This window comes from Leuresthes tenuis, unplaced genomic scaffold (assembly GCF_036924035.1).
Source record: "Leuresthes tenuis unplaced genomic scaffold, fLeuTen1.0.hap1 SCAF_4, whole genome shotgun sequence".
NCBI classification, from domain to species: domain Eukaryota; kingdom Metazoa; phylum Chordata; class Actinopteri; order Atheriniformes; family Atherinopsidae; genus Leuresthes; species Leuresthes tenuis.
The window spans coordinates 1,747,319-1,890,069 of record NW_027325358.1 but is presented as its reverse complement, the minus strand read 5'-3'; the positions used below and the strand labels follow the sequence as shown (position 1 = coordinate 1,890,069).

The window sequence follows — 142,751 nt, the reverse complement described above, 5'->3', positions numbered from 1 at the left end:
ACAATCACAGTATGAGTGTATGAAAGCTGTCAATAAAGGTGGACTGCAGCTAGTAATTCCTTCCATGCTTTATGGAGCCGCTATTATTGACTGTTAATCACATTATTGCCTTAAAACAGATTTGAAATGGTGTTTCAGTGCTCATCAGAATAGGTTTGAACCCACCTGCTGATGAAAATCCTCGTCCATAGTCCGTAACCAGTTTATAAAGAACTGTGTGTTGCACTGTGTTGCATCCTCACTGGAGTAATCCACCACGTAGAGTTCGGCCAAAACGCTCTGAAACCTTTGAATTTTAAGTTGTTTTAAGATGGAGACAGTTCTAAACAGCTGACAGGCTGCTTTCCCATCAGAATTTGCTCCCTGATTCTCTAAACTGACTGCTTACGACTGCAGGTGAGACACCAGCTGCTCTTAATGGGATAGTTTTGGTTTCCTGAGGTGGGATTGAGCGATATATGAGTAGGTGGTGCCTTCCCTGTTTGGAGAAGCAGGGAGGGATTCGGATAAAGGAGCCAAGCTAAGAGCTACTGAGCGGAGACGCTGGAAGAGCTCGTTTTCACCATCTAAAACACCTAAAAACATCAAAAGTTGCATTGCTGATCAGTTCTACAATAAATCACTGGTGCATCATGACTTTGTCACTATTTTCTCAGCTGAACAGAGTCTGTTGTTGCTCCACGTCACTGTTACTGTCTGCATTAGCTTACTGTTGATCAGCTGAATCACCAGAAGTTATATCAGCCTCCCGGGTATTTAGATGTTAGATGTTTGTGCTTTTCAGGGTTTTTCCAGCAGACCTGGTCACCATTTAGACTTTGCAATCACTCGTTTCTGCTGTATCGTCGTTGTTGTTTTGGGATCAGACTGGTTTAACATTCGCTCTGCAGTGCAAACCTGAGGGTGTTCGGTCGATTTAAACAGTGACACCAGCGCACTTAGCTGGGCTCCCCCCCCCCATGAGGATTCCTCCCTGCTTCTCCAAACAAAGAGCGCTCTGACTGCTGCCCTCTGCAGCTCAGGCTCTGAGGTCTTCGCAGCTAAATGGCACTTTAGCCCGATTCGTTCATTGGAAGCCCAAGAACAAGCTGGAGAAATAGTTTATTAAATAAAGTATTTATTAGTGGTCACATAGTAAAGTATATTGCAGCTGGACCCGGAGTTCCAGAGCTCCCAAAGGAAATCTGTCAGGCCGAGCCCCGATATCCGGAAACATTTCATATTTATATTCAGCTTTATCTGTACTCACTTATCAGAGTATAATTGGCCAGTTTTTAGTGGCCTGATCAGGCCAGCTGCTTGTTGAATTTCCGTGGTGTGAAACGGCCAAAAAAGCTGGGAAAGTGTCACATTTCGTCTCCCAAAAAGTGTGTTTATAGTAGCAGTTAGCAAAAGAAAAGTGTAACTTAGCATCATATCAGAATGTGCAAGAAACTCACCTAAAACTCTGGGAACTAAATGAGGCTAAAACAATAATCTAAGAACTTGCAGGCTTGGTAAGTTGGTAAATGATCTAACCAGTGGGTCCGAACCCAAAGAAAATGTCAAAAGAAAAAAGAAACCACCCGACATCTTCATCAATGTAAAAACCACTGATTTAGATCAGTTAGACTGACTCAAAGAATATAAACAGTGACACCAGCGCACTTAGCTGGGCTCCCCCCCCCCATGAGGATTCCTCCCTGCTTCTCCAAACAAAGAGCGCTCCGACTGCTGCCCTCTGCAGCTCAGGCACTGAGGTCTTCGCAGCTAAATGACACATTAGCCCGATTCGTTCATTGGAAGCCCGAGAACAAGCTGGAGAAATAGTTTATTAAATAAAGTATTTATTAGTGGTCACATAGTAAAGTATATTGCAGCTGGACCCGGAGTTCCAGAGCTCCCAAAGGAAATCTGTCAGGCCGAGCCCCGATATCCGGAAACATTTCATATTTATATTCAGCTTTATCTGTACTCACTTATCAGAGTATAATTGGCCAGTTTTTAGTGGGATGATCAGGCCAGCTGCTTGTTGAATTTCCGTGGGGTGAAACGGCCAAAAAAGCTCGGAAAGTGTCACATTTCGTCTCCCAAAAAGTGTGTTTATAGTAGCAGTTAGCAAAAGAAAAGTGTAACTTAGCATCATATCAGAATGTGCAAGAAACTCACCTAAAAATCTGGGAACTAAATGAGGTTAAGTTGGTAAATGATCTAACCAGTGGGTCCGAACCCAAAGAAAATGTCAAAAAGAAGAAAAAAGAAACCACCTGACATCTTCATCAATGTAAAAACCACTGATTTAGATCAGTTAGACTGACTCAAAGAATATAAATAGTGACACCAGCGCACTTAGCTGGGCTCCCCCCCCCCATGAGGATTCCTCCCTGCTTCTCCAAACAAAGAGCGCTCTGACTGCTGCCCTCTGCAGCTCAGGCTCTGAGGACTTCCCAGGTAAATGGCACATTAGCCCGATTCGTTCATTGGAAGCCCAACAACAAGCTGGAGAAATAGTTTATTAAATAAAGTATTTATTAGTGGTCACATAGTAAAGTATACTTTAGTAAAGTAAAGTAAAGTATATTGCAGCTGGACCCGGAGTTCCAGAGCTCCCAAAGGAAATCTGTCAGGCCGAGCCCCGATATCCGGAAACATCTCATATTTATATTCAGCTTCATCTGTACTCACTTATCAGAGTATAATTGGCCAGTTTTTAGTGGGATGATCAGGCCAGCTGCTTGTTGAATTTCCGTGGGGTGAAACGGCCAAAAAAGCTCGGAAAGTGTCACATTTCGTCTCCCAAAAAGTGTGTTTATAGTAGCAGTTAGCAAAAGAAAAGTGTAACTTAGCATCATATCAGAATGTGCAAGAAACTCACCTAAAACTCTGGGAACTAAATGAGGTTAAGTTGGTAAATGATCTAACCAGTGGGTCCGAACCCAAAGAAAATGTCAAAAAGAAGAAAAAAGAAACCACCTGACATCTTCATCAATGTAAAAAACACTGATTTAGATCAGTTAGACTCTGACTCAAAGAATATAAATAGTGACACCAGCGCACTTAGCTGGGCTCCCCCCCCCCCATGAGGATTCCTCCCTGCTTCTCCAAACAAAGAGCGCTCTGACTGCTGCCCTCTGCAGCTCAGGCTCTGAGGTCTTCCCAGGTAAATGGCACATTAGCCCGATTCGTTCATTGGAAGCCCAAGAACAAGCTGGAGAAATAGTTTATTAAATAAAGTATTTATTAGTGGTCACATAGTAAAGTATACTTTAGTAAAGTAAAGTAAAGTATATTGCAGCTGGACTCGGAGTTCCAGAGCTCCCAAAGGAAATCTGTCAGGCCGAGCCCCGATATCCGGAAACATCTCATATTTATATTCAGCTTTATCTCACAGAGGTTGTACTCACACTTCAGAGTATTATTGGCCAGTTTTTAGTGGCATGATCAGGCCAGCCGCTGTCCTTGTTGTGTTCTTTGGATGTGATAAACTGTTTTAGGCTCGGATCTAATGTACCAGACCTATCTGCCCTAATACAGATGTTCTGTCTGACCCAGTTGTTTATGTCATCCTAAGGTTTTGGACCATTTAAGGTCATCTATTGTGCCGTATGAGCAGAGTGGAAAAGTAGCAGCTAGGAACATAGGTTATTCAGGAAAATACAGAATAGGAATACATAATGTCTAAGAACAAAGTCAATTATAACACCGTTTATCACGTTTTAATGAAACTGTGACACAAAAAAAGATGCGTTTCCTCCACTCAAGAAGAAAATAATGATAATCTGTGCAGGAGATCTGTCTTTGAGTCTCGAGGACAAACCAACAGCAGCACACAGGAAATCCCACCTCTCCAGCAGATCTCTTCAGCGTTTCACTGTGTAAAAACTGCTTTACAGCGATTCAGAAACACAGAACAGATGTTCACGGAGGTTTGGCTTCCTCCTGGTGTCCAGATATAGTTTCCAAACTAAGAAAAGAAAGCTTGTTCCAGAAAGAAGAAGAAAAATGACATTTCCGTGACGTAAGACTTGGAAATGTCCTTTTAATCAGCCGAAGTATCAGGCTGCAGGGGAACATTTTCCAAAGAATTCTTCTGTTTTTAATTAAAGTTTTTTCTCAAATGATTAACGTGATTTAACCGTTTTTTTCCGCTTTTAAGTCATATGAAAGTTAGGTGAAAATGTCATTTCTCTAGATATGAACCTGTCAACGTGTTAATTTATGGGTAAAACCCTCTAAACTCTTATTTATTTTAACTCTCCAAAGGTTTTGGACGTATGAATGAGATTATATCTGAACGTCAGAACCATCTCTGGAGCATCCCGGCCCACACGCATCTAAATGATGTAGATTCAGCTGTTTTCGGGATCTTTAAAATCCAAACAGTGAGACTAAATGGTTCTGATTATCATATTCGGGGTGTGTTGGTCTAATCTAAGGATTTCACAAGTGTTTACCCATGAAAACAGAGATAAGGTCCGTGTATGACCAGCAGATTACGCTGTGCTCCTCTGGTACATGCGATGGGTATCTGATATCTTCAATTACAGCGTAAGCTCATCTTCTGCATCTCATAACAGTCTATTATCCATGCTTTTTCATGCTTGATTATCAAACAGGATTTCAAGGCTCTGTGGGAGTGTGCCAGCAGCATGAAATGAGGCAGAGAATTGATAATTGATTTCTTTTTGAGCACAGAAACCATCCAGCATCATCTTGACCGCAGCTCTCCTCTGTCCGACTGATGCGGACTTGTCTCTACTCATGGATACACAACTTTATTCATGTTTATTCAAGGCTGTCGCATGCCGTTGAGGCTGTTTTTCTGTAAGAAACAAAGGCAGGTTGACACAGGTTCGCTCTCTGTTGGGTTTATAAAGCGTCTGTGAGGAAAGAAGGAAGCCAGAGCGGTGAAGGCAGAAAGCTTGACTGCTGAATTATGAGTCCCTCAGCCCCTCGGCTTTTATTGTTGCTTTTATGGCACACAATATACCCCGGCACCCACACAAATATAGCAGCGTTTGCTCCCACACATGCATCCAAATGAAGGTGCAGGGACCTATAGGCGATGACAGCATATGACAGATTGTATGCATTCATTCACCAGTGAAGCCACATTGCTGTCAGCAGCGATGTCGTACAGTAGGATAATTCGGCTCACTGACCCGCTGTTTGAGGCCTTTAGTGCCGAAACAGGAACTCAGCAGAGAAAACAACAGTTGCTGTTTGCCTCTGGCTCTCCTTTTATTAGCAAAGTCTGCACACCTGCCCACCTCTTCTGCCACCGTGTGACGACGACCCAACAATCACGGATAATTGGAGAAATATTTACACCACAGGCGTTTGGCACTTGGTGAATTTCTGTGGTGCGAAACGGCAAAAAAAGCTCGGAACGTGTCCCAAAAAGTGTGTTTATAGTAGCAGTTAAAAGGAAAAGTGTAACTTAGCATCATATCAGAATGTGCAAGAAACTCACCTAAAAATCTGGGAACTAAATGAGGTTAAGTTGGTAAATGATCTAACCAGTGGGTCCGAACCCAAAGAAAAGGTCAAAAAGAAGAAAAAAGAAACCACCTGACATCTTCATCAATGTAAAAAACACTGATTTAGATTAGTTAGACTCTGACTCAAAGAATTAACATACATCTAATAAACTACATACTGTATAAGGAGTGTGCAGCAGTGCGGGGGGGGTGGTTGTTTCTCTGCTGGGGACAGGTCAGGACTGCAGGCAGCCAGTCCATCACCCGTACCCTCTTCTTCCTCAGCCAGGCCTTTGGAATGTGGCAGAATGTGGTTTTCCATGGTCTGCTTGAACAATGCTGGGACGTCCCAGGAAAAGATGTGGCCTTGAAGGCAGCATATGTTGCTGTAAAATCTCAGTGAGCTTTTCTGCATTAATGCTGCCGTCACAGAAGTGGAAATGAGCTTTGCCCCCTGATCCAACCCCATACCATCACAGAGCCTGGCTGCAGGGACTGGCTGCTGACAGCAGGCTGGATGCTGCTTTTGCTCTTTGCTCCATTTCTTCCAGCAAAGATCTGGAATACTGATGGGTCTGACCACAGCACACGTTTCCACCGTGTGACAGTCCATCCCAGACGCCTCCGAGCCCAGAGAAGTGGACGAGGTTAACATCAGGCTTCTTTCCTGCACAGTAAAGCTTGTGAATGGAACTCTGTATTGTGGTGCTGGACAAAGGTTTCCACAGTAATCCCTTGTCCAGGTGCTTCTATCAGCTGCTGATGAATGACGGTTCTTGATGCAGCGTCTGAGGGGTCAGAGGTCACGGGGTCCAGCTTAGGCTTGCTCCCTCGTCCTTTACACTGAAACTCCTCCAGATTCCCTGAATGCTTTAATGATATTCTGCTCTGTAGAGGCAGAAATATGCAGATCCCTTCCAGTCTTTCTCTTGTTCTTTAACCCTTCAGTGACTTTTTAAAACACATTTGCGGACAAACAGGAGATCCTCCAGTGTGAATCCAGACTGAAACCTTCTCACAATGATGCACTGCAGCTCGTTCATTCATTATCTTATTAGTCGATTTATTAACTGTCCTCAATCTTATCCAAACCTGGGGCAGAAAATCTGATTTAAACCCCATGTCTAGGTTACAAAGATGCACTGATTCTTCAGGTTTCTGCAGAGATCTTCGACCTCTGCAGCCTTAAGGATCTCATAGTTGGATATTTCCCCAACAGAGCACTTTGCTCTCAGGCTGCAGGTTTCCTTGTGGTTCCCAGAGTTTCTAAAAGCAGAATGGGAGGCAGAGGCTTCAGTTATCAGGCCCCTAAAAGCAGAATGGGAGGCAGAGCCTTCAGTTATCAGGCCCCTAAAAGCAGAATGGGAGGCAGAGCCTTCAGTTATCAGGCCCCTAAAAGCAGAATGGGAGGCAGAGCCTTCAGTTATCAGGCCCCTAAAAGCAGAATGGGAGGCAGAGCCTTCAGTTATCAGGCCCCTAAAAGCAGAATGGGAGGCAGAGCCTTCAGTTATCAGGCCCCTAAAAGCAGAATGGGAGGCAGAGCCTTCAGTTATCAGGCCCCTCTCTGTGGAACCAGCTGCCAGTTTGGCTTCAGGAAGCAGACACCCTCTCTAACTTTAAGATCAGGCTGAAACTTTCCTTTCTGATAAAGCTTATAGTTAGGGATGGCTCAGGTGAGCCTGAAACATCCCATAGTTCTGCTGCTATAGGCCCAGTCTGCTGGGGGAGCTCCCATGATGCACCTCTCCTCCCTCTCTACTTTTAAGGTTATTTAAATTCTACTTTATCATATTATGTTTAGAAAAGGATGGCTCAGTTGATCCCAAACTATCCTTTCAGTTATGATGCTATAGACCTTTGCTGTGTTTTTTCCTCTTTTTATTTATTCTTATTTTTTTCTTTTTTGTGCCTCTCTCCAACGTTTTCACCAACCTTTCTGGCTCCGGTTTGGCCAGTTTCCCCGGTTCCACTGTCGCCTGTTTTCCTGTACATGTTCAGGATGATTAAAACCAACTAAATCCTTGCCTGAGCCTTTTATTTTGGACCCCAAATATCTAAAAATGGGACATCAGTGACATGCAGGGATTCCTCACTCTGCATCTCAGCCTGGCTTCAACTCCAGATTAAAATATCATTTTTAATCATATTGTTAACTTAATTTTAAGCTTTGTTTTTATGTTTTATATCCAAGGAAATCTAACCTCTAATTTGCATTCCTAGTCCATATTTTCCATTTGAGAATAAAACTGCCAACGAAGCCTTTTTCTATCAGTGGTCGGAGCTCTCAGACTGAGTGCTGCAGCTCTTAAAGGAGGAAGAGGATCCCTCCACACCCAGTGAGACACGTAAAGTCGCTGAAGCAAAAGGAGCTGCTGTCCTGCCTTTGTTATTTTGGCCGGTCACAGACTTTTCATTAAGGAGGATACAGAAAGATCTCTCTCAGGCATCGGTCTTTGGCTTCAGTCTTGGCTGGTTTCTCAGAAACAAACCTCATCAGCTGAGGGAATTATGTGAAACTGAGTCTCCTCCATGTTTACACAAAGTCATTTTCCATATTTTATGGTCTTATTCAAACATTTTCTGACAGATGTTTGTGGAGAAACTTCCAACAAAGCTCCTTCTCAACGTTAATTACTTTGGCTCAAGCCTGCCAGCGATGTCCAAAAAGGTTTCTACTCAGAAAAGACTTTTCCATCCAGAGATGTTTAAGGTCTGCAGCTGTGTGGGAAGGATCTCCGTTAATGAGTTTACTTTATGAATTATGCAAAACAGCTTCATGCAAATCATCCAGGGAACTTTCTGTTGGACAGAAACTCAGATTTCACATCCAATATCTGCTCTGTTGTATTATGTGATATTGATATCCATTAAGCCCCATGTTTTTTAACATTATTACAGCAAGGATGTTTTTAAATTGCTTACTTTAAAGACGTATAAATGTTTAATTGGCAGGAAACGGTGCCGCTCAGAGGTCCACGCACATCCGTAATGAAACACCCTTACAGGCAGCACAAATCATCAGCGTGTGGCAGAAGGAATCCTTCTTCTTGTTGATATCTTGACTGATTTAATCTGTTTTTGCTCCACTAACAATGGCACAAAAGCTTGAGGAGATAATGCGCTGTACCATTGTGTGAGAGAGGGCTGTGGGGTGGTTTCAGGCAGGTAATTGTCTGCAGAATTTGTTTGCGGCCCGTGGCTAAACGGGGTCCATCAAGCAGGCGCCACAGCGATTGTTGTGCAGCGCCATTGTTGCTCCATTTCTCATTCGCCTTCCAACAATGGAAACTTCCCTCTGCATTTTAGCACAGTGATTGCAAGAGCCAGCTTATCCTCCCATCCATCCACCTGACTGTCCCCAAATGCAAAGAAACCCTTTTAGTTTGATTCTGTCTGGCTTCTCCGGGAAAATTAATAACTGAATGCATAATATTAGCAGAGCAAGAATGACTGATTTACTGTTTCACCTGAGAACTCCTGAGCATGCACGTGTCCTTCTGGTCCTGCCTTCCCCCTCTGGGGGGGTTTGTACAATGTAAAGAGCATGAACTCGGAGCTCTGGTGAATATCCCGAGAGAAAAGATCAATTTTTAATGAATGAGTCATGGAGGAGGAGGCGAGCCGATTAATAAAAGAAACCCTGACGTCCCACAAAACAACACGGGGGGGGGCTTTGTTTCTGGAAGTTATGAAATGATTTTGTCTATGATTAGAAAGGATGGAGGGAAAACATTAAGGGTAAATCATTTAAGCTCATTTTACACTTTAGCAACATTCAGTTGGACAGATCTGAAGATTTCTAAACCCAAACAGCAAATTCATCCCTCCATAAGACCTGCTGCCACTGATTTTCAGTCCACTTCTTGTGTCATTTGGCACAGCTCAGCCTTTTCTCCCTGTTTCCCTTCCTTAAGAACGGCTTCTTGACAGCCACCCTTCCATGGAGACCATTTCTGATGAGGCTTGGGCCAACAGTAGATGGATCAGCTGAAGGTCCAGATGCATCTCTCAGGTCCTGTCAGGTCACAGCTGGATTTTTTCCTCTTTCTTAAGGACATCACTTTCAGATCCTGTTCATCTGCTGGAGATAGTTTTTTAGGCCTGACACTTCTTCTTTTGTCCTCCACTTGTCCAGTTTCCTCAAATGTTTTAAGGACACACTGCACACCATGCTGAGATATGCCAAGTTTTCAGCTAATAGCTCTTTGGGAATCACCTTGTTGCTGCAGAAATCCTATTTTCTGTCTGTCAAACTGTGTTTTCTTTGCTGTTTTTCATAGATGCAGCTAAAGAAATGGGAACAAATGATGCGTCTTTGTGACAGGCTGCTGGTAACAAAGTGCCTAAAGATCCAGTTTAAAATGGCTTCTTTGCTAAGTTGTCTGTTCTGTGTCGACACAACACTGGTTCATCCCTTGAGTTAGGAGCCTTTTTTCTGCCTGAATGCTTCATAGCTCAGAGTTAAGTGGCTGAACAAAGAAAAAACACTGAAAATGTTCAGGTACAAGGACTGAAAAAGCAGAAAATATCCAAAGAAAAACTCTGAAAGAGCTTCAGAAAGCTTCAAAACTATTGATCAAGATCACTTTAAAGATTACAGGAAAGTCTGGCTGCTTGGAGGGAAACAGGAAGAAATTAAGCCTGGAACCAGACTTTTACCCATTACAGTCAGTGAGAGAAGACACTGACTGTGGATGTTTTAATTAAGTGTCAGCAAACAGATAATAATCGTTTTAATATCCACCTGTGGAGGCATCTCTTGTGCAACTGGTAGAAAGTCTCATAACTCCTCGTCTTTCAGCCCTCTGAAGTATCATTGTGGACACTTTAATAGTCTTTTCAAGAGGGTCTTTTTAGTATTAATTTCACAGTTGCGTAGCTCCAAGAGGATCTAATTTGCTCAGGCCAAACATAGTTGGTGTGACTCTGTGACTCACAGTGTGAGATTAGAAAAAGTCCAGTTTTCGGCAGCTAATTGTCTGTAAAATACAGCTTGCCTATTTCAAGCCAAATGATATTTCTCCTTTTTCATCAGATGCAATTTCAGAGCAATGAGATCACCGAGTGGTTCTGGAGCCAATGAGGCATTAAAAGCAATACATTGTTGTATTGTTAAGCACATGCCCTCGTGCACCATGTTCAAAGCGTCCTCCAACAATACGAATGCTTCGCATGTCATGTGTCGGGCCTGAGGGCAGCATAGCTTCTGCATGTCAACACAGCAGAGGGGGGGGGGGGGGGGGGGGGGGTTCTTTGAGGATGCAGAGCACGATTTGGCTCAGAGTTGTCTTCTTTTTTTAAATATCACCCACTGGAACAGGGGGAAAGCACAATCACCCTGCTGCTGGTTAGATTAGCGGACATGTGACGGACAAAGTGTGGCTCGGCTGATTGGGAGAAGCTCAGAGCTGCGGATCCCATTAATTGTGTCTTAAGTGTTTCAGCCCGTGGCTTCGTGAACACTTCTTCCCAGGAATACCATTAATATGGACTGTCTACTTGTTGGCGAGCACAGCCCAGCGTGCTGTGTCACACGTGCACACGGGCTGCAGCTCTGGGGCTGATTAGTGGCTGTGTTCGCTGCCTCCCAATGAGTCTCAGCTCAGTCTGCTGCTGCGTGCCAGTGCTGAGGCCGCAGCATTAATCAAAGGCTCGTTGCTGATAGCCATCTTGTTAAAGGCGCTGATGTCGTAATTGCACAGGACTGCTGCGATGTTTGTTGTGACCATGCAGTCTGGTTCACCAGCCTTCATGTTAATGATGCTGTTCACACTGAAGTCATTAAGCGAGTTTGAATTGTTGAAACACACCGACGGACTCGGGGTGGCTTCTGTGCAGAATCACTGGATGTGGCTGCTGCTGAGAGGTATTCTGCTGGTTTTTTCTGTGGTTCAGTAGGAGTGGCTTAAAACTGTGTGTGTGATCGTCTCAAAGCAGAGTGCTGAAGAGGGATCAGAGTCTCCCTGACAGGACTCCCGCCACAGAGATGCTGGACAGAACAAAGAGCTGGACTGGCTCAAATTGGACACAGGGGAGCTCTCACCCAATTAAAGGTGTGGCTGACCTATCAGTCAAGAAGCAAGCTTTGGAAATAAATGCAACAAGCCGGCAAGGCTGGCAGCCAGCTGCAGTTATTAAGCAAAGCTGGAATAGAACAAAATAAAAATCACATTGTGGCCCAGATAAACTCAGTAATCATCACACCTTCTTCCCAGGCTGCTCTCACAGAAGCACAATAAAACCAGTTGGACACAATGTGCAGAAATGATGAATCCTGAACTGAAGAAGTTCATTTCACATATATCTGCCTCCACCTCTAAATGCTAGAATGAGGTCTTCCTTTCGGTTGGATCTGCCCTCAGCCCTTATGCAACTGAGCTGCCCCCTAAACAAATCTGGAAGATTAATATGGGAGAAGCATCGTGAAAACTCAGGAAAACAACATGTCAATGTTTTATCAGCTCATCCAGATAATCTTGCACATAACATCAGTTTTGTATGAACTGAGGCCACGAAACAAAAAAGCAAAACATTTCCTTTTGTCTGGAAGGAGCCGGAGTGCATTATTGATGGAGCTGCAATCTGCCATGACTCACTAAAGAGAAGACAGCGCCTCGTGCTTTTTACAGCGTCTCAATTGAGTTATTGCATTTCATGTGCTTCTTTTTTTACCAAAAACAGCGTTATGGAGAAAGAATTCACTTTTTATCTTTTCTGGGACAGATATATTTATCAGACTACTGCCAAAGGCTTTCACAAAGAGTTTTAAGACGGGGTTTGCAGGTAGCTCCAGACTTAGAGTGGGCAGAGACTTCCGTGACATGGAAATAGAGAAGGTTCAGTCTCTCTTTGTCACAAGCTGTGCCCATGTGGCACACCACAAGTCAGCACAGCTGTTGTGGAAGTGGTGAAACTCTGGATGGAGAAAAGCACGTCGTTCAGGTCTGTTTAACCTGAATTTAACAAGTTTTCAAGCCAAGTGTGTCGGTTTTGTATTTAAAAGGGATAAAATGCTGGGAATGTTGGAATAAACGCAAATAAAAGAAGAAGAAACTCTCAGATTAGTGCATTTCTGATATGTAATATCTGTCATCTGTGCACCACATCCTTGTTTTTGACTGATAGGGTAAAAACTGTCACCCAGTGTTATCATTTTATGGAAACCCATGTTTAATTTCAGCGAGTAAACCCGCCTAAATATGGACTGAAAGCAAAGGAAATGTGGGTCTGAAACAAACGGAATAAAAAGCTCTGCGTTAGGATGTCGAGAGTTTAACGCCAGAAATGTACCTTCATGAAAGTTTCAGTTGGACGCTTGTTTCCGTGGACACCACAAACAAAAAGACTTTTCATGTGCCATTCCCTGTGAGAGTGAAGGGAAAGCGAGACGCCGGGATGTTTGGATCCTTCAGGCTGCTGCAGGTTTCATCATGCGGCTCAGATCATTTCCTCTGGAAGCTGTGTGACAGGTGCTTGTCTGAATCTGGCGCCACAGCTCCTATCAGAAAAGGTTGCCTCATGAAAGCACGTTTCCAGGATTTCAAATAGCATCCTTTGCACCGACACTGACCGGTTGGCCTTTCTGCCCCCGGCTTCACCTTCATCTCTCCCGCCGCTCAGCCCTGCTCATTAAAACTTTCCCGTCACGTCGGTTCCTCCCCGTTGGTTCTCCCACTGGCCTCCGGAACTTTCTCAACTCAAGAACTCTGAGTTCTCCCACCTCCCCCTTGTCACTTGCTTTTTTGATCCTCCTCTCTGCCTGTCTGCTGCAGTTCCCTCCCTCTCACAAGAGACTCGCACCAGTTTTAATTCTTCTTGATCTCGGCGCCGTCTGCCTTTAATTCTCTGGCAGATTTCAGTGCCTGCAGGACAGATTCACACGGACGTCGTTTCACAGCGAAACTGTCAGCTTCGTGGATCCTGTAATGTAATATTTGTGCTGCAGTGCATCTTCTGTTCTCCGCATCGGCCTCCGGCAGGCAGTGATGTCACCTGGAAGCAAACAGAAATGAGACAATACAGCCTCATAAAATATTGTGATCATGTTGTTCAGGTTGCTGCTCGACTCAGATCCAATCGCATGTCTCCTTTGATGCGTTTTAACATGAAACCGACACGTTTGAAACCTTAAAAATCTAAATAAAGGTTGATGCAAAGAACATTTATTAGCACCGAGAGAGCAGATATACATCCTGGTCTGGGGAGAGTGCAAGAAGTTGGAGAAATGTGTCTAATTTGAGCAAAGTGTTGCTGCCATCTGCAGCAGGAAGAAGCTGTGAGTCATCCATCCTTTTTTTTTCCATGCCCTGCTACGATGGTCACACTGACACAAACAGCTCCTGAAAGCTCCTCCTCGAGTGCAGAGAGCCCATCAGACAGTCTCAAGTGAGACAATTAGAAGTTCTATCAGAAGATTTGCCGCCTGTCCGGTGGCGTCCAACCCTCGGACCACCCGTGCACACGCCTTGCACTGCTGAATAACTAACCGTTTGATTTGAAATGACATTTTTTAAAATAACAACAAATAAGGGTCCTGCCACCCTCCTCTCTCCATCCACATGGTTAAACTTTTCAAAGTGCAGGCCGTTTGTTTCCAATCGCTGGCGGAGTGGCGAAAAGGTTAATGAATTCAACACAGTAAGCCTTACAGTGAGCACGGGGAGAGGTGGCGAGCGCCCGGCAGCATGCTGATGAGGGCGCCGCGGCAGAGGAGGAGGACGCCTCTGCCCCCTGAAGGTGGAGCTCAGCAGCTGCAGCATGTCGGGGAAGAACCACGTCAAACAGGCTCTAACCTTCTCAGGTTCCTGACACTTGCTTTTGTTTCTGTATTTTGGATGAAATCTGAAACTTTGTTCTCTTTTTCCTCCTGTTTAATTTCTCCAATGATTTTATGTACATGTGACATTATTGTGGTTATTAACTTGTGTTTCCCTGTTCCAGCAGGTATCCTTTGAATGGTGTTATGGTGTTTTTCCCCCCTCTTTTCCCTCTTTTCTTCCTGGTTCTGGTTCTGCCAGAGGTTTCTTCCTGGTTCTGGTTCTGCCAGAGGTTTCTTCCTGGTTCTGGTTCTGCCAGAGGTTTCTTCCTGGTTCTGGTTCTGCCAGAGGTTTCTTCCTGTTAAAGGGAGTCGTTCCTTTCCACAGTCCCTCAGGCTCAGGACGGGAGATTGGACTGAAGACAAGTTTCGGTGCAATCTGTTGGTTTCCTTGTTTTTGAATTGGCTCCATATGAATTAATTGGATTATGATTACAATGAACTGAATTCCAATTGGCTTGAATTGGACTTTATTACTTAAGTGCCTTGAGATGACATTTGTTGTTATCTGGCGCTATATAAATAAAGTTGAATTAAAAATGTGAAGAATGGACAGTTGCTTCAGATAATTACGCATCAGATATTTTAAAAATATATTGCAGGCACCTTTAAATGAACCGAAATGTTTCATCAGTATTCCTAAAGTCAGTGTTTCAGTTTGACATCAACCCTGTTTTTCTTGGATTCTTCCATCATTTCAGCACATTTTAATGATCTTTTAGTTCTGGCTACTGGAAATAAAACAGTTTTTGTGCAAACCAAAGCTCAAACTCTGCCTTATTATTTCACCAGTGCGTGACATCAGAGCACGAACTCTTATCCACAAAGCAGAGACAGATGGAAAAAACCCAACTTCTGGCTCCAACCTTTTTTCCTCCCATCATAGTGAGGAAAGGTGAGATCGCTGTACTTCAGAGATCACTGTGACCCTGATACAAAACTCCCATTGCACAGAAACCAGCTCCTGACCACACATAAGGACTGTTTGGCTGATATCAGGGCGGGAACAGAGAAGTCCGGCTCCCTTCCTCAGACAAAGACAGCATGTCTCTCTATAAAACCTGTGCATTGGAAGTATTTATGCTATTTACAGATGCAAAACAAAGCTGTATAAAGTTAAACACATCTGGATCCTGGGGCAATCTGGGGCAAATGTTCTTCAGTCTTTCTATACTTCACTGAACTGCAGAAAGAAATGAGCTGAAATGCTCTAAAAGTACCTTTTGCTCAAGTTTTATTAGATCAAAATAGAAAAATCTAATATTTTCTGTATGTAACCTGGACGTGTGTCTTTCTATCTTATAAAGAGACCCCAAAAATAATATCTATAAAGCTGAGCCTGGGCTTGTATAAAAAAATCTTTCAGCTCAGATTCTCTCTCACTGATCTACTGGGTTTGGGAAGGAGATGGCAGTAAATGACCCCCCCCGATCCACACAACACACAGATTTATGAAACAAAAAATTTAGCTTTATGTAAATATCTTGTTCAGTTCAGTAGGAATACCTTTAAAGTAAAAAAAGAACTCAAATATACCACAAAAATCATTTAAACAACCAAAATGGATGTAAAACAAACTGAAATATTTCAATACCCCAGAAAGAAATTAAGAAAAGGAAAAGAAACTGTGGTTCCACTTCACTATTTACTGGTTCCTTATTTTATTCAGTTTATCTCGTGTATCTTGGGCCAAAGAACAAAAAACAACCTGAGTCTCAGGTGGAGAAAAGCAGTAAAAGAATTAAAAGGCGGCTCTCAGGTGAACTTCCCTTTGGTTTTTTGTTCCTACCGTCCTCCTGGAACAGCAGCGATGGCTTCCTGGACCACGATGGGGGGGTTTCCTCAGAACTGTCCAGAACAAAAACCCAGTCTGCACACAAGTGTGCAGAACCGTTAGACTTCCACACTTCTTAGATGTCTTTTCCTCTAATGTCCTTGTTTTAAAACAAATAAATAAAATAGCATTTTAGCTAGTTAACCCAAACATTAAATAATTCCCCTTTTTCTTCACAGATGGAATGAAACGTGATGAACTGAATTATCATGTGCATATCAGGCTTTATACATGAATTATAAGCTTCAAACATGAAAAATACACAGCATTTTGTAACACATTATACATTGAATGGCATCACTCTGCATCACTCTCAGTTTATGCACTGTGCAAAGCCTGAATTTACAGGCCGGAAAGGAAGAAAAGTGCTGAACATTCATCACATCATCACAATAATCAATACAAACACATCTCAAGCATCATTGAACAACATTCATCTACTATTCTGACTGGTTATTTATTTACCAACGCATTGAACTGTAACTATAGTGCTAATTGAGCTAAGCTAACTCACCAGAATAGTTGGAAAAGTTTGAGGAAACACTCCGATAAGGCTCTCTTACGGCCCACTCCGACCTCTTCAGGTAGGTGCCGGGTTCTGGTTCACCACTAGCAGCAGCTCTTTCCAAATGCCTACGGAAAACTCTCTTTTCCCTGTTAATTAGAAAGCAGCGTGCTTCACGGCAGCATGGAGCTCCTTTTTCTCCCGGTCTTTTCTCTGTTCCACACCTTTGCTGCAGGTGATGCGTTCAGGACAAGCCCGAAAATTCAATTATCAGACGAGAAACCTACGATGCATTCAAGGAACCCGATATTTCTGAGTGCTATAAATATAATCAGGGTTACATGTACACGTGATAAGTTGCCTTTTTGATCAACGAATGAAAAAGCAGAAATCAGACTTTTTGTTTTAGTTTTCTTCAGTTTGTTCCCATCAGAGTCCAGAATATCCCAGTTCCAAATTTCAATTCAGTTTATTTATAAAGCGCCAAATCACAAGAAATGTCATCTCAAGGCTTTTCAATGATACACTTCAATTCAAGCCAATTAGAGTCCAATTCATTCATACAGAACCAATTCAAAAGCAAGCTAAGGAGACCAACAGATTAACTGAAGCTTCTCTCTGATCCAATCCCCCGTCCTGAGCTGCACGAGGCGACTGTGGAGAGAAAAAACTCCCTTTTAACAGGAAGAAAACTCCATCAGAACCAGAACCAGGAAGGATCCATCTGCCTGGACCAGCTGGGGCTGAGAGGACAGGAAAGAGGGGACAACAAGCAGCGTAACACCAGGCCAGAGACACCTGCTGAGAGAGAGAAACACAAGTTAATGACAGCGATGATGTCATCTGTACATGGAGGGAGGAGAGGTGCATCATGGGAGCTCCCCCAGCAGGCTGGGCCTATAGCAGCAGAACTATGGGATGTTTCAGGCTCACCTGAGCCATCCCTAACTATAAGCTTTATCAGAAAGGAAAGTTTCAGCCTGATCTTAAAGGTAGAGAGGGTGTCTGCTTCCTGAAGCCAAACTGGCACCTGGTTCCACAGAGAGGGGCCTGATAACTGAAGGCTCTGCCTCCCATTCTGCTTTTAGGGGCCTGATAACTGAAGGCTCTGCCTCCCATTCTGCTTTTAGGGGCCTGATAACTGAAGGCTCTGCCTCCCATTCTGCTTTTAGGGGCCTGATAACTGAAGGCTCTGCCTCCCATTCTGCTTTTAGGGGCCTGATAACTGAAGGCTCTGCCTCCCATTCTGCTTTTAGGGGCCTGATAACTGAAGGCTCTGCCTCCCATTCTGCTTTTCGGGGCCTGATAACTGAAGGCTCTGCCTCCCGTTCTGCTTTTAGGGGCCTGATAACTGAAGGCTCTGCCTCCCGTTCTGCTTTTAGGGGCCTGATAACTGAAGGCTCTGCCTCCCGTTCTGCTTTTAGGGGCCTGATAACTGAAGGCTCTGCCTCCCATTCTGCTTTTAGGGGCCTGATAACTGAAGGCTCTGCCTCCCGTTCTGCTTTTAGGGGCCTGATAACTGAAGGCTCTGCCTCCCGTTCTGCTTTTAGGGGCCTGATAACTGAAGGCTCTGCCTCCCATTCTGCTTTTAGGGGCCTGATAACTGAAGGCTCTGCCTCCCGTTCTGCTTTTAGGGGCCTGATAACTGAAGGCTCTGCCTCCCATTCTGCTTTTAGGGGCCTGATAACTGAAGGCTCTGCCTCCCATTCTGCTTTTAGGGGCCTGATAACTGAAGGCTCTGCCTCCCATTCTGCTTTTAGGGGCCTGATAACTGAAGGCTCTGCCTCCCATTCTGCTTTTAGGGGCCTGATAACTGAAGGCTCTGCCTCCCATTCTGCTTTTAGGGGCCTGATAACTGAAGGCTCTGCCTCCCATTCTGCTTTTAGGGGCCTGATAACTGAAGGCTCTGCCTCCCATTCTGCTTTTAGGGGCCTGATAACTGAAGGCTCTGCCTCCCATTCTGCTTTTAGAAACTCTGGGAACCACAAGGAAACCTGCAGCCTGAGAGCAAAGTGCTCTGTTGGGGAAATATCCAACTGTGAGATCTTTAAGATGTGATGGAGCTCGGTCATTAAGAGCTTTATATGTGAGGAGAAGAATCTTGAATTCTATTCTGAATTTAACAGGGAGCCAGTGAAGAGAAGCTAATGCAGCGTTAGCTACAGTTTAGCTCTAAGTCAAAGCATTTTTTTCAGAAGCACCCGAGGACTTTGAGCCACTTTACAAAGTGAAATATCCATTTATTTTCTATACCTGCTTAATACAAGTCAGGGTCCCAATGTGGGCAAGGTGGGAGATTAAGAATTAAGAAGCTGGGTTCTTGTAGATAACATCTATTGTCTCCCTAAATGTCTGCATGACATTTCCACCTCCAGCTCCAGGGAGAATGAAATGGTTGTGACTGCAGAATTGACTTATTTCACCGACATGTAATGAGATCACCTGTCAGTGAAACGTAGTGTGACGGGCAGATTGTACAAGATGGCACCTTTTAAAACCTACGTCTCAGAACTGTTTCAAGGCCAAACACCTCAGCACGCCGTGCACAGGCACCCATAGGTTGGAAGAGGTGATTTATCAAATTTTCATGCAAAAGAAGGTGAAACATTTAGCATAAATCTGAATACTCGACAGATCTAACCACACGTCCTCCCACTGCAGGAGATGTTTGTGCATCACGAAGGCATCGGAGGGCTTTTTCCATAATAGCTGCACAAGATAAACGGGAAAAATGCAATTAAATCATTAATCACAATCAATCGTCTGTTGAATTATCATCATGACTCTGACAGCCGTTATGGGAGTAACTCGTGAAGCAGAACCTGCTTAGAAGCTGCAATAGTTTGTCATCAAACTGTGTTTAAACCGATTAATCACTGACAGTTCCCTAATTTTCTCACATATTTCCAGATATTTCCAGCTTCTTTCTGGATAATCGAATAAGTTTCTGTGGCTCCAGAAAGGAATTATTTCCAAACACAAACAGAGGATTTGTTTGCTAACATTTGCAGTACGGCAGGATTAGTGAGCTCGACTGCAGGGAAAGATCACACCACAGCCTCTGCCTGTAATCTCTTCAGTGAGCAGCAGCAGCAGCACATGCAAATTCACCGACCAGCAGTGGAAGATACAAAGCAAAGCAGAGGCTTAGAGAGGGAAACGGTTTAAAACGTGTTTCTGTTTGCACAAAGTGTGAGAAAGAGAAGCCGGTGGATTTATGTTTGCTGCATCTCACACTGCATCTCAACAGCTTGACAGAGGGCGTCAGCGGTGGGGGACCTGAACCAGTGACCAGAAACAATCCCCCGGCAGGCTGCATATTTCTGCTCCCCCCCACACAGCCCGACCTGCCCCTCCTGCTCTCCTTATAAATCACGTGTGGCGCGGCCCGACATGCAGAGCCAGAGCTCCAGCCAAAGGTACGTCAGGTGGAAGAAAATCCAATCAATTTGGAGAGATATTATTTGCACAGCGCACACGGTGACTGTTACAACTATGATTAAAACAATCATTGCAAATCCACTCCTATGGAAAGCCAGCAGAGCAGAAAGCACATTACCGCAGTGATTGGCTGCAGATGTGTTTAGCGGAGGGCGGCACATCTTTGCTGTGCATCCCGTGAGGATGCATCATCCGTTTTGCGAGGAGGTTCGGAGTTATGGGCCAGCAGCTTTGTGTTCACTCAGTAGTGAGGAAGTGTGTAAACTGGCCACAGTGTTTTCTGCTCCCCCAGCAGTTACCTCCTCCTGCATTTAAAATCACAAGCGGTGCATGTTTGCCCTGTGACTCCGGTCCATGCTGAGAGCAGGGAGTGAGGGGGCAGCCGGGTGCATGGTCCATCCTTTATTTATGGAGCTGTGACTGACAGCCCGGCCTAGCTCCCGAACCCCCCCACAGAAAGCCCCAGGCTGCCTCACACCCAGAAACCTGCCACAAAGACACAAACATCTGTGCTGGGAGATGAAAAACTCCCATCTCCTAAATGTCACCTGGTCATTATTACTTCTGCAATATGGGGAAGTATCTCCTGCAAAGACTTTTATGTGGATAAAATCTTCATAATAATATCAAGACTCGTTAATAACACAGTATTTGATGCATGCATACAGTTCTCAGGTTTAGTGCATGTATCATGTGATATTCTCGTCCTTAAAATCCAACCTGAGCTTCAGCTCATTGAGGTTTGCAGCATTGGTTTCTGCACAGCTCTCCTAAGGTCCCAGTCAGGCTGAGGTCTGGACTCTGACTGGTGCAGACAACAACCTGCGATTGTTCCCATAAAAGCCGAGCTGTGCTGAAGCCGATTAAAAGCCAGAGTATTCTGTCTGATGAAATGTTTGATTTGAGGTAATGTTGTGGTCCCACTCTGTGAAGGACCTGCAGCAAAACCACAGTCAATCAGATTTTACACGCAGTTATTATTCATCTGAGGGGTCCACACCGATGTATTTTCCTCGTTAGCTTTAAGATTTGGTCCCGGTTTCACTGGCTGCACTTCAGAGCATTGTTTGAGAAGTTTTCCTGGAGAAGGGGAGGATTTCTCCAAGCTGCGGGTGAGCAGGTAAACTTTAACAACAGAAAACCTGGAGATCTTTCTACGACAGAAGTGAAATGTTGACTGTGGATTCACTGACACACACACACTGTCCTGAAATAGAAAATAGATTTGGATGTGAAAGTGACACATGAGCAGAGTCATGTCCTGACATGTTTTCATTCTGTAACAAGTCTTGTTCTCTGCTGCTCTGCTGCACATTGCCTCGCTTTACAAAAGAAATCTTGCTCTGATGAACCGATGTCCACCCGCACAAACCCCCACTCATGACGCGATGGAGGCGCACATGAAAGCCTTGGCTCCAACAGCGCCCCATAAATATTACAACATGCAAACATGTTTGGCCAATTCACAGGTTTTCCCTTTTCTGACAGCTCCATCAGCACGCATCTGGGCGGCTTCCATCCATATCAATAAAACATCAGGAGGAACAATGTGTGTGTTTTTTAAAAGTTTCTCACCATCTGATGCGGAGCATCGACGTGTCGGACTACAGAGAAGCGAGTGACAGCCCTCAAACAACTTTGATTCCATCTGTTCGAGCTCACAACAGTGGATTTCATTCCATGGGAGACTGTGGCTCTGGCCTTTTCCATCAAAAAGCTATATATAACCTTCAAAGCAGCAGAGAACGACATAATAGCATGGAAATAAAATGCAGAGTCTCCTTTCAGGACCGCCGCTTGCTGCAGAATGTTTAAAATTTAAACCCAGCCTTAACAAAGTGCCTGACAAATTATTAGCAGCAGCTGTGACAACATGAAATGCTTCCCCAGATCGAATGCTTTTAATAGTGCGGAGATGGTGTAGTGTTTGCTTTGTTGGCGAGATATCACTTCACAGAGCCTCCGCCGGCCTGACAGCCGAGGAGAGCCGTGTAATAAGCGCCTGGAACAGCCAGCAGCAGCATGACAGCGCTTCCAAGCGTCGTGTTGGCCGATCGATGAAGGAAGAAAGCCCACCACGTGTCCTGAGAGGAGTCTGAGAGACCTGCAGGTCCAACAGGAAGATTAACAATGCGGCTCAGTTTGCTCAGGCCTGCAACATGCGCATCAGCGTGCGCGGGAGAAATCTGATTCAGAGACGCACTGGCAGCGGCTTCGCCTGCAGCAAAGATTTTTTCCAGCACTCAGTTACCCTCCTTTCATCTGCTGATTTGGGGCTTGTGTTATGTTTCACTGCATATAAGCTGTGAGCCGGAGAGGACAAGCACGAGCCTGCGTGCAAGTACACAAAAACATGCAGGATGTGCGTTTCCGTCGCGTGGCGGACGCTGGTTTACAGGAAGTTGATTTACATGAAAGTGTGATCAGATGCAGAAGTGCGTTTGGCTGATGGAGAGAACTAATTTCATTTAGAAAAGCCCAAAATCTCCCTCAAGAGTTCTGTTGTTTTTTCAAAAGGCAAAGATGGAGCAACTGACTTCAAATGCACGTGTTGTACAAACAAGAAGATCAGAAAATGAAATGAGACGCGTAACAGAAACCATTCACTGAATCTAACGCCTTAAAGGTGTTACTGAATCTTTCTTATCGATATGGGCAAAGAGAAAAGGATTCAGCAGCACTTTGTAATACTCAGAAAAACTGTCATTTCTCCTCTGTTCCAGCACGTTGTTGTTTAATATGTGCAGCAAAGGCTCCCAAAACCAACATATTTATGACACAAAGTATGACTTTTAAGGTTCTGTATTTCTTTAAGAGTCTTTGTTTGCAGGTTATTGGCACTTAGCACTTAGCACTTGGCACTTAGCCAGAAGAAAGAGACTCTGGATTTACTCGTGGAAATGTTCCTGTTAGTATGTTGTTTTTTTGAGGAATCAGTCCTTTCTTTATCACCTTAAAATAAATCATTCATGGGTGCAGATCTGTGTCCTTTTTGCATTTTAAGTATTTCTGCACGTTTTCCACATGATCATATTCTTCATATCTTTATCCTAATTTATTAATTTAACTATGATCTTATTTAGCTCTCTCTAACTAAAATAAATCCAACATTTACTTCCATTTGTGCAGCCGGCCATTTTACATAGGAGAATGAGCACATTACTGCCATAAAAGAGACAAAGAAGAAGAAAGTGGAGGAATCAGTGGTCGTGGAGGCTGTTTTTATTTGAGAAGTTAAAGAAAAATGGAGGTGAAAAGAGCAGGTGAATGTGAACATCTGCCTCATTAAAGAAGAGATAAAATGAAAAGGAGGATTCCGGATAGAAGAATGAAGTAAACGAGAATAAATCTGCCTTTTCCCAGATGGAAATCACCAAAGTTGGTTTCTCCAGAGTTCATCTCATAGATACGTTGTTAGTGGATCGACATAATTTTGTCCATCTTAATCACTACAAATCAGCAACTCTTACAAACTCTGATTGAACTTTGTGTGAGAACTAAAGGACAGAAACATCTGTGCTAACCAACCCTCATTTACATGTGTGTGTGTTCTTATTTTTGTGACCTCATTAGGACCAAAACAACAAGAGGTCACTGACCTTTTTGGGACCGGCAGCTCTTATGGGGACCAAAGAGCCAAAGTTAGGGTTTGGTGTGGGCCAAACAGCCTGAATGGAAGTCAGTACCATGCCCCAAATGACCAGAAGTTTTGGGGCTTCATCAAAAATACGAACCTGTTACGTCATCGTGTTGGTGCCCCCATGTGGTGTCCGATGGTAACTGCATGATTCGATTTATTTGTATTTATTTGAATGTCTTTACTGGTGATGTGTGAAGTTCTCTGATTACTTTCTTCCCTGAAAGCTGAGATGCTCCATTTAAAGAAACTATCGATCACAAGTAAAAGCTTTAAGCACGTGAAATGAGTTGATCGTCTCAGGTTGTAAAGAATCTTTTACTGCAGCATGTCCTGCACATAAAACCTTCCAATTGAAAGAGGATATACTTTCTCTTTCACGTGATTGTATATATTACGTAGAAATAATGGAAATACTCAAGTAAAGGACCCCCTTAGTACATTAATTCATGTGTGGAGCTGTAGGTTTGATAATCTCAGCTCAAGGACCTCCTCGGAGTGTTTATCTTAGCTTTCAGCTGGCCTTGCTGAGCGGGAAGCGAACATTCAACATGAGAGCATTCCTCAGGAGAAAGACAGTCACCGTTCCAAAGATCGGGAATAGATTTTCACACCTGGGATTTATGAGATCACATCTTGCTCTTTATTCATGGAGCTGATATTATACAGTGTATGTAAAGCTCCTGGGATCCTCTGTTGTGTATTAATAAGCTGCTGTGTCAGCAGCTGGCTCGGCTCTGGTTTCTCTCCTCCGTCTGCTGCTGCAGGACTTCCAGTTTGGGTCTTGCGGCAGATCTCATGTTACTGGTTGTCTGCAACCAGTCATGCTGAGGCTGAGTGGAGGAGGCCCCTGCTGTTTGGACCCCGCAGACTTCCCACCATGTAGTTATATTTCACTGTGTGTTTGTTGTGGGATCTATTCGAGGATCTATTCTTTCCCACACTCTCCAGCGCTGACCCGAACCAGAGCATCTCTGAAGCCGATATTCTCCTGCAGACCATCTCTTCAGCAAAAGTTAGTGGTCAGAAATCAAGAAATGTTTGTGTGGCTGATCACTCTGAGGAAGCCGGGCTCCTGGCTGATCAATAACCCACTCAGCATCATCATGTTAGCATTCATCGACAGGCAGTCGGGGGATAAATGCGCCATTTTCACTTATTATCTCATCAATCAATGTTTCACCTTCTGTCATCTGGAGATAATTATTTTTACCATCTGTGAGAATAAAATAAAGAATATCTAAAGTTTATTCTTCTGCAGCCTTGTTTTCCTCACGGATTCGTTCCCAACGTTGAAAATGCTAAATTCCCTCGTCCATTATGCCTGAGATTGGGTTTAAAATGAGGTCATTATCATCTAAATTTGCCCATAATTATGCCGTTCACTGCATTTGAATTTTTCCAAGTTGAACCTGATAAAACTCTGTCCCAAAAGGAATCGTATTGTTGTGTAAGATATAATTATATTAGAATTAATGCAATGGTTTTCAAACTATTTTAACCCTGTAGCATAAAAAAACCCAAAACATTTCATTATTATTTTATTAACAATGTATTTAAGTTGCTTTTATATTTTGGGGATGAGGAACTAAGTAATTAATCAGGAATAGTCGATTCATTTTAGCATTAAACTGAAATAATGCTGTTTAAATCTTTTTTTATCAACTGAAGCAGCACAAGGGAACATCTGGACCAGTCAGATGTTCAGAACCGTGTCAAACAGCATTAGATTTTCAAACACTGTAATTATTTAGATGTATTTAATCAGCCTGTAGTTAGATTCCAGATGAAAGAACATTGTCTCAGTCACAGATTGGCATCCCAAACGTTATTCCTGTCAGAAGTCTTCAGCTCCATGAGGTCACATGCTTTTGGTCACATGACATTCAAGCGAAACCTTCATTAACTCTGCTGCTGGCCGGACCAATTTGTTTTAGGCCCACATGAAGTAAGAAAAAATCTGTCTGAAAGATGCTTTTGGATGATTTTCCACATCTTGACCAACAATGGGATCAAACTGATGTTTGTGGACGATTTCCAGTTTAGAACAACAGCACTCGACTGCTCTTTGTCAACCTTCGGCACACAGGGAGAGATCTGTCGGCCCAGTTTTTCTTTGCTATCATCGTTTCTTTCACTTCAGTGTGAAAACCATTTCCCAGTCAAGTAAAACTCGAGCAGTCGTAACTCATCCCTCCTTCTCTTGGAGACGCTTCAGGAATCCTCCCACTCATCCGGCCTGCAGCTGCCACAAGCAGCTGTGGTCAGATACACTCATACAGCTTTCACTCAACTGTTATCATGCTAAGCCCCCTTCTCCTCGAGATGTCTTCCTGTGATAACAACTCGTCTCTCCCTGCAACAATGTCACTTCACCGTCTGCAGCAGAATAATAACATTTGGTATTCTGATGCCTCTGGGCTGCAGAAATGCTGCTGTTGAGCCTTCGGTTTCAGTAGAGTTATCCAGATAAAATGTGTTTTTGTGCCAACAAATGACTTTTTTCCCTTAAATTCAAATAAAAACCAAGCAGAAATGTATCAAAATTCATTTTATTCGTGTCAGCATTTGTAGAAAAACTTTGAGATATAAATTCTTTAAATAAATAAATCAGCATAAATAACAGCATCAAGCAGAAAAATGAAAATAAAATGTATATATATTTCAACAGTGCCCTTTTCCACACAGACTCGCTGCTATAGTGCTGTACATGTATTTGTCTGTCTCTCCACTTCTCATCCTTTCTCTGCATCCTTTCCTGCGTCCTGGCTGTTAATCATCACCCTTCCTGACGCTCTCGCCGTCATTCTCGGCCTCCTCCAGTGCAGGAGCTCAGTGAAAGCTCGGCTCTCGGCATTCGTCAGGCTCGTGTGCTTCAGTCCTCTGAGGTCCTGTCCTCTGCTTTTCTCTTCCTTTCGATACACTCCATCTTACGGCTCTCGTCTCTGTTTATTCTTGGAAAAGCAAGGGGGAAAAAGTGGTATTAGGCCAGAGGACTAATACAAAACATCTGCAGGCTTGTGTGTGTGGGGGGTTAAATGTTGACGTGTCATGAGATATGTTTCCCGTTATGGCTTGTTTTGGGGTTTCTTTTGTTTTCTTTGTGCAGAATAAACTGGGAAGTTTTGCCTGGTGGCTTTTTGGCTTCAGAATCTCTGTTCTATGCTATGAATCAGGGCCAAGAGAAACATCTTTAAGTGGTGCGATATTCTGCCCTGATTCTGAAGGATTCAGTCGGTAAATTTAGCTCCGATGCAGTTCACAACATTCATGGAAAAGCCTTGAATTGTGTTCAGATTTGGCAGCATGAAAACAGCTAACGGGAGCTGCCAGTTCCAGCCACTTCTCCCCAAAATGTTCTGACATGTTTGGCTGAAATGTGGGTGAAGCTGTGATGATTTTCTTTTAACTCACCTTTCCCAGCACCTCAAGAAAGCCACTCCAATCCCTCTCTGAGTGTTCAAGCAGATCTGCACGGTGGCGTTGTCCGGCGTGTTCACAGTTACTCTGAGAAATCAGAACCACAATAATCCCTCACTGCCGACTCCAAAAGGCTGGAAGCCTGCTGATATTTTTTAAGGATCGTTTCCTACTCACATTAATTCAGTTTTATCACAACCAGCCCGCTTTTGATAGACTTGGAAGTCTGTCGTGTTGCCTTTGATGATCTTGCCCATGTTTGGACACAAGCAGCGTCCGATAACATGTTGTGCTGCAGGGAAAAGTTCAGACAGCAGTCAGATGGCAGCCACAGCTAAAGAAACAAGTCATGCATTGTTTAAAAGCTCTATTTGCTCTCTAAGAACTCGAACAATCCATTTCAAATCTGTTCAGGGCTCACCTTGATGAAGCTCAATGCAAACTGCAACCACAACAGCGAGCAGCAGAGCGCAGTTTCTCTGTGAGAGGCCCATTTCTGTCCAAGTCCAGAAAATTCCTTAGAGGAGAAAGTGAGAGCTTGCGTGGGATGCAGCTGAAGTGAAAGCCGAGGAGTGAAGTGCTGCTGCGAGCCTCTTCTGTTTTTATAGGCTGAGCAAAGTGGGTTTGCCCTGAGCCCATGTTGCTTCCCGTTAAGCCAGACCCTAAAAATGCTGGAATTTCCACTTTCATGCTGGAGACACTCATACATGAGCTCAACTCTCAACAATGGAGATTAAGTCAATTATCTTCATTTAATGGGTTCAAGATCAGATTAGTTTGCGGGAGTAAATCCTGAGCAGAGTGACTGACCTTCAAAACATGTCCGGGCACACCAAACCATAAATAAACTGCTGTCTGAGAGGAGTGAGCCCGGTGGGACTGTAATCTGACAGGAAGTAAAGTTTAGCCTAAACAAGGCAGGATGGGGTCTGAGCAGAACTTCATCTTGGCCCTGAACAATTAACTGGACTCATTTAGATTCGGATGCATTAAAAGTGGATCACGATGCTGAATTGGATTATGGGATGCAGGCAGAGTGAGAAGCTGAAACAGCAGCAGATTCATTCAGTGTTATCTTCAGGGAAAGAGTTTCAGTGTTTTCTGCAGCAGGTGCTGCTCTGTCGGCTGCCCTTTGCCCCCTTCCTCCCCTCTTTTTCCAGGCTGTGATGCAGCAGTGATTCATCCGGCCTCACGGCTGCCAGTAAGCGATGATGGTCACGAGGAGCGCTGAGGAATGAAGGCCGCATATCTGACAGGAGTTTTTTTAAAAAGCAGTATTTAATTTTTGTCTGATCTGATAAATATTTCACAACACGCTGCACTCAGTTCAGTTTTACGTCCTACAGATACAGCCCACTTTAAACCTGTAAACATGCCGTGGCAGGTATCCACCGAGTCATGACCAAACAGCTCACACCGTGTGAACCGCTCGTTTTCCCATGGCCTTCACAATAACTACATTTCACAACTGGCACATCACTCACACTGTCATTCTGCCAAGAGGTTGACGTCCCAGCATTTAGCCACCCGGGTACAACATTTAAAAAGTGCTGCACGACCAGAAGAGTTTTAGATTTCATTAAAAACATTATGCAATCTTATTCTTTCACATAATAGGTTAATGAATAACAAAAGGCTCAGAGGAGCATGAAATCAGCCTCACGCTACGCTGCATCTCTTCTACACGTCAGACTTTGCTCCGAACAATCATTTTGTATTCTCAACCTGTGGGTCGGGACGCAAGATCCTTTCTGGGGTCACTGGAAATACCAGGAAATGGTTATATTCTGCATACCTAAAAGATATGAGTAACGTTTTAATAGATTTTATTGCATGCAACATAGTCGCTGTGAGGCAGAGTTTCACGACCAGCAAACCGATTATTCTGGATGGAAGTGACTAAAAGGTTGAGAAACACTAGAAATGTCTGGGGTATATTCACAGGCCACTGGAGCTGATCAATGAGAAAAGAGTCACAGAAAACCTCTGTTTCACCTTGTTGTCCTCTCACGGCTCCTTTAACCAGACACTGTTGAGAAACTGGAGGACCCTCTGTGGAGTTATTTACTGTATCTGTGTCAAGCAGGTTGCTCAACTGACCCTGACGCGCCTTTTAGGAGATAAAAGCTCCGATCAAATAAGCTAGTTTGAAGTTTCTAACTGAGCAAAATGATCCCAAGTTTGTCCACAGCAGCAGCCGTGATTCTTTCACCTGATATGTGCTTCCATTAGTTAACATTATGACAGCATGACATTCCTTTCCATGATATGCTGATGATACCCGACTATAATATATACAGACCAGGATCTGTCCTCTGATGCACATATAAAACAGGTTTCTGCCTTCTTTCACCTTCGTAATATCATTAAAATCAGGACCATCCTGTCTCAGGGTGATGCAGAGAAACTGCTCCATGCATCTGTTCCTTCAGGACTGAACTACTGTAATTCCTTATTATTGTTCTGTCCCACAGATTCTCTGAAAAGCCTCCAGCTGATCCAAAACTCTGCAGCCAGAGTTCTGATGAGATCTAACAACAGAGATCATGTTTCTCCAGTTTTAGCTTCTCTTCATTGGCTCCCTGTTAAATTCAGAATAGAATTTAAGATTCTTCTCCTCATATATAAAGCTCTGAATGACCGAGCTCCATCACATCTTAAAGATCTCACAGTTGGATATTTCCCCAACAGAGCACTTTGCTCTCAGGCTGCAGGTTTCCTTGTGGTTCCCAGAGTTTCTAAAAGTAGAATGGGAGGCAGAGCCTTCAGTTATCAGGCCCCTAAAAGCAGAACGGGAGGCAGAGCCTTCAGTTATCAGGCCCCTAAAAGCAGAATGGGAGGCAGAGCCTTCAGTTATCAGGCCCCTAAAAGCAGAATGGGAGGCAGAGCCTTCAGTTATCAGGCCCCTAAAAGCAGAATGGGAGGCAGAGCCTTCAGTTATCAGGCCCCTAAAAGCAGAATGGGAGGCAGAGCCTTCAGTTATCAGGCCCCTAAAAGCAGAATGGGAGGCAGAGCCTTCAGTTATCAGGCCCCTAAAAGCAGAATGGGAGGCAGAGCCTTCAGTTATCAGGCCCCTAAAAGCAGAATGGGAGGTAGAGCCTTCAGTTATCAGGCCCCTCTCTGTGGAACCAGGTGCCAGTTTGGCTTCAGGAAGCAGACACCCTCTCTACCTTTAAGATCAGGCTGAAACTTTCCTTTCTGATAAAGCTTATAGTTAGGGATGGCTCAGGTGAGCCTGAAACATCCCATAGTTCTGCTGCTATAGGCCCAGCCTGCTGGGGGAGCTCCCATGATGCACCTCTCCTCCCTCTGACATCATTGCTGTCATTAACTTGTGTTTCTCTCTCTCAGCAGGTGTCTCTGGCCTGGTGTTACGCTGCTTGTTGTCCCCTCTTTCCTGTCCTCTCAGCCCCAGCTGGTCCAAGCAGATGGACCCTTCCTGGTTCTGGTTCTGATGGAGGTTTCTTCCTGTTAAAAGGAGTTTTTTCTCTCCACAGTCGCCTCGTGCAGCTCAGGACGGGGGATTGGATCAAAGAGAAGATTTGGTCCAATCTGTTGGTCTCCTTAGCTTGCTTTTGAATTGGTTCTGTATGAATGAACTGGACTCTAATTGGCTTGAATTGAAGTGTATCTTTGAAGTTCTATGAGGTGGCTTTTGTTATGATTTGCTCACTATATAAATAAAATTTAATTGAATTTCTTCTTTTTTTGTCTTCTTTAGCATCTATTTCTGAACCACTCAAAGCATTTTTTCCAACAATAAATGAGTTCAGAATCCAAAGGGGTTTTTCAGCAAGAACACAGTGACTTCAGTTGCACTCTGGCATGTTTAAAGTACAGGATGAATGCCAGAAACCCTAACCCGATCAACCCTTAAGTGACCGTGGATATTCTAGTGGCCTTCCCCTTATTTTTGCACAATAATCCAAATGCATGTGGTCATGTATGCCTCATTGCACTGGCTCTGCTCGGGTTTTCTGGACCGCACAAAGAGCCCATGAATGCAAAGTGGTGCTGGGTAAAAGGAAAGTATGCTCAGTGTGTTGAAGACTTCGGACTGAATCAAACATTTGCCTTCCAACATGACAGCGATCCAAAGCTCTCAGCCAAGAAAACATTAGAGCTGCTTAAAGATAAGTCATTAGTGACCTTATCAGGACTGATTTGACACGTTTTATACCACAAACCAACTAAAGAATGAAAGGATTCTGGCAGTGGCCACATATCATCTTGCAGTAAGTCAGCGGGCTTATTCATCCACCCACTCCAGCATTTTTACATGCTTGAGCAAAAGCCACATCAACCACATTAAAGCTGTTGTTTTGTTACTGCTTATGTGCTAATTGCTCGAAAAGACCCCCACACCCACAAAGAATTTCATCTCAGGCGAAGTCAGTAACTTAACTAATTTAAGATGTGTGTCGTGTTGTTTTTGTTTGCAGCAAATTAAATGGCTGAAAGGGATTTTCTGGAGGGATCTGAGCAGCTTCGATCCCAAACTTCCACACAGGACATCCGATTATTCCACAGCTGATATGTCAGGTTTTCAACCGCAAACGCAAAAAAGATGTGCTGACAAGCTGCCTCAGGAGTCATGTGAGGACGGCAAACACCCGTTTCCTAACATTTGTCATCATGGAAGAGTAAGAAGCACTTCATAGCTTTCACTCTGACCGCAGAGCGGAGAGTCTCTGACACGGCAAAGCCTCCGTTGCACCAGAAGAGCTGAAGCCGAAATGATTCAGGCGTCAGGAAACTCATTCAGTCTTCACAGCTGCATCCTGCAGTCCAACAAAGTGACTCCAGCCCAAAAAAAAGGAAAAAGCACAAATGACAAAGCTGTTCTTCTGCATCGTGACATTAGCTCCTCATTAGCTGTTCCTGCCGGGGTGCTGCTCTAATTATTTGGCTCTCTCTTTTTTACTGTTGCAGCTTTTTAGTTTGTGGCAGTAAACAGTGAATTTCTACCAGGTTTTATAGTCATTAACAGCTTTATGCGACTATTAAAAACATATACATTCACCTGTGGGACCAACCGAATGCAAAGAGCTGTTCTCTGTGAGCTTGTAAACCTGAACACACGAATTGAACAGATGCCGAGTCATTAATTATATTCATATTGATGAGGTATTTTATCATTTTAATGAGTAAGATGAAATTAAAGCTTTGGCGTGAGGATTCTCTGTGATTTATTGTGTTTTCTGTGTTATTTACACAGAGAAACTTCTGCAGTTTCTAACAAATTACCTAACATGGATTTTGTTTATTTAGTAAGTAAATACTGAGGCAATAAGGCTAACCCTGCGCTGCATCCAGCATCAGTGTTATTGTGAGTGAAGAGAACTGACTATAAGAGCCAGAACACCATGAACTAAATCCAGAAAACAAAACTTCAGAGCTAACAAACTGGAGAATGATAACAGCCATGAACCAGAATGACTGAGAAGACCGTGAGGTAACAGCGAGGATCTAACCAGAGCTGCAGTGAACCCGGGAGGATAAATACTGTGGCGCAACTGGTGGGGAAGCATTTCCAGCTGAGGACAATAGGTAACAGGTGTGGCAGTGGAGCTAATGACCCGGCAGGAGGGGACTGAGGAAAACAATGAGGGAAACAGTGGAAAAAGAAGCTAACACGACTGAGGCATGAAAAACTGACCCACAATGCTAAATAATCCCAATAAAAACTCCAGAACACAAACAAGCTGTGAGATGAAACAAAAAGCCACCGAGGAACACAGAACAGAGTGAAACAATGAACAAAGAAATAACCCAATCATGAAAAGACCAGAACCCAAAATGCAGTGAAGTGAAGGCGAATATCCACACAGTCCAAGAAGGTTTCTCTTCTTATGAAGATGCACGAGTATAAAAAACATAACTTCCTCAGAAATGTGCAGCAGATTTTATTCTCTGCCATCAGATCCTGCAGCAGCAGTGCTTTTAAAATGACTTCATGTGCATTTATTCACACAACTCTGCTGAAAACAGCCGGGTCTGCAGGCAGAATGTAGAAGAGTCACCAAACAGGAGCCTCTTTGCTGCTCGTGGACATTAATTCTGTGTGTTTTGTTCCTCGCAGCACAACTGTAGTGATGATGGGTTGATTCAACCCCTCTGTGCAGTTCTTTTCATGCCTGTGGACCTAAACTGATGGCTTTTCGTGACTAATCCACTGTTTGCTGTGAGACTTTTCTGGATAAAACTACAGCATCAGGATTCGCTCTCACTTCATAAGTTTGGTTAGATTCAAATAAACTCTGCGGAGCTGCTCTGTGAACATAAACACTGAGTAAACAGCCTCGTCTTGACTTCTCTAAACACTTGAATAAGTTCCTCACGATGTCTTCACTGATGCTGCTGTGCATTATGACCAAACATCTCCACTTTGCTCTGGTCTGTCCAAAGGACATTGTTCCAGAAGTCTTGAGCTTTGTTCAGATGCAGCTTTGCAAACCTAAGCTGTGCTGCCATGTTCTTTTCAGAGAGAAGAGGCTTTCTCCTGCAGCCCTTCCAAACAAGCCATCCTTGTTCAGTCTTTTTCTAACTGTGCTGTCATGACCTTTAACCTTTAACATGCTAACTGAGGCCTGTAGAGTCTGAGATGTAGCTCTGGGCTTTTTCGCCTTGGGGTGACCTTTAACCTTTAACATGCTAACTGAGGCCTGTAGAGTCTGAGATGTATGACCTTTAACCTTTAACATGCTAACTGAGGCCTGTAGAGTCTGAGATGTAGCTCTGGGCTTTTTCACCTTGGGGTGACCTTTAACCTTTAACATGCTAACTGAGGCCTGTAGAGTCTGAGATGTAGCTCTGGGCTTTTTCACCTCGGGGTGACCTTTGACCTTTAACATGCTAACTGAGGCCTGTAGAGTCTGAGATGTAGCTCTGGGCTTTTTCACCTTGGGGTGACCTTTAACCTTTAGCATGCTAACTGAGGCCTGTAGAGTCTGAGATGTAGCTCTGGGCTTTTTCACCTTGGGGTGACCTTTAACCTTTAACATGCTAACTGAGGCCTGTAGAGTCTGAGATGTAGCTCTGGGCTTCTTCACCTTGGGGTGACCTTTAACCTTTAGCATGCTAACTGAGGCCTGGAGAGTCTGAGATGTAGCTCTGGGCTTCTTCACCTTGGGGTGAACTTGCTGGGACGTCCACTCCTGGGAAGATTGACAGCTGTCCTGAATGTTTTCCACTTGTGAATAATCTTTCTCTCTGTAGAATGATGGACTCCAGATAGTCTGGAAATGGCCTTATAACCCTTCCCAGACTGATGGGCAGCAGCAGCTGCTTCTCTAAGATCATTGCTGGTGTCTTTCCTCCTTGGCATCGTGTTAAACTGACAGAACTTCTGCTTTTATAGAGCTGCTCACACTGACTGAAGATCAGTTAATCAGAGCATTGATCAGCAGCAGCTGGCTGCTTCTTACCCTCTTAGTTCCTGTGGAAGCAGTGAGGGTTCACTTAGTTTTTCACACACTGCTTCTGTGTTTTGTCTCAGTTTTCGTCCAGTAAATAATGACTCAGTGTTTATCTGAGGTTGCTTTTACCTCAGTTCAAGCTGATTTCAGTCCCTTCCACTTGCGCTTTTTGGTAAAGTTTAGACTCTGGAGTCATCTTGTTAGGTTTAGTTACACATTCTTCAGAAAAAAGAAACATGTTTGGCCAGTTCTGGCCCATTTGGGCTGATGAAACTGGGTCTGCAGCATTATTTCACCCAGCCACTACGTGAGAATCCCTATGTTTGAAAGCTATATGATGTACATTGGATTGAAATACAGTCAAACCTTTTATCACAAACTGAGTTTTCTTGGCCTCATGCAGCTGGACCAGGAGGCCAGTGGGAAAAACATGCTGTGCTGGACACTGAATAGATCCCCAGGTTGTGTGTTCACAGCTCACTTTGTTACCTCAGAAAAACATCAGGGCTCCCAATCCGAGCAGCTTTCCAGTGAGAGGCGGCTGCAGATGTTTGTAGCCATGAGGCAACATGTTGTCATGCTGAGATGAACCTGAAGCGTGTTGTGAAATAAAAAGATCATGCAGTGTGACTGTTTCCTGTTCTCCTCTGACTCGATGCATGTTTCCACTGGCAGCCCGTGATTCTGTATGTTTAGTCGTAGCGGTTCGGGTGATGATTTATGGTTTGTGTGATGGCTTCTGCGTTATTTTCACCTTTCTTTGCCTGTGTTTCATACATAAAGCCGCACATCACGCAGGTCTTTGGAGCATCACAACTCTGAGTTGATTAGAGCGAATCTGTTTGACATCACTCCTCAGGCACACTGCAGCGTATCGCTCTGCTCGTGGTAACTTCCTGTCTTTGTAATTTAATGAGTTTTGGAGAGCAGATGATATCTGCACCTCGCCCTCACTGTGTTGAAGAAACCCTGTGCTGTCAGTTCACACTCTGCTGAAACAGCACTTTACTGTTACAGTCAGTGTTGTGCAACCTTCAAAGTCATCATCCGACTTTTCTCATCTGCATGCCATGATACACGAGTTATTCTTTGGAAAGTTATGAGGCGGCGTCATAGTTGTGCACAGCGCTGAGGGACACTTCAGGTTGCCGTCCTTTCTCTGTGTGCCTGATGGACGTTTGCATTGTTGCACAATGTGTGCGAACAGTTTGGGGTCAGCCAGATTAAGAGTCTGTTCTGTGGAAATGCCTCCTGGGACTCGCTCTCTCTCTCTCTACACACTCCACCACATGCTTCTTGGAAGCAACCGAGCCTATTCCTGCCAAGACCCGACCGGAGACGCTTTCTCATAGTCACAGGGCTTCAGGGAAAAGGAAACTAAAAGTAAATGGTTGAACATGAGGTGCAGGATCGTGAAAGATGGCAGAATAAAGCTTTTTACATATTTTCAAGTCATTGTTGAAACTCAAGTCATTCAAGTTTTTCACATAATTTCTTTCTCAACCTGAAAAAAATGGCTTTCAAACTCAATGTATCATTTAAACCTCAATACAAGTAAACTATACTGTATATTTATGATTAACTGCAAGGTCTGAACAAACACATCAGAACTGAAAGGTTTCATTAAAGCAATTTCACAGTTTAAAGCTTTGACCTGTCCAATCAGGTGCATTAACTCGCTGCTGTGCTTGAGATCATCGTCCCACTGCGTGATCTCTGTGGAAGCAGAAGTTTGGTTGTCTGAAGCATTCAGGTGTGTGTTGACACAGTGCCAAGAAAGACATCCAAAGCTAAAGCTGGGCTGAAACTGGCTCATCAACAGGACAAAGATCCCAAACACAGCAGCAGATCTACAGCAGAATGTGTGAAAAAGAAAAGAATCAAGGTGTTGCAATGGTCCAGTCAGAGTCCAGACCTCAGCCTGACTGAAATGCTGTGGTGGGACCTTAAGAGAGCTGTGCAGAAACCAATGCTCAAGAAACCTTCGCTCCCTCCAACTCATGTGGAGAATTATTGGCCGGTCTCTCTCCTCCCGTTTCTGTCTAAAACCATTGAAAAGGTCTTTAAGCAGGTCTCTGATTACCTCTCACAGAACAACCTCCTTGACCCAAACCAATCTGGGTTTAAAAGTGGACACTCCACCGAAACGGCTCTGTTGGCTGTGACAGAAGCCTTAAAAGAAGCCAGAGCGACAGCTAAGTCCTCAGTTCTTATCCTTCTGTCCATACTCTATAACATGGGCATCACAGAGAGAGCACACTCCTGGTTTGAATCATACCTCACTGGTCGGTCCTTCAAAGTATCCTGGCTTGGTCACACTTCTGCAGCGCACCACCTCGCCACAGGGGTCCCCCAAGGTTCAGTCCTGGGACCTCTTCTCTTTGCCATATACACAAACTCACTGGGACAGATCATCCGATCACATGGCTTCTCATACCAATGTTATGCTGATGATACCCAGCTCTATCTGTCATTCCCACCTGACGACCACACAGTCTCAGCAGGAATCTCAGACTGTCTCTCTGACACATCAACATGGATGAAAGCCCATCATCTCCAACTCAACCTCCCAAAAACTGAACTGCTTGTCTTCCCAGCCAAACCAACCACACACCACAGCATCTGCATCCAAACTGAATCCCTATCTTGCTCCAACTTGGGTGTCATGATTGATGACCAACTAACCTTCAAAGGTCACGTTACCTCGGTTGCTCGTTCGTGCCGCTTTGCATTACTAAACATAAGAAAGATCAGACCATACCTGACCCAACAGGCCCCCCAGCTCCTGGTGCAGGCCATGGTCATCTCCCACCCTGACTACAGCAACGCTCTCCTAACTGGTCTCCAGCCTGTGCTGTGAAACCTCTGCAGATGGTCCAGAACGCGGCGGTGCGTCTGGTCTTGGATCAGCCTAAAAGAACACGCCCCCCCTCTGTTCATTGAGCTCCTCTGGCTGCCCTTAGCATCAGGTTCAAGTCCCTGATGTTAGCTACAAAGAGCTTAATGGAACGGCTCCATCTACTTGAAGGCTCCTGCAAAGGCTTCTGTCCCAACTGGGTCCCTCCGTTGGTCCCAGGATTGTCGTCTAGCAGCTCCTACACCACGCCTAAGACAATCCAACCTCTGTTCATGTGTCGTCCCACGATGGTGGAATGACCTACCGAGCGCTACCAGAACAGGGGCGTCCCTGTCTATCTTCAAGAAGCTCCTGAAAACCCAGCTCTTCAGAGAGCATCTCCTATCCCAGCACTTACCTTGTACTTACCTACCCCCTCTATCTCTGCTCTTTATCTTTCTGCACTTCCTTCTATGCCTGCACCCTATCTCTACTCTGTCCCCTCTGACAGAGTCGGACTCCTGGGTTCCTTCTATGTAGCTTATTGTTAGCTTTTTATAAAGCTGTTATATCTTCATTTGTAAGTCGCTTTGGATAAAAGCGTCTGATAAATACAGAAACAATGCTGCAAACCTCAATGAGCTGAAGCAACGCTGGAGAGAATTGTGGCCAAGATTCCTCCAGAACCATGAGAGAGACTGATAACGTCCCACAGGAAACCATTACTGCAGCTCACTGCTGCTGAAGCTGCTGGATCAGGGGTTCACTTAGTTTCTCACATCTCTCTCAGTTTTTGTTCAATAGATAATGACACAGTGTGATATGTCATCTGAGGTTGAAGTTTCTGAGTTTAAACACCTGCTGAGGACCAGATTATCTTTAATTATGTCCTGATACGTAAACTTTCACATTGAAAGTAACGAGGATTCAACACTGTGATGTCAGGTGGACACCGAGCTGCAGAACAATGTCATCAACTTATGTTACATGTTATTCATCTTTCATTTCAACTAAAAGTCATATCTTACAGTCATAAATCTAACAGTAACTCTATTGATGTTAGTCTCACTGTTAACTCTGTTGGAACGTGAAATAACTGTTCTGTGCAGAAACAGACATTTCTCTGCACAGGTTATTATGGTATGGTCTTAAATTTTACTGCATGGCCTCAGTTTACTGCAGCAGAGAGAGAGAGAGAGATGACTGTGAGCGAAGCAGACAAACTCAGAAGAGTGGTGAAGACGAGGAATCACATTCAGGACAGAAAGTCAGTGAGTGAGATTAGTTCTGCTGTGGAGGAAATTCATAAAAAATGCTCAAAAACCTATTTTCTTTCATCATAATCCATTTAGAGGAAGTAGAATTACTTATTCAGATAAACAAAACACAAAAAGAAAAACACTGAAATACCTACTGAACCATTTTGAGTCTGTTTACACCCTGACAGAACAACTTAAGATGGAACAGAACAAGTTAAGATGGAACAGAACAACTTAAGATGGGACAGAACAACTTAAGATTGAACAGAACAAGTTAAGATGGAACAGAACAACTTAAGATGGAACAGAACAACTTAAGATGTGACAGAACAACTTAAGATGGAACAGAACAACTCAAGATGGAACAGAACAACTTAAGATGGGAAAGAACAACTTAAGATGGGACAGAACAACTTAAGATGGAACAGAACAACTTAAGATGGAACAGAACAAGTTAAGATGGAACAGAACAACTTAAGATGGAACAGAACAACTTAAGATGTGACAGAACAACTTAAGATGGGACAGAACAACTTAAGATGGAACAGAACAACTTAAGATGTGACAGAACAACTTAAGATGGAACAGAACAACTTAAGATGGAACAGAACAACTTAAGATGGGAAAGAACAACTTAAGATGTGACAGAACAACTTAAGATGGAACAGAACAACTTAAGATGGGACAGAACAAGTTAAGATGGAACAGAACAACTTAAGATGGGACAGAACAACTTAAGATGGAACAGAACAACTTAAGATGTGACAGAACAACTTAAGATGGGACAGAACAACTTAAGATGGAACAGAACAACTTAAGATGGAACAGAACAACTTAAGACGGAACAGAACAACTTAAGATGTGACAGAACAACTTAAGATGTGACAGAACAACTTAAGATGGGACAGAACAACTTAAGATGGGACAGAACAACTTAAGATGGGACAGAACAACTTAAGATGGAACAGAACCACTTAAGATGGGACAGAACAACTTAAGATGGAACAGAACAACTTAAGATGGGACAGAACAACTTAAGATGGAACAGAACAACTTAAGATGGGACAGAACAACTTAAGATGGAACAGAACAACTTAAGATGGGAAAGAACAACTTAAGATGGGACAGAACCACTTAAGATGGGAAAGAATAACTTAAGATGGAACAGAACAACTTAAGATGGAACAGAACAACTTAAGATGGAACAGAACAACTTAAGATGGGACAGAACAACTTAAGATGGAACAGAACAACTTAAGATGGAACAGAACAACTTAAGATGGGAAAGAACAACTTAAGATGGGACAGAACAACTTAAGATGGAACAGAACAACTTAAGATGGGACAGAACAACTTAAGATGGGACAGAACAACTTAAGATGGAACAGAACAACTTAAGATGGAACAGAACAACTTAAGATGGAACAGAACAACTTAAGATGGAACAGAACAACTTAAGATGGGACAGAACAACTTAAGATGGAACAGAACAACTTAAGATGGGACAGAACAACTTAAGATGGGACAGAACAACTTAAGATGGAACAGAACAACTTAAGATGGGACAGAACAACTTAAGATGGAACAGAACAACTTAAGATGGAACAGAACAACTTAAGATGGAACAGAACAACTTAAGATGGGACAGAACAACTTAAGATGGGACAGAACAACTTAAGATGGGACAGAACAACTTAAGATGGAACAGAACAACTTAAGATGGGACAGAACAACTTAAGATGTGACAGAACAACTTAAGATGGAACAGAACAACTTAAGATGGGACAGAACAACTTAAGATGGAACAGAACAACTTAAGATGGGACAGAACAACTTAAGATGTGACAGAACAACTTAAGATGGAACAGAACAACTTAAGATGTCTGTTTGGGCCGTTTCATTTCAGTAATAGAGTCTAAAAGAGTCTGAAGGAGAAGCTTGTGGGTTGTTCCTGATGTAGTTTTTATCTTTTAAACCTGTCTTAGTTTGGGTAGTCAGAGCTCATGAAGTGCATCTTTAAACATTTACATCAGGGTTCGGTCTGTTTGGCGCCCCCTGCTGGCTGAAGGGACCTCGCGCTGCAGGCGGGCTCCGCTCATTTGTTTGCTCTGCCCTTGATATTGTTCTCTTTTCATCTTGCGCTTCATGTGTTGCAGTCATTAAGCACTTCAAAGAGAATCACTTTTGGAGAGTTTCTGTCCTCGGTTACTTCGCAGAAAGGAGGCCCCTGTGGCTCACACCAGGCCCGCAAACAGGGACCTGGACACCAGCATGTCCAGCAGGTTCTGTTTCCAGCGCAGTGACGGGTCACAGGCTGATGGGTCGGTTAAGGTGAGCGACACATCGGATGGGTCAATGGGAGGCCAGGCTGCGTAGCTCCTCGTGCGCACCATCCATCGGCGGTGGCCCCTGAGGGGCCCGTGCAGCGGGTAGCAGGCCGGCTGGGAGAGCTCTTTGATGGAGTCCACGTACTCCTCCATAGTGTGGGAGAAGCAGTCCGGGTCTCCGTCCTCTGTGTCGCTTTCCTGCATCTCGCTGATGGTGGGAAGTATGTCCACGGAGGAGAGCCGATATCTGGGCTTCATCCTGAAACAGAGAGCAGGTGGTTTAAGAGCTGCAGCCGAAAGATGTGGCATGTTGGAGGGGTTCATTACTCTGGGAGAATAGGATCTGGGAAAGATCTGTCGTCTAAAGTTGAGGATTCTCTGTTTGTCACTTCTCCAGATGAGGGAAGAATCAGAGTGAACAAACCTGAGGAGAATCAAAACTAAAGACAAAATAATCAAAGTGACTTCAGGTTGAATCTGCAACATCTGCTCAGATTTATCCATTTGGCCAGAAACACAAAATATCACTAAACTGGTATTATTACATCATTTCTGCTCAGTTCCTGCGCTCAATACTGAGAAGAAGTTTGAATAATTAACAGATTTCATTCATGAATGTTCCTCTAAATCAACCTGCCATCATTCCCAGGGCCTCCAGTACTGCTGCTCTGTCTGAAACGTGCACGAGATGTCCAGCCCGTTCAGTTCTGAGATGCACGGGTCGCACTGGAAGCTAACAGCAAACTGCTCATAAAGCTTATAGGGACGGTTCAAGTGACCCTGAGACATCCCACAGTTGTGCTGCTGGTTCTGATGGAGGTTTCTTCCTGTTTCTTCCTGTTTCTTCCTGTTTCTTCCTGTTTTTCTTCCTGTTTCTTCCTGTTTCTTCCTGTTTCTTCCTGTTTTTCTTCCTGTTTCTTCCTGTTTTTCTTCCCACAGTCGCCTCGTGCACGCTCAGAACGGGAGAGAGAAGTTGGGTTTTTTTGTTCAGTCTGCACTTTTTCATCAAATTGGATTACAAAATGCCCACAGAGAAATCCTTTTGAGTGAATGAATAAATGATTATGACTGAAATAAACTGAAATAAATCTGACTCAGCCAAAGAAACAGCATAAAAATGCAAATTGGATCAGACAGCAGAGCTGATCCAACCTGAGGCCCCAGATGGCTTGTTTTACAGCAAAATCTGTAGAAACCGTTTGGAAAAGCGCTATCAAAGCCACAAACCACCTTTAATCAGTCAGATGAATGAAACAGAACCAGTTAAAAACAGAGGAGCTGCCGTGTGACGCCTGCAGTACGGGAAGCTGTTTGGTCCAAAAAGATGGAGCCTGATCATGTGATCATAGAGCTGATCCAGTGTGGATCATATGGTGGTTAGCATCATGTTTACAGCATGTTTACAGCATGTTTAAAGCATGTTTAAAGCATGTTTACAGCATGTTTACAGCATGTTTAAAGCATGTTTAAAGCATGTTTAAAGCATGTTTACAGCATGTTTACAGCATGTTTAAAGCATGTTTACAGCATGTTTACAGCATGTTTAAAGCATGTTTAAAGCATGTTTACAGCATGTTTACAGCATGTTTAAAGCATGTTTAAAGCATGTTTACAGCATGTTTACAGCATGTTTAAAGCATGTTTAAAGCATGTTTAAAGCATGTTTACAGCATGTTTAAAGCATGTTTACAGCATGTTTAAAGCATGTTTACAGCATGTTTACAGCATGTTTACAGCATGTTTACAGCATGTTTAAAGCATGTTTAAAGCATGTTTAAAGCATGTTTACAGCATGTTTAAAGCATGTTTACAGCATGTTTACAGCATGTTTAAAGCATGTTTAAAGCATGTTTACAGCATGTTTAAAGCATGTTTACAGCATGTTTAAAGCATGTTTACAGCATGTTTAAAGCATGTTTACAGCATGTTTACATAACCATGATGTCTTTTTGCCTTTTAGGTTTCTAAACCGAAATTACACAAATATGTTGTGATAATAATGTGGGAACATGACATCCAGCAGTTTTCATGCCAGTGAATTAACTGGTGCTGCTTTTTAGTCTGATACAGACAGATAAACATTATAATTAATATATATGAGACATGGAATAAAAAGATTAATTTACTGCAGGACTAACATCACCATTTCTATTAATTTTAAGGACTATCTAAGTACATTTTAAATGTCTAAATAACATTTTTAAGGGGATCTTAAAAGTGCTTTTTCTTTAAATCAACTGTCCGTCGGTCATCTGAGCAACAAATGAAATGAGATCGGACAGAAATCATTCTTCCATTCATTGTGTCAGCAGCTCTTTTGTTAAAAACACCGGATTAACCCTTTAATGTCCTTCTAACAGAGCATCTTCGTAGCTTTTATTCTTAGTGAGGACATTGATGTTATTCTCCACATGGACAAATAAACTTAAAAGTGTCTAATAATAGAAGAACGAGTTATAATGTTAAATAAAACACGTTAAAAACATATTAAGGAAAACTGTGAAGTAATTTAATTTGCTTTAAATTTGGAAACTTATAAACTGCTCCAACCCACAACTAAATGTGTATTTCTGCCAGCGTTTTTCCCCATAAACCCAACAAAATAAAGTGAAAGTAAAACAACCTTTTGTCCCATAATTGGTACCAGATTCCCAAACTCATTTCCCAGAAACTTAATCAAAACCATGTATAATTTCAGTTTAAAAGCCACGTTCACGCCACCGTGTTGGGAAACCTTCCCGTGTTTCAGCTCATCTGTATCCAGTTGTGTTGTTTTTGTGTGTTTTTTCTCTGCTTGTCTGCTTTCAGGTGCTCCTGGAGGCTCTAAGGCTGGATTCCCTTTGTTTTTACAGGTTTAGCAGCTGGTTGTCTGCTTTTTCTTTCTGTTTTTGTTCAGTTTCTTCTTCTTTGCTCTTCCCCCGGTCCGGTTCGGCTCTATTACATGTTAAATATCGTAACAAAAATAAATAAATACGCAGCTGATGGGCATCAAGGGCAGCTTTACATTTATAAAGCAAGAGAAAAACAGTCCTGCAATCACTTTAACTACCTCAGGAATAAAACACGGTCCATCCAAACAGACTCACCTGATATTCAGTCCTCAGACGGTGTTGCTACCTGAAGCCTCCTGTTCTCTCTGCTCTCACCCAGGATGCCAGCCGCCTGTGGGTGTCCACTCTGCTTTACTAAAGCTTTCAGCCCGTCAGGAACACGCTGCGACGCCACGGAGGCGTGATTCTGGAAGTGCTGCTGGAGGATAATCCAGGCCAGGGGAGCTTTTATAAAGCATTAGCCAGCCAGGCTAAGAGAGCCAATTATAGCCATCGGAGCACAGAGACAGTCTGTCTGACACACTGGGAGTGGGTTAAGTTGCAGAGAACAACAGGAGGGAAACACGGTGGTTGGGGGGCGAAGACGTGATCAACGAGTTGGCTATCGATGAGGAAAAGTGGCTCATTTACAGCTGCAGGCCTGCTTTTATCGACTGGCTGTGGTTAAACAGCCAAAGCTCCATTAAATGTCTTAATGTGGATCAGTGTAAGAAGAAGTGGCTGTAATCTAGTTCCAGGAGAAGAGTTAAATAACCGAGTTACTGGATTATATGGAGTATTTGTGTTTCCTTATGTTGCTCACTTGAACCACTTATCAGTTCGGAAACAGCTGATTGTTCCTGATCAGCTTAGAGGAGCTCTCTTTTAGCTTTCTGTAGGAAATGTCCTTTCCTGTGAAGATATTAACGGCAAAATCTTTCAAATGAGACAATTTAAATGTGACAAAACACCCAAACATGTTGTGATAGTTAAAAAATGTCAGCATCTTAAAGTGTAGTTTCATTTCTTCCTGAAGGACAGCGTGAGCGTGACCTTTAGCGGTCGTGAGTGCGACCTTTAGCGGTCGTGAGCGCGACCTTTAGCGGTCGTGAGCGCGACCTTTGGCGGTCGTGAGCGTGACCTTTAGCGGTCGTGAGCGTGACCTTTAGCGGTCGTGAGCGCGACCTTTAGCGGTCGTGAGCGTGACCTTTAGCGGTCGTGAGCGCGACCTTTGGCGGTCGTGAGCGCGACCTTTGGCGGTCGTGAGCGTGACCTTTAGCGGTCGTGAGCGCGACCTTTAGCGGTCGTGAGCACGACCTTTAGCGGTCGTGAGCGCGACCTTTAGCGGTCGTGAGCGCTACCTTTAGCGGCCGTGAGCGCGACCTTTAGCGGTCGTGAGCGCGACCTTTAGCGGTCGTGAGCGTGACCTTTAGCGGTCGTGAGCGCGACCTTTAGCGGTCGTGAGCGCGACCTTTAGCGGTCGTGAGCGCGACCTCATGTGAAGTGAAACGGTGACGTCACACTTTGTTGTTTCCAAGTTCTTTTGATTTCTGACGGAACTCAACCAGGAAGTGAAAAGGTTTGGTTGTATGGTGCTGTGTGACGGGTTGAGATAACGTGCTCTGACCCTCGCTGCGTCGCTAACTCAACTCACAAAGCTGCCGTATACCTGAATAATTCCTCAGCACCGAGCCCCATCCGACCAGCACGTGAGGGTTTTGTGGTTTGCTAAAAGAAAAGCATTTTCCTTGATGAGGAAACACTCAAACACGTCATATTTCCAGAGGTGGAACTTTACAGATGGCCATGACGGGTCTTATTTAAGCGTATGACCAAAAACAAGCTTTGAACAACTTTATTACAACTCTGCGATGTCCAAACTACTTTAGGATGTTGGAAAATGTATTTTCCTTTTTATGAATACAGACCTTTGCATGTAGAGGCCACAGTTCTGTGGGTGGGAGAGCTTTTCTCAGGGTTCCTTCTCCCTGTTGCTGAGGTCCAGAATGACCGTGAGAAGCAGCCGGAAGCCGGACCTGACCGACAGTTTCTGACCCGTGAGACGGTGAGAACACATGGAAACAATGACGTGGTAAATGTTCTGAATGCAATATTTATTCCTCTGGACAGGGAGCTTTTTAATCTGTCTGATGCAGATATTAAAACCCACCGGGTTTAATCTGCATTCAGTCCAGCGTCACTTGACTCCTCCGTCGTGGGTTTTTATCTAATTTGGCCTCAAACAGCATTGATGGCAACACAAAACCCTGGTGCACACTTTAATTGGCACTGAGGAAGCTGCACTCAGGGCCACATTAGTGGGCACCGCTCACCTTTTCTTCACAGGTTTAACAACCGTAACACGTCACAGAGCCGCTAACACAGCTCTCAGGCGGAAAGAGACACGACTGAAGGCTGGAAGCTGACTCTCAGTCCTGCTTTTGGGCCTTTAAACATCCGGCTTTCTCAGATAAAAACAACACAACGAACAGTTTGTTGTTTAAAGGCTTACGAGTCAGGTTTCCATCAGCAAAACTGGAAAGAATTCCTCATGTTTCTGCACCTTTGCACGAGTCCATGGAAACAACATCTGATCATGTGACTCTGATCATGTGACTCTGATCATGTGACTGTTTCTGCCAAATAAACATGACAAAAATAATCCTCCACGTTTCAGAAGGTGCCTCAGTGGGATCCATCCTTCTCAGGCTGGAAAAGAGCTGCTTTCTATCTGAAAAACACATCATGGAAGCCGTCATACATGACACACGTCAGTTAAAACATGGATTTACCTTCTAACAGCAGCTTTTACTCTGTTGTCCTCTGGTGCAACGCCTTAAAAAGCTAAAATCTATGGTGACAAACAGTGAAAACAACCTGTAAATAAAGACACTTTCTTCTTTTTGCAGCACAGAAGCATCCTTAAATCTCCCAGAACAAAGGACTGAATCCTCTCAGGGATCCTTGACATTAGTCCTCAGTGAGGTTCTATGATGTGGCATCCATTGCTGGTCCTGAGTTTTATTTCTACGGCACGTTTAAAAGAAAAACACATTTAAAAACATTTAAACATTTTAAAAAAACCTGATTGGACTGAACTTGAATTAAAAGCCAAAGTTTTCAGACCAGACTCAACTATTTAATTAATTCCAGTCATTGAATGGAGATGAGCTGGATGTGTGTTTTCTATAAGGCGACATTTTAAATGTTTGCTTTACGGTGGGAACATGATGTTAAAGATGTGCTTGAACCTTCCCACTAACTTCTACATCTTTTCGGGTGAAAGCAGCTGATTTAAGCTGCAGTTTCTCTCTGTGCTGCAGCTTAAATCATCTGCTTACACAACTGATCGTTGCCAGAAAAGTCACCGTCTCACTATTTCTCTCAGGAAGTTGGGCTTAGATCAGCGCCTGTTACAATAATAACTGTTTAATCACTGCTGCAAGAGTTCCTTTTAATAAGAATACCAACTTCCCCGAAATGCTATTTACCAGATAAACATTTGGAGAAAAAGAAAACGCGTTAATAAGTGAATTCATTAAAAGAAGAGTAAAAATAATCAGAAAAATAAAGTGTGAACTGAGTTCTGCACAGAATTAATCCAACAAAAGAAAGATCCAAAGTTGCTTTTTATGGCCCTTTTTTAACATTTTTCAGTCCATAAAATACATCAAATAAGATAAATCATCAACTTATTCATGAAAATATCGAAAAAAACCTCTAAATACACAACCTGGTGAATTTTTATGTTTTCCTGTGGAGAGTCAAAACGCTGATCAATATTTGAATCTTCTCCTAAAACCAAATAGTTTTAGTGCTTAAACCCAACAAGAAAGTGTTACCTAAACACCTCTGAATACTTTATGATGTTTATCTGCATATAATAACTCACAAGCCGTTCATCTGCCTCAGCATTAGATGCCAGATGCTTTTACAGAACAGCATTATGGGTAAAAGACACTAAAGAACACGGTTAAACTATTATCTTTTATCCCATGAGGCAAAGCTGCAGAGCATTATCATGTAAAACAGCTTTTATTCAATAAGGAAAGATGTTTCTCTGAAAATACTATTTCAAAACAGACATTATAACACAGTTTATCCTCAGATACCGAAGATAAATGGAACAACAACCTATCAGGAACAACATTCCTGCATATTATCAGGGTTTATAGCCTTCAACCTTCATTTCATCCTTTTGAAGTATTTATTTTAACCTGTTGAATTGTTTTAGGTTGGTGTACAGAAATAAAACCACTGGCTAAAAGTAAAAGTGATAGATGACCCAGTGACTGATGCTCAACAGATAAAACTCCCTGTTTGACCGCAGTAAAGCTGATGAATTCCTGCCGTCATGATTCATTTTTCAGTGGAAGAACACCACCTCTGCTGCAGTGAAAAACATTCAACATGTGGTCAGATATCTGGGCAAACCTTCTTCCCATCTGCTTACTGGTTTTAACCTTCACAGTTACAGGAAAAAAAGCCTAAATCAGTAGCTCAGGAATTTCAGTGGATAAGTTTCCTGTGTGAAGATACAGAAACTTTGGCCGTCAGTGTTGAACAGTTTGACTTTGACCACCTTTACACTGCATTTTTTACCTCTTTACTACAGAATAAAATGAAATAAAATGAAATAAAATGAAATAAAGTAGCTGCTCAGGCATTAACGCATTAATGTGTTAACCTAGAAATTCATCCTCATTAGAATGTTATTTTCATGAGGACAGAGATATAGATTTTAATGGAAATAGATGGTAGAAATTTGCATTAACACCAGTCATTATGATGGGAATAAAACTTTCGCTCCTCACTAAGACTGTTACTTCACGCTCTGCTCCACTGAGAGCTGACCTCAGGGACACTCAGCTGACTATTAAGTGAGTCTGAATGCTAATGTGCTATTTGAGGAGCATTTCTTTGTCAACACGGCTCGACATAAACCTTGAGATTAGGGCCAGGGCTGAAAATAAATGCTGCTGTGATTAACTATAGACTTGTAGGCTCAGGTGCTGCCGGCAGAAAGATGTTAACCTTCTAAGACCGGATGCAACAGGCAGCTCCAGGCCTTAATATAGCATTAAGCAGGACTGAGGTTTGCTTTGTCACAATTAACAATTAATCCCGTAATTGCAATTATTCTAAATGAATTGTGGTCATCTTGTTGCACACCTGTCGTGTCATTTCTGGCATCTGCAGTTTTTGCAATCAAAAATATATTAATTTCTATATTTCTGTATAAATTTCCATCAAATTCTTTCTAAGAGTACTTAGAATGACTGAATTATTAGTGGGTTTATAGTACAATATTAGCATGAAATTTAACAGAAACAATCAAATCATTAATCCTAATTGTTTGTATTAATTTTTCATAATCATGGCTTCACAGAGGGATATGATTGGATGAGGGATCCACATGAATGGATTGATTACTTGTTTTAAAAGGCAGAAAAAGTTCCCATCAGGCTCCTCCAGAGATCAGCTGGGACCCAGAACCCGTTTTAATCTTCTTTTTTTTTGTTTTTATCTGTTTAAAAACATATGGAAATGGCTTTTTTTTCAGTATTTTTAGTGGCAAACTACGTGAAGAGCTGCACTTTAAACAGCAACATACCAAAAACATCCACCACTGAAGTAAAGTGCTTTGAAAGCCATGTTGGGTTTTTGCTACAAGAACAAGGAAAAGAAATATTAACATTTTTCAACATAAATACATTGAGTTTTATGCCAATTTTATGAGTTAGCATGCTTGTTGGCTCAAGCTAGCATCACGTTAGCTTAGCAGCTGCTGTTGTTAGCTTAGCAGCTGCTGTTGTTAGCTCTTTAAGTAAGGTTTTGGTTCTTTTTACATCAGCATATTATTATGGAAGTTAGTTTGCATGATTTTTTTCCCTTAGTAAGGTTTAACTATTTGGGAAAAGTGCAGAGTAATCCGTCTCATTTCCAGTCTTTATGCTTCGCTAACAAACAGTTAGCTGTAGCTTAAGTTCAAAAATTTAAAAAAAAAAACGAAATACTTTAAAAAATGTCACACTGGTGTTTTTCAGTTGACCTTCTGTTTAAAAATCCTCACTTTAAAGTAATGTTGTTCTTATTTTCTCTGTAAACTTCTGAAACGGCTTGTAGCCTTTAACTTAAATTTAACTTAAATTTAGATAAACCAAATCTTTTTGAAAAAGTTGTTGTCCCGGTTAATATGTCACAGTTTGGGTTCTGGAAAAATGAATCAATGAATGACTTCCATGCTGTTTTAAACTGTTTTTAACATAAAAAAAAAAGCCATTGTTGTTGTTTTCTTAAATAATCTGCATATGAAACTTTTGGCTGCCTGCTGAGAGCTTGTCTAAGTGACTTAGTTTCCTGCAGAGACAGAACACAGAATCCTGAGAGCAACAACACAGAACAGTTTAACTGAAATGCAAGTCAGAAACCGCTGATTACCGTGTCACATCAAATCTATTTTTAATTGTTATTGTTCATGTATGTGTCTTCTTGGATATTCAGTACGGATGGAGATAAATGTGAGTTCCTCCAAAAGCACAAAACATTGGCCAATGCCCAGAGGCTCAGCCATCAGAGGATTGAATGTTAAGTAAAAGGTGAGTTTGGTGCAGTTCCTAAATCACAAACAGATCTATCCATCTAAATGTGTCTATAAATGGTGGAATTAGTGGCCAGAATCTCGGTGCTAAACCTGAGTCAGGTCGATATATCTTTCCCAAATGCATCTCCACACCTGTGTGAACACAGTGAAATTCTCATCCCAGACAGGTCCAAATGCATGCAGCCATCCTGAGCCAAGTCCAGTCAGCATTAATGGGCCGGATCAGAATCCCTTTTGGTGAGCCGCAGCCAGAAAATATGCAGAGCGTTCCAAAGTTTGCCGTCAGTGGGACAGGATGTTATCTGTCTTAAAGAATTACTCTGCAGGACTCTGTGCAGGATAAAGGTTTCCAGAGGAAAGTGTTTCAGAGGTTTAACTGTGTGGTTAAACATGAGTGAAACTGTCAAAGAACATCACTGATAAAAAGGAGAAAATAATGAGTTTAATCTGTACAATTACAGCTCACAACTGAATCATTGGGTGTAGCAAAGTGTGAAGGTAATGTGTGAAGTGATTTTCTGCAACAAGTGCATGTCAAAAGCTCACCGAGTGAGACTTAGTGCTGGATGTAAGTGAGAGGAAGGAATATGTGCTTCTAAGAGTCTGAGGAAAGGGAAAGGAACGAGGAAAGAGAGGTTAAAGAAAGAAAGGAACGTGTAAAATAAGAGAAAGAGGTTAAAGAAAGAAAGGAACATGTAAAATAAGAGGAAGAGAGGTTAAAGAAAGAAAGGAACGTGTAAAATAAGAGGAAGAGGGGTTAAAGAAAGAAAGGAACGTGTAAAATAAGAGAAAGAGGGGTTAAAGAAAGAAAGGAACGTGTAAAATAAGAGGAAGAGAGATTAAAGAAAGAAAGGAACGTGTAAAATAAGAGAAAGAGGGGTTAAAGAAAGAAAGGAACGTGTAAAATAAGAGGAAGAGAGGTTAAAGAAAGAAAGGAACATGTAAAATAAGAGAAAGAGAGGTTAAAGAAAGAAAGGAACGTGTAAAATAAGAGAAAGAGAGGTTAAAGAAAGAAAGGAACGTGTAAAATAAGAGAAAGAGAGGTTAAAGAAAGAAAGGAACGTGTAAAATAAGAGAAAGAGGGGTTAAAGAAAGAAAGGAACGTGTAGAATAAGAGAAAGAGAGGTTAAAGAAAGAAAGGAACGTGTAGAATAAGAGAAAGAGAGGTTAAAGAAAGAAAGGAACGTGTAGAATAAGAGAAAGAGGGAGAGATTAAAGAAAGAAAGGAACGTGTAAAATAGGAGAAAGAGGTTAAAGAAAGAAAGGAACGTGTAAAATAAGAGAAAGAGAGGTTAAAGAAAGAAAGGAACGTGTAAAATAAGAGAAAGAGAAGTTAAAGAAAGAAAGGAACGTGTAAAATAAGAGAAAGAGAGGTTAAAGAAAGAAAGGAACGTGTAAAATAAGAGAAAGAGAGGTTAAAGAAAGAAAGGAACATGTAAAATAAGAGGAAGAGAGGTTAAAGAAAGAAAGGAATGTGTAAAATAAGAGAAAGAGGGAGAGATTAAAGAAAGAAAGGAACGTGTAAAATAGGAGAAAGAGGTTAAAGAAAGAAAGGAACGTGTAAAATAAGAGAAAGAGAGGTTAAAGAAAGAAAGGAACGTGAAAGAAAGAGAGGTTAAAGAAAGAAAGGAACGTGTAAAATAAGAGAAAGAGAGGTTAAAGAAAGAAAGGAACGTGTAAAATAAGAGAAAGAGAGATTAAAGAAAGAAAGGAACGTGTAAAATAAGAGAAAGAGGGGTTAAAGAAAGAAAGGAACGTGTAAAATAAGAGAAAGAGAGGTTAAAGAAAGAAAGGAACGTGTAAAATAAGAGAAAGAGAGGTTAAAGAAAGAAAGGAACGTGTAAAATAAGAGAAAGAGGGGTTAAAGAAAGAAAGGAACGTGTAGAATAAGAGAAAGAGAGGTTAAAGAAAGAAAGGAACGTGTAAAATAAGAGAAAGAGGGGTTAAAGAAAGAAAGGAACGTGTAAAATAAGAGGAAGAGAGATTAAAGAAAGAAAGGAACGTGTAAAATAAGAGAAAGAGAGGTTAAAGAAAGAAAGGAACGTGTAAAATAAGAGAAAGAGGGGTTAAAGAAAGAAAGGAACGTGTAAAATAAGAGAAAGAGAGGTTAAAGAAAGAAAGGAACGTGTAAAATAAGAGAAAGAGAGGTTAAAGAAAGAAAGGAACGTGTAAAATAAGAGAAAGAGAGGTTAAAGAAAGAAAGGAACGTGTAAAATAAGAGAAAGAGGGGTTAAAGAAAGAAAGGAACGTGTAGAATAAGAGAAAGAGAGGTTAAAGAAAGAAAGGAACGTGTAGAATAAGAGAAAGAGAGATTAAAGAAAGAAAGGAATGTGTAAAATAAGAGAAAGAGAGGTTAAAGAAAGAAAGGAACGTGTAAAATAAGAGAGGTTAAAGAAAGAAAGGAACGTGTAAAATAAGAGAAAGAGAGGTTAAAGAAAGGAAAGGAACGTGTAAAATAAGAGAAAGAGAGGTTAAAGAAAGAAAGGAACGTGTAAAATAAGAGAAAGAGAGGTTAAAGAAAGAAAGGAACGTGTAAAATAAGAGAAAGAGAGGTTAAAGAAAGAAAGGAACGTGTAAAATAAGAGAAAGAGAGGTTAAAGAAAGAAAGGAACGTGTAAAATAAGAGAAAGAGAGGTTAAAGAAAGAAAGGAACGTGTAAAATAAGAGAAAGAGAGGTTAAAGAAAGAAAGGAACATGTAAAATAAGAGGAAGAGAGGTTAAAGAAAGAAAGGAATGTGTAAAATAAGAGAAAGAGGGAGAGATTAAAGAAAGAAAGGAACGTGTAAAATAGGAGAAAGAGGTTAAAGAAAGAAAGGAACGTGTAAAATAAGAGAAAGAGAGGTTAAAGAAAGAAAGGAACGTGTAAAATAAGAGAGAAGTTAAAGAAAGAAAGGAACGTGTAAAATAAGAGAAAGAGAAGTTAAAGAAAGAAAGGAACGTGTAAAATAAGAGAAAGAGAGGTTAAAGAAAGAAAGGAACATGTAAAATAAGAGGAAGAGAGGTTAAAGAAAGAAAGGAATGTGTAAAATAAGAGAAAGAGGGAGAGATTAAAGAAAGAAAGGAACGTGTAAAATAGGAGAAAGAGGTTAAAGAAAGAAAGGAACGTGTAAAATAAGAGAAAGAGAGGTTAAAGAAAGAAAGGAACGTGAAAGAAAGAGAGGTTAAAGAAAGAAAGGAACGTGTAAAATAAGAGAAAGAGAGGTTAAAGAAAGAAAGGAACGTGTAAAATAAGAGAAAGAGAGGTTAAAGAAAGAAAGGAACGTGTAAAATAAGAGAAAGAGAGGTTAAAGAAAGAAAGGAACGTGTAAAATAAGAGAAAGAGAGGTTAAAGAAAGAAAGGAACGTGTAAAATAAGAGAAAGAGAGGTTAAAGAAAGAAAGGAATGTGTAAAATAAGAGAAAGAGAGGTTAAAGAAAGAAAGGAACGTGTAAAATAAGAGAAAGAGAGGTTAAAGAAAGAAAGGAACGTGTAAAATAAGAGAAAGAGGGGTTAAAGAAAGAAAGGAACGTGTAAAATAAGAGAAAGAGGGGTTAAAGAAAGAAAGGAACGTGTAAAATAAGAGAAAGAGGGGTTAAAGAAAGAAAGGAACGTGTAAAATAAGAGGAAGAGAGATTAAAGAAAGAAAGGAACGTGTAAAATAAGAGAAAGAGGGGTTAAAGAAAGAAAGGAACGTGTAGAATAAGAGAAAGAGAGGTTAAAGAAAGAAAGGAACGTGTAAAATAAGAGAAAGAGGGGTTAAAGAAAGAAAGGAACGTGTAGAATAAGAGAAAGAGAGGTTAAAGAAAGAAAGGAACGTGTAAAATAAGAGAAAGAGGGGTTAAAGAAAGAAAGGAACGTGTAAAATAAGAGGAAGAGAGATTAAAGAAAGAAAGGAACGTGTAAAATAAGAGAAAGAGGGGTTAAAGAAAGAAAGGAACGTGTAGAATAAGAGAAAGAGAGGTTAAAGAAAGAAAGGAACGTGTAAAATAAGAGAAAGAGGGGTTAAAGAAAGAAAGGAACGTGTAAAATAAGAGAAAGAGAGGTTAAAGAAAGAAAGGAACGTGTAAAATAAGAGAAAGAGAGGTTAAAGAAAGAAAGGAACGTGTAAAATAAGAGAAAGAGAGGTTAAAGAAAGAAAGGAACGTGTAAAATAAGAGAAAGAGGGGTTAAAGAAAGAAAGGAACGTGTAGAATAAGAGAAAGAGAGGTTAAAGAAAGAAAGGAACGTGTAGAATAAGAGAAAGAGATTAAAGAAAGAAAGGAACGTGTAAAATAAGAGAAAGAGAGATTAAAGAAAGAAAGGAATGTGTAAAATAAGAGAAAGAGAGGTTAAAGAATGAAAGGAACGTGTAAAATAAGAGAGGTTAAAGAAAGAAAGGAACATGTAAAATAAGAGGAAGAGAGGTTAAAGAAAGGAAAGGAACGTGTAAAATAAGAGAAAGAGAGGTTAAAGAAAGAAAGGAACGTGTAAAATAAGAGAAAGAGAGATTAAAGAAAGAAAGGAATGTGTAAAATAAGAGAAAGAGAGGTTAAAGAATGAAAGGAACGTGTAAAATAAGAGAGGTTAAAGAAAGAAAGGAACATGTAAAATAAGAGAAAGAGAGGTTAAAGAAAGAAAGGAACGTGTAAAATAAGAGAAAGAGAGGTTAAAGAAAGAAAGGAACGTGTAAAATAAGAGAAAGAGAGGTTAAAGAAAGAAAGGAACGTGTAAAATAAGAGAAAGAGAGGTTAAAGAAAGAAAGGAACGTGTAAAATAAGAGAAAGAGAGGTTAAAGAAAGAAAGGAACGTGTAAAATAAGAGAAAGAGAGGTTAAAGAAAGAAAGGAACGTGTAAAATAAGAGAAAGAGGGGTTAAAGAAAGAAAGGAACGTGTAAAATAAGAGAAAGAGGGGTTAAAGAAAGAAAGGAACGTGTAAAATAAGAGAAAGAGGGGTTAAAGAAAGAAAGGAACGTGTAAAATAAGAGGAAGAGAGATTAAAGAAAGAAAGGAACGTGTAAAATAAGAGAAAGAGGGGTTAAAGAAAGAAAGGAACGTGTAGAATAAGAGAAAGAGAGGTTAAAGAAAGAAAGGAACGTGTAAAATAAGAGAAAGAGGGGTTAAAGAAAGAAAGGAACGTGTAGAATAAGAGAAAGAGAGGTTAAAGAAAGAAAGGAACGTGTAAAATAAGAGAAAGAGGGGTTAAAGAAAGAAAGGAACGTGTAAAATAAGAGGAAGAGAGATTAAAGAAAGAAAGGAACGTGTAAAATAAGAGAAAGAGGGGTTAAAGAAAGAAAGGAACGTGTAGAATAAGAGAAAGAGAGGTTAAAGAAAGAAAGGAACGTGTAAAATAAGAGAAAGAGGGGTTAAAGAAAGAAAGGAACGTGTAAAATAAGAGAAAGAGAGGTTAAAGAAAGAAAGGAACGTGTAAAATAAGAGAAAGAGAGGTTAAAGAAAGAAAGGAACGTGTAAAATAAGAGAAAGAGAGGTTAAAGAAAGAAAGGAACGTGTAAAATAAGAGAAAGAGGGGTTAAAGAAAGAAAGGAACGTGTAGAATAAGAGAAAGAGAGGTTAAAGAAAGAAAGGAACGTGTAGAATAAGAGAAAGAGATTAAAGAAAGAAAGGAACGTGTAAAATAAGAGAAAGAGAGATTAAAGAAAGAAAGGAATGTGTAAAATAAGAGAAAGAGAGGTTAAAGAATGAAAGGAACGTGTAAAATAAGAGAGGTTAAAGAAAGAAAGGAACATGTAAAATAAGAGGAAGAGAGGTTAAAGAAAGGAAAGGAACGTGTAAAATAAGAGAAAGAGAGGTTAAAGAAAGAAAGGAACGTGTAAAATAAGAGAAAGAGAGATTAAAGAAAGAAAGGAATGTGTAAAATAAGAGAAAGAGAGGTTAAAGAATGAAAGGAACGTGTAAAATAAGAGAGGTTAAAGAAAGAAAGGAACATGTAAAATAAGAGAAAGAGAGGTTAAAGAAAGAAAGGAACGTGTAAAATAAGAGAAAGAGAGGTTAAAGAAAGAAAGGAACGTGTAAAATAAGAGAAAGAGAGGTTAAAGAAAGAAAGGAACGTGTAAAATAAGAGAAAGAGGTTAAAGAAAGAAAGGAACATGTAAAATAAGAGAAAGAGGGAGAGATAAAAAAAGAATATGAACCTTACTAAATAATCTTACTTAACTGAAAGGAAACAATCATTTTCTTCTCCTGTTTTAGTCGATGACAGCAGTGGCTGAGTAGCGCCCCCTGTTGGACAGAGTGCGGTACTACATTATACTGAACCACCAGTCTTCTTCTGCCTTCTTGCACAAAGAAAACATGCACGGAAACCACAAAGTATCAGGTATATGACATCAAAACAACACAGTTTATATTTGCTTTCAACGTCTGAGACAAAATCTTAAAAATATTTCAGACTCATTAACAAAAAGATTGCACAACTGTTTATTTTTCCACTGAGGCTAAATGCTGGCAGGTTTCGCAACTGGGCTGAAAAAAAAGCTTTTTGGCTCGGCTGAATACAAACCAAAGACAGATGACATATAACAGCTCCAGCTCCCACATCCAACACATTCCTCAGTGTGAGTTTCAGCCTGTTCCTCGCTGTAATGCAACCAGGTAACTGTGTACTGGCCGTTCCGGGTTGACCTTTTCCTTCTTGCACAGGCAGAAAGTTTTCTTATGAGTCTGCTGGAAACATGAGATACAACAGCAGCTCTTATCTGCACACGAGTCCAAGTGCGGAGCCCGGATCAGTGATTCAGCGAATAAAGGTCACCTCGCCATCAGGGGCAGTGACACAGCAGACGGCGAACAACCACCGAAGCACGGGACAGAATATCAGTAAGACGCCACATGTTAGTGACAAACGGGAAAAAGAATGGCAGCAAAGCACATGAGAGATGTTGTGATGCATCCCTGCTGTTCTCAGGCATGAATCCAGCTCAATACGGAGAATAAAGAGTGTAATCAGAGGCTCTTCTTCACAGTAAAGGCCCTCCAACAGAGTAGAAGTTTCTAATTTCATGCGGTGCAGCGGCGAAGTGCTGCAGAGGGAGTTGCTCCATCCCCACGGCTGCCTGTATGAGGAGAACAGATTGGAATAAAGGAGCCGAGTGTTAAAACTGAGCCGATAAAGAAGCGTTTCAAAGCTTGGGTTTGTTTCAGAGTGAAAATGAAGAACATGTGTGAGCTGGTTTGTTTTCTGCGAGTCATCGTGAAACTGCAACAGCCTTTTAAACACAGTTTGGTTTGCGTCTCCGGACCCCCCAGGCATGTGTTTATCAGAAGAAACGAGCAGCGCTGCTGTCTGAGGACTCAACAAACCAGGAAGAAGACGGCACTGACAGCACGTTTATTATTACATCTTCTACATTTAAAATGCCAGAATGTGTGATTAATGTTTCATGTTGATTGGTCAGCTCTGCTGTCCGACCCAAACTCTCTGGTTCTGGTTTGACTCTTTATCTGTAAGGATGGGTAAATTTACTCTTTAAAGTCCCTGAAATAAATTAATCTACTTTAAATCATTGACTAAATGTACAATATTTGCACCAGAATCTATCAATAAAGATCAATTCGATCGATCAGCAGCAGCAGGAAGAGTGTCGTCAATATAACTTTGTCCACAGATGAGCTGGAGCGGATTTTACCCACAAAAATAAAATTTTTTAAGCATTTTTATTGATTTATCTAATGAAACTGAATCTTTTCAGATCCTCATTACATGTAGTTTATGCACCAGACTGATTATTACTTCCTGTTTTATATCGTTTATGTGTCATAACTATTATTATTATTCATGAAAATGAGCATCTCACTCTGGATCTTTAGGGGTCAGTTTTATCTAAACCCAAAAACTCCATAAAATAAGTGAAAATTGTTCATGTAAAAGGTTTTAATGAATAATTTTATCATGTTTTCTGTAATAAAAGATTCAACTTTCACACAAGCAAAGTTTTAATGTTTGAATCAACATTAAAGTGCCTTTTTTTACACGAATAATAGATTAAATGACTAAGATGAGACCAAGTTATTCATAATCATGTTGAAATAAAAGTTTGAAATATTCCACATATCTGCACACATGTAAAAGTAAATAAATCGAATAAAATTTAATTCACAAAGTCAAAGTCTGAGTTCTGAATTTGAGGAAGAAGCAGCAACATTGTGCAGAGACAGATGAGAATTACAGATGTTTGAATGCACCAAAGAGGATGTTAAAGGCCTCATTCAGAACTTTACTTCTCAGCTTGTTCTGATTAAAGCAGAAACTTTCCTGTCGATCACCAGCCTGAAACCAACTCTGAGAACTGTCAGCAACACTCCCTCCTAACGAGTTAAAGATGAGTTTTTAAAGACTTTCACCTCAGATTGATCACATGCTTCCACCTTCATATAAAACTGAGACACGAACACAACAACTCAGCAATGAAATCTTTTTATTCTCCATACATTCGTCTGTTAGAAGGAGCACAACAAAGAGAAAAAGTAAGCAATGATCACAAAAATAATCTATTTAATCCTATTTTCCTGTACAAACCCAGAGATGAAGAGTCCTTTTCACAACACTGTTAATATATATCACTCTAGTTATTAATTATGAAAATAAATATAGAAAACGAACACAATTCAACCATGTTTCTGCTGCCAAGCTGCATTTTTAGGATTCACCACAGTTACACCACACGTTATTCCTGCAGATACAGGAACAGACTGCACATAGCTGCATAACACCATGGTAACGCGGCGGTAACACCATGGTAACGCGGCGGTAACACCATGGTAACGCGGCGGGAACACCATGGTAACACGGCGGGAACACCATGGTAACTTGGTGGGAACACCATGGTAACACTGCGGGAACACCATGGTAACACCATGGTAACACTGCGGGAACACCATGGTAACACTGCGGGAACACCATGGTAACACCATGGTAACACGGTGGGAACACCATGGTAACGTGGTGGGAACACCATGGTAACACTGCGGGAACACCATGGTAACACGGCGGGAACACCATGGTAACACCATGGTAACACGGCGGGAACACCATGGTAACTTGGTGGGAACACCATGGTAACACTGCGGGAACACCATGGTAACACTGCGGGAACACCATGGTAACACCATGGTAACACCATGGTAACACCATGGTAACTTGGTGGGAACACCATGGTAACACTGCGGGAACACCATGGTAACACCATGGTAACTTGGTGGGAACACCATGGTAACACTGCGGGAACACCATGGTAACACGGCGGGAACACCATGGTAACACCATGGTAACACGGCGGTAACACCATGGTAACGTGGCGGTAGCACCATGGTAACGCGGCGGGAACACCATGGTAACGCGGCGGGAACACCATGGTAACGCGGCAGGAACACCATGGTAACACCATGGTAACGCGGCGGGAACACCATGGTAACGCGGCGGGAACACCATGGTAACACCATGGTAACGCGGCGGGAACACCATGGTAACACCATGGTAACACGGCGGTAACACCATGGTAACACGGCGGTAACACCATGGTAACGCGGCGGGAACACCATGGTAACACCATGGTAACACCATGGTAACACGGCGGTAACACCATGGTAACGCGGTGGTAACACCATGATCACGCTGTAGCAGACTGTAGCAGGACGGCGAAAGCATGAAAAGATGTTTCCAGCTGCTGAGAACAAAAACAGGTCGACTTCTTTAAAAATAAGAAGAAATAAATTAAAACTAAAAACTCTTTGTTTGGAGGCTGAAAGCGAAGCTTTGTGGAAAGTATTAATCAATACTTTAAAATATGAGCCCTGAACCTCGCACTGAGGTTCTGTTCGGGTCAGTTCCTGCAGGAACCAACGTCTCCGTGGATCTTTTCACCTGCATGTAGTTTCCTTTCAGCCTGGTTTCATCAGAAAGTTTCAGAACAAACTCGTTTTTAAACGCCGTTACTTCAGTGAAACGCAGCGAAGCTTCGCTCTGAGTGAAGCTGTTTGATCCGTCATCATTATTCCTGACATCAGTCGGCCATCTTTTCTGCTCCCAGGAATAAGGAAGAAAAACAGAACCACAATCTTATTGCAAAATGAATTCTAAAAGCATTTAAATGTGGTTTTTCGACGTTTCTGAATCACAGAGGTTTGTTATCCTGGTTTATCCTGTAATATTTACTCTGAGGTTCACCGACTTCCTGTAATGAGACTGAAGTTTGCTGCTGGCTCATATATGACAGAACCTGCGGTGATCCAGGATCAGTATGATCAGAGTATCCAGCTGTTACAGCTGTGACACCTTCACTTCTCGTGTAAAAATAGCTTTTGTTGATAACCCAAAATACGATTTCTATAAAAGCTTCTTGTTTTCTCAGAACTTCATACTGATTCATGTGAACAGGTTATATCGGTGGGTTATAAACTCTGATTAAGTGCACTGTGCTGACGTGTGATTGGTCCATGTGAACAATCTGACTTCATGAAAAACTTTGGCAGCAGATATGCAGATCTTCCATTATCAAACTAATCAAATCTGACATTCATGATGTTTGATTCAGTAGATTTAACATGAAACAGCTTATTTCCACTATAAACAACACATATATATGATTTAAAGCTCATGGAGGTCTATCAGAAGAGCTCTGCATGCGTTAATGTTCAGAAACATTTCTCATCTCGTCGCCCTCTGACTGAAAGGCTCCTCGTTCGCTCCCGTCCCTTTAAGGCCCCGCCTCCTGAAAGGCGCAGTCTGATTGGTCAGCTGATTACTGAGTGTTTCACAGTGATGTCATTGAGCATTTCAGGCTGCTTCTGTTGTACCTCAGCAGACTTTTTACGTGCTAAAAACACCCCAAACACAACACAAAGAAAGAAAAGGAAGAATCCAAAAGCATAATGTTCCCTCTTTAAGGCTGAAGATGGAAACCTGACGGCTGAAGGTCAGTTTCAGATTTTAATGGAAAAGAATCAAGACTTCAATCATGTCTTCTCTAATTAAAACGTCAGCCTCTGATGGACTAATTAAACTGTATATCACGGCTTTCCTTGCTGTGATTAAACACACAGGCACATACGGGGTGAAATATGGCGGCCAGGCGAGCCGCCGTTCAGCCGCCCTTGATGACGGCCGGTTGGTGAACACAGACTGTTGATTCAGAGTGGCTAATATGTTAGAAAATGAGTGAATCAGAGCCTTAATGTGACAGAAGTCCAGGTGCAGACGTGTCAGAGCTGCAAACTAAAGAGCAAAGTGGCTTCATGCTGAGCAGGTGGAGTCTGCATCGTGATGAACAGCAGGAGCGGGACAACAAGCCCAGGCAGCCTCTAAGAATACACTAAACGGGAGGAAGAACAGCACACATGAGTTTCCTCTGATGCCTTTGGCTTTTCAGAGACCCCTGCAGCCCCTAAAGCTCCACACTTACCGTGCACCACAGAACAAGTCCATCCGGCTCACTCTTCATCTCCGATGTCCCTTCTTCTTGTTCCTCGCCGGCGTCTTGATCGGCTGGCTGGCGGCTCCGTTTTCCAGTGGGACCCGAGCTGGAGCTGCTGGTGGGGAGGTGGGAGAGAAAAGGTCCGGTTCTCCATCCAGGCAGGATTTGAAGGGTCCAGCAGGAGAAAATTTACTGAAAGGACTAAAAGAAACAAGGTAAAGTCGTAAGAAATAGAGAAAAGAAGCTTATCTGGAGGCGGTCAAAGAAAAAGAAAGAATCCGGTTTAAATCCAGCGCATTTCACCCCATTTATCCAAGAATCTGGGCTCAGGTAACTCATTTAAATGAGATTTAAAGCCTCAGTAAAGGTGCTTTGCGTTACCTGATGGGCGTGCGTGGGCTGCTGTTGTGACGGCGCACAGGACGCGATCGGGGCTCGAATGAGAAGCCTTCTTTCAGGCTCTCCAGGACCGATGGAGCCACATAGGTGAAACCCTGGTGGAAAACACAAAGCAGAGGTTTAGAAATCCCTGAAACCAAAGCCCAGGTGTCCTCTCCAGGCCGCTAGAGCCTGAACCCAAACAGGAAGGAGGCGGAGCTTCTCACGGCGAAGGCGAGCTCGGCGCTGTGGCTGAGCGTGGTGTCATCTGGACTGTCCACCGGAGTCTGTCGGGTGAACCTGGTGTCGAACTGGCTCACATCCTCGTCGGAATGCTGCAGTGAAGGGAAGAAGAGAGGCTTTCACAGAAGAAGACACGGCTGTTTTATGGCATGAGCCAAAGGAGACGAGACCGAAGGCGGGACCCACCAGCTGAGGTTTATACGGCGGCTCCACTCTCCTGCTCAGCAGCTCGGCCCAGTTGATGTGTTTGAAGAACGGATGTTTCTTCAGAGGAACAAAAAAAGACTGATTAAGATCCTTAAAGGGTCCGTGCACACGCTGCCAGTCTGCTCCCACGTGCACCAACAACCCCACAGGGACCCCACAGGGGTCACACCTCAGAAATGTGCCGTTTCCCCTGGTTTCAGCCCACAGATCAGCTTCTTTTAGCTACTTCTCTGCAGAACATCTGCAGGACGGGGAAAAGGTCCCAGGATGCTGAACTAAAAGCTCTTATACGCTCGTTCTCAGTAAAACACACAGCAGACGCACAAAGCTCAAACTGAAGGCATCTTGTGTCGTCAGATGCAGCCTTTAAGGAGCTCTGTGCTGGTGGATGCTGACAGCAGCTGGATTACCTGAATATCAGCAGCGTCGGCTTTACCGGAGCCGAGTCTTTGGGCCGGATTCTTCTTCAGCAGCTGAAAGGCAGAAGGAGCATGTGTCAGGTTAGGTTGTTATAATTAAGAGGGTGAATCTGTTTGTACAGCAGCGTTACAATAAGCTCACAAACAACCAGCTGCTTTCATTATCAAACAGATAACTGAAGCCGTCTGTTCAGATTTAAAGTCTACAGCAGACCTAACTGCTCTCCTAACTGGTTTCCTAACTGGTCTCCTAACTGGTTTCCTAACTGGTCTCCTAACTGCTTTCCTAACTGGTCTCCTAACTGGTTTCCTAACTGGTCTCCTAACTGGTCTCCTAACTGGTCTCCTAACTGCTTTCCTAACTGGTCTCCTAACTGGTTTCCTAACTGGTCTCCTAACTGGTCTCCTAACTGGTTTCCTAACTGGTCTCCTAACTGGTTTCCTAACTGGTCTCCTAACTGGTCTCCTAACTGCTTTCCTAACTGGTCTCCTAACTGCTTTCCTAACTGGTCTCCTAACTGGTTTCCTAACTGGTCTCCTAACTGGTCTCCTAACTGGTCTCCTAACTGCTTTCCTAACTGGTCTCCTAACTGGTTTCCTAACTGGTCTCCTAACTGGTCTCCTAACTGGTTTCCTAACTGGTCTCCTAACTGGTCTCCTAACTGGTCTCCTAACTGGTTTCCTAACTGGTCTCCAGCCTGTGAAACCTCTGCAGATGGTCCAGAACGCGGCGGTGCGTCTGGTCTTGGATCAGCCTAAAAGAACACGCCCCCCCTCTGTTCATTGAGCTCCTCTGGCTGCCCTTAGCCGCCCGCATCAGATCCAAGTCCCTGATGTTAGCTACAAAGAGCTTAATGGAACGGCTCCATCTACTTGAATGCTCTTGCAAAGGCTTCTGTCCCAACTGGGTCCCTCCGTTGGTCCCAGGATTGTCGTCTAGCAGCTCCTACACCACGCCTAAGACAATCCAAACTCTGTTCATGTGTCGTCCCACGATGGTGGAATGACCTACCGAGCGCTACCAGAACAGGGGCGTCCCTGTCTATCTTCAAGAAGCTCCTGAAAACCCAGCTCTTCAGAGAGCATCTCCTATCCCAGCACTTACCTTGTACTTCCCTACCCCCTCTATCTCTGCACTTTATCTTTCTGCTCTTCCTTCTATGCCTGCACCCTATCTCTACTCTGTCCCCTCTGACAGAGTCGGACTCCTGGGTTCCTTCTATGTAGCTTATTGTTAGCTTTTTATAAAGCTGTTATATCTTCATTTGGAAGTCTCTTTGGATAAAAGCGTCTGATAAATACAGAAACAGAAAGTGATGATGTTTGACATCATGAGGATGTAAAAGGCTGAGACTCCACTCTTCTCTGTGGTAGATAACTCTGTTAATAGTGTTAACAGCACAGTTCTGAGTTTCTGAAGGAGGTCGCGGTGAGTTTCAGTGAGCATACAACTCTCGCATTAAACCACATCTGGCAACACATTCATGCTCTCAGAAATTCAGCTGGTTTGTGTTGGTTGGTGGTCAGAAGCCTATTTTTAGCTCCTCAAACAAAAAACCCCAGAAATGATTGTTGGGAAGACAAAAGCCCAGCAAACACAACAATGAGGAGCCTCATGCAGACAAAAGCTGCAGCGGGAGCTCATCTGGGCTCCATGGCGTGAAAAAAACACGCTAATGTCGTGCGTTTGAGCAGCGGCGGCGTCTCTACTGCAGGCCGAGCCGGCGGCGACTGAAACAAGGTGACAGAAGCTCTCAGTAGACACAGACATGCTGGACCTACACGTGATAAATAATCCCAGAGCTACACTGTGTGTGTCCAGATAAGTCTGATCTCTTACACCAGGGGCGTCCACATCCGGTCCTGGAGGGCCGCTGTCCTGCAGCCTTTAGCTGTTTCCCTGCTTCAGCACACCTGAGTCAGATCAATGCATCATTAGCAGGCTGCTGCAGAACTTAAAACCTTTTGAAGAAGTCCATTTCATCTGGATCAGGTGTGTTGAAGCAGGGAAACGTGTGTGTTTCCCTGCACTCACACACACACATTTCAGTGGTGTGTTCAGGGCTCCGCCTGGATTCCCTGCAGCCGTGTGTGTGTTTTCATGCGAGTGTGTAACACACCTTTTTGATGAGGTCCCGGGCATCGATGGTCAGATATGGCGGTAGGTTGATTTTACACTTCAAGATCTTATCGATGGTCTTCTTCCTGTTTTCAGCTGAAAATGGAGGCTGGTGGAAGAGGAGAGAAGAGTCGGCGGTTACCAACGGGTGATTCCTTTAACTGTTCAAAGAGCCGCACTGTGGCGTGGAACAGAGGCGGAGCATTGATCAGTTCAGTGGCTCACAGAGCAAATCTGAAACCATCCTTTAAAAATCCACAAAAGCCAAGTCAGACATGTTTAAAGTGATGGTCTGAAGTGAATAAACCGGGCTGCGGGGGGGTCATTTAGAAGCAGCTGGTGACCGACCACAAACTCAGGCAGTGATTTAAATCAGAAACGGCGCCTGCCGGAGAGCACGGACCCGACTTCCTGTTCAGGTAAAAACAGATTCAGCGTCAGACTGAAAACAGCAAAGACTTCCCCCTTCAGTTCCTTTCTGTGACATCATCCAGGGAGCTGTGCCTCATCGCTAATAGTCCCGGTGGCATCTTCACACTCTTCATATTAAAATATGAGCAGCCTTCGTGGCTTTCTGATTGACACCGACCTTGAGAGAACTGCTGCAGCCTGAGAGCAGCAGGAAGCTTACGACAGAGCTGGAAACGTTCAGCTCACAGCTGGAGTCAGCAGGCATGTCCACAATAAGCAGAAGCACCTCATTTCTCTGTGCCTGATGCCTGTAAAACGTTCCTGTTCCCTGTCTTTAACTAACGTCCTTCACTCGGTGAAGAAGAAGAATCCACAGCATGTTCTGAAAATGTCCCCCAAACTGATTCATACTGATGGAGAGTGTCCCACATGATTAGACCTGCAGCCATAAAAGACTCAGAAACAGCAGCGAATAACAAGGAGCAAAGCGTAGTAAATAAGGGATTCATTTAATTCCTGCACTCTGAAAGAGAAACTGCCCGAAATACAGCTGCAACAGGAGAAAATTCACTCTTTTTCCACCGTCTGGCAGGAAATGACACCAGAATCTGTGCTGAGACCGGAAAACCTGTGATGGACACGAGGAAAGAGGGGAGACTCTGCTTCTTCTTCAGGGAAAATCTGCGTTTAACTCATTATTTTTATAGATTTTTACCTTTTCTGTTTCACATCTTCTAAATGTGACCTGTGGGGGGGTGAAATGGACACACACCCTGCAGCAGACACAGCTTGGAAACAATGAATCACTAATAAAATCAGGATAAACAGCCTCCACACTCACTGACAGATGTTTTCTCACCAGATCCTCTTTAACTCAACCAAGTCCTGCAGAAATCTGACCCCCCAGCTCCCAGGTAAAGTTCCCCGTTCACCCAGGTTTAATATTTCACCCTGTAAGCAGGTCATTTTATCCCATAAAGGCCAACGAGCGCCTCACAAATATTTGTGCACAATAACGAGGCTGCAGTGGGGACAACGAGATAAATAACTTCATCTGAGCCAGAAGACTGGAAGGCTGGAAAATCTCTGTGGTCCCTGGAAACTGAGAGTTTTCCATCATGACAGCAATGATTTAGTCAAAGTGGAACCCTAGACTCTGTTAGATGAGTGAAAACACGAGTTTACTTTGTTAAATGTGTGGAACATTATGAGCTGGAACTGAGTTTCTGTCCCTGCAGCTCACAGATAAGCTAAAAACCACCAGCTGCCCCCCACCAGCTCACCGATCCAGTCATCATGTCGTACATCAGCGCCCCGAGACTCCACCAGTCCACCGCCCTGTTGTGACCTGACCTGGTCAGGATCTCTGGAGCCCTGAAGGGGAAGAAGACGCACAGAAGGTGAAAAATCCAGAGAAGAAACACAAGAACGAGCAGGAAATTTAGCAGAGAATCACTTTAAAAGAATTTACTACCCACATGTATTCGATGGTGCCACAGAAAGTGTGCGTGACGCTGCCATCGTGAATCGACTCCTTACAGAGGCCGAAGTCGGTCAGCTTGATGTGTCCTTCAAACACACAAAGCATCACACTGCATCTGATTTCAATCACCCAGTCTCCATGTGCTGTGGCCTTTAAAACATGTTCATGTTTATATTTATGCATTTAGCAGACGCTTTTATCCAAAGCAACTTACAGATAGGCAGAGAGGGTAAGGGGGTCTTGCCTAAGGACCCCTACTGCAGGGGATTTGAACTCAGATCTCCCACATGGAAGGTGGCAATCATACCACTACACTATCCAGTCCAAGTGGACTGGATAAAACATACGACTGCGTCCCTACAGGAGCTGTTCTGGGTCTGAAACCGGGGGCCAGGAAGTCCTCATGCAACAGGAATGAGGACAGTTACTCTGCTGCTATTTTTCTAAAGTGACAAGTTTCCAACTCAACTGGAAGGTTTCAGGCCCAATCCCAGTCCTCCCATTGGCCAAAGTGCTCCACTTTGCAGGGATACGGTGTCCCTTTTCTTTTGGGAACAATGAGCGGTCATCAAGCCATCCAACGGCCCCCAACGGCCCCCAACCCCTGAATGAAAAGGAGCCCCTTATCCCTGCAAAACAGAGACTGGACCTGAAGACCTGGTGTCCCTGAGGAGGAGCTGGAGGAGGACAGGGAGGTCTGAGCAGCTCTGACTGAAGTGACGGTCCAGAACAGATGAGACGCAGTGCTTTTCTGATGTTTTTCTGGGAAGGTTTCATCACGTTATTGATCATGTTTCTGTGCAGAGGGTGCTGTGTTACCTTGGTGACTGAGCATTATGTTCTCAGGTTTCAGGTCTCTGTAGATGATCCCATTTGAGTGGAGGTGACCCAGGGCCAATGTGATCTCCCCCAGGTAGAAGCTGAACACATGCAGAATAAACACTGAAGCCATTCAAAGTCATCACTGCGTCACACTGAAAACTCAAAGCCCAGCAGGTCCTCACCAGGCCGTGTCCTCCATGAAGATGCCTTCCTTCTCCAGCTGCATGAACAGCTCCCCTCCTGGTGGCAAACAGCGACAGCTGAGAGACATCCTTTCATGATAGATACGCATTCATGCTGTCCATCTGCCCCCCCCACCTTACCGCTCAGACACTCCAGGATGAGGTAGAGCTTCCCTCCAGTCTGGAAGGCATACAGCAGGTCCACGATGAACGGGTGCCTCACCGTCTCCAGGATCTCCCGCTCTGCTCGAGTGTGCGCCGTGTCTTTGGCATTACAAACGATCTTAGCCTGCAACGCAGACAGAGATTCATGGACTCAGTGAGACGCTGAGGGAGGAACCGGGTGAGGAACCGGGTGAGGAACCAGGGGAACGCGACAAGGACAGTGAGAGGCAGATAGTGGAACATCAAAGTACCTTCTTTAAGACCTTCATAGCAAATATTTTCCCAGTCTGGCCACCTTGAACCTTCCTCACCTGGAACACCTTCAAGGAAGAAGGAGAGGGGTGTAACACAAGTAGATGACTTTACACTAAGATCCAGGACTACTGACTCCAGAGAACAAGAGAGTAATCATGTTAAAAACTGCCGAAATGCAGAACTGACCCCTGCACACGCTGCAGAGCACAAACAAACACACCTTGCCATATGCTCCTTTTCCCAGCACCGTGAGAAGCTCAAAGCAGTCGGGTCCAACCCTCTCACTGTCCCTGTTGACACTTTCACTGGTCAGCTCCACCTCCTCTGTCTGAACACTGGAGAGAGAACGATCCAGAGGAGCAGCAGCCGACAAAATAAGAACAATATCATCACATTTTATTTGAAGACAAGCAGGAGAAACGGTGAGACTAGAGTGTGGACACTGGTAAGGAGTTCTGGGATCTGATGGAGCAACGTGGTTCAGACAGAGGTGGACGGCCGTAAATGTGTAAAAAAGGATTTTAAAGCTGATTCACAACTTTTCTGGGACAAGTAAAGCTGCTGCAGGCAATACAAGCTGCAGATTTCTGATCAAGATGAAGCTTATCGAGGGATTTTTGAGTGAGACCAAAAAGGAGGGGTCTGAAGTGGTCGATTTGGGATATGAAGAAGGTGGTGGTGGTACGGGGGGGTGAGGAAGGGACGGAGACAGTTAATGTAGCATACAAGGAAACAGGCAGACCGAGGGACACTACCGACATGGGATTGGAATGATAGTGTATCATCGAGGATGACACCCAGACTCCTGAGTTGTCAAACTGGCAGCTTTGGATCGTTTGGATTTGGTACCAGTTAGAAGAAATTCTGTTTTATTGCTGCTTAGTTTGAAGGAAATTTAAGAAAAAAACAGGTTTTAATTCATTGAGGCACTTTATGACGAAGGAAGGTGAAGATATTGCCAAGGGGATGAGGTAAATAATGAAAGGAAGGGGCCCCAGGATGGAGCCCTGTGGCACACCTGTGGTATCAGAGGAGGGCCAGGAAGTGAATGATTTGAGTTGGATGAACTGGGTGCAGCCTGAGAGGTAAGACTGAAACCAGTCTAAAAGGGTGTGAGTGGTGCCAATGGAGATAAATCTATGGAGGGGAGGAGAGTGGGATGTGGTGTCAAAGGTCGCACTCAGATCAAGTGAACTGGAATCAGCCGCCACCATAAGGTCATTCGGGATTTTTATTAGTGCAGTTTCAGTGCTATGAGGGAGGGGAACCCAGAATGGAATAATTCAAACAAGTTATCAACGTCCGCTTTGTTTTTAACTAACTTACTTCTCAGGTTCTGTCACAGTGAAGTCACAGTCATCCTCCTGCAGATGGAAACAAACCAGAGACGTTAAAAAGGAATCAGAAGAACCACAGAGAGGTGCTCAAACTGCCTCTAAAACCACAGGTACAGCGTATTCACCAACCTCTGTGTCACTGATGTCCTCAGTCTCCAAGTCGATGTCGAACACTCCTGCCATCCTGAAACAGAGGGGGGGCAGTCAGAGGTTTAACGAGGGGCTAAAGAACACTTTCACCTGACTGAGGAATGTCTGGCTGCTGCACAACAATGAGACAACTTCAGCTCCCGAGCTACAGCCACGTGAAAAGGAAAGTTCAACATACAGAAAATCTTTAGAGTACAATGAGGTAAATCCACCCTCAGAGGAACACGTGACCCAGTAAAATGTGTCATTACATACTGAAGAACAACTGAGACGAATAACACATACATCATGCTGCAAAGGTCTGAACGTTTCACAGGTTTTCACTGCTTTGCACTGGTTTAAGTCATATTCATCCATGTTAATAATGCATCTCCTCCACAGACCAGAGTTCCTTATGGTGTCAAATTCTCTGAATGTTATTATCACCTTCAGAACAGAAACATCAGAGCATCCCTCATGAAAGGAAAACAGATAATTCTGTCCCACAATTCCTTGCAGCCACAACATTTAAAGCCTCATTTGATTATTGTCAGACATGCTTCAGCTTCCACTCTCTATAATTCTGTGCTCAGGTTCATTTCCGGGGTTTCCTGCAACATTCATCACAGCATCTTTTATGAGAAAGAAGGATTGTCTTTTCTGAGACAAACATCCATTACTGTTGCTCTATGGAGCCCTGAGTGAAAAACTACCATGTGTGTGATTAAGCAACATTACACAACACATTATTGTAAAGAAAACCTTCAATGCTTTAAGTTTAACGAAATAAAAATAAGTAAATACATAAGAGCACAACATATTTCACTTCTAACTATTTCCTTTCTTTAATGGATTGTGAAAGCAGATCCAAACTACAAACTAATGTGATATTCATAATAAAACCTTTCAGTATTTACGGTATTTTATGTTTATCCAAAAAAAAGCCCACATTCCAACGTGCCCCACATGCCTCACGAGCACCTAACCTGTCAAACAAAAGAAGAAGAAAAATCGCTTAATTTGAGACATAATTTCCTCGTTATCTGACGTTACTCTTCACTTCTTACGTTAGCATAGAGTCCAACCAGCTCAGGCGGAGAGCAAAACAACCTCTGAGCTACCTCAACAGTAAATCAATTCTTCCTGACAGTGTCACGGTGGTGAAAAAGGGCTGACAGCACTAAATGTGAGCTGTCATTACAGCTGGTTTGACAGGTACGAAGCTAAAGGAAACATGCTAATGCTAACTAGCGTTTCACCTGTGAGCGCGCCGTCATCCGATGACACTCTCCGGTGATCTTCGGCCGACAGTTAAAGAGAAGCAGGTTTTAAATACAGCCAGGGAAGGATGTCATCACTCATAAACAAACTGACAACGACACAGACAGGTGTTGGCATCCCTTCATGTTCACCCGGACAACAGGAAGTTGCTGTGTGCTGCGTCTTCTTCTTCTGGTGCCGCTTCTTCTTCTTCTTCTTCTTCTTCGAGAATTAACGGCAGTTGGCAGCACCCAAGTCGTACTCCTGCCACCTACTGGATGTATCCACGCTCATAGATGTCGGTATGGATCCAAATAGTTTAAAGAAATGACCTCCTGTCGTCTTTTCCTCTGCTGTTTTCCCTGACCTGGTCGAAAACGTATTGGTGTTCAGGAAAGATGGTCAGAAAAATCCTAAAAGACTCAGGAAAACACAAGCAGCTGCAACAATAATCCGAACACTCAGCTGTGATGTGGGTCTGCACTGAGACCACAGACGTTCAATAAATATTCTACAAAAATCGCCTTAGATACTTGATATATTGTAATCTGATCACATTCTCAAATGTTAACTATTCCATATATATTATACTGATGATATCATTGAATAATACTCAGTAATCAGAGACAGAAAAATGAAGAAAAGTGAAATCACGGCGACTGAATGAAGATAATCGAGAAAATCGTTGTTTCCTTTGTTAAAGGAGATGATTAAGGAAAAGCTGGCGCTACTCTCCTTTCAGCAGTTGGAGAATTCAACCAGCTCTTACCTTGGCGTCTTGGTCATTTCACTCATTGAGGAAGGTTCTGAGGCAAAACCGACTATGCAACAGGACCCCAGGTCTTGGTCATTTTAAGAGCTTGAATTAGGGAAACTGAACTTCTTCTTCTTGAGTCTTGAAGATGCTTCACATTTTCTTCAGTTCTAAACTAGCTCGTAAAGTCAGAGGAACCCGACTTCAAATCCAAGATGGACTCCCCACACAGAAAAAGTGGTGATAGTTGCAAAGGGAGACCGTTTATTAACTCTTGTGTACGTTTGTGCACACATTCCACTGTCAAACACCTGTAACTCAGCATGTTAGTACCATGAAGGTCATGTCTCTTGAACCATATTGACCTGTAGCGGCTGTAGCTCAGGAGGAAGAACCCACCAATCGGAAGGCGGTCGGTGGTTCCACTCTGGCTCATGTCGAACCGTCCTTGGGCAACTGAACCCCACGTTGTCTCCTGATGTATCCATCGGGGTATGAATGATTAGAAAGCACATAGTTATGTGTATTATCTTAAGACGTGCTGCATGAGAGGTCAGTTAGACTAGAAGACATCTACCATTTCTTCTCTTAAAGTGTGTGAGTATGTGGACCAGTAATGATTAAGTCAGTACTGTTCCATGATCTCTCTCTAACCAACTTCCTCTTGCAACTGGGGAAGTTGCACAGAATCCTCTCGAATCATATCATGTTATGACTTTCACATAAGCTTTCACCACATCAAACCAAAGCTTCTGATTCAGGGTTGGCTCGATGTTTTCTTCCGTTGGCTCTGTTGTTTTCACACAAAAGAGTGACGGCTGCTATTTTTGTCTCATGTGAAAGTAGCTTTCAGAATACCTGTTAAGTTTGTGGTTTTTACTTCCTGTGAAGTCCTTTTTCAACAGATGCACCGTTGGACAATTCATGGTTGAATTTTATTTGTGTAACTCCTCATGTGTCAGATGAAAAAATACCAATAAAACTACAGAAACTGTTGAAAAATGCACAAATCTTCCTTAAAACTGAAAGTAGATCACCTGTAATACAGAAGTAAAACCAAAGCATTGTCATATATATGAGAATTCTGAGCTCAAATAAAGATTATAAACAGCAAAGCACACGTTAGCAACTGCAGCTGAATGAGAAGGACAGCTGCTCTCATGCCAGAGTGAGAGAGGCTGTCCGTACAGGAACATTCAGAAGTGGAAACAGTGACTTGACTCGGAAGGAAGTCGATGTGGTGAGTTCAGCCAAAGCGTCGGGGCCATCGAGCACAGAGACAGATAAAGACAACATGAAGACTTACTGGATCAGGACCAGTCTTGTGTGTGAGTAACTCTTACCGCAGACCAGGATTTTAGCCAGAAACCTGCTGAAATTTCACTTCATGATCGATCAAAGTTGAGTCCAGAGAATGCACAGTGAGGATAGTGAGGATCAGGGTGATCTGCTTGGTGTGTGAGCTGGAAATGTAGTGACTGGTTACTTCAAATACTAACCATTACCGGATGATTTTACTAAGAAAAGAAAACAAGATGAAGGTTTAATGGATGAGACTCTCAGGCTGCTGATAAGGACATGGCATCAGTGCAGAAAGGATCTATAAATGTGTGATAAAGTAAAGAAATCTGACGTCTGGAACATGAACAGAAAAGCATGAAAGAGAAATAAATCAGGTTGAGTTTCAGGAGAAAATGTCGTGTCATCTGCATCATGGCAAACTTTAAATGGGAAACTTTAGGAAAGGAAATGAAATAGATCCACGGGGGACACCAGAGGAGGAAGCTGAGTTAAAGTTTTACTAAAATATTAAAGAACATTTCAGACTTTGCAAAAAGGAGTTCAAACAGAGCTGATTATGCCTGTCAGCAGCAGGCGGATCTTCTCCTGAGTTAAAGTGTCTTCACATTTCTGAGCTGTTCGTTTTATCAGCAAAGACAGAAGTCTGAGCTCAGAAAGGGAGAAACGGAGTCCGGTGCCGGAGTTTGATCAACGAGGGACAAGAAACTTTCCACTTGTGTGAATACTGACAGCTTGAGTTTCTGATGACAGTGAAAGTGTCGACTGATCCTGGTCCTGGTTCGGTTAATTAAAGCAAACCCGGCGGTTGGCCCGTCAGTAGTCCTGGTTCTGGTTCTGGGGTTCGGTTAATAAAAGCAAACCCGGCGGTTGGCCCGTCAGTAGTCCTGGTTCTGGTTCTGGGGTTCGGTTAATAAAAGCAAACCCGGCGGTTGGCCCATCAGTAGTCCTGGTTCTGGTTCTGGGGTTCGGTTAATAAAAGCAAACCCGGCGGTTGGCCCGTCAGTAGTCCTGGTTCTGGTTCTGGTTCTGGGGTTCGGTTAATAAAAGCAAACCCGGCGGCTGGCCCGTCAGAACCACAGTTGTGTTAGTTATTGGATAAAGATTGTTCTTCTCCAGTAAACTCGGCTGATTTCAGACATGAAGGAAATAAAAGCTCCTTCAGGTTCAGGAAAAGGATCCTTTCCTGAACCTGAAGGAGCTCAGCGCCTTAAAAAGTGTGCCATGGATGAAATGTGGAACCAGGGAGACTCTTCAGGAGTCCAAACTGAGGACCTGGTTCTGGTTCTGGGGTTGGGTCAGGGAGGCAGCAGTGAGCCACGTCACCCTGTTTGTTCCATTTGTTCTCCTCAGGTTTTCTTCCCCTGACCGGGTTCTGGATGCAGTTTGTTCCGGCTGCAGAGGTCCAACAGGTCCAGTTCGGCTCAACGGTCACTCTGGGTTGTAACATCTCCTACCTTTACGACACAACGTGGCTCAAGCAGAACCCGGGCCTCAGCCCAACGGTGGTGACCTGCGCCAGCCTCAGGGAGGGGCACCCGGTCCAAGGTGCTGGCAGGAACCGTACCCTGATGGCTCCGATCCAAACGAGTTCACGCACATGACCACATGTTCTTCTGCAGGGTTCCAGCTCAGTGCCCGGTTCTCAGTGAGCCTGACGAACCGGTCCCTGGCTCTGAGGATCTCAGCTGTGGAGGAGGCAGACCTGGGCCTGTACTACTGCATCGCCAGAGTCGACCCGTGTGTGTTCGTGGGGAAAGGAACCGAGCTGCAGGGTGAGTCCACACATGGCCCGAGCTGTGCCATGGACTTCATGAACATTTCTGCCAGTTATGAATCCAGAGTCAGTTCAGATGGCACATTCAGAACTTTTTCATAGAACTCCAATCAGACAAGGTGGAAAAGTAATTTTCCTGTTTCTGTCACAGCCTCAAAACACAGAATCAGTTCAGCTTCAGGTTTTCTTTTCCACACAAACAGCAGCAGGATCTCCAGGCAGAGCTCTGAAATATTAAAAAGAAAAACCTCTCCACTCTGGGAGCAAAACAAAGAATTAAAGATGACGAAATAAACTCACAAATAAACTTAAGGCGGACTTAAACAGAAAGAAGCTCTCTTAAAAACAGAGGCACTGAGAAACTTAATGACTGCTTTAACACAAAGATCTTTACAAACAAACACAAATCGCTCCACTTACGGAGGTTTCTATGAAATATTAACAACCAAAAACCTCTCCAAACGGGAGGAAAAAAACAGGCTGTGAAAACTTACCGTGAATAAACGAGGTCTAAAGAATGAGTCAATAAGGCTCAAGGATTCTGTGGATAACTGTGGAAAAGAAGGTGAGAATGAGGCAACAAAGTGGCACAAGATAAGGGAGACGCAGACTGTTTGAGCACAAGAGGAACAGCTGGAAACACTTTGGAATCAGGGAAGACAACCAGACGCTTGACACGGGAGGAAGGGAAATATACCTGAAACAAGAGGGAAGTTAGTGGATTTCAAAATAAAACAGGAAATGATGAGACATGAAAAAGAACGTAAATCGTGACAATTTCACTGAAGACAATGTGAACTTTTTCATTTATACATAATAATATCCATTTATGCATTTCAGGCTCACAACACATCCCAAAAGTAGTTGGACGGTTTAGAACGTTTAATGAGGTCAGAAGATTTAAAAAAATGTTTGTTCAAACAAGTGACTGGAGCTCCAGTTCCTCAGAGAAAGACTGGAAGGGATCTGCATATTTCTGCCTCTACAGAGCAGAATATCATTAAAGCATTCAGGGAATCTGGAGGAGTTTCAGTGTAAAGGACGAGGGAGCAAGCCTAAGCTGGACCCCGTGACCTCTGACCCCTCAGACGCTGCATCAAGAACCGTCATTCATCAGCAGCTGATAGAAGCACATGGACAAGGGATTACTGTGGAAACCTTTGTCAAGCACCACAATACAGAGTTCCATTCACAAGCTTTACTGTGCAGGAAAGAAGCCTGATGTTAACCTCGTCCAGAGGCGGCGTCCACTTCTCTGGGCTCGGAGGCGTCTGGGATGGACCGTCACACGGTGGAAACGTGTGCTGTGGTCAGACCCATCAGTATTCCACATCTTTGGTGGAAGAAATGGAGCAAAGAGCAAAAGCAGCATCCAGCCTGCTGTCAGCAACCAGTCCCTGCAGCCAGGCTCTGTGATGGTATGGGGTTGGATCAGGGGGCAAAGCTCATTTCCACTTCTGTGACGGCAGCATTAATGCAGAAAAGCTCACTGAGATTTTACAGCAACATATGCTGCCTTCAAGGCCACATCTTTTCCTGGGACGTCCCAGCATTGTTCAAGCAGACCATGGAAAACCACATTCTGCCACAGTCCAAAGGCCTGGCTGAGGAAGAAGAGGTACGGGTGCTGGACTGGCTGCCTGCAGTCCTGACCTGTCCCCAGCAGAGAAACAACCACCCCCCCGCACTGCTGCACACCTTAAGACCTGTTTAAGGAAGAATGGGACAAAATAACAGCTGGAACTCTGCATCACCTGGTTTCCTCAGAGTCAGAACGGCTTTAAGTGTTGGCAGAAGGACACAAAGTGGGAAAAGGTTCACTGACTTTATGGGATGCTGCAGGTCTGAGGTGTAGAAATGATGTTTGTTCACAGATTAAATGAAGCTGAACAGGAAATATGTTGAGTTCAGACTGTCTGACAGGAAGTAAAAGTAAGAGAAAACATCAAAATAACGTTTTTTGCAGAAAACTATCCCAAGTTTTTCCAATTTGTGGCTGTAAAAGTTATTTTAAGCCTTTTAGGAATGTTATAACATGTAAAACTGATCAGTTTAGTCAGTTTATGGGGTTGACAGAGTGAGTGAAGGCTGAAAATCAACACATACAACCACCCCCCCGCACTGCTGCACACCTTAAGACCTGTTTGCAGGAAGAATGGGACAAAATAACAGCTGGAACTCTGCATCACCTGGTTTCCTCAGAGTCAGAACGGCTTTAAGTGTTGGCAGAAGGAAACAAAGTGGGAAAAGATTCTCTGTGTTGGAGCCTGAAATATAAAGATGGACGTGTGTAAGAAAATAAATCAAACTGTAGTGAAATAAAAGTAACAGTCGTTGCTGTTTGGGTCTGGAAGGGAGATCTGTTCTTTATATGACTTGTCATGCTCGGGTTTTGGAGGACTTATCACGGCCTTCCCTGCATGTGTCTCCCGGGGTTACAGCATCCCTGCAGCAGACAGGCAGAGCTGCAGCCATCTGGTTCGTAGGCATCTTTGGGACTCAGTCAGCACGCTCTTCTTTGATGTGTTGTTTATCTGAAGAAGCACTGATGGCAAAGCTCCTAAACTGCTACCAAATCCCTGACAACAAGTTAACAGTCACGCTTTGGAGCTTGGCTCAGCTCTGCACGAATCAGCACATGTGACCGTTTACCATCAGAACACCTCCACAGGCCCTGCAGAGAGGCTGCTTTCTGGAAGTTTGGGATTACATGTGAGGAAACACAGCACTGCAGCATGTAACTGGTTGTGTTGTCTGTATGTCCTCAGCCACACCTGCAGGTTCCGCTCAGCTGCTCCTCCAACACTGGTACAGTGCCGCTGTGGGCTCCGGGCTGCTGCTGATGATGCTGGCTGTTTGCATCACGCTCTGGAAAAGCAAACAGAGGAAGAGCGAGTTAACCGCTGCCAGCGACGGCTGCTCGTGTGCTACTGATTTCAATGAATAACTGACCGTAGAATTAAGATATATAGCCTGTTCTTTCTTTAACTTATTGTACTGCTTTTCAATAAAAGCTACAGATTTCTCAGAGGCCCAGAATCTTCATTTAGTTTCACTGAACAGAAAGATAAGCTGGTGCTGCAGACGGTAACTGGAACAGTTCAGATCGTTTCAGTCTGAGACAGATAGAAATATCCCTGAGAAGTGATGGTGGAGATATAAAAAACTGTTTTGAACTTTTACAGTTTACAGAAGTTTGTTAAAACTATTGATTTATTTATATTCTGGCAGATTGTGACCTTATTCATGGGTAATCTCATTACTGTCAGGGTTAGAGAGGCTTCTGATGCCTTCTTTGCATGGAAAGCACAGCTCTGTGCACCTCCAAACAGTGACGTCTGTTTTGGGCATTTCTCAGTCTGTATTAATGTATTAATTCCCTTTAAATATGTCATAGCTTTACATTTAATATGATGCACACATCACTCTGTGCAGGTTTACCTTCAGATATAGATCATGCCACTTTTTCTGCCGAGGTGCTGGTCCGTTTCCTGCCTCAGAGGGCCAAACGCAGTGCTGAGGCAGCAAATTTTTGCAGGCGGGATATCCACTCCTCCTCTCCCATGGTCCTGTGTGGTTTTGTTTGGAAGCCATCTGCCATTAACAGGGAAAGAATATTTATACCAAAAGAGCTAATATTTGTACATCACAGAAATATGAACAATGTGCACTATCTTTAACTAAGTGGCATTAGCATGCTAAAAAATCGCCTCATAGAAAAAGAGGTCAATAAAAAATTTCATAACAGTTACTGTGACATATGTAATGATGTTAAAAAGGTAAACAAACAAACTTGGCTCTTAAAAGTCACATTTAATTAATAATTCAACACCAACCGAGCAAGATAGTTGACAGAATACAGTTATATTAGCGATATATTTACCTTTTGTAGGGAAAGTCACCTGAAGTCCGGTGGGCTGAAAGTGCCATCGTGATTGGCTGCCGAAGTCCGACGGACTGAATTTTGGAGAAGTGCCATCGTGATTGGCTGCCGAAGACCGACGGACTGAATTTTGGAGAAGTGCCACCGTGATTGGTTGCCGAAGTCCGACGGACTGAATTTTGGAGAAGTTCCATCGTGATTGGCTGCTGAAGTCCGACGGAATGAATTTTGGAGAAGCGCCACCGTGATTGGTTGCCGAAGTCCGACGGAATGAATTTTGGAGAAGCGCCATCGTGATTGGCTGCCGAAGTCCGACGGACTGAATTTTGGAGAAGCGCCATCGTGATTGGATGCCAAAGTCCGACGGAATGAATTTTGGAGAAGCGCCATCGTGATTGGTTGCCGAAGTCCGACGGACTGAATTTTGGAGAAGCGCCATCGTGATTGGCTGCCGAAGACCGACGGACTGAATTTTGGAGAAGCGCCATCGTGATTGGATGCCAAAGTCCGACGGAATGAATTTTGGAGAAGCGCCATCGTGGTTGGTTGCCGAAGTCCGACGGACTGAATTTTGGAGAAGCGCCATCGTGATTGGCTGCCGAAGACCGACGGACTGAATTTTGGAGAAGCGCCATCGTGATTGGATGCCAAAGTCCGACGGACTGAATTTTGGAGAAGCGCCATCGTGATTGGCTGCCGAAGTCCGACGGACTGAATTTTGGAGAAGCGCCATCGTGATTGGATGCCAAAGTCCGACGGACTGAATTTTGGAGAAGTGCCACCGTGATTGGCTGCCGAAGTCCGACGGACTGAATTTTGGAGAAGTGCCATCCTGATTGGCTGCCGAAGTCCGACGGACTGAATTTTGGAGAAGCGCCACCGTGATTGGTTGCCGAAGTCCGACGGACTGAATTTTGGAGAAGTGCCACCGTGATTGGCTGTCGCCACATATGGAAATGGGACAACGTGATTGGAGGATAATTGTACAGACGCTTGGTCCCCCCTATTAATATTCTAGCAGATGGTGACCATATTGATAACTTCATGGGTTCATTCAATTTTAAAAAACCTAAATAAAACATAATAACCTATGTGGAAGTAAAGCTATTTACTGTATTTTGTATGATGGAAAATGTATTTTCACGAGTAATTTTTTTAGGTTTTTTTTTTGTGTTTTTTTATTATTTTGAGATCAGATGAAACAAAAAGGGAACAAAAAATTCTTTTACATAAAGGAAAAAATTACCGCCCGAACAGGGACTTGAACCCTGGACCCTCAGATTAAAAGTCTGATGCTCTACCGACTGAGCTATCCGGGCTCTGACAGCATCGGTCAGAAGCACAAATAAGATACTAAAAGACTCACATTCTAGCTGCTCTGGTTGCTCTATTGTGAGGACCAAACCCTTAAATCAAGCCAAGTAGGCAAAAGTTGTAGAGTTAATACACTTATTACAGTAAATTATTTAAGAAAATGTCTGCTAACGAAAACCTAGTTGCGGAAGTTAGCTACCGTTAAAGCTAAGAGTCATTGTTTATTTCCTCTGAAATATATCCACAGGGAGATAACTACTTAGATAACGTAAATATTATCTATGCCTTCGTATATTACTTAATTTAGCTTTTAATTAGAAATAGTATGATCATTTAGCCACAGCAAAAGGTTCAAATGTGAACCAAAAGCCAAACACTCCACCTGGATAGCGTCTAAATAATACTAAATAATAGATATAGCAACTAAAAAAACAATTAGCAAAAATAATCCGATTTAAATTATTTCGTTATCGCACATTTGTTTAATTACTATTAGGTTGTATATGTTCTGCACAAATATTTTGGTTTTGCTGCGCAAAAGTTGTTGCGTTTAGAGACAAAATATATTGACTAAAAATGTCCTTCACTACTTCAAAAGTGAACGAAAACTTCAAAAGTGAGTCCAGGCCCCAGCGAGATTTGAACTCGCGACCCCTGGTTTACAAGACCAGTGCTCTAACCCCTGAGCTATGGAGCCTGTGCTGCTCCAGAGTGACGTCACATCACATTTAATCGTTACTCGCAATAGAAACAAATACGAAAAGTTTTGTTGCAACACTTATTATTATTTGACAGTTTGACAGACATAAAATAGGATTTCTGCAGCAACAAGGTGATTCCCAAAGAGCTATCAGCTGAAAACTTGGCATATCTCAGCATGGTGTGCAGTGTGTCCTTAAAACATTTGAGGAAACTGGACAAGTGGAGGACAAAAGAAGAAGTGTCAGGCCTAAAAAACTATCTCCAGCAGATGAACAGGATCTGAAAGTGATGTCCTTAAGAAAGAGGAAAAAATCCAGCTGTGACCTGACAGGACCTGAGAGATGCATCTGGACCTTCAGCTGATCCATCTACTGTTGGCCCAAGCCTCATCAGAAATGGTCTCCATGGAAGGGTGGCTGTCAAGAAGCCGTTCTTAAGGAAGGGAAACAGGGAGAAAAGGCTGAGCTGTGCCAAATGACACAAGAAGTGGACTGAAAATCAGTGGCAACAGGTCTTATGGAGGGATGAATCCTCCCCAGAGCCCGGACCTCAACATTATTGAAGCAGTGTGGGATCATCTGACAGAGAACGGAACAAAAGGCAGCCCACATCCAAAGAAGAGCTTTGGGATGTCCTTCAAGAAGCCTGGAGAACTATTCCTGAAGACTCCTTAAAGAAATGACAGAAAGCTTGTCTCAGAGGGTTCAGGCTGTGTTGGAGAATAAAGGAGCTCAGACCAGAGATTCACTTTAAAGCTGCTCAGAACTGATAAAAAACTCTGTTTCTGATTCAGTATTTTTATTCATGTTGAACCATGTTTAAATAAAACACTGCATATATCGCATATATTTGCATATATTTCCTATTTTCTTGGCTGTATATAAAGAAATTAGGGGCAGCTCAACACTTGTTGACAGTAGTCTCCACATTTGACTCCTCTAAGTATATTAGTTTATGATCTGATTCTGGTATTTAATGGTCTAGATGAGGAAAAAAACAATAAAATGTGTCTTTTTAGTTCCCTTTTGGTCAGATGATGAATGGGAGTTCACATCTGGACGGAGGCCTGTCCAAACAACATGATGTAATGACACCATTCCCCCACCAGGTGGCAGCATTCACCACTTCCTCAAAGACCGGAGCACACAACTCTCACTGATAGGATCCAACAGGAAAACTGTGTTTAAATTGATTTAATTGTTGGTATATTTGGTGCCATTCTCTTGTGTAAAGTGCACTAAGACAGCAGGATCATATTATGACATAGTCAAAGAAGAAGTATTTCAAATAAAGTCGAATTAGGGCACAATAAGTAGAAGTTTTGCAGGGTGGTGGCGTGAAATGCGCTTCTTGTTGTGGGTGATCGCTCCCTAACCTCCACGGGTGGGTTTTGAGGGCGTGGAGAGTGACGGGATCTGGGGGTGGACTGAAGTCCCTGGACCCTTCTTACTCTCATATCGAGTTTTCCTCGACGAAGTGAAGATGGACGCCAAAGGATAGACATGGACGCACGTTTTTCCTCCGCATAACCCTTAAAAGGAATCTGTTCCCTCTTTCTTTGGAGTATTTTCTATTTTTACAGAAGCAATAAAGGAGAATTTAGCTTTTTTTTTCGGGGGGGAAGAGGGTGAGACAGATTGAGCCATGCTGGAGCCTAAATGGTGGATTTAATTCATGTATAAATTAGTTCCAGAAGTCTTGGATTAGGAGGGGGGACGAGGAAGATCATATCAACAGGTGAGTTTGATTCAAGTCTCCATGTTTGTCCAATATTGAATAATTGCTCATGCATTACCATGTTACATGCACGCAGAATGCGTCCTGCCTCCAAAGACCTAATATTAACGCACAAAGGCACCGCTTGGCTGCAGCCTTCCGCCAGACTCCGGGATCCAGACCGGTTCAACCTGTTCTGGTCGCACTCTCCGGGTTGGGGAGTCGCTGTTGGAAGCCGCCACTTTGTCAACATTTCGGTGTGTTCCGCCCCAACTCAGAGGGGATAGAAAACACGGGCTGAGGCCGGTTCCGTTCGGGATCCCGCTCACGCGCCGCAGCACGGAACCACAGAGGCGTTACATTATTGACGAGATTTCCTCCGCAAAAGGCCGTGAAACGACCCGCCGGAGAGGCAGTAAACCCGTCTGGAGAGGGAACCTTCGGCCTCCGTAACCAGGCCGTTTTGTTCGGAGCTGTTTTCACGCCGTATTTCGGTGTTATAACGAAGGCACTTGAGCGAGGACCGTGATTTACTTCCCCAGTGGCCATGCGAGGAGCCCGGACCTTCGTGGAAGAATGTGTCGCCTTCTCCCGGCGTTAGCTCCGCCGCGGCTCCATGTAAGACCCCCGCATGGCTTATTGTTTGCTTTGGGACACATTCGGCCTTTATTAATTCATCACGGGGTAGAAAGACGCTCATAGAGCCAGAGGAGGCCAGATTAAAGCTGAAACCCGACATATAAAGAGCTGTTTGTGTGCCGTGCGGTTAGCCTCCAGCAGCCAGGCGGCATTTTTGCAAACAAATCCCCCCACTCCCTGCTCACAAGTGTTTCCTTGTGTTTCATCATTAATTTACCCTCCAGGGCCAACAGTAACAACATGCTCCTGGCCTCCGCTGTGGTGGTGTGGGAATGGCTGAACGAACACGGCCGGTGGCGGCCCTACAGCCCCGCCGTCTCCCACCAGATAGAGGCGGCCATCCGGAGCAGCGACCCCCGCGGAGGCAGCGTGGTCCTCGGCCAGGTCGACAGCCGGCTCTCCCCGTACATCATAGATCTCCAGTCCATGCACCAGTTCCGACAGGACACAGGTAAGACGGAGGAGCTGGTTTTATCTGGCTGTGAACATTGAAGATGTGTTGCTGTCAGCCCGAACACGTTTGGATGTAACTTCTGACTGATCCCGGTCAAAGTTCAGCCCAAACAGACCACTGCCTTTCTTCGCCAGATAAAGTCGTAAATCATGGAGGGAATTCGGCCTTTCGGCTCTGCAACGCTGCTGCTGCCCCACAGCAGTCAGCCAGATGTTGGCACGACATCTATATGGGTCAGCATGGAGGACATATGCGGTTTGGGGAAATTAAAATACACCAGATGTGCGTTTTTGTGGCGTTCCACTTTGCATTTTTAGGTCTGGACGTAAGATACTAGTTTAAAGGCTCGTTGTAATCTATGATGCCTTGTTTTTGTCATTGCAGCTGGTTCCACCAGCTCATGCATGTCGTACACAGCTGCTCGCCTGCGTTTTTCAGTTTTTCAGGTCAGAATAGTTTGGATTTAACCAGTTCCGGTCAGAATAGTTTGGATTTAACCAGTTCTGGACAGAATAGTTTGAGTTAAACCACTTCTGGTCAGAATAGTTTAAACAGTTCAGGTCATACTAGTTTGGTTTTAACCAGTTCTGGTCAGAATAGTTTGGTTTTAACCAGTTCTGGTCAGAATAGTTTGGGTTTAACCAGTTCAGGTCAGAATAGTTTGAGTTTAACCACTTCTGGTCAGAATAGTTTGAGTTAAACCAGTCCCGGTCAGAATAGTTTGGGTTTAACCAGTCCCGGTCAGAATAGTTTGGGTTTAACCAGTTCCGGTCAGAATAGTTTAAACAGTTCAGGTCATACTAGTTTGGTTTTAACCAGTTCTGGTCATACTAGTTTGAGTTAAACCACTTCTGGTCAGAATAGTTTGGGTTTAAGCAGTTCCGGTCATACTAGTTTGGTTTTAACCAGTTCTGGTCAGAATAGTTTGAGTTAAACCACTTCTGGTCAGAATAGTTTGGGTTTAACCAGTTCCGGTCATACTAGTTTGGTTTTAACCAGTTCTGGTCAGAATAGTTTGAGTTAAACCACTTCTGGTCACAATAGTTTGGGTTTAACCAGTTCCGGTCATACTAGTTTGGTTTTAACCAGTTCTGGTCAGAATAGTTTGAGTTAAACCACTTCTGGTCAGAATAGTTTGGGTTTAACCAGTTCCGGTCCGAATGTTTGGTTTTAACCAGTTCTGGTCAGAATAGATTGAAGCACTTTGTGATGATTCTGGTCTGGTGCCGGTTCCTGTTCAGAGTTGAACTGTTTGGCCTTTCTTTGCACTCCTGCCTTCAGTTAAGTCAAGTTTAATTGAGTTACTCTGCTGGTAATCTTATTTTCTTTACCCACACCGGAGTGTGAGGGTCTCCCAGGCCCCCCAGCCTGAAATGTGTAACTTTGGCCGGAGCGGGCGGGTCTGGATCAGCCTCGCTGCTTTGTGTGAGAAGCTCCAGCTTCTCCTCAGAGCACACCGAGGCTGTAGAGGGACAGGAAAACGATGTGCGGGTTAATCTCGGTTAACCAGCTCCACTAGTACTGATGAGCTGAGAAACCTCTGACAAGTGGCTTCAACTTGACTGGAAACGTGATGGTTTTTGTGGCACAGGGGCTGTGAAACAACTGGTTGTGAGAAAAGATACAGGCGCCTCAGCACGAACCGTTCAGTGGTTTATTTCTCAGAAAATGCAACAGATTGAACCTGCAAAGAACAAAACCAAGCGGAGCATTTAAGTTAAATGTATAAATGCTTAGAGGAGGTCGCAGTAAACACACGTGGCCCAGCCCAGGCCCAGTTCTAGCATCCTTCTCAGCTAACAACCCGGCTGATTTCCCTTAAAATGCTGACGTGAAATGCTCCCTTGTGCTCATTCGGTTTTACAGTATTTTCTCTTTTCTTTTGTTTGAAACGTTCCTCGTTGTTTTTTTCCTCCATCGAACCAAGCTGCGACACGTTGTGCGACAGTAATAACCGTCCGTGTGAAACAGGGCCACCACTGAGCAGAACATGTTTGCATGGAAGCAAACTGAAGCTCTAAGCTGACGTCGGACATTAAGCAGCTTCCTGAACCCAGTCCGCCGCGGTGCAGGTGCAGGTCTCCGAGGCTCGCATCGTTTTCCCCGGGTTTCGTGGGCCTTTTATCCAGCAGACGACCACACCTTTCGGTGGAGGCAGGATACCTGTCCCTGACCCCAGACTGCCCCCTGTAACCTCAGCACGATCCTGTGGCGTCACTTTGACTGTCTGTCGCTCACCTCCCTGTTAGTTTGGCTAATTTCACATGGAAACCCCCCCTCCGCTCTCACCAAAACAAAAAAAGACGAGCTGCAGTTTTACGTACCTCACTGCTGAGAGCAGACTCACAGCTGGATGAATTCTTTCAGCTGGATTCCTTTCTGTTAATGTGACTTGTGTTGAAACCGATAGGAGTGTGTGTTTCTGACAGATAAACTTGTGTGTTTCTGACAGATAAACTTGTGTGTTTCTGGCAGATAAACTTGTGTGTTTCTGGCAGATAAACTTGTGTGTTTTCGGCAGATAAACTTGTGTTTTTACGGCAGATAAACTTGTGTGTTTCTGACAGATAAACTTGTGTGTTTCTGACAGATAAACTTGTGTGTTTCTGACAGATAAACTTGTGTTTTTACGGCAGATAAACTTGTGTGTTTTCGGCAGATAAACTTGTGTGTTTTCGGCAGATAAACTTGTGTGTTTTCGGCAGATAAACTTGTGTTTTTACGGCAGATAAACTTGTGTGTTTTCGGCAGATAAACTTGTGTGTTTTCGGCAGATAAACTTGTGTTTTCGGCAGATAAACTTGTGTGTTTTCGGCAGATAAACTTGTGTTTTTACGGCAGATAAACTTGTGTTTTTACAGCAGATAAACTTGTGTTTTTACGGCAGATAAACTTGTGTGTTTTCGGCAGATAAACTTGTGTTTTTCGGCAGATAAACTTGTGTTTTTCTGACAGATAAACTTGTGTGTTTCTGACAGATAAACTTGTGTGTTTCTGGCAGATAAACTTGTGTTTTTACGGCAGATAAACTTGTGTTTTTACGGCAGATAAACTTGTGTGTTTCTGACAGATAAACTTGTGTGTTTTCGGCAGATAAACTTGTGTGTTTCTGACAGATAAACTTGTGTGTTTTCGGCAGATAAACTTGTGTTTTTACGGCAGATAAACTTGTGTGTTTTCGGCAGATAAACTTGTGTTTTTACGGCAGATAAACTTGTGTGTTTACGGCAGATAAACTTGTGTTTTTACGGCAGATAAACTTGTGTTTTTACGGCAGATAAACTTGTGTGTTTTCGGCAGATAAACTTGTGTTTTTACGGCAGATAAACTTGTGTTTTTACGGCAGATAAACTTGTGTTTTTACGGCAGATAAACTTGTGTGTTTTCGGCAGATAAACTTGTGTTTTTACGGCAGATAAACTTGTGTTTTTACGGTAGATAAACTTGTGTGTTTTCGGCAGATAAACTTGTGTTTTTACGGCAGATAAACTTGTGTGTTTTCGGCAGATAAACTTGTGTTTTTACGGCAGATAAACTTGTGTTTTTACGGCAGATAAACTTGTGTTTTTACGGCAGATAAACTTGTGTGTTTCTGACAGATAAACTTGTGTGTTTCTGACAGATAAACTTGTGTTTTTACGGCAGATAAACTTGTGTGTTTCTGACAGATAAACTTGTGTGTTTCTGACAGATAAACTTGTGTGTTTCTGACAGATAAACTTGTGTTTTTACGGCAGATAAACTTGTGTGTTTCTGACAGATAAACTTGTGTGTTTCTGACAGATAAACTTGTGTTTTTACGGCAGATAAACTTGTGTGTTTTCGGCAGATAAACTTGTGTGTTTTCGGCAGATAAACTTGTGTGTTTTCGGCAGATAAACTTGTGTGTTTTCGGCAGATAAACTTGTGTGTTTTCGGCAGATAAACTTGTGTGTTTCTGACAGATAAACTTGTGTGTTTCTGACAGATAAACTTGTGTGTTTCTGGCAGATAAACTTGTGTGTTTTCGGCAGATAAACTTGTGTTTTCGGCAGATAAACTTGTGTGTTTTCGGCAGATAAACTTGTGTGTTTTCGGCAGATAAACTTGTGTGTTTTCGGCAGATAAACTTGTGTGTTTCTGACAGATAAACTTGTGTGTTTCTGACAGATAAACTTGTGTGTTTCTGGCAGATAAACTTGTGTGTTTTCGGCAGATAAACTTGTGTTTTCGGCAGATAAACTTGTGTTTTTACGGCAGATAAACTTGTGTTTTTCGGCAGATAAACTTGTGTGTTTTCGGCAGATAAACTTGTGTGTTTTCGGCAGATAAACTTGTGAGATCCAACAGCATGACGGTCTGCAGCAGCTGTAAATGACCATCGCAGTTCGCTGCATTCTTAACCGCTTACACACACAGCAGCTGCACCTCCTCACTCAAACAAAAGAAGCACAGAGACCTTGATTCTGTGCGGAGAAAGGAATATTTCAAGGCTTAATGAGCAGAAAGTTCACTTTGGTTGTCCTCCCTCCCTCCTGGGATCCCCCCCCCTCCCCCAGCTCTCTTTTCTGAGTAGTTTCGTCAATCGGCTGAAGTCTCGAGGGCCTTTCGGTGTTTGCTTGGACATGGGAACAGAGACAGAAAAGATGTGTTTGTGCTGCAGTGATGCAGGAGCAGTGTGGATTCTCCCAAACGGAGGCCAGCTCCCTCGTTTTGGCCGGGCGCCACACACCCCAGAGAAGTTAAGTTTGTGGTTGTTACAGGTTCAGGAAAGTCAGAGATAAAGAGAAAGATGAAGGAAGGAGGTCTCCACAGCTCTGAGCTGGTAAAATCCAGAGTGTTCTCTGCTATCTAAGAGCAGGATTTCTTGTTTTCAAGCTCAGATATTTCCCTGCTTCACCTTAAAACTGCCTCCCCGTTACATGCTCTCCAGTTTGAACCCTTCTCCTCCTCTTTGGCTTCTTCTCTGGAAACTCTCGTTTTTTTGCTCTTCAGTCTTGGACAGCTGTGAAAGAAGCCTGTTTAAAAGTCCTTGCCAGCAGAATCCAGATGGGATGCTGGTATTTACAGCCCCATCATACAGGATACTTCCATATGAACGGAGCTCCTCCTCCTTCCTCCTGGTCACCGCTGTGTCAGTTTATGGTTCGATGCCTGAAAAACAGCAGGAACAGGCATCGAACGTTGCGTACTGGCGTCACACATTTAGCCGGCGCTGTGGTCACTCGGCTCATCCCGTGATACCGACTTAACATGTGAGCACACGCCAGTGCAGGGCTGAGCCGACTCTGTCTGGCCTGTATTAATCACAGGAACAGAATGAAGTCGCTCAGAGATGTTTAACTTGAATCGCTGTGATTCAGCGGCACAAAGACGTCGGGTAGCTCCAGAAAACTCGACCTTTTCCTCAGACGGCGGCGTAGAAAACCGGCCCGTGACCCACTTTATTCTCCTTCTGATGCCGGATGTGACTGGAGGCAACGAGAGCGATCCTGTCCAGTTATTACCGCTGATTATTAGGCCTTCTGACTTTAGACTGGACCACAGACGCTCGAGCAGGAAGCTGCCAGCCAACAAAGAGATGAACTCTGTAGGTGTTGGGCTTCGGTTCGGTTGTTGGAGCTTTAACATTAGTTTGTAATGTTGTTTGTTCTGTAATCATATGAGTTTACTCTGATTACACATGGGCAGCGTCTGAAAGGCTTTTATAACGTCTGCACAGCTGGAACACGAGTAAGTTTTCTCTGGGACTGAGGCTGAGTGGGAGGATGACTCGTGGATAAGTTTAATTTACTTTACTTTAGTGTAAAACAAGCTAACAAGCCTTCTTTTTCAAGGCTTTTGAGCCAGAAGAAGAGCTGTGTTTATCTATATCTATAAATATATTCATATATATATATAAGGGAATTCTGGACGGGTTGGAAGAACTTATCCTCTGTTCGAGGGGCTGCTTTCAGACATTGAGGGCATCTTTTCTTCCTGCTGCTCTCGCTCCAGCTGGTCCTGCTGAAGGAGACACATTCCCAGACCCCCACAAAGCCCCCGGGGCATCGGGGTCACGGCAGAGGGTGGGTACGGGGTGGATGGAGGGGGGCGGGGCTCCCCAGAGACGGGAGGGTGGGGGTGGATTATGGTAAGGAGAAAGGGAGGAGGGGGAGACTTTGTTTACATGCACAACAAACCAGGTCAGTGTGAACGAAGTGATTCAGTCGCTGAAAGCTACGACCACGAGCCGAACTGACCGGGTTCAGCACCAAAAATCACCAAAAACTGCTGTTAAAGCGTCACATTTAGCTGTTTCTGCTGCTTCTGACGGGCAGCGGAACGAGATGCTGGTAAGGTTTGTGGTTTGGTTTCAGCCACAGATCCGTTCGCCTGAATGTTGAACTGTTCGCGGTTACCGTGGCGACGTTACGCCCGTGCTTACACGTTTGTACCGGTGGGCGCCGTGGTCATTCTGGTGCTGCGTTCAGCAACACGATGACAAACGGGAACTCAGAATTTCTCACTTCAAACTGGGACTCAAAGGAAAGTCGGGTTTCACGAGTCATTGGTTTCCTTCTTTTGTTCTCGATCTCATCGCACATTGAAACGCTGTCACGGCATCATGAGCTCAGCGTGAGGAAATCACGTAGTTTTCTGTAATGTGACAGTAATTTAAATGAAATCCTTCAGATGTGGTTGGATGGTGCAACAGTGGGCGTGGCTTAGCAGATAAAGTGATGGATAAACTTTCCTCTAACTGCAGGAATCAGATTTACTTTCTTGTATCTGATATTTAGGTCAGAATGTCACAGAAATCTTTGCAGGTAATCAGATCAGATTTGAATGACTGTCCTCTCTGCTGTGGTGATGGCGCCAGTAACTAAACTGTTGGTTCTGTGCAGAAAGAAGGTTTCAGGGTCTGTCCACGAACTGATCCATGATGAGATTAACTGGATTACAGCTACAGTTGGGTTCTGCTCCTTATCTGAGGGTAATTATCCTTGGATATATGGCGGTGAATGAATGGAATCACTGGCACAAAGCAGGTCATACCCCGGTACCATAGGTGGCGCTGTCCCCATTTCAGCTATCGCTAATAGAGCCACTTCCTGTTGACGTCTTCACCGCCAACAACAACAAACTCACGCATTCAGAAAGATGGAGAACGCAGAGCGAGATGAAGCTGCGTCCCTCTCCATCTGTGATGAGCTGGTTATGGAACAGACGATGCACAACGGCGCATTCTCCATCGCCTTGTTTCTTTCTTTCTGACGACAACAACAGGAATATCGTCTCCTTCCACTTCAGGGGGAAAAAATCTGGAGCATGTGCAGAACGCTCGATCCGATCCACTAATCCGATCGTCAGATTAAAGATTGCACCTGATCTGATCCGTTTCTTTGTCAGATTAAGGCGTCTACATGAGCTGAATAACTCAGTCTTATTGTAATTTAGCCTTTAATCCGATCCGATGGCGCTCATGTAACCGCTCTGACTGTTTCTGTCGAGATCCGATCACACTTCAAAGGACCTGCACTGGGGTTTGATCCAAGATAGAAAATGTGACGCCTAATTTCAAAATTGGACTGTCTGAACCGACCCATTCGTATTTTATTTTGTGTTTTCCTAACCTTAACCAAACACTTATTTGCTTCCTCCTTGTTTCCAACCTCCTTACAGACCGTGTTATTGTAGATTTGTGAGGTCCAATTTGTTCAATGGCAAGCTGCTAACTTACAATTAGCTTCAGTGTCAAAATGTCAGCATAGATTGAGCTTATATAACAGCTCTGATTGTTTTAAAAGTGATGGAACTGAGTTCTGTTGGAGGTTTTGAGCTGTTTTTTACATCTTTTGAGTGAATTTATCAGTAAAGCAGTCAACAGGAAGCTCATGTTCACGGCTTTTCTGAACTCCAGAACTTTGACTCTGTAACGGTCTCTTCTTCTTTTGTCTAAAACTGCGTTTTAAGCCGCGATTCCTCCGGATCTTCTGACCTTTCTCTTCACTCGGCCATCGCCCTCCTCTTCTGCTTTTCTCTCACACTCTCTGAAGCTGAAAATTGACTCTGAAGCCAGTCCTCGAGGGACGGGACTCTTTAAAGGTGAAACAAAGTGGAGACAAAGGCGGGACGAGAAAGCGAGAGTAGAAAGGAGTTTGCGGCACACCAAAGTGAGAGGAAGACGGGAGGAGAGGCAACAGAAGGTCAAACGTGGACGAAATGAGCTTTGATCAGGAGGGAGAAGTTTGAATTAATCCAGTGTGTTGGAGCCTTTCTGTGTGGAAGGGAACCAGAGAAAGTTCGAGGGTCAGAGCGTTGTTGTGAAACTGCGAGTCGGGTTACTGTGAGGCCTCCGGGGGGGCACCACCCACCGCCTGTTCCACAGCACACACACATATATATGAATATAAAAGCACCACCGGAGGTCTGCACACAGTTTCGTGGTCGTTTCCCGACCGCGAACCCAAATTTCTAATGAAAACCTCGCTGTGAAGCTCCTCTGCCTGTTCGGGTCAGAACTGAAGCTCACACACATGACTGAGGCTCATGTGATGGGATTTAGAGGCAGGAAAAGAGGTGGAACACTCCTTTAACTTTCCTAACGTGGAAGGAAAGTTGTGGTGATGTGCGGTCAGCAGGTGGTTAGAATAAACTAACCTCCTCATTTTGCTTTGTCTTGAACTGAAGGGATTCCTCTCATGAATCATGAAACTTAGATGCATCAGCAGTGGATCAGTCAAATTTAGCATTATTTGGCTTGTTGATCCCTTCTGGGACGCCTCGGCATCCCTGAGGAGAGGCTTTGGGTTTCCCTCCCGGATCTGTTTCCTCTGACTCTGACCTCAGATAAGCAGGATATAATCTGTCCCGTTAACCTTTGTGAGGACTTCAGACATCAGGAAACATTGAAAAGCGTGAAGAAACAGACCGAAGCAGAGCTGATGGTTCCAGGGAACCACAGTCAGTCTGACCACAATCACGAGGTTGTTGATCAACCCTGATGATGTCATCGGGTTATGGTGGCTTAGTTCGAGGTTCAGACTTCATCCCACGATCTCTGCAGTTTGTCAGATTGTTACGGATCGTCTTCACGTTGTAATCCTTCACGATTTAATATCCTCATATCGCCCAGTCCAAGTATGGACCTTTCATGATATGCTGTCTCCTGTGGATGTGTTTATAAGCTTTTCTGTAGGCCACAGTGACATCTAGTGGCACAATCAGCTAAATGCAGCTCACTGAAACTGCTGGGACGACCACAGAAGGTGTGTTCAGGAGCCGGTGTTTATATCTGACTACACTTTGGATACGAGCTGCTGGTTCCTCTGCTTTAATGCAGCAGTTACTCTGTCGTTGAGATGAATATCGTGTAAATTTCACTCTGATTCACACAGTTCAGCTGCTGAAAGGTGACCCTGGTTTTGAGGTTTTCTGCTCATGTTTGGAGGGATTAAAGATGAAAGGCGGAGAAACAGACGGTGTCTGAATAAAATGATGCAGAAAGAGGAAGAGACGGCGTCACAGGAAGAGACGGCGAGAGGCCGAGGACTCGAGACAAATGAATCAGGAGGAAATGGAGAAAGTGACAGAGAAAAGAAAACCTCAACAAGAGGAAATGTAGTGAGTCTGTGTGAAAAGGTCGTGTCTCTGTGGCTCAGGGTCGACCTTTCAGAGGATTTCCTAACTCGATCCCACATTCCTCTTCCTCCTGCTTTAGTCTTTATCTCAGTGTCGCTTCTTATGATCTCAGGTTGCAGTTTGATTTTAGACCTTTTTTAGCCTCCATTCAGCCTCACTTAGTTCATCGCTTTTGTCATTTCGTTGACCTCTAACCTTCTTCCTTTTCCACCCATCTGAAGATGATGAGCCAAGAAATGTGTCAGGGGAACATTAAGGGAACGCAAAGTCACGCCAAGAAGCTCCAAGTCTTTGTTTTCAGTGTTAAAGATGTTCTGGAAGCCGGTTTGTTGTCAGGGAATCACAGAAAGAGGAAGTTCTGGCTCGGCCCAGTCGCTGAGTCACTGATGCTGAGGGTTTCAGGCGAGAGAAGGCCTCCGTGCACGATGTATGACCCCAGTTTGCAGCTCAGTGTGTGTGTGCACGTGCACGTGCACGCAGGGAGGCGTCAGTGATGAAGAGAACAATAAAGTCCAGATGGTTTCTTTCTGCCCCTGGTCTTTTTGTGCTCTCCACCTCTTTCATAGACGCACTTTTCACACTTATTCTGACTCAATCTTCGCCTTTAGACCTCAGAACACGTGGCTGTTTTTCACCGGATCCGTGCACATTCGGCCCAGCTGCGACTGACAAGTGAAAGTAACCACAGGTCATGTGCTGATCCAAATCTGGCTCACGAGAAAAGCAGAAGGGCGGTGGAGCTGTGAGACGGCGGCTGGATTAAAGCCTCAGTGGCTTTTATCGCTGAATTCTTTCTCAGACCTTTGGGCACATTCAGCTGAACCCACGGTTTCAGACGCACCAACAGCGGCTCGGTCTCCACAGGTTCTGAATGTGGACGGATGCTCGTATTCCAGCTTGTGTCAGTCAGAGCCTCCTCTCTTATCTGTGAGTCATGGCATCCTCCCACACCGAGTCCTGTTCTGATAGAGATGAACCTGAAAGTCAAATCTGTGCAACACATTATTCATGTTATAAGGAAAAAGTCTAAACTAGCATAAAACACAGAGGCAGTGAGTGGAAAACTAAGTGAACCCTCACTGCTTCCACAGGAACTAAGAGGGTAAGAAGCAGCCAGAAGCTGCTGATCAATGCTCTGATTAACTGATCTTCAGTCAGTGTGAGCAGCTCTATAAAAGCAGAAGTTCTGTCAGTTTAACACGATGCCAAGGAGGAAAGACACCAGCAATGATCTCAGAGAAGCAGCTGCTGCTGCCCATCAGTCTGGGAAGGGTTATAAGGCCATTTCCAGACTATCTGGAGTCCATCATTCTACAGAGAGAAAGATTATTCACAAGTGGAAAACATTCAGGACAGCTGTCAATCTTCCCAGGAGTGGACGTCCCAGCAAGTTCACCCCAAGGTGAAGAAGCCCAGAGCTACATCTCAGACTCTACAGGCCTCAGTTAGCATGTTAAAGGTTAAAGGTCACCCCAAGGTGAAAAAGCCCAGAGCTACATCTCAGACTCTACAGGCCTCAGTTAGCATGTTAAAGGTTAAAGGTCACCCCAAGGTGAAAAAGCCCAGAGCTACATCTCAGACTCTACAGGCCTCAGTTAGCATGCTAAAGGTTAAAGGTCATGACAGCACAGTTAGAAAAAGACTGAACAAGGATGGCTTGTTTGGAAGGGCTGCAGGAGAAAGCCTCTTCTCTCTAAAAAGAACATGGCAGCACAGCTTAGGTTTGCAAAGCTGCATCTGAACAAAGCTCAAGACTTCTGGAACAATGTCCTTTGGAGTTTTCACTGAATAAAGTCCTTATCTTAAGAGCTGACAATCTTCTGCAGGTTCTGTTTCACAGTGGAACATTCAGGTTCTGTGTGCTGCGATGGGACCGTGACCCGATTAGCAGCATTCTGACAGAACCCAGATAAACCCAAAGCACAGATGCTGCTGTGGAACTCCCTGTCCTGTAATGGCCCCTTTTGTATTCATACATTCACAAAGAGAAAACCCCTGAGGGGATGAATAGGGCCGCACATTATTCTTTTTATTATTAGCATAATGGCGAGGATGTGAAAGAGATCCCACGTGGTTCGTTCTCCTGCATGTTGATCTCAGAGGAGGGAGCTTTGCTGCTGTTTATCTCCACAGTTGACAAGTTCAGAACAAATGTCTGACTTCCACATCTGCATTTTAGTTGAATGCCTTCAGTTTTATCTGAGTTTTCATGCATTTATCGGGTTATTCGGCGGTATTTTTGTCCTGTTGGACTGCTTATTACGGGTCACCGCTCTGCAGGAACATCGCTGGCATCCTTCTGGCTTTTATCCTCCCGTAGAACCGTGGCTGCAGCTGGGAAGGACACGTGTTGCTGTGACCAATCCTTGTTGCTTCAGACTCTGCAGGCTGAGTTCTCAGCTGATGCACGTCCTCCAGAACCGCCGTATCGTTTCAGGCCTTTGAGTCCACTTTGCTTTCAGTGTCAGTGTGAAGCTGAGTCTGGTGTGACAGCACATTAAGCCCGAGCTTTTACGTTCTGCAGCATTCCTGAAACAAATGCCTGTTTTCTGTCTTTATGTGACGCAGCAGCTCTGAAGTTAACGCCTTTCTCTCTCCGTCAGGAACCATCCGCCCGGTGCGGAGGAGCTTCTACGATCCCGGCTCGGCCCCGGCTCAGGGCTGGCAGTGGGAGTGGGAGAACGACGCGGGCTCATGGACGCCGTACGACATGGAGGTGGCCATCGCCATCGAGAGCGGCCACGGCCGCCAGCAGACCTGCCTGGACCTGACGCCGCTCGGCTTCTGCTACCTCATTGACTTCCAGAACATGACACAGGTTTGTTGGACCGCTCCTCCTCTCCAGGTGCAAAGCTTTAAAGCTTCAGCTCCAACGTGTTCTGTTCTGCCGTCCTGCAGGTGAACCGGCAGAGCCAGAGGTGCCGCCGGATTCAGAGGCGTGCCGACGTGGCCTACCCTTTGGTGTCCGGCCCGCTGCCTGTTTCCAAAGGAGGAGGCGTTGGAGGAGGCGGACTGACGGGGGCCTTGCTGGGCGTCGGGGTGTCGGGGGCCAGCATGGGAGTGGGAAGCTCCGTCACCTCAAACGGAGGCTTACAGGCTGCCGGCCTGAGCCAGCCGTGTTCCTGCCAGCAGTGCATGCTGGTCCTCAGCGTGAAGAGCAACACGGGAGGAGCGGGGGGCGGAGTCGCCCTTCAGACTCTGGGCAGACGCTCGTTAACTATGCAGCGCCCCAAGAACTCAGCGCCCATCAGCTCCAAACCTCTGAGCCCGTCGAAATCGGCCACTCTGGGACGAGGGCAGCAGCAGAACTCCAACTCCAACTCCAACTACTACCAGACGCTGCCGCACGGCCTCGCCATCACCAAAAACACCGCCTCCCCGAGAACCAACGCCCAGCTGTTCGCCCAGTCGCTGGCCGCTCTCACCGCCGGCACCGCCGCCATGGGACTGTCCTCCAACAGACCGCCGCCCCCGTCCCTCCCGCCGCCCCAGCCTCCCTCCTCCAACCCTCCGTCCATCCCACCCAAACACTCCTCCTCATCTTCAGCCGGTGACTCGGTGCCGACCGCCACGTTAGTCACGCCCGCCAGCAACGTGACCACGCCTCCTTCCCCTGTGCCATCGCCGTCGCCGATGGTGATGAAGCCTCAGCGCGCGGCGTCCTCCGCAGCATCGGTGTGCCACGCGCCGTTACCACAGCGATCAAGCTTAGCCGGGCTGAGCCGACCGGCCTTGCAGCGGATCGCGATGGCTCAGTCCAGGGCGCTGATAGCGTCGGGGTGAGTGACCCGAGCACAACACGCCACCCGCCGTTAAAGCCTCTGCATGAACATTCACTGAAGGTGTGATGAGAGTCGCAGGCAGGAATCTTTGTCGTTGCTATGGCAACTCCAACGTTCGTACCTGCAAGCTCAAACACGCAAAAGCGCTCTTTTGATCATGCACGCCTGGGCAAGACGTGCGTTCACACATAGCAGCGGGTGTAACGGGTGATGTCAAGCTGTGAGTGATTCATCTGAGAAGTGTGAGCCTTCAGGCCCCCCCCCCCACCTGCTGGGGGGTTGTTGTTGGCTCAGATCATCCATGTAGAACAAGTCTGTACGATGATTAATGTTCCCGAGACGAAACAGAAACACAGGAATGTAAAGAGGAAAGTTTAAGGTTTAAGGAGCAGCAAATAAACAGAGAAATGAAAGAAAATAAGTAAATAAAAAGCAGCGATAGAACAAGTTTAAAAGGATTTCTTTCACACTCAGTCCTCCGACGCCTCAGTTGGATGCTGAGGAAGCTGAACAGGTGGAACATCTGTAAAATGGGACAGATCCAGAGGTTCCAGCTGTGCAGAACCACAGCAGCTGAGCTGGGGCTGAGTTACCACAGTGTCAGAGCCTGGATTTCAAATGATTTCAGGCAGACTGACTTGTTTATTTGTTCATTTCTCGGTCAAACTAACACATTTGGGTTTTTCTGGTGTCGTGTAAATGTGTGTCACCTGGACCTGGATCTGATTGAAGTTCCCAGAACTCCTCTTACGGGGTCATTTTCAGAGTAGGGAGCATTTATGACGCAGCCGTAACAGCGGCTGCTTGTAAACAGCTCGTAAAGCCTTTAGAAAGTTAAAACACAGGAGAGGAACGACAGGGAGGTCCAGGGACTGCCGGGCAGATGCACCGAGGGATTCTGTGACCTCATCACGAATGGGGAGCTTCCCCGCCCCCAAAATCCTTGTTTGTTTGGGTTTGTGATGTAGCTAAAGCTAAGCTAAGCTAAGCTAAAAGGAGTTTATCAGCCATGAATGTTTCTGCAGACACGTCACATGAGGATGAGTCCATCTGAGTATTTCTGGATGGATTGCTGTGAAGAACAGCTCTCAGGATCAGTTTTACTAACTTTAGTTGGATCTTATGAGCTAGCACACTTAGCTGATACGTGCTAGCTCCCTAAAGTGAGGTTGTGAACACACCACATCCCGCCTGATCCCCTCAGAACTAAGAAGAAACCTGTGAAAAAGCAGCTTATTGCAGCCATATCATGAAACCTCGTCTGAGCATGCGTCCTGCGCAGGAAGTGATGCGTTCAGGTTTCCTGCAGATGAAAAGTTTCCAACTGAATCGGATGGTTCTGAGATGTAGATTTTCCTGGCAGGGCCTCCCTGCCTTGTTCCCCTCCCCCTCAGCTCTCTGGCTCCTCTGGTCGCGTCTCAGCAGTCGGGGCCCCTCGGAGCCCCATTGTTGGTCTCCACAGTAACCTTTGTTGGATTACTGAGCTCGGGCCACATTAGCAGCACAATGCTGAGCCTCTGCTAGTTTCCCTCCCTCCTCTCAGACACTTTATTTGCTTTTCCTACCTTTCCTCTCCTCTTTGTCCTGGTAGTTTCCTGGTATATTCTGCTGTGTTTTCCAACAGTTTGGAGCTATTTTTAAGCAAAGCTCCCCCAGGTGATAAAGCTGCTTTACATCCGGGGACCTGGGTTTCTTACGGTGGGTGGGCAGTATATTCATATGAATATTTTGTGGGTGGGGGACGATGAGACAATGGTTCTGTTGCAGGCAGCACCGTTTCTCTCCAGCCCGAGACAACATCCTGAGGGGAGGGGTGCAGGGTCTTATATTTAGTGCCCGAGACGAGAGCCGAGGGGGGGGTGAAAGACAAAGAGACGAGTCAGCAGACTGTCAAAGATTGATCACACTCTGGTGCAAGAAAATCAGGCCAACAGCAGAGGGAGGCGACACGCACACACACACGTGCACACACGTGCACACACGTGCACACACACACACACACGGCTGTGAAGGCATTTCACAAACACACACATTGTTCCTGCCTCTCACACACAGTAGAAGTAAATATTGGCCATCCTAACAGGGAAGAATGTGCACTCTCTGTGCAGCGGGGGATTATGGGAGCGAGACAAAGGGAATGAATGAGCTGGTGGGGGGGGGGGGGGCAGACGGCATACTGAGGAAAAGCAAATGAAGCAGAGGGCGGGGGGGTGGAGGAACGCAAATCCTCTGAGTCTGACTTAATGTGGGACGGAGGAGCTGGAATGAGCAGCACACCTGTTAGCAACCAACAGGTTGCTGTCTGAGGGGGGGGCTGACAGGGGGAAACCTTACCTGCAGCTCAGAAAACATGCAGACAGATGAAAAGAATTAGAAAAAGATTAGAAATCATGAGCTCATCGTCATGTTGCCAAATCAGAAAATCCTCCAACATTAAATGAATTTTATTCAAATGCAGACGGTTTGAACCCGACAGAATCAGCTTTTACACCACACAGAAAACACATTAATGGCCTTTATTATTCTCTGTGAACCCAACAAGATAAAGTCCTCGCCCAGACGGCGCAGAGCAGCAGGCGCCGCCGTCGTCTGCTGCTCCGAGCCGTGTTGAACTCATTTCTGTCCCGGGTTGGACGAGCGGCAGCATCGGGTCGAGTAAAAGCCGCCGACATCGTTTATTTAGCCCGAAGTGTGTGAAGAAATGTGTGAGCGGCAATATGTGTGAGAATGTGTGGGAGAGTGTTATTGTCTGCAGTCTAAATGGGTCCAGCTGATGTCCATCTGGGCTGGAGGGAATACGAGGGGTGGGGGGGGGTGTGAGACAAAGCTGGGGGCGGGACGGAGGGGGGAGTCACAGGGGTCAAGAGGCCAGAGTCTAATTCAGCTCCCCCAGGCGAGGAGACACTATATTTCTTTTTTTATAGGTTGCTTGTTCCATCTGTGCTGCTTGGCTCTGATTCTCCTTTAATATGTGAAAAGGATCCAAGTTAAACACAGAAGAAGAACATATAGATGAGCAGCTTCATCCACCTTCTTAAGTGGTTCCTAAAACCACGTAAAACTCATGGGCTAACTGGTTTCCTAACTGGTTTCCTAACTGGTCTCCTAACTGGTTTCCTAACTGGTTTCCTAACTGGTCTCCTAACTGGTTTCCTAACTGGTTTCCTAACTGGTCTCCTAACTGGTCTCCTAACTGGTTTCCTAACTGGTTTCCTAACTGGTCTCCTAACTGCTCTCCTAACTGGTCTCCAGCCTGTGAAACCTCTGCAGATGGTCCAGAACGCGGCGGTGCGTCTGGTCTTGGATCAGCCTAAAAGAACACGCCCCCCCTCTGTTCATTGAGCTCCTCTGGCTGCCCTTAGCATCAGATCCAAGTCCCTGATGTTAGCTACAAAGAGCTTAATGGAACGGCTCCATCTACTTGAATGCTCTTGCAAAGGCTTCTGTCCCAACTGGGTCCCTCCGTTGGTCCCAGGATTGTCGTCTAGCAGCTCCTACACCACGCCTAAGACAATCCAAACTCTGTTCATGTGTCGTCCCACGATGGTGGAATGACCTACCGAGCGCTACCAGAACAGGGGCGTCCCTGTCTATCTTCAAGAAGCTCCTGAAAACCCAGCTCTTCAGAGAGCATCTCCTATCCCAGCACTTACCTTGTACTTCCCTCCCCCCTCTATCTCTGCACTTTATCTTTCTGCTCTTCCTTCTATGCCTGCACCCTATCTCTACTCTGTCCCCTCTGACAGAGTCGGACTCCTGGGTTCCTTCTATGTAGCTTATTGTTAGCTTTTTATAAAGCTGTTATATCTTCATTTGTAAGTCGCTTTGGATAGAAGCGTCTGATAAATACAGAAACAGAAACAACACCAGCGTGATGTGTCATTGAAGGCGTCAGCAGCTTCGCTCTCAGGGTCCAACACCAGGTTTTCAGTTTGGCTGCGGAGTGAAGCCTGTGATTGGAGCAGATTATACGCCATGGTTCCCAGTCTGACCCATAACTGCTGCGCTGCGGCGCCTTAAAGCTCAGCGACTTCAGAGTGAAAACGTGCTTTTAATTTCCCATAAAAGTGACGTCCGCTCACCTTCTGCTTCTTCTGTGGTGTTTAACGGTTGCACTGCCTCCTGATAGATCATCTTCACTGTCATTAGCTGTTAAACTCCTGGTTATCACTCTGACGGTTGCTGCCATGACGACCGTACAGACGCATGAAGTCAGTTTGAGACACATGATGTCACCGGCCGGCTGCCCCGAGTCGCCGCCACACAGCGTGAGCTGCAGGAGCAAAGACACTTCCCTCAGAAAGCAAAAGTCACTGTTACAGAGCGTAAAACTGTGCACGTGTGTGTGTGTGTGTGTGTGTGTGTGTGCGTGTGTGTGTGTGTCATGAGCGCATCAGTGGGCCACCTGGAAAGTGTGTTAAAAGGAGGCTTATCCAGGATCAGACGTGACTCAGCGCTCCATGCTAACGCAGCAGCCTGTCAGACATGAACAGCTCCACTGACGAGCTGCGAGCGATTAGCGTGCGCGTGCACGTGCGCGTGCATGTGAGATCTCTGCTGTCGTCATTCGTCGACTCGATCCAGTGCGGATCTATTCAGGTGTTTCCCTGTCGTCGTTAAACCGCTTCGACTGCAGGGCGGCGCCGAGCTGCTCAAACCAGGAAAACCCAAACTGACGTCATGAGATCCGTCACTCTGAGCTCCACAAACCAGTTAAGTTAAGGGGGGGGGGGGCTTCAGAGTTATTTATCTCCACACTGTGAAGAAACATCTCGTTGAAACGTTCGATCAAACCTGGTTAAAGAACATTTCTGTTTAGAATCGCTGTCAGCTGCCTTTAAACCTGCTTGAAGCTAAGCGCCAAAAACCCCAAAAATGTAAATCACTGTGTTTTTCTGAATTATTTTTCTGAATTATATCGGTCTTGCGGTATTTTTCTGAATTATTTTTCTGAATTATATCGGCCTCACGGTATTTTTCTGAATTATTTTTCTGAATTATATCGGCCTCACGGTATTTTTCTGAATTATTTTTCTGAATTATATCGGTCTCGCTGTATTTGACGGTATTTTTTCTTCTGGGCGTTAGCCTCATTTTCTGATGATTTAGAGAATATTTCCTGCAGTAAATCATCTCCCTGAAGCCGTCTTTTTCTCAGCGGTACCGTGTTTTTGGCTATGTGAAAGGTGATGGCGTTTGTTATGCCCCCCCTTTTGCATTATATTGTCGTTTTAAAGCCGAAGAATTTCCAAACAACAGACACGGCTCCTCTTCTCGGTTCTTCTGAGAAGCTTCAGAGAAACCCAGCGTTTTGTACGCTGCACTCACCGGTGTTGGGCTAAATGAAAAACTCATATCATAAAAAAATAGCACCGGTATTCGTTATGAACCGGTGTGCCGTCCAGCACGACAAAAACCCGTTTCTTATTTGAAGTGTGTGGCACCAGCTCTGGTTTATTGCCCTAAAACCTGCTCACTGACCAGCTCAGAGGCAGCAGTGAAGGATGGCAGGTCAGGTCTGCTCAACCATCAGCTTCATCACGTTTGGACGCTGTTTTCTGCCCGGATACTGAACCGGGCCACAGATACTGAACCGGGCACCAGATACTGAACCGGGAACCAGATACTGAACCGGGAACCAGATACTGAACCGGGCGTCAGACACTGAACCGGGATCAGATACTGAACCGGGCACCGGATACTGAACCGGGATCAGATACTGAACCGGGCACCGGATACTGAACCGGGATCAGATACTGAACCGGGATCAGACACTGAACCGGGCATCAGATACTGAACCGGGCATCAGATACTGAACCGGGCACCAGATACTGAACCGGGCACCAGATACTGACCCGGGATCAGATACTGAACCGGGATCAGATACTGAACCGGGCATCAGATACTGAACCGGGATCAGATACTGAACAGAGTACCATCAGACTGTGTTTTTCTGTCTGTTGGAGAGTCCTCAGTGTGATGAAGCGGTATTTATCCCCTCAGATTATTCAAGCCTCCACGATAAATGCTGTTCCTGTCGCCGTGGACAGCTGACAGCAGCGTAAAACGTGTGACCTCAAACTGTATCTGCAGACAGACCTGAACGGTGTGATATGAGCAGTCACAGTCTGACTCATCAGCCTCTGCGCATGAGTCTGTGGAGCTGAACAGCCTCTGCTCACCTGACCCCGTTTTCACCGTTATATCACAGCAGCTGTCACAGTTTGCTGTTCTCCCCCTGAAACCTGGGAAATTACAACTCCTTTCACACACGTTTCCTCGTGCGCAGCACTGCCAACAGACACCAGTGACTCATTCACTCGTGTGGTGTCATGTGTAGCTGAGTGGGGGTAAGTGAAAGCAGCTTAGTGCTGACAGAAAGCCTGTTAAAGCTAAACCAACAACAGGAAACAACAGATCGCCCTCTGTGCCTCAGACAGGCCGGGGCTGTTTCCACGTGCACGATCCCAGCAGCAGAGCACGCCCCTTCGATAGCTCAGTTGGTAGAGCGGAGGACTGTAGAGGTGCAGGCTGACATCCTTAGGTCGCTGGTTCAAATCCGGCTCGAAGGAGTTCTGTTTTGTTCAAATTAAAGCTTTCAGTTGTCTTTAGAGGAGCCGGAGGGCGAGTGTCAGCTGACCTGTTTCCAACCTATAAGACTGAAAATGACCAGCTGTTCATGCCCGATATTCCTTAATCTGACCGCTGGCATCGAGAGTTCTGATTGGTTTGTAGAAATGAGGCTGCAGGTGTGTTTTGGCCGGTTAAAGATGACGGTGAGCTTTGTGACGAGGCTGTTAATCCCCTGAGCAGATGGAAACTCCTCAGATTAGCTTTGATAAACACACAGCTCAGGACGGTCAGTCACTCTCTGATCAGCTGTGAGACGAGGAGGGACAGGCGAGGAAACACCTTCTTCGCTGCTTTGTGTGAATCTTTGCGCTGAACATGACCGTCATCGGGTTTTCTCAGTGAGTATGTTCTGACGCTCACCTCTGGCTGGTGAGGAAACACTGGACTCAATGCTTTGTGTCTTCCCCTGCAGCGTGCCCACCGTCCCCGTGAAAAACCTCAACGGATCCAGTCCTGTCCACCCCGCTCTGGCCGGTAAGAACACAGTCCTGACCCGAGAGCTGCCTCGGCCCCCACAGACAGCACATGACCGGACTCTGGTGTCTTTCAGGGATCACTGGAATCCTGATGAGTGCTGCCGCTCTGCCCGTCTGTCTGACCCGGCCTCCGAAGCTGGTGCTGCACCCTCCGCCCGTCAGCAAGAGCGACATCAAGCCGGTGCCAGGCTTCGGCCACTGCTGCAGGAAAACCACCAAGAAACAGGCTCGCAAGGGTAAGCAGCGATGCCGCTTCTGGTGCCGCCGGCCCGGCAGGTCGGGACCATCAGCATCGGGATTCCCTCTTTTCTGTCTTCTCAAACCCCAGCTGGTCGAGGCGGATGGCCACCCTTCCTGAGTCTGGTTCTGCCAGAGGTTTCTTCCTGGTTCTGGTTCTGCCAGAGGTTTCTTCCTGGTTCTGGTTCTGCCAGAGGTTTCTTCCTGGTTCTGGTTCTGCCAGAGGTTTCTTCCTGTTAAAGGGAGTCGTTCCTTTCCACAGTCCCTCAGGCTCAGGACGGGAGATTGGACTGAAGACAAGTTTCGGTCCAATCTGTTGGTTTCCTTAGCTGGGATATTATTTTTGAATTGGCTCCATATGAATTAATTGGATTATTTTGAAATTAACTAATTGGATTATGATTATAATGAATTGAATTCCAATTGGCTTGAAATGGACTATATTATTTAAGTGCCTTGAGATGACTGTAATTGTTGTAATCTGGCGCTTTATAAATAAAACTGAATTGAATTGAATCAGCAGCTGCAGCTAACTGCTCCCGTTTGTGTCTGCAGGTAAAACTCCGGAGGAGGTGGTGAAGAAGTACCTGCAGAAAGTAAAAAGTCCCCCAGAGGAGGTAAGAGCTGCTGGCTTCACGGAGGACGGCGACGCTGCTGAGGGCGGACGAGGAGCTGATCTTCTTTTTGTCTGTTGCAGGATTGCACCATCTGCATGGAGCCGTTGGGGGGGCCGTCGGGATACAAAGGCCCAGGAGTGGGTCCTGTTTCCAGGGCGGAGTCCGTGGGGCGACTGGCACAGTGTGGGCACCAGTACCACTTCCAGTGTCTGGTGGCGATGTACAACAACGGCAACAAGGACGGCAGGTTGGTCACATTCAGCCCGCTCTGTTCCAGAGGCTGTGATTGAAATGAGCTCCACAGTGACGCCCCGTTTGTCCTCAGCCTCCAGTGTCCCACGTGCAAAACCATCTACGGCGTGAAGACCGGCAACCAGCCAGCAGGGAAGATGGAGTACCACGTCATCCCGCACTCTCTGCCCGGGCACCCCGACTGCAAAACCATCCGCATCATCTACAACATCCCGCCAGGCATTCAGGTACGCCCCGAGCCGGCGGCGCCGCCCATTTACTCTGGCTGGGCGCCACCGATCTGAACCATCTCTCTGATTTCAGGGACCAGAGCATCCAAACCCAGGGAAGCCCTTCACTGCCAGAGGCTTTCCGCGACACTGCTACCTCCCAGACAGCGAGAAAGGACGCAAGGTGAGCTCCGCCGCCATCCTTTTACCCACAGTAAGGTGCTTTAAGGTGTTTGTTTAACAAAGAGCTCGGGCCAACCTGTCCGCAGGTACTGAGGCTGCTCCTGGTGGCGTGGGACCGCAGGCTGATCTTCTCAGTCGGTACTTCGAGCACGACGGGCGAGTCGGACACCGTCATCTGGAACGAGGTAACTTCCCTCCGTCTGAAGTGACTTAATGACCCGACATGAGCGCTGCTGAAACTAAACGCCGCTGCTGCTTCTCTCTCAGGTCCATCACAAGACGGAGTTCGGCTCCAACCTGACGGGTCACGGCTTCCCCGACCCCGGACACCTCGACAACGTCCTGGAAGAGCTCCGCGCTCAGGGCATCACAGAGGATGACGCACTGATGGAGAAGTGAAAAGGCAACGCCACCAGCGGAGGAAGAGGAGGCGTTAGTCATGGGTGGAGGAGGAGGAGGAAGAGGAGAAAAGACTCTGCCAGCACTTAGAGGGCTGCAGGGGGGGGCGTTACGGAGTCTGTCCTAACGTCACAGCTTTTAAAGCCAGCACATCGACAGAAGTGGGTGGATGTTGGAGGAAGCAGCAGCTGGGGGGGGTGGAGAAGGGGCTCAAGGGTTTTAGCTGCGGTAGGTACTAAATGTGGGGATGAATCGGTACTAACATCTGGGACAAACACAAGTTAACTTTACTGAGAGAGTCAGAAAAAGATGGAAACACGTCAGAGCAGGAAGGACGAAGAGGGAAGAAGGTGGAGCGGCGGTGGGGGGGAGGTGGAGGGCAGGAATGGCGTCGAAGGAGGAGTGAAGATGGTGTACGAACGTAGAGTAGTGTAGGAGTAGAGTAAAATTAACTTACGGTACTTCCAGATAGTTGAGCCACCAGGGAGGGACGGTGCTGGCTTTGTTCAAACCACCTGCTCCTCAGCGGCTGAATGTGGTGACGGTGCGCCCCCTGGAGGCCGTCCGGTGCACTGCACTTCAGCCCCAGCTGCTGGATCAGAAGATTATCATTGTTACTATAACCCTAATTTACCGTCATTCCATTCCTTACCTCTTGCTTTTGATCTAAAGGGTTCAACATGTCTGTAGAGCCAAAAAAAGACCAAACCTCAGCCTGTTTGGAGTCTTAGTATCGAGCCACTTAGATACACAGGTACCGGCGTTCTTTACTTTCTGTCGCTGTGAACCGCTCACGTGGATTCAGTGGATGCTGATGTTATCTGTCCAGATGTGATTTAACAGTTAGGGTTAGAAGTGACTCATTCTGAATAAATTAACTTGATGCTGAACTTGAGGCCTTTGGGGTCGAGGTCAAAGGTTGCGGAGGAAGAAAAAGAGAAGAGGTGGACCAGCAGCAGAAGGTCCTGACCCGGTCGACAAATTTAACGAACAGATCTACTCACTTTTAGAGTTTAATCTGGTTTATTTCAGGCTGACACGTGTCCTCTTAATGAGTCTGCCTCCAACAGACGAGTTTCACGTGTTTAAAAAGGTCAAGGTTGAAGTAAAAATCACTTCAAACTAATTTAGCTGATATGTTTTTGCATTTTTCGGAAGAAAACAGATTAAACGTGAAGGCAGCCATGTTTTAAGTCCACTTCAAATGCACGCAGGTCCAAAATAGCACAATTCTGAGTTCAAGCGTTCTGTATCCGAGCGACTTCAAATGCAGCATCATATCGCTGCAAAGGCTCATGGGAAACGCAGTCTTCAGAATGTGTTTAGTACGTTTAGTCCTCAGTAACTCGGAGGAACGGGAACGCAGAGCAGATAAAACACCCAGACACACCACGCCTGCCTCTGATTGGCTTCTGTCGACCAATCCGGGCTCAGTATTCTGTTCATCCACCCAAAACTCCTCCGGATAAAGATGTAGATTCGCTTTTTTTGGGTGTTTGCGCCTCCTTTTCTCCGCTGACCCACGCCACCCTGCCCAGTCTCACAATATCACACGAGCTGTGTGTTTGAAGGAGAATCTGTGTACTGTGTATACCAACACGCTCCCAGTTCAGGGTTCATTTGGTACTCTGTGGGGGGGGGGGATGATGATGATTACCCTGATGATGGTACTCCCTCCATGGTAACGTCTTTATTATGTTTTTTATGAACTGTAGCTACACATTTGCTTTTTAATAGCATTATTCTTGACACTATTATAGATTGAATTGCCTTTTTTTTGTACATGTATGTTGTTTCCATCGAGCCCTTTTTCATCTGTTTCTGTTTACAAAGACAGTGTTATCATACTTTTATTCGTCTCTGTGTGCAGAAGATGAGCTGATGTGGATCTTTTCTTTGGAAAAGGAATTTGATGGTAGACTTTTATCTGAGTTTAAGCCGTTACACATTTGAATTGAGGGTCAAAATGTTGTACTCTTGCTGTTCTGTGAGGTAAAGGATGCTTTTATTCTACATATCTCCTGTCCTGATGCTGCTCTGCACTGAGCCTTTGTGAAGAATTGTAACCCCGGAAGGTTTCACAGCAGAGGTGCAGAGGTGCATGTTGGTCTTCATAATCATTTAAATTTCTTAGAATATTATAAGAATCACAACTTCCTCATATGTCTTGCTCTTTGACTCAGACACTGCTCTGTTCCTCAAATCAGTCTGATACTTTGAACTAAATACAAAAAGGTTTTATATCTGTTTATCTCAACTTGTTTACCTGGATAAATTGATGTAAACACGTGCAGAGTCTGAGGCCATGTGAGCCGATTCACTGTGTCAATCTTAAATGTGGATTTTTTTTTTCCCCCGTCACCATTTCCCCTCCTGAAGGCTCGAAATGCTCCAAACGTGGAAATTAGATGTGCTGGTTTGGAAGCGAGAGCATCAAAACATGATAAGAGAAGCAAAATGTAAATATAACAAATTAAATTGCTGGAGAATGAATGATTAATACAAGAAAAAAAAATAAAGGATGAATGAAAGTTATTTACCGTGTCGGAGTTTTTTTTTTTTATGGCCTTACTCAGCCTCACTTATGTCACTTATTAGGTGAAGGAAATGATGACAATACTATACAAAGAGCTGCGTGTCATGTCACGCAGCCCCTTCGATAGCTCAGTTGGTAGAGCGGAGGACTGTAGGTTGTTACATCAGTGATCCTTAGGTCGCTGGTTCGAATCCGGCTCGAAGGAGGTCAATTTTTTTCTTTATGAAACACATATTGCATCTTAATAAAATAACGACAATTCGTAGTCAGAAATTTAGCGTTAACCAAACGATGTACACAGTAACACTGTTTCTGTGCTTGGTCGTACAATGGAGAATGAAGCGCTTCCAGCTAAGGATAATGTAGATTAACGTAGATTAAATTGTAGATTAAATTGTACAGATGTTTGATTTATTGAGCAGCGTTAGCAACAACTGAGTTCCGTGTCCTTCTGTGCATTATTAGACAATTATTATTAGATCATTATTAGACGTGAAATCAAATGAAAAAAAAAAAGCTAGTTCCCTGACCGGGAATCGAACCCGGGCCGCGGCGGTGAGAGCGCCGAATCCTAACCACTAGACCACCAGGGAGGCCATACAGGTGGCGAGAGTAGAATAAGTTATATACAGCTATATGTATCACACTTTATCTATAAAGATACCACTTCGTCATATTAAATATTGCCCAACACTGTTTGATAAACATCCAATTTTTTTTTTTCAGTAGCAGCACTCAGAGGACATTCATTCCTCTTTTTTAGGTGATAAATGTGTAATCATATATAAAATCATGCAGGTTAGGGAAACGGATTGTTATTTTTGTTCAGCAAAATGTTTTAGGAAGAATCAGGCTCCTTCTGGGTGAACGCGAGGAAGTCGTCAGCACAGTGGAGGATGTGTTTAATGGTACTCAGGATCAGTGAGTCCATGTCATCGCTCATGTCGATTTCCTCACAGTAGTTCCTCACAGGGAAGATGCAGTTCATGCGAATAGCCATTTTAGCACTGCACTTCTCCATCTGGATTAAAGAAATCAACATCACGTGTTCAGAAACCACAGTTCACAGCTTTGGAGAATTTGATTAACGTTGGAACAGCGACTGAACATCATTATACTGCAGCATCAGGTCCAAACATCCAAGAATTCGACCAATCAGAAGACACTTTATCCAGGTTCCCCCAGAGAACGTTCTCCCTCGTTCTGATCTGATTACTAAACTAATCTAAACGTACCGAATATTAAGAATTAAATGACTGAAAATGATGGTTTAATACACACTTTAAGTTTAGAATTACAAACTAAACATACCATTACTTTCACATTTCGTGACTTGTAGTTATCTTTTACATCTTTAACTTCTGGAAAAGCCACATCAATTTTGGTGAGAACGGCCAGTTGAGGAATATCTGTCAGGACAACAAGTAAAGAAGTAAATAAGTGACAGAACAGAGCTACAACTGGCTGCATAATATTTGAAGAAGTTTAGTCCCTCTGAACCTAAACCCAGAGAAGAAAAACAGATTTCTGTTCTCACTCAGACGACTGGCTTCCCCTTTGATGTTCCTCAACTTCTGCACAAGTTGGTCTTCCATTAAACTTAATGTGTCTGCAGGAACCACAAAGACCAGAAGGTGCACACGGTCGCTGGAAGTTGGGAAATTATTGTAATGACGATCATCCTCTGACAGCTCACCCCGAGGATTGAACTGGAAAACAAATTTTAAATTATGTAATATCCATAAAGAGAAATAAAACTCAAAAGAATCACTTTTTTTACAAAATAATTTTTACCCTGTAACCATCCTTCACGTGTCCCTTTAAAGCCAGTTTGATATCTTCCACCAGGACACCTCCCTCTTTGCTCAGGCCCATGATGTCATTGAAGACCAAAGGATAGAATGACCCATCATCCTTTTTTATTCTGTAGCTTGTGTACTGTAAAAAACATCCAGAATATATGTACAGCTTCTGAAAAAACTAATTCAGTAATTAAAAAAAAAAAAAAAAACTCTACTCTAATACTGAGGGGACCCTTTGGTTTGTGGCTCCTGACTCATTCATCCAAGTCAAACACTTTGGAGAGCAAGCTCAGCCAGCATGGATGCTTGGATCCCAGCTCATTTCCCAAAAAGCCGGGTCAGCTTGCCCCCAAACTCATGGCCAAGTGTCCTACGCCTGTCAGACTTTGTGGTGTAGGAAGGGAGGACCCAGATGCAGACTTCCAAATCAAAAGGTTTATTCCAAAACACAAAAGGTGAGAACAAAGGCTGAGCCAGAAATCAAAAATACAAAGCGTGGCAGGAAATAACAAGACTATTGTTATAATTGGCTTTGATCTTAGACATTATAAATTCATATTCTGTATTTTACTAAATAATCTATGTTCCTAGCTGCTACTTTTCCACTCTGCTCATACTGATGACCTTAAATGGTCCAAGACCTTAGAAGGACATAAACAACTGGGTCAGACAGAACATCTCTATTGGAGCAGATAGGTCTGGTACATTAGAACCGAGCCTAAAACAGTTTATCACATCTAAAGAACACAACAAGGACAGCGGCTGGCCTGATCAGGCCACTAAAAACTGGCCAATAATACTCTGACAAGTGTGAGTAGAACCTCTGTGAGATAAAGCTGAATATAAATATGAAATGTTTCCGGATATCGGAGCTCAGCCTGACGGATTTCCTGCTCTGGCACTGAGTCCAGCTGCAATATACTTTACTATGTGACCACTAATAAATACTTTTTTAATAAAAGATTTCTCCAGCTTGTTCTTGAGCTTCCAATGAAAAAAATCAGGCTAACACTATGGTGGCAAAACCTTACTTGACAAGACAACACAAAACAAAACTGTGGCATGAAGGGTAAAGTGAGCCTGAACCTGGAAACTAAATGCTGTGGGGAGGTGATTCGTGATGAGGTGCAGCTGTGGAACAGAAACAGGTGACTTGAGTGAAGCTAAGTGACAGCGGGGGGGAAACATGACCTGGAACCAAGACAAAAACCCGAAAACATAAAGAACCTGAAAACAAGAATAATCAAAACATAGAACCTACGCCCAGTTCTCAGCCGATTCTGTAGGAAGTTTTATATCTGATAATTCAACGGGGCCACGTAGATTTTCTTTTCTAGAAGCTGTTACTTTAGACTGCCATTCAGACAAATTATGTCACCAGAATCATTTTTATCCATCTACTATAGCGATTGACCTATTAATTCAATGAACTAAATGATTTTCTCACCTCTTTAGTGACACTGTCACTGGAGGTGTCCACTGCCAGAGCCTGCCTGTAAATTCTGCCACGTAGGACACTTAGGACAGAATTGATCAAACTGCTCTTTCCAGCCCCAACAGGTCCACACAGAAGAACCCTGAGCAGCTGACCCTCAGTCGGAGGCTTGTACTCATTCAGATACTGTAGGACCTCCTTATTGTCTCTATGCAGGGAAACAAACATCGTGTTAATGAAACTGAAACAACAGACACTGAGACTAAATAAGTAAATTAAAAATACTGTTTTCTGTGCGCTGCAGATTCTCACCCCCATTCAATTCTCCTCCACGGTTCATCGAAAACTAAAAGGCAAAAGACAAATGTGATGACATCATTGTATGACATCAGACCTTCGAATAATGAATTTTGGTTGATTGGGTACACTTACATGGAGGTGGAGGTGAAGGTTGAGGTGGAGGTGAAGGTGGAGGTGAAGGTTGAGATGAATGTCCTCCCATAACTGAAAAACAGTTTACTCATGTTTAAATATTATAATACAACTATTTTTTCTTTTAAAGAACACATTTGTCGCAAAAACATAAGAAATATACCATGAAACATTCATCTCTTTTAACAAAGTAACTGTTAATACCGACAGAAAACTTAAATCTGTGATCAAATGGTTTGGATTTTTTTCCAGTAATCAATAAAAATACCTGAAATAAACACAAAAATATTAAATAAATTACCCAAAATATATATTTTTTTAATTAGATAGTGAAATTTATTTCAAAATCAGAAGAACCACATTTTATTTTCATTTAAATATTTTATGAAACATGAAATTACAATTTAAATTACGGATTTAAATTTAACTTAAATTAAACTAATACCATTACATTATAAATGTAATATGTAGACGTTTTTAAAGGAAATCACATGATTTGGAAACAGAATCATCAGTTTTTAGCTGTTTTGTCTGATTTTTGCAGTCTTTCACTGACTTTCACTCTGATTTTTATTGTTGCTTTTATGTCTTTTATTTGACTTTTAATGGTTCATATATTTTCTGGATTTATGTTTCTCTTATATTTTTTATTGTTTTTTAGCATTGGACCAAATAGTTATGATTCCCTGTTTGTTTTTCAGTATTTCTGTGAAACTGAGATGTCAAGAAACTTTCCTGTTCAGCTCAGCAGATTTCCTTCTTTTAAATAACACACCAGTAACTCACTTTAACAGCTGAAGCATGAAAGAAAACAGCTGCTGGAATCATTTCTGTTGTACGTTTGACAGTTTTCATATGAACATATTTTATTTACACTTCCGTTTGATAACTGGTTTTAAAATCTGAGACAAACTACTATTAATCCAGCTTTGGACATTATAAAATAATTGTTTTCTTCTACTTATGGTGAGAAATTGTGTTGATTGGTTGGTTCAGGCTGCTACTGTAATTTAGATGTTTTCACATCAAACTTGAATTGCTTTCAAAGGAGAGTGTGTTTCAGTTTTTCTGCTCCCTAACTCCTGTTACTGGTTGTGACTGAATATGTTAACATTGGAATGAGTCTGAGTCTGAGTCTGAGTCTGAGTCTGAGTCTGAGTCTGCGTAGGTTTTTTATCATGAAAAGTGACTGAAATCTCTTTATGGTGTCTGACTTCCTGTCAGACTTTGATCAGTCACTGCTGTACAGAGTCAAATGACTTAAAGACTTAAAGAAACCCAGTTTTATTTGAGCAAAACAAGGTTTGACAAATAAAACAGTCAAAGCCACTGTGGAGAAAATACAAGAAAGGGTCAAACTGCTAAAAGACGTATTAGAGGCATGAAACAGCTCTCATATGGGAGGAGCAGGTTCATCTCTGTACCATCAGGCTGTTGGATCATTTTGTTGCAAGATGGGAAAAGTTTATCTGTATCTCACACACTATAATGTTGAACGGACAAAACATTCAGTTTCTATCCTGGTTTTAAACTCCCAGCAGACCTGACCCGATGGAAGCTTTGTGCTGAATAATGATTTCCTTCAGCCAAGAACTTTATGAAAAACTTTCTTCTGTAATCATCATAACTGACGTCTGCAGAGTTTTTCCTGAGTGTTTTTGGATCACAGACAGCATTTCAATAACAACCTGGTGTTTATGACGAAGCAGGTGCAGTCATGTGAGAAAGAAAGAACACCCTCTGTCAGTTCCAAGGTTCTACATATCAAGATATAAAAACTCTATAAAATGCTCCATAACAGGTCTTAAAATGAGGCGAATCCAGCCTGAGATGAACAACAACAACAACATATTACTTAAAGGGATGTGCAGGTTCAGGGTTAGAAGACATTTATCTGAATAGTTCTTTTCTAAACAGAAACAATTAGATTAAATTCATACGAAATGCAAAAAGTCTGATGGATTTATACAAGTTTCATATCTGTGAAGGTTGGAAATTTTAAGTTAGACAAAGGAAAATCACGTAATAAGCTTTAACAGCTGAAGCATAAAGGAAAACGGCTGCTGGAATCATTTCTGTTGTACGTTTGACAGTTTTAACAATCTGAGACAAACTACTATTAATCCAGGATATTATAAAAGAATCCCACCTTCTCAGAGCTGAGCTGAAGCTTCAGATGTCAGGGTGTGACTGAGAATGTTGTTCACAGGGAGTTTATAACCATCCATGTCCTGGTTTCACTTTTACTTTTCATGAACTCGATTAACAACATAGTTTTTTTTAAGGTCACTGATTACTGTCATCAGGCCTGTTGTCTGAGCATTTATTTGAAAGTAAAAATAACAGCTCATGAACATCAACACTGAGCAAACTGTCCTCATTTTATTTACCTTATGAAGATTGTGTTTAAATGTTCATCTTATTATCCTCCTAAATCAGAATGTTTTAAAGTCTGAAGAATTGATTTTACCACTGATAATTACAGCTAAAAGATAAGAACTGTTGGAGAGCTGAATGTTTGAGAACCAGCTACTTCAGATTACTTTTACTTCCTGTAATTCACCTTTACAAAACAGACAAAACATTTACTTAATATCCTGGTTTTAAACTCCCAGCAGACGTGACCTGATGGAAGCTTTGTGCTGAATAATGATTTCTTTCAGCCAAGAACTTTATGTAAAAGTTTCACATCAGTATTTCTATAACAATCTGAACGCTCTGTTCTGGTCTATTCAATGAGGAAATATGTACAAACCGGTTTGTCCAGTTTGGGCTGTGTGAGGTCATTTGAGCCTCACTATGCGTTTAGCCTAAACCTAACCGTGGGTTTGGCTACATCAGGTCAGTTGGGACTCAAAGTTGACTCTGAAAAGCTGATCCAACCCCTCCTATCTCCTTAGAAACAGTTTTGGAAAATGCACAAGCTGTATAACGTGTGACATTATGAAAAAGTTTACATTAACATTTTAGAACAAAAATGTGGTAATTTTAAGAGTTTTTAGGATGTTTGCATTTACGTAGTGAAAAAAGTAAAAGGTTACAATTCTGAAAGGCAGACCTATGCATTGGATGAGTCATTTTAAAGATTTGAAGCCTCTTTAGTGAAACTGCAAAGTTTTGTGCCGTGGATCCCACATAGCAGACGGGTCTGGGCCAGATCTGGCATCAGGCCGGCACTTCTGGCTTACTGCTGGCATGGTAAGTGGTAAGTGAACCGGATGTGGGCCAGATCGGGCAATGGTGGCCTGCAGCTGGCCCATGTGTGGACCAACTCTGGCAAACAGGATCTGGGCCAGTAATGGGCCGTCATTCTTTGTGGTATGTGGGCCAGATCCCATTTAGCTAATTTCATTTGGCACTCACCCGGCCAATTAAAAAGGTTGACGCGGATTATTTGTTCATCAATAGAAATTAAGTTCATATGAGAGCGTTCTAACACTTACACGCAGCGGCGTCCTCAGAACCACGACAGCATCACCAGGAGACCAGCTCTGCTGAAAGCATCTTTATCCCGATGCAGGTGGGCAGCAGGGGCTGGATGATCGGCAGCAAAGGCTGGAGGAAGACCGGCGGCAGGGGCTGGAGGAAGACCAGTGCGTTACAAGGTGTGAAAAAAATATATTTATATACATTGGGTCTTTTAGTTATACATAAACCACATTGAACAAGTTATTATATTTCAACCATCTCAAAATGAACTTAACAGTATTCACATTAGAAAATTAGGGAAAACCCTTCATCAATCTTGAACCTGGCGTACCAAAATTTGAAAAAGCTGACCCATTTGGTAATATCTGAATGTTTTGTGACCCGTTGAAAGTTTGAATGGTATCTGCAGCTGAATGTATGTAGAAGTAGATAAGGAAAGGAAAGGGAAGAGGAGAAAGTTGAAATTTGCATAAAATTTGACTAAAATGTTCAATATTTAAAAACATATAAACAATTTAAAGCCGTAATCTCCTGAAAGAGCTGAATGATTTGAGACCAAAATACTTGAAATCAGTGTAAGTATGCAGAAGTAGTTAAGTTGAAAAGCGGAAAGTTTAAATTTGTCCTTGTTTTTGAGACTGTCATATTTTAAAATTGGCTCAATATTTGAAAAAGCTGCACCATTTGGTAACAGCTGAATGTTTTGTGACTCGATTAAAGTTTGAATGGTGTCTCCAGTTGAAAGTGAGTTGAAAACAGGATAATATGTTGAAATTTGTTCATGTTTTTTAAATGGTCATATTTTAAAATTGGCTCAGTATTTGAAAAAAGCTGCACCATTTGGTAACAGCTGAATGTTTTGTGACCCGTTGAAAGTTTGAATGGTATCTCCAGTTGAAAGTGGGTTGAAAACCGGATAATATGTTGGAATTTGTTTGTTTTTGAAATGGTCATATTTTAAAATTGGCTTAATATTTGAAAAAGCTCCACCATTTGATAATAGCCGAATGTATTGTGACCCGTTGAAAGTTTGAATGGTGTCTCCAGTTGAAAGTGAGTTGAAAACAGGATAATATGTTGGAATTTGTTTGTTTTTGAAATGGTCATATTTTAAAATTGGCTTAATATTTGAAAAAGCTCCACCATTTGATAATAGCCGAATGTATTGTGACCCGTTGAAAGTTTGAATGGTGTCTCCAGTTGAAAGTGAGTTGAAAACAGGATAATATGTTGAAATTTGTTCATGTTTTTGAAATGGTCATATTTTAAAATTGGCTTAATATTTCAAAAAGCTGCACCATTTGGTAACAGCTGAATGTCTTGTGACCCGTTGAAAGTTTGAATGGTGTCTCTAGTTGAAAGTGAGTTGAAAACAGGATAATATGTTGGAATTTGTTTGTTTTTGAAATGGTCATATTTTAAAATTGGCTTAATATTTCAAAAAGCTGCACCATTTGGGAACAGCTGAATGTATTGTGACCCGTTGAAAGTTTGAATGGTGTCTCCAGTTGAAAGTGAGTTGAAAACAGGATAATATGTTGAAATTTGTTCATGTTTTTGAAATGGTCATATTTTAAAATTGGCTTAATATTTCAAAAAGCTGCACCATTTGGTAACAGCTGAATGTCTTGTGACCCGTTGAAAGTTTGAATGGTGTCTCCAGTTGAAAGTGAGTTGAAAACAGGATAATATGTTGGAATTTGTTTGTTTTTGAAATGGTCATATTTTAAAATTGGCTTAATATTTCAAAAAGCTGCACCATTTGGTAACAGCTGAATGTCTTGTGACCCGTTGAAAGTTTGAATGGTTACTCCAGTTGAAAGCGAGTTGAAAACAGGATAATATGTTGAAATTTGTTCATGTTTTTGAAATGGTCATATTTTAAAATTGGCTTAATATTTGAAAAAGCTCCACCATTTGATAATAGCCGAATGTATTGTGACCCGTTGAAAGTTTGAATGGTGTCTCCAGTTGAAAGTGAGTTGAAAACAGGATAATATGTTGGAATTTGTTTGTTTTTGAAATGGTCATATTTTAAAATTGGCTTAATATTTGAAAAAGCTCCACCATTTGATAATAGCCGAATGTATTGTGACCCGTTGAAAGTTTGAATGGTGTCTCCAGTTGAAAGTGAGTTGAAAACAGGATAATATGTTGAAATTTGTTCATGTTTTTGAAATGGTCATATTTTAAAATTGGCTTAATATTTCAAAAAGCTGCACCATTTGGTAACAGCTGAATGTCTTGTGACCCGTTGAAAGTTTGAATGGTGTCTCCAGTTGAAAGTGAGTTGAAAACAGGATAATATGTTGGAATTTGTTTGTTTTTGAAATGGTCATATTTTAAAATTGGCTTAATATTTCAAAAAGCTGCACCATTTGGTAACAGCTGAATGTCTTGTGACCCGTTGAAAGTTTGAATGGTGTCTCCAGTTGAAAGTGAGTTGAAAACAGGATAATATGTTGAAATTTGTTCATGTTTTTGAAATGGTCATATTTTAAAATTGGCTTAATATTTCAAAAAGCTGCACCATTTGGTAACAGCTGAATGTCTTGTGACCCGTTGAAAGTGAGTTGAAAACAGGATAATATGTTGGAATTTGTTTGTTTTTGAAATGGTCATATTTTAAAATTGGCTTAATATTTCAAAAAGCTGCACCATTTGGTAACAGCTGAATGTCTTGTGACCCGTTGAAAGTTTGAATGGTGTCTCCAGTTGAAAGTGAGTTGAAAACAGGATATGTTGAAATTTGTTCATGTTTTTGAAATGGTCATATTTTAAAATTGGCTTAATATTTCAAAAAGCTGCACCATTTGGTAACAGCTGAATGTCTGGTGACCCGTTGAAAGTTTGAATGGTGTCTCCAGTTGAAAGTGGGTTGAAAACAGGATAATATGTTGGAATTTGTTTGATTTTGAAATGGTCATATTTTAAAATAGGCTTAATATTTGAAAAAGCTCCACCATTTGATAATAGCTGAATGTATTGTGACCCGTTGAAAGTTTGAATGGTGTCTCCAGTTGAAAGTGAGTTGAAAACAGGATAATATGTTGAAATTTGTTCATGTTTTTGAAATGGTCATATTTTAAAATTGGCTTAATATTTCAAAAAGCTGCACCATTTGGTAACAGCTGAATGTCTTGTGGCCCGTTGAAAGTTTGAATGGTGTCTCCAGTTGAAAGTGAGTTGAAAACAGGATAATATGTTGGAATTTGTTTGTTTTTGAAATGGTCATATTTTAAAATTGGCTTAATATTTCAAAAAGCTGCACCATTTGGTAACAGCTGAATGTCTTGTGACCCGTTGAAAGTTTGAATGGTGTCTCTAGTTGAAAGTGAGTTGAAAACAGGATAATATGTTGAAATTTGTTCATGTTTTTGAAATGGTCATATTTTAAAATTGGCTTAATATTTCAAAAAGCTGCACCATTTGGTAACAGCTGAATGTCTTGTGGCCCGTTGAAAGTTTGAATGGTGTCTCTAGTTGAAAGTGAGTTGAAAACAGGATAATATGTTGGAATTTGTTTGTTTTTGAAATGGTCATATTTTAAAATTGGCTTAATATTTGAAAAAGCTCCACCATTTGATAATAGCTGAATGTATTGTGACCCGTTGAAAGTTTGAATGGTGTCTCCAGTTGAAAGTGGGTTGAAAACAGGATAATATGTTGAAATTTGTTCATGTTTTTGAAATGGTCATATTTTAAAATTGGCTTAATATTTGAAAAAGCTGCACCATTTGGTAACAGCTGAATGTCTTGTGACCCGTTGAAAGTTTGAATGGTGTCTCTAGTTGAAAGTGAGTTGAAAACAGGATAATATGTTGAAATTTGTTTGTTTTTGAAATGGTCATATTTTAAAATTGGCTTAATATTTCAAAAAGCTGCACCATTTGGTAACAGCTGAATGTCTTGTGACCCGTTGAAAGTTTGAATGGTGTCTCTAGTTGAAAGTGAGTTGAAAACAGGATAATATGTTGGAATTTATTTGTTTTTGAAATGGTCATATTTTAAAATTGGCTTAATATTTCAAAAAGCTGCACCATTTGGTAACAGCTGAATGTCTTGTGACCCGTTGAAAGTTTGAATGGTGTCTCCAGTTGAAAGTGAGTTGAAAACAGGATAATATGTTGGAATTTGTTTGTTTTTGAAATGGTCATATTTTAAAATTGGCTTAATATTTCAAAAAGCTGCACCATTTGGTAACAGCTGAATGTCTTGTGACCCGTTGAAAGTTTGAATGGTGTCTCCAGTTGAAAGTGAGTTGAAAACAGGATAATATGTTGAAATTTGTTCATGTTTTTGAAATGGTCATATTTTAAAATTGGCTTAATATTTGAAAAAGCTGCACCATTTGGTAACAGCTGAATGTCTTATGAACAGTTGAAAGTTTGAATGGTGTCTCTAGTTGAAAGTGAGTTGAAAACAGGATAATATGTTGAAATTTGTTCATGTTCTTGAAATGGTCATATTTTAAAATTGGCTTAATATTTGAAAAAGCTGCACCATTTGGTAACAGCTGAATGTCTTGTGGCCCGTTGAAAGTTTGAATGGTGTCTCCAGTTAAAAGTGGGTTGAAAACAGGGAACTATTGCTTCTTGAAGCAAGATATGTTTAAAGAAGAAGACACTAAAGTTGTCTTACTGGCTGTAGGTCTGTTAAAAGGCCCATACAGCTTCCTATTGCTTTGTGAAGCTAGATAAGTTTTAAAAAAGAAGACAATAAAGTTGTCTTACTGGCTGTAGGTCTGTTAAAAGGCCCATACAGCTTCCTATACATTCATGAATGGAAATAAGTTTGAAAAAGAAGACACTAAAGTTGTCTTACTGGCTGTAGGTCTGTTAAAAGGCCCATACAGCTTCCTATACATTCATGAATGGAAATAAGTTTGAAAAAGAAGACACTAAAGTTGTCTTACTGGCTGTAGGTCTGTTAAAAGGCCCATACAGCTTCCTATACATTCATGAATGGAAATAAGTTTGAAAAAGAAGACACTAAAGTTGTCTTACTGGCTGTAGGTCTGTTAAAAGGCCCATACAGCTTCCTATACATTCATGAATGGAAATAAGTTTGAAAAAGAAGACACTAAAGTTGTCTTACTGGCTGTAGGTCTGTTAAAAGGCCCATACAGCTTCCTACTACTTCATGAATGGAAATAAGTTTGAAAAAGAAGACACTAAAGTTGTCTCACTGGCTGTAGGTCTGTTAAAAGGCCCATACAGCTTCCTACTACTTCATGAATGGAAATAAGTTTGAAAAAGAAGACACTAAAGTTGTCTTACTGGCTGTAGGTCTGTTAAAAGGCCCATACAGCTTCCTATTGCTTCTTGAAGCTAGATAAGTTTTAAAAAAGAAGACAGTAAAGTTGTCTTACTGGCTGTAGGTCTGTTAAAAGGCCCATACAGCTTCCTATTGCTTCGTGAAGCTCAGTAAGTTTTAAAAAAGACCTGGAGTTAAACCAAGAAGTGGTTTCTGACAGGGGAGTGACCACCCATTCACAGCCCCTGCTTAATTTCGGATGGCCCAACCGAGGCAACTAGACAACGAGTTTTGACCACGTATGGGATAAGATCACTTGCTCAAAAGCAGATATTGATCTTAGCAAAGAAGCTTAGAAAACCGTACACTAGCAGACACACAACGCTCTTTCCGTGCAGTACCAATACTTCCAGTGTGCTGTAGTGAGATTTTAAAGCTCTTGCTTTGGTGAGAGGACCGCCCACCAAGAGTTAAACCAAGAATTGGTTTCAGACAGGGGAGTGACCGCCCATTCACAGCCCCTGCTTGATTTCGGATGGCCCAACCGAGGCAACTAGACAACAGGTTTTGACCACGTATGGGATAAGATCACTTGCTCAAAAGCAGATATTGATCTTAGCAAAGAAGCTTAGAAAACCGTACACTAGCAGACACAAAACGCTCTTTCCGTGCAGTACCAATACTTCCAGTGTGCTGTAGTGAGTTTTTAAAGCTCTTGCTTTGGTGAGAGGACTGCCCACCTGGAGTTAAACCAAGAATTGATTTCAGACAGGGGAGTGACCACCCATTCACAGCCCCTGATTGATTTTGGAAGGCCCAACCGAGGCTACTAGACAACAGGTTTCACCCACGGATGGGTTAAGATCACTTGCTCAAAAGCAGATATTGATCTTAGCAAAGAAGCTTAGAAAACCGTACACTAGCAGACACAAAACGCTCTTTCCGTGCAGTACCAATACTTCCAGTGTGCTGTAGTGAGTTTTTAAAGCTCTTGCTTTGGTGAGAGGACTGCCCACCAAGAGTTAAACCAAGAATTGATTTCAGACAGGGGAGTGACCGCCCATTCACAGCCCCTGATTGATTTTGGAAGGCCCAACCGAGGCTACTAGACAACAGGTTTTACCCACGGATGGGTTACGATCACTTGCTCAACAGCAGATATTCATTTTAGCAAAGAAGCTTAGAAAACCGTACACTAGCAGACACACAACGCTCTTTACGTGCAGTACCAATACTTTCAGTGTGCTGTAGTGAGTTTTTAAAGCTCTTGCTTATGTGAGAGAACCGCCCACCTGGAGTTAAACCAAGAATTGGTTTCAGACAGGGGAGTGACCGCCCATTCACAGCCCCTGATTGATTTTGGAAGGCCCAACCGAGGCTACTAGACAACAGGTTTTACCCACGGATGGGTTACGATCACTTGCTCAACAGCAGATATTGATCTTAGCAAAGAAGCTTAGAAAACCGTACACTAGCAGACACACAACGCTCTTTCTATGCAGTACCAATACTTTCAGTGTGCTGTAGTGAGTTTTTAAAGCTCTTGCTTTGGTGAGAAGACTGCCCACCTGGAGTTAAACCAAGAATTGGTTTTAGACAGGGGAGTGACCGCCCATTCACAGCCCCTGATTGATTTTGGAAGGCCCAACCGAGGCTACTAGACAACAGGTTTTACCCACGGATGGGTTACGATCACTTGCTCAACAGCAGATACTGATCTTAGCAAAGAAGCTTAGAAAACCGTACACTAGCAGACACACAACGCTCTTTCCGTGCAGTACCAATACTTTCAGTGTGCTGTAGTGAGTTTTTAAAGCTCTTGCTTTGGTGAGAGGACCGCCCACCTGGAGTTATACAAAAAATTGGTTTCAGACAGGGGAGTGACCGCCCATTGACAGCCCCTGATTGATTTTGGAAGGCCCAACCAAGGCTACTAGACAACAGGTTTTACCCACGGATGGGTTACGATCACTTACAGCTTCCTATTGTTTCCTGAAGCTAGATAAGTTTTTAAAAAAAAAGACAGTAAAGTTGTCTTTCTGGCTGTAGGTCTGTTAAAAGGCCCATACAGCTTCCTATTGCTTCGTGAAGCAAGATACGTTTTAAAAAAGAAGACACTAAAGTTGTCTTACTGGCTGTAGGTCTGTTAAAAGGCCCATACAGCTTCCTATACATTCATGAATGGAAATAAGTTTGAAAAAGAAGACACTAAAGTTGTCTTACTGGCTGTAGGTCTGTTAAAAGGCCCATACAGCTTCCTATACATTCATGAATGGAAATAAGTTTGAAAAAGAAGACACTAAAGTTGTCTTACTGGCTGTAGGTCTGTTAAAAGGCCCATACAGCTTCCTATACATTCATGAATGGAAATAAGTTTGAAAAAGAAGACACTAAAGTTGTCTTACTGGCTGTAGGTCTGTTAAAAGGCCCATACAGCTTCCTATACATTCATGAATGGAAATAAGTTTGAAAAAGAAGACACTAAAGTTGTCTTACTGGCTGTAGGTCTGTTAAAAGGCCCATACAGCTTCCTATACATTCATGAATGGAAATAAGTTTGAAAAAGAAGACACTAAAGTTGTCTTACTGGCTGTAGGTCTGTTAAAAGGCCCATACAGCTTCCTACTACTTAATGAATGGAAATAAGTTTGAAAAAGAAGACACTAAAGTTGTCTTACTGGCTGTAGGTCTGTTAAAAGGCCCATACAGCTTCCTACTACTTCATGAATGGAAATAAGTTTGAAAAAGAAGACACTAAAGTTGTCTTACTGGCTGTAGGTCTGTTAAAAGGCCCATACAGCTTCCTATACATTCATGAATGGAAATAAGTTTGAAAAAGAAGACACTAAAGTTGTCTTACTGGCTGTAGGTCTGTTAAAAGGCCCATACAGCTTCCTATACATTCATGAATGGAAATAAGTTTGAAAAAGAAGACACTAAAGTTGTCTTACTGGCTGTAGGTCTGTTAAAAGGCCCATACAGCTTCCTATACATTCATGAATGGAAATAAGTTTGAAAAAGAAGACACTAAAGTTGTCTTACTGGCTGTAGGTCTGTTAAAAGGCCCATACAGCTTCCTATACATTCATGAATGGAAATAAGTTTGAAAAAGAAGACACTAAAGTTGTCTTACTGGCTGTAGGTCTGTTAAAAGGCCCATACAGCTTCCTATACATTCATGAATGGAAATAAGTTTGAAAAAGAAGACACTAAAGTTGTCTTACTGGCTGTAGGTCTGTTAAAAGGCCCATACAGCTTCCTATACATTCATGAATGGAAATAAGTTTGAAAAAGAAGACACTAAAGTTGTCTTACTGGCTGTAGGTCTGTTAAAAGGCCCATACAGCTTCCTACTACTTCATGAATGGAAATAAGTTTGAAAAAGAAGACACTAAAGTTGTCTTACTGGCTGTAGGTCTGTTAAAAGGCCCATACAGCTTCCTATACATTCATGAATGGAAATAAGTCTGAAAAAGAAGACACTAAAGTTGTCTTACTGGCTGTAGGTCTGTTAAAAGGCCCATACAGCTTCCTACTACTTCATGAATGGAAATAAGTTTGAAAAAGAAGACACTAAAGTTGTCTTACTGGCTGTAGGTCTGTTAAAAGGCCCATACAGCTTCCTATACATTCATGAATGGAAATGAGTTTGAAAAAGAAGACACTAAAGTTGTCTTACTGGCTGTAGGTCTGTTAAAAGGCCCATACAGCTTCCTATACATTCATGAATGGAAATAAGTTTGAAAAAGAAGACACTAAAGTTGTCTTACTGGCTGTAGGTCTGTTAAAAGGCCCATACAGCTTCCTATACATTCATGAATGGAAATAAGTTTGAAAAAGAAGACACTAAAGTTGTCTTACTGGCTGTAGGTCTGTTAAAAGGCCCATACAGCTTCCTATACATTCATGAATGGAAATAAGTTTGAAAAAGAAGACACTAAAGTTGTCTTACTGGCTGTAGGTCTGTTAAAAGGCCCATACAGCTTCCTATACATTCATGAATGGAAATAAGTTTGAAAAAGAAGACACTAAAGTTGTCTTACTGGCTGTAGGTCTGTTAAAAGGCCCATACAGCTTCCTATACATTCATGAATGGAAATAAGTTTGAAAAAGAAGACACTAAAGTTGTCTTACTGGCTGTAGGTCTGTTAAAAGGCCCATACAGCTTCCTATACATTCATGAATGGAAATAAGTTTGAAAAAGAAGACACTAAAGTTGTCTTACTGGCTGTAGGTCTGTTAAAAGGCCCATACAGCTTCCTATACATTCATGAATGGAATTAAGTTTGAAAAAGAAGACACTAAAGTTGTCTTACTGGCTGTAGGTCTGTTAAAAGGCCCATACAGCTTCCTATACATTCATGAATGGAAATAAGTTTGAAAAAGAAGACACTAAAGTTGTCTTACTGGCTGTAGGTCTGTTAAAAGGCCCATACAGCTTCCTATACATTCATGAATGGAAATAAGTTTGAAAAAGAAGACACTAAAGTTGTCTTACTGGCTGTAGGTCTGTTAAAAGGCCCATACAGCTTCCTATACATTCATGAATGGAAATAAGTTTGAAAAAGAAGACACTAAAGTTGTCTTACTGGCTGTAGGTCTGTTAAAAGGCCCATACAGCTTCCTATACATTCATGAATGGAAATAAGTTTGAAAAAGAAGACACTAAAGTTGTCTTACTGGCTGTAGGTCTGTTAAAAGGCCCATACAGCTTCCTATACATTCATGAATGGAAATAAGTTTGAAAAAGAAGACACTAAAGTTGTCTTACTGGCTGTAGGTCTGTTAAAAGGCCCATACAGCTTCCTATACATTCATGAATGGAAATAAGTTTGAAAAAGAAGACACTAAAGTTGTCTTACTGGCTGTAGGTCTGTTAAAAGGCCCATACAGCTTCCTATACATTCATGAATGGAAATAAGTTTGAAAAAGAAGACACTAAAGTTGTCTTACTGGCTTGTAGGTCTGTTAAAAGGCTCATACAGCTTCCTATACATTCATGAATGGAAATAAGTTTGAAAAAGAAGACACTAAAGTTGTCTTACTGGCTTGTAGGTCTGTTAAAAGGCTCATACAGCTTCCTATACATTCATGAATGGAAATAAGTTTGAAAAAGAAGACACTAAAGTTGTCTTACTGGCTGTAGGTCTGTTAAAAGGCCCATACAGCTTCCTATACATTCATGAATGGAAATAAGTTTGAAAAAGAAGACACTAAAGTTGTCTTACTGGCTGTAGGTCTGTTAAAAGGCCCATACAGCTTCCTATACATTCATGAATGGAAATAAGTTTGAAAAAGAAGACACTAAAGTTGTCTTACTGGCTGTAGGTCTGTTAAAAGGCCCATACAGCTTCCTATACATTCATGAATGGAAATAAGTTTGAAAAAGAAGACACTAAAGTTGTCTTACTGGCTGTAGGTCTGTTAAAAGGCCCATACAGCTTCCTATACATTCATGAATGGAAATAAGTTTGAAAAAGAAGACACTAAAGTTGTCTTACTGGCTGTAGGTCTGTTAAAAGGCCCATACAGCTTCCTATACATTCATGAATGGAAATAAGTTTGAAAAAGAAGACACTAAAGTTGTCTTACTGGCTGTAGGTCTGTTAAAAGGCCCATACAGCTTCCTATACATTCACGAATGGAAATAAGTTTGAAAAAGAAGACACTAAAGTTGTCTTACTGGCTGTAGGTCTGTTAAAAGGCCCATACAGCTTCCTATACATTCATGAATGGAAATAAGTTTGAAAAAGAAGACACTAAAGTTGTCTTACTGGCTGTAGGTCTGTTAAAAGGCCCATACAGCTTCCTATTGCTTCTTGAAGCTAGATAAGTTTTAAAAAAAGACCTGGAGTTAAACCAAGAAGTGGTTTCAGACAGGGGAGTGACCGCCCATTCACAGCCCCTGATTGATTTCGGATGGCCCAACCGAAGCTACTAGACAACAGGTTTCACCCACGGATGGGTTACGATCACTTGCTCAACAGCAGATATTCATTTTAGCAAAGAAGCTTAGAAAACCGTACACTAGCAGACACACAACGCTCTTTCCGTGCAGTACCAATACTTTCAGTGTGCTGTAGTGAGTTTTTAAAGCTCTTGCTTTGGTGAGAGGACCGCCCACCAAGAGTTAAACCAAGAATTGGTTTCAGACAGGGGAGTGACCGCCCATTCACAGCCCCTGATTGATTTTGGAAGGCCCAACCGAGGCTACTAGACAACAGGTTTTACCCACGGATGGGTTACGATCACTTGCTCAAAAGCAGATATTCATTTTAGCAAAGAAGCTTAGAAAACCGTACACTAGCAGACACACAACGCTCTTTCTATAAAGTACCAATACTTTCAGTGTGCTGTAGTGAGTTTTTAAAGCTCTTGCTTTGGTGAGAAGACTGCCCACCCGGAGTTAAACCAAGAATTGGTTTCAGACAGGGGAGTGACCGCCCATTCACAGCCCCTCATTGATTTTGGAAGGCCCAACCGAGGCTACTAGACAACAGGTTTTACCCACGGATGGGTTACGATCACTTGCTCAACAGCAGATATTGATCTTAGCAAAGAAGCTTAGAAAACCGTACACTAGCAGACACACAACGCTCTTTCCGTGCAGTACCAATACTTTCAGTGTGCTGTAGTGAGTTTTTAAAGCTCTTGCTTTGGTGAGAGGACCGCCCACCTGGAGTTATACCAAAAATTGGTTTCAGACAGGGGAGTGACCGCCCATTGACAGCCCCTGATTGATTTTGGAAGGCCCAACCAAGGCTACTAGACAACAGGTTTTACCCACGGATGGGTTATGATCACTTACAGCTTCCTATTGTTTCCTGAAGCTAGATAAGTTTAAAAAAAAAAAAGACAGTAAAGTTGTCTTTCTGGCTGTAGGTCTGTTAAAAGGCCCATACAGCTTCCTACTACTTCATGAATGGAAATAAGTTTGAAAAAGAAGACATTAAAGTTGTCTTACTGGCTGTAGGTCTGTTAAAAGGCCCATACAGCTTCCTATACATTCATGAATGGAAATAAGTTTGAAAAAGAAGACACTAAAGTTGTCTTACTGGCTGTAGGTCTGTTTAAAGGCCCATACAGCTTCCTATACATTCATGAATGGAAATAAGTTTGAAAAAGAAGACACTAAAGTTGTCTTACTGGCTGTAGGTCTGTTAAAAGGCCCATACAGCTTCCTATACATTCATGAATGGAAATAAGTTTGAAAAAGAAGACAGTAAAGTTGTCTTACTGGCTGTAGGTCTGTTAAAAGGCCCATACAGCTTCCTATACATTCATGAATGGAAATAAGTTTGAAAAAGAAGACACTAAAGTTGTCTTACTGGCTGTAGGTCTGTTAAAAGGCCCATACAGCTTCCTATACATTCATGAATGGAAATAAGTTTGAAAAAGAAGACACTAAAGTTGTCTTACTGGCTGTAGGTCTGTTAAAAGGCCCATACAGCTTCCTATACATTCATGAATGGAAATAAGTTTGAAAAAGAAGACACTAAAGTTGTCTTACTGGCTGTAGGTCTGTTAAAAGGCCCATACAGCTTCCTATACATTCATGAATGGAAATAAGTTTGAAAAAGAAGACACTAAAGTTGTCTTACTGGCTGTAGGTCTGTTAAAAGGCCCATACAGCTTCCTATACATTCATGAATGGAAATAAGTTTGAAAAAGAAGACACTAAAGTTGTCTTACTGGCTGTAGGTCTGTTAAAAGGCCCATACAGCTTCCTATACATTCATGAATGGAAATAAGTTTGAAAAAGAAGACACTAAAGTTGTCTTACTGGCTGTAGGTCTGTTAAAAGGCCCATACAGCTTCCTATACATTCATGAATGGAAATAAGTTTGAAAAAGAAGACACTAAAGTTGTCTTACTGGCTGTAGGTCTGTTAAAAGGCCCATACAGCTTCCTATACATTCATGAATGGAAATAAGTTTGAAAAAGAAGACACTAAAGTTGTCTTACTGGCTGTAGGTCTGTTAAAAGGCCCATACAGCTTCCTATACATTCATGAATGGAAATAAGTTTGAAAAAGAAGACACTAAAGTTGTCTTACTGGCTGTAAGGTCTGTTAAAAGGCCCATACAGCTTCCTATACATTCATGAATGGAAATAAGTTTGAAAAAGAAGACACTAAAGTTGTCTTACTGGCTGTAGGTCTGTTAAAAGGCCCATACAGCTTCCTATACATTCATGAATGGAAATAAGTTTGAAAAAGAAGACACTAAAGTTGTCTTACTGGCTGTAGGTCTGTTAAAAGGCCCATACAGCTTCCTATACATTCATGAATGGAAATAAGTTTGAAAAAGAAGACAGCTAAAGTTGTCTTACTGGCTGTAGGTCTGTTAAAAGGCCCATACAGCTTCCTATACATTCATGAATGGAAATAAGTTTGAAAAAGAAGACACTAAAGTTGTCTTACTGGCTGTAGGTCTGTTAAAAGGCCCATACAGCTTCCTATACATTCATGAATGGAAATAAGTTTGAAAAAGAAGACACTAAAGTTGTCTTACTGGCTGTAGGTCTGTTAAAAGGCCCATACAGCTTCCTATACATTCATGAATGGAAATAAGTTTGAAAAAGAAGACACTAAAGTTGTCTTACTGGCTGTAGGTCTGTTAAAAGGCCCATACAGCTTCCTATACATTCATGAATGGAAATAAGTTTGAAAAAGAAGACACTAAAGTTGTCTTACTGGCTGTAGGTCTGTTAAAAGGCCCATACAGCTTCCTATACATTCATGAATGGAAATAAGTTTGAAAAAGAAGACACTAAAGTTGTCTTACTGGCTGTAGGTCTGTTAAAAAGGCCCATACAGCTTCCTATACATTCATGAATGGAAATAAGTTTGAAAAAAGAAGACACTAAAGTTGTCTTACTGGCTGTAGGTCTGTTAAAAGGCCCATACAGCTTCCTATACATTCATGAATGGAAATAAGTTTGAAAAAGAAGACACTAAAGTTGTCTTACTGGCTGTAGGTCTGTTAAAAGGCCCATACAGCTTCCTATACATTCATGAATGGAAATAAGTTTGAAAAAGAAGACACTAAAGTTGTCTTACTGGCTGTAGGTCTGTTAAAAGGCCCATACAGCTTCCTATACATTCATGAATGGAAATAAGTTTGAAAAAGAAGACACTAAAGTTGTCTTACTGGCTGTAGGTCTGTTAAAAGGCCCATACAGCTTCCTATACATTCATGAATGGAAATAAGTTTGAAAAAGAAGACACTAAAGTTGTCTTACTGGCTGTAGGTCTGTTAAAAGGCCCATACAGCTTCCTATACATTCATGAATGGAAATAAGTTTGAAAAAGAAGACACTAAAGTTGTCTTACTGGCTGTAGGTCTGTTAAAAGGCCCATACAGCTTCCTATACATTCATGAATGGAAATAAGTTTGAAAAAGAAGACACTAAAGTTGTCTTACTGGCTGTAGGTCTGTTAAAAGGCCCATACAGCTTCCTATACATTCATGAATGGAAATAAGTTTGAAAAAGAAGACACTAAAGTTGTCTTACTGGCTGTAGGTCTGTTAAAAGGCCCATACAGCTTCCTATACATTCATGAATGGAAATAAGTTTGAAAAAGAAGACACTAAAGTTGTCTTACTGGCTGTAGGTCTGTTAAAAGGCCCATACAGCTTCCTATACATTCATGAATGGAAATAAGTTTGAAAAAGAAGACACTAAAGTTGTCTTACTGGCTGTAGGTCTGTTAAAAGGCCCATACAGCTTCCTATACATTCATGAATGGAAATAAGTTTGAAAAAGAAGACACTAAAGTTGTCTTACTGGCTGTAGGTCTGTTAAAAGGCCCATACAGCTTCCTATACATTCATGAATGGAAATAAGTTTGAAAAAGAAGACACTAAAGTTGTCTTACTGGCTGTAGGTCTGTTAAAAGGCCCATACAGCTTCCTATACATTCATGAATGGAAATAAGTTTGAAAAAGAAGACACTAAAGTTGTCTTACTGGCTGTAGGTCTGTTAAAAGGCCCATACAGCTTCCTATACATTCATGAATGGAAATAAGTTTGAAAAAGAAGACACTAAAGTTGTCTTACCGGCTGTAGGTCTGTTAAAAGGCCCATACAGCTTCCTATACATTCATGAATGGAAATAAGTTTGAAAAAGAAGACACTAAAGTTGTCTTACTGGCTGTAGGTCTGTTAAAAGGCCCATACAGCTTCCTATACATTCATGAATGGAAATAAGTTTGAAAAAGAAGACACTAAAGTTGTCTTACTGGCTGTAGGTCTGTTAAAAGGCCCATACAGCTTCCTATACATTCATGAATGGAAATAAGTTTGAAAAAGAAGACACTAAAGTTGTCTTACTGGCTGTAGGTCTGTTAAAAAGGCCCATACAGCTTCCTATACATTCATGAATGGAAATAAGTTTGAAAAAGAAGACACTAAAGTTGTCTTACTGGCTGTAGGTCTGTTAAAAGGCCCATACAGCTTCCTATACATTCATGAATGGAAATAAGTTTGAAAAAGAAGACACTAAAGTTGTCTTACTGGCTGTAGGTCTGTTAAAAGGCCCATACAGCTTCCTATACATTCATGAATGGAAATAAGTTTGAAAAAGAAGACACTAAAGTTGTCTTACTGGCTGTAGGTCTGTTAAAAGGCCCATACAGCTTCCTATACATTCATGAATGGAAATAAGTTTGAAAAAGAAGACACTAAAGTTGTCTTACTGGCTGTAGGTCTGTTAAAAGGCCCATACAGCTTCCTATACATTCATGAATGGAAATAAGTTTGAAAAAGAAGACACTAAAGTTGTCTTACTGGCTGTAGGTCTGTTAAAAGGCCCATACAGCTTCCTATACATTCATGAATGGAAATAAGTTTGAAAAAGAAGACACTAAAGTTGTCTTACTGGCTGTAGGTCTGTTAAAAGGCCCATACAGCTTCCTATACATTCATGAATGGAAATAAGTTTGAAAAAGAAGACACTAAAGTTGTCTTACTGGCTGTAGGTCTGTTAAAAGGCCCATACAGCTTCCTATACATTCATGAATGGAAATAAGTTTGAAAAAGAAGACACTAAAGTTGTCTTACTGGCTGTAGGTCTGTTAAAAGGCCCATACAGCTTCCTATACATTCATGAATGGAAATAAGTTTGAAAAAGAAGACACTAAAGTTGTCTTACTGGCTGTAGGTCTGTTAAAAGGCCCATACAGCTTCCTATACATTCATGAATGGAAATAAGTTTGAAAAAGAAGACACTAAAGTTGTCTTACTGGCTGTAGGTCTGTTAAAAGGCCCATACAGCTTCCTATACATTCATGAATGGAAATAAGTTTGAAAAAGAAGACACTAAAGTTGTCTTACTGGCTGTAGGTCTGTTAAAAGGCCCATACAGCTTCCTATACATTCATGAATGGAAATAAGTTTGAAAAAGAAGACACTAAAGTTGTCTTACTGGCTGTAGGTCTGTTAAAAGGCCCATACAGCTTCCTATACATTCATGAATGGAAATAAGTTTGAAAAAGAAGACACTAAAGTTGTCTTACTGGCTGTAGGTCTGTTAAAAGGCCCATACAGCTTCCTATACATTCATGAATGGAAATAAGTTTGAAAAAGAAGACACTAAAGTTGTCTTACTGGCTGTAGGTCTGTTAAAAGGCCCATACAGCTTCCTATACATTCATGAATGGAAATAAGTTTGAAAAAGAAGACACTAAAGTTGTCTTACTGGCTGTAGGTCTGTTAAAAGGCCCATACAGCTTCCTATACATTCATGAATGGAAATAAGTTTGAAAAAGAAGACACTAAAGTTGTCTTACTGGCTGTAGGTCTGTTAAAAGGCCCATACAGCTTCCTATACATTCATGAATGGAAATAAGTTTGAAAAAGAAGACACTAAAGTTGTCTTACTGGCTGTAGGTCTGTTAAAAGGCCCATACAGCTTCCTATACATTCATGAATGGAAATAAGTTTGAAAAAGAAGACACTAAAGTTGTCTTACTGGCTGTAGGTCTGTTAAAAGGCCCATACAGCTTCCTATACATTCATGAATGGAAATAAGTTTGAAAAAGAAGACACTAAAGTTGTCTTACTGGCTGTAGGTCTGTTAAAAGGCCCATACAGCTTCCTATACATTCATGAATGGAAATAAGTTTGAAAAAGAAGACACTAAAGTTGTCTTACTGGCTGTAGGTCTGTTAAAAGGCCCATACAGCTTCCTATACATTCATGAATGGAAATAAGTTTGAAAAAGAAGACACTAAAGTTGTCTTACTGGCTGTAGGTCTGTTAAAAGGCCCATACAGCTTCCTATACATTCATGAATGGAAATAAGTTTGAAAAAGAAGACACTAAAGTTGTCTTACTGGCTGTAGGTCTGTTAAAAGGCCCATACAGCTTCCTATACATTCATGAATGGAAATAAGTTTGAAAAAGAAGACACTAAAGTTGTCTTACTGGCTGTAGGTCTGTTAAAAGGCCCATACAGCTTCCTATACATTCATGAATGGAAATAAGTTTGAAAAAGAAGACACTAAAGTTGTCTTACTGGCTGTAGGTCTGTTAAAAGGCCCATACAGCTTCCTATACATTCATGAATGGAAATAAGTTTGAAAAAGAAGACACTAAAGTTGTCTTACTGGCTGTAGGTCTGTTAAAAGGCCCATACAGCTTCCTATACATTCATGAATGGAAATAAGTTTGAAAAAGAAGACACTAAAGTTGTCTTACTGGCTGTAGGTCTGTTAAAAGGCCCATACAGCTTCCTATACATTCATGAATGGAAATAAGTTTGAAAAAGAAGACACTAAAGTTGTCTTACTGGCTGTAGGTCTGTTAAAAGGCCCATACAGCTTCCTATACATTCATGAATGGAAATAAGTTTGAAAAAGAAGACACTAAAGTTGTCTTACTGGCTGTAGGTCTGTTAAAAGGCCCATACAGCTTCCTATACATTCATGAATGGAAATAAGTTTGAAAAAGAAGACACTAAAGTTGTCTTACTGGCTGTAGGTCTGTTAAAAGGCCCATACAGCTTCCTATACATTCATGAATGGAAATAAGTTTGAAAAAGAAGACACTAAAGTTGTCTTACTGGCTGTAGGTCTGTTAAAAGGCCCATACAGCTTCCTATACATTCATGAATGGAAATAAGTTTGAAAAAGAAGACACTAAAGTTGTCTTACTGGCTGTAGGTCTGTTAAAAGGCCCATACAGCTTCCTATACATTCATGAATGGAAATAAGTTTGAAAAAGAAGACACTAAAGTTGTCTTACTGGCTGTAGGTCTGTTAAAAGGCCCATACAGCTTCCTATACATTCATGAATGGAAATAAGTTTGAAAAAGAAGACACTAAAGTTGTCTTACTGGCTGTAGGTCTGTTAAAAGGCCCATACAGCTTCCTATACATTCATGAATGGAAATAAGTTTGAAAAAGAAGACACTAAAGTTGTCTTACTGGCTGTAGGTCTGTTAAAAGGCCCATACAGCTTCCTATACATTCATGAATGGAAATAAGTTTGAAAAAGAAGACACTAAAGTTGTCTTACTGGCTGTAGGTCTGTTAAAAGGCCCATACAGCTTCCTATACATTCATGAATGGAAATAAGTTTGAAAAAGAAGACACTAAAGTTGTCTTACTGGCTGTAGGTCTGTTAAAAGGCCCATACAGCTTCCTATACATTCATGAATGGAAATAAGTTTGAAAAAGAAGACACTAAAGTTGTCTTACTGGCTGTAGGTCTGTTAAAAGGCCCATACAGCTTCCTATACATTCATGAATGGAAATAAGTTTGAAAAAGAAGACACTAAAGTTGTCTTACTGGCTGTAGGTCTGTTAAAAGGCCCATACAGCTTCCTATACATTCATGAATGGAAATAAGTTTGAAAAAGAAGACACTAAAGTTGTCTTACTGGCTGTAGGTCTGTTAAAAGGCCCATACAGCTTCCTATACATTCATGAATGGAAATAAGTTTGAAAAAGAAGACACTAAAGTTGTCTTACTGGCTGTAGGTCTGTTAAAAGGCCCATACAGCTTCCTATACATTCATGAATGGAAATAAGTTTGAAAAAGAAGACACTAAAGTTGTCTTACTGGCTGTAGGTCTGTTAAAAGGCCCATACAGCTTCCTATACATTCATGAATGGAAATAAGTTTGAAAAAGAAGACACTAAAGTTGTCTTACTGGCTGTAGGTCTGTTAAAAGGCCCATACAGCTTCCTATACATTCATGAATGGAAATAAGTTTGAAAAAGAAGACACTAAAGTTGTCTTACTGGCTGTAGGTCTGTTAAAAGGCCCATACAGCTTCCTATACATTCATGAATGGAAATAAGTTTGAAAAAGAAGACACTAAAGTTGTCTTACTGGCTGTAGGTCTGTTAAAAGGCCCATACAGCTTCCTATACATTCATGAATGGAAATAAGTTTGAAAAAGAAGACACTAAAGTTGTCTTACTGGCTGTAGGTCTGTTAAAAGGCCCATACAGCTTCCTATACATTCATGAATGGAAATAAGTTTGAAAAAGAAGACACTAAAGTTGTCTTACTGGCTGTAGGTCTGTTAAAAGGCCCATACAGCTTCCTATACATTCATGAATGGAAATAAGTTTGAAAAAGAAGACACTAAAGTTGTCTTACTGGCTGTAGGTCTGTTAAAAGGCCCATACAGCTTCCTATACATTCATGAATGGAAATAAGTTTGAAAAAGAAGACACTAAAGTTGTCTTACTGGCTGTAGGTCTGTTAAAAGGCCCATACAGCTTCCTATACATTCATGAATGGAAATAAGTTTGAAAAAGAAGACACTAAAGTTGTCTTACTGGCTGTAGGTCTGTTAAAAGGCCCATACAGCTTCCTATACATTCATGAATGGAAATAAGTTTGAAAAAGAAGACACTAAAGTTGTCTTACTGGCTGTAGGTCTGTTAAAAGGCCCATACAGCTTCCTATACATTCATGAATGGAAATAAGTTTGAAAAAGAAGACACTAAAGTTGTCTTACTGGCTGTAGGTCTGTTAAAAGGCCCATACAGCTTCCTATACATTCATGAATGGAAATAAGTTTGAAAAAGAAGACACTAAAGTTGTCTTACTGGCTGTAGGTCTGTTAAAAGGCCCATACAGCTTCCTATACATTCATGAATGGAAATAAGTTTGAAAAAGAAGACACTAAAGTTGTCTTACTGGCTGTAGGTCTGTTAAAAGGCCCATACAGCTTCCTATACATTCATGAATGGAAATAAGTTTGAAAAAGAAGACACTAAAGTTGTCTTACTGGCTGTAGGTCTGTTAAAAGGCCCATACAGCTTCCTATACATTCATGAATGGAAATAAGTTTGAAAAAGAAGACACTAAAGTTGTCTTACTGGCTGTAGGTCTGTTAAAAGGCCCATACAGCTTCCTATACATTCATGAATGGAAATAAGTTTGAAAAAGAAGACACTAAAGTTGTCTTACTGGCTGTAGGTCTGTTAAAAGGCCCATACAGCTTCCTATACATTCATGAATGGAAATAAGTTTGAAAAAGAAGACACTAAAGTTGTCTTACTGGCTGTAGGTCTGTTAAAAGGCCCATACAGCTTCCTATACATTCATGAATGGAAATAAGTTTGAAAAAGAAGACACTAAAGTTGTCTTACTGGCTGTAGGTCTGTTAAAAGGCCCATACAGCTTCCTATACATTCATGAATGGAAATAAGTTTGAAAAAGAAGACACTAAAGTTGTCTTACTGGCTGTAGGTCTGTTAAAAGGCCCATACAGCTTCCTATACATTCATGAATGGAAATAAGTTTGAAAAAGAAGACACTAAAGTTGTCTTACTGGCTGTAGGTCTGTTAAAAGGCCCATACAGCTTCCTATACATTCATGAATGGAAATAAGTTTGAAAAAGAAGACACTAAAGTTGTCTTACTGGCTGTAGGTCTGTTAAAAGGCCCATACAGCTTCCTATACATTCATGAATGGAAATAAGTTTGAAAAAGAAGACACTAAAGTTGTCTTACTGGCTGTAGGTCTGTTAAAAGGCCCATACAGCTTCCTATACATTCATGAATGGAAATAAGTTTGAAAAAGAAGACACTAAAGTTGTCTTACTGGCTGTAGGTCTGTTAAAAGGCCCATACAGCTTCCTATACATTCATGAATGGAAATAAGTTTGAAAAAGAAGACACTAAAGTTGTCTTACTGGCTGTAGGTCTGTTAAAAGGCCCATACAGCTTCCTATACATTCATGAATGGAAATAAGTTTGAAAAAGAAGACACTAAAGTTGTCTTACTGGCTGTAGGTCTGTTAAAAGGCCCATACAGCTTCCTATACATTCATGAATGGAAATAAGTTTGAAAAAGAAGACACTAAAGTTGTCTTACTGGCTGTAGGTCTGTTAAAAGGCCCATACAGCTTCCTATACATTCATGAATGGAAATAAGTTTGAAAAAGAAGACACTAAAGTTGTCTTACTGGCTGTAGGTCTGTTAAAAGGCCCATACAGCTTCCTATACATTCATGAATGGAAATAAGTTTGAAAAAGAAGACACTAAAGTTGTCTTACTGGCTGTAGGTCTGTTAAAAGGCCCATACAGCTTCCTATACATTCATGAATGGAAATAAGTTTGAAAAAGAAGACACTAAAGTTGTCTTACTGGCTGTAGGTCTGTTAAAAGGCCCATACAGCTTCCTATACATTCATGAATGGAAATAAGTTTGAAAAAGAAGACACTAAAGTTGTCTTACTGGCTGTAGGTCTGTTAAAAGGCCCATACAGCTTCCTATACATTCATGAATGGAAATAAGTTTGAAAAAGAAGACACTAAAGTTGTCTTACTGGCTGTAGGTCTGTTAAAAGGCCCATACAGCTTCCTATACATTCATGAATGGAAATAAGTTTGAAAAAGAAGACACTAAAGTTGTCTTACTGGCTGTAGGTCTGTTAAAAGGCCCATACAGCTTCCTATACATTCATGAATGGAAATAAGTTTGAAAAAGAAGACACTAAAGTTGTCTTACTGGCTGTAGGTCTGTTAAAAGGCCCATACAGCTTCCTATACATTCATGAATGGAAATAAGTTTGAAAAAGAAGACACTAAAGTTGTCTTACTGGCTGTAGGTCTGTTAAAAGGCCCATACAGCTTCCTATACATTCATGAATGGAAATAAGTTTGAAAAAGAAGACACTAAAGTTGTCTTACTGGCTGTAGGTCTGTTAAAAGGCCCATACAGCTTCCTATACATTCATGAATGGAAATAAGTTTGAAAAAGAAGACACTAAAGTTGTCTTACTGGCTGTAGGTCTGTTAAAAGGCCCATACAGCTTCCTATACATTCATGAATGGAAATAAGTTTGAAAAAGAAGACACTAAAGTTGTCTTACTGGCTGTAGGTCTGTTAAAAGGCCCATACAGCTTCCTATACATTCATGAATGGAAATAAGTTTGAAAAAGAAGACACTAAAGTTGTCTTACTGGCTGTAGGTCTGTTAAAAGGCCCATACAGCTTCCTATACATTCATGAATGGAAATAAGTTTGAAAAAGAAGACACTAAAGTTGTCTTACTGGCTGTAGGTCTGTTAAAAGGCCCATACAGCTTCCTATACATTCATGAATGGAAATAAGTTTGAAAAAGAAGACACTAAAGTTGTCTTACTGGCTGTAGGTCTGTTAAAAGGCCCATACAGCTTCCTATACATTCATGAATGGAAATAAGTTTGAAAAAGAAGACACTAAAGTTGTCTTACTGGCTGTAGGTCTGTTAAAAGGCCCATACAGCTTCCTATACATTCATGAATGGAAATAAGTTTGAAAAAGAAGACACTAAAGTTGTCTTACTGGCTGTAGGTCTGTTAAAAGGCCCATACAGCTTCCTATACATTCATGAATGGAAATAAGTTTGAAAAAGAAGACACTAAAGTTGTCTTACTGGCTGTAGGTCTGTTAAAAGGCCCATACAGCTTCCTATACATTCATGAATGGAAATAAGTTTGAAAAAGAAGACACTAAAGTTGTCTTACTGGCTGTAGGTCTGTTAAAAGGCCCATACAGCTTCCTATACATTCATGAATGGAAATAAGTTTGAAAAAGAAGACACTAAAGTTGTCTTACTGGCTGTAGGTCTGTTAAAAGGCCCATACAGCTTCCTATACATTCATGAATGGAAATAAGTTTGAAAAAGAAGACACTAAAGTTGTCTTACTGGCTGTAGGTCTGTTAAAAGGCCCATACAGCTTCCTATACATTCATGAATGGAAATAAGTTTGAAAAAGAAGACACTAAAGTTGTCTTACTGGCTGTAGGTCTGTTAAAAGGCCCATACAGCTTCCTATACATTCATGAATGGAAATAAGTTTGAAAAAGAAGACACTAAAGTTGTCTTACTGGCTGTAGGTCTGTTAAAAGGCCCATACAGCTTCCTATACATTCATGAATGGAAATAAGTTTGAAAAAGAAGACACTAAAGTTGTCTTACTGGCTGTAGGTCTGTTAAAAGGCCCATACAGCTTCCTATACATTCATGAATGGAAATAAGTTTGAAAAAGAAGACACTAAAGTTGTCTTACTGGCTGTAGGTCTGTTAAAAGGCCCATACAGCTTCCTATACATTCATGAATGGAAATAAGTTTGAAAAAGAAGACACTAAAGTTGTCTTACTGGCTGTAGGTCTGTTAAAAGGCCCATACAGCTTCCTATACATTCATGAATGGAAATAAGTTTGAAAAAGAAGACACTAAAGTTGTCTTACTGGCTGTAGGTCTGTTAAAAGGCCCATACAGCTTCCTATACATTCATGAATGGAAATAAGTTTGAAAAAGAAGACACTAAAGTTGTCTTACTGGCTGTAGGTCTGTTAAAAGGCCCATACAGCTTCCTATACATTCATGAATGGAAATAAGTTTGAAAAAGAAGACACTAAAGTTGTCTTACTGGCTGTAGGTCTGTTAAAAGGCCCATACAGCTTCCTATACATTCATGAATGGAAATAAGTTTGAAAAAGAAGACACTAAAGTTGTCTTACTGGCTGTAGGTCTGTTAAAAGGCCCATACAGCTTCCTATACATTCATGAATGGAAATAAGTTTGAAAAAGAAGACACTAAAGTTGTCTTACTGGCTGTAGGTCTGTTAAAAGGCCCATACAGCTTCCTATACATTCATGAATGGAAATAAGTTTGAAAAAGAAGACACTAAAGTTGTCTTACTGGCTGTAGGTCTGTTAAAAGGCCCATACAGCTTCCTATACATTCATGAATGGAAATAAGTTTGAAAAAGAAGACACTAAAGTTGTCTTACTGGCTGTAGGTCTGTTAAAAGGCCCATACAGCTTCCTATACATTCATGAATGGAAATAAGTTTGAAAAAGAAGACACTAAAGTTGTCTTACTGGCTGTAGGTCTGTTAAAAGGCCCATACAGCTTCCTATACATTCATGAATGGAAATAAGTTTGAAAAAGAAGACACTAAAGTTGTCTTACTGGCTGTAGGTCTGTTAAAAGGCCCATACAGCTTCCTATACATTCATGAATGGAAATAAGTTTGAAAAAGAAGACACTAAAGTTGTCTTACTGGCTGTAGGTCTGTTAAAAGGCCCATACAGCTTCCTATACATTCATGAATGGAAATAAGTTTGAAAAAGAAGACACTAAAGTTGTCTTACTGGCTGTAGGTCTGTTAAAAGGCCCATACAGCTTCCTATACATTCATGAATGGAAATAAGTTTGAAAAAGAAGACACTAAAGTTGTCTTACTGGCTGTAGGTCTGTTAAAAGGCCCATACAGCTTCCTATACATTCATGAATGGAAATAAGTTTGAAAAAGAAGACACTAAAGTTGTCTTACTGGCTGTAGGTCTGTTAAAAGGCCCATACAGCTTCCTATACATTCATGAATGGAAATAAGTTTGAAAAAGAAGACACTAAAGTTGTCTTACTGGCTGTAGGTCTGTTAAAAGGCCCATACAGCTTCCTATACATTCATGAATGGAAATAAGTTTGAAAAAGAAGACACTAAAGTTGTCTTACTGGCTGTAGGTCTGTTAAAAGGCCCATACAGCTTCCTATACATTCATGAATGGAAATAAGTTTGAAAAAGAAGACACTAAAGTTGTCTTACTGGCTGTAGGTCTGTTAAAAGGCCCATACAGCTTCCTATACATTCATGAATGGAAATAAGTTTGAAAAAGAAGACACTAAAGTTGTCTTACTGGCTGTAGGTCTGTTAAAAGGCCCATACAGCTTCCTATACATTCATGAATGGAAATAAGTTTGAAAAAGAAGACACTAAAGTTGTCTTACTGGCTGTAGGTCTGTTAAAAGGCCCATACAGCTTCCTATACATTCATGAATGGAAATAAGTTTGAAAAAGAAGACACTAAAGTTGTCTTACTGGCTGTAGGTCTGTTAAAAGGCCCATACAGCTTCCTATACATTCATGAATGGAAATAAGTTTGAAAAAGAAGACACTAAAGTTGTCTTACTGGCTGTAGGTCTGTTAAAAGGCCCATACAGCTTCCTATACATTCATGAATGGAAATAAGTTTGAAAAAGAAGACACTAAAGTTGTCTTACTGGCTGTAGGTCTGTTAAAAGGCCCATACAGCTTCCTATACATTCATGAATGGAAATAAGTTTGAAAAAGAAGACACTAAAGTTGTCTTACTGGCTGTAGGTCTGTTAAAAGGCCCATACAGCTTCCTATACATTCATGAATGGAAATAAGTTTGAAAAAGAAGACACTAAAGTTGTCTTACTGGCTGTAGGTCTGTTAAAAGGCCCATACAGCTTCCTATACATTCATGAATGGAAATAAGTTTGAAAAAGAAGACACTAAAGTTGTCTTACTGGCTGTAGGTCTGTTAAAAGGCCCATACAGCTTCCTATACATTCATGAATGGAAATAAGTTTGAAAAAGAAGACACTAAAGTTGTCTTACTGGCTGTAGGTCTGTTAAAAGGCCCATACAGCTTCCTATACATTCATGAATGGAAATAAGTTTGAAAAAGAAGACACTAAAGTTGTCTTACTGGCTGTAGGTCTGTTAAAAGGCCCATACAGCTTCCTATACATTCATGAATGGAAATAAGTTTGAAAAAGAAGACACTAAAGTTGTCTTACTGGCTGTAGGTCTGTTAAAAGGCCCATACAGCTTCCTATACATTCATGAATGGAAATAAGTTTGAAAAAGAAGACACTAAAGTTGTCTTACTGGCTGTAGGTCTGTTAAAAGGCCCATACAGCTTCCTATACATTCATGAATGGAAATAAGTTTGAAAAAGAAGACACTAAAGTTGTCTTACTGGCTGTAGGTCTGTTAAAAGGCCCATACAGCTTCCTATACATTCATGAATGGAAATAAGTTTGAAAAAGAAGACACTAAAGTTGTCTTACTGGCTGTAGGTCTGTTAAAAGGCCCATACAGCTTCCTATACATTCATGAATGGAAATAAGTTTGAAAAAGAAGACACTAAAGTTGTCTTACTGGCTGTAGGTCTGTTAAAAGGCCCATACAGCTTCCTATACATTCATGAATGGAAATAAGTTTGAAAAAGAAGACACTAAAGTTGTCTTACTGGCTGTAGGTCTGTTAAAAGGCCCATACAGCTTCCTATACATTCATGAATGGAAATAAGTTTGAAAAAGAAGACACTAAAGTTGTCTTACTGGCTGTAGGTCTGTTAAAAGGCCCATACAGCTTCCTATACATTCATGAATGGAAATAAGTTTGAAAAAGAAGACACTAAAGTTGTCTTACTGGCTGTAGGTCTGTTAAAAGGCCCATACAGCTTCCTATACATTCATGAATGGAAATAAGTT

At 42.6% G+C, this 142,751-nt stretch overlaps 3 protein-coding genes, 1 long non-coding RNA gene and 5 other non-coding genes across 10 annotated transcripts; 4 read left to right on the top strand and 5 right to left on the bottom strand.

Annotated features, from left to right (window-relative positions):
- The first annotated feature begins 56,694 nt into the window (after positions 1 to 56,694).
- Positions 56,695 to 57,069, top strand: LOC140304934 (uncharacterized). The gene is made up of 2 exons (XR_011915305.1): positions 56,695 to 56,895; positions 56,981 to 57,069. It is a non-coding gene; the product is annotated as an uncharacterized lncRNA (long non-coding RNA).
- Positions 57,070 to 60,937: 3,868 nt separating this feature from the next.
- LOC140305289 (ribosomal protein S6 kinase beta-2-like) lies at positions 60,938 to 71,353 on the bottom strand. The gene is made up of 17 exons (XM_072384066.1): positions 71,159 to 71,353; positions 69,900 to 69,954; positions 69,760 to 69,797; positions 68,654 to 68,768; positions 68,430 to 68,498; positions 68,155 to 68,302; positions 68,014 to 68,071; positions 67,829 to 67,929; positions 67,005 to 67,095; positions 66,810 to 66,900; positions 65,117 to 65,224; positions 62,988 to 63,050; positions 62,557 to 62,634; positions 62,355 to 62,462; positions 62,131 to 62,243; positions 61,738 to 61,950; positions 60,938 to 61,647 (listed from the first exon to the last, which is right to left on the bottom strand). The coding sequence occupies exons 2-16, from the start codon at positions 69,951 to 69,953 to the stop codon at positions 61,773 to 61,775; spliced, it is 1,413 nt and encodes a 470-aa protein (XP_072240167.1). The 5' UTR covers position 69,954; positions 71,159 to 71,353; the 3' UTR covers positions 60,938 to 61,647; positions 61,738 to 61,772.
- Positions 71,354 to 80,118: 8,765 nt separating this feature from the next.
- trnak-uuu (transfer RNA lysine (anticodon UUU)) lies at positions 80,119 to 80,191 on the bottom strand. The gene has a single exon. It is a non-coding gene; the product is annotated as a tRNA-Lys (tRNA).
- A 619-nt stretch (positions 80,192 to 80,810) lies between these two features.
- Positions 80,811 to 80,883, bottom strand: trnat-ugu (transfer RNA threonine (anticodon UGU)). Its single transcript has one exon. It is a non-coding gene; the product is annotated as a tRNA-Thr (tRNA).
- A 1,450-nt stretch (positions 80,884 to 82,333) lies between these two features.
- Positions 82,334 to 108,623, top strand: LOC140305288 (E3 ubiquitin-protein ligase DTX4-like). 2 transcript variants are annotated; one of them, XM_072384065.1, is made up of 12 exons: positions 82,334 to 82,625; positions 83,468 to 83,694; positions 95,904 to 96,118; positions 96,199 to 97,079; positions 104,128 to 104,189; positions 104,266 to 104,427; positions 104,984 to 105,045; positions 105,126 to 105,292; positions 105,371 to 105,524; positions 105,601 to 105,690; positions 105,776 to 105,874; positions 105,957 to 108,623. In XM_072384065.1, exons 2-12 carry the CDS (start codon positions 83,484 to 83,486, stop codon positions 106,086 to 106,088), a joined length of 2,235 nt encoding a protein of 744 aa, XP_072240166.1. In that variant the 5' UTR covers positions 82,334 to 82,625; positions 83,468 to 83,483; the 3' UTR covers positions 106,089 to 108,623. The 2 variants fall into 2 exon arrangements, with proteins under 2 accessions (XP_072240166.1, XP_072240165.1); XM_072384064.1 differs by lacking the exon at positions 82,334 to 82,625 and adding an exon at positions 82,785 to 83,222.
- Positions 103,568 to 103,654, top strand: trnay-gua (transfer RNA tyrosine (anticodon GUA)). The gene is given in 2 exon segments: positions 103,568 to 103,604; positions 103,619 to 103,654. It is a non-coding gene; the product is annotated as a tRNA-Tyr (tRNA).
- Positions 108,624 to 108,741: 118 nt separating the features above from the next.
- Positions 108,742 to 108,829, top strand: trnay-gua (transfer RNA tyrosine (anticodon GUA)). The gene is given in 2 exon segments: positions 108,742 to 108,778; positions 108,794 to 108,829. It is a non-coding gene; the product is annotated as a tRNA-Tyr (tRNA).
- A 316-nt stretch (positions 108,830 to 109,145) lies between these two features.
- Positions 109,146 to 109,217, bottom strand: trnae-cuc (transfer RNA glutamic acid (anticodon CUC)). Its single transcript has one exon. It is a non-coding gene; the product is annotated as a tRNA-Glu (tRNA).
- A 245-nt stretch (positions 109,218 to 109,462) lies between these two features.
- LOC140305144 (interferon-induced protein 44-like) lies at positions 109,463 to 115,490 on the bottom strand. Its single transcript, XM_072383905.1, has 7 exons — positions 115,429 to 115,490; positions 112,294 to 112,365; positions 111,874 to 112,069; positions 110,419 to 110,562; positions 110,162 to 110,333; positions 109,936 to 110,033; positions 109,463 to 109,645 (listed from the first exon to the last, which is right to left on the bottom strand). Exons 1-7 carry the CDS (start codon positions 115,488 to 115,490, stop codon positions 109,463 to 109,465), a joined length of 927 nt encoding a protein of 308 aa, XP_072240006.1.
- Between the last annotated feature and the right edge of the window lie 27,261 nt (positions 115,491 to 142,751).

Bases quoted from the DNA above. Each gene is read 5' to 3' on its own strand.
- LOC140305289 (XM_072384066.1), bottom strand. From the start codon at position 69,953: ATGGCAGGAGTGTTCGACATCGACTTGGAGACTGAGGACATCAGTGAC. The intron at 68,499-68,653 runs GTGTGTTTGTTT...TCTTCCTTGAAG, and splicing joins GAAAAGGAGCATATGGCAAG to GTGTTCCAGGTGAGGAAGGT. The intron at 63,051-65,116 runs GTGTGTTACACA...TCTGCCTTTCAG, and splicing joins CCCGGGACCTCATCAAAAAG to CTGCTGAAGAAGAATCCGGC.
- LOC140305288 (XM_072384064.1), top strand. The intron at 96,119-96,198 runs GTTTGTTGGACC...GCCGTCCTGCAG, and splicing joins ACTTCCAGAACATGACACAG to GTGAACCGGCAGAGCCAGAG. The intron at 104,428-104,983 runs GTAAGCAGCGAT...TTGTGTCTGCAG, and splicing joins CAAGAAACAGGCTCGCAAGG to GTAAAACTCCGGAGGAGGTG.
- LOC140305144 (XM_072383905.1), bottom strand. From the start codon at position 115,490: ATGCCAGCAGTAAGCCAGAAGTGCCGGCCTGATGCCAGATCTGGCCCA. The intron at 112,070-112,293 runs GTAAGTGTACCC...TTCCCTGCATAG, and splicing joins ACCTTCACCTCCACCTCCAT to AGACAATAAGGAGGTCCTAC. The intron at 110,563-111,873 runs GTGAGAAAATCA...TGTTTTTTACAG, and splicing joins GTGACAGTGTCACTAAAGAG to TACACAAGCTACAGAATAAA.